Source organism: Hevea brasiliensis, chromosome 7, assembly GCF_030052815.1.
Source record: "Hevea brasiliensis isolate MT/VB/25A 57/8 chromosome 7, ASM3005281v1, whole genome shotgun sequence".
In the NCBI taxonomy this organism is placed as follows: Eukaryota; Viridiplantae; Streptophyta; class Magnoliopsida; order Malpighiales; family Euphorbiaceae; genus Hevea; species Hevea brasiliensis.
Window position 1 is genome coordinate 91069375 of NC_079499.1, and position 144179 is coordinate 91213553.

The 144179-nt window shown below is 35.0% G+C and overlaps 2 protein-coding genes, 2 non-coding genes and 4 pseudogenes across 4 annotated transcripts; all 8 read left to right on the forward strand.

Annotated features, from left to right (window-relative positions):
* The first annotated feature begins 20111 nt into the window (after window positions 1–20111).
* On the forward strand, window positions 20112–49965 carry LOC131181690 (methyl jasmonate esterase 1-like; annotated as a pseudogene).
* A 294-nt stretch (window positions 49966–50259) lies between these two features.
* LOC131181691 (methyl jasmonate esterase 1-like) lies at window positions 50260–66157 on the forward strand (annotated as a pseudogene).
* On the forward strand, window positions 63280–63386 carry LOC131181744 (small nucleolar RNA R71). The gene has a single exon (XR_009150223.1). It is a non-coding gene; the product is annotated as a small nucleolar RNA R71 (small nucleolar RNA).
* An 8564-nt stretch (window positions 66158–74721) lies between the features above and the next one.
* LOC110672235 (methyl jasmonate esterase 1) lies at window positions 74722–75923 on the forward strand. Its single transcript, XM_058150155.1, has 3 exons — window positions 74722–75163; window positions 75241–75372; window positions 75502–75923. Exons 1-3 carry the CDS (start codon window positions 74798–74800, stop codon window positions 75784–75786), a joined length of 783 nt encoding a protein of 260 aa, XP_058006138.1. The 5' UTR covers window positions 74722–74797; the 3' UTR covers window positions 75787–75923.
* A 12695-nt stretch (window positions 75924–88618) lies between these two features.
* Window positions 88619–88725, forward strand: LOC131181810 (small nucleolar RNA R71). The gene has a single exon (XR_009150287.1). It is a non-coding gene; the product is annotated as a small nucleolar RNA R71 (small nucleolar RNA).
* Window positions 88726–90633: 1908 nt separating this feature from the next.
* Window positions 90634–92485, forward strand: LOC110660404 (methyl jasmonate esterase 1-like; annotated as a pseudogene).
* Window positions 92486–106446: 13961 nt separating this feature from the next.
* Window positions 106447–107872, forward strand: LOC110660403 (methyl jasmonate esterase 1). The gene is made up of 3 exons (XM_021818719.2): window positions 106447–106998; window positions 107232–107363; window positions 107435–107872. Exons 1-3 carry the CDS (start codon window positions 106591–106593, stop codon window positions 107714–107716), a joined length of 822 nt encoding a protein of 273 aa, XP_021674411.2. The 5' UTR covers window positions 106447–106590; the 3' UTR covers window positions 107717–107872.
* Window positions 107873–117464: 9592 nt separating this feature from the next.
* Window positions 117465–118658, forward strand: LOC131181385 (methyl jasmonate esterase 1-like; annotated as a pseudogene).
* Window positions 118659–144179: the final 25521 nt, after the last annotated feature.

A 144179-nucleotide genomic window follows, 5' to 3' on the forward strand; every position in this document is an offset into this window, starting at 1 on the left:
TTTAGAATTTCACTTGCTTTACTCCTTTGAACTCCCACCATTTTGTTCGAGCTACACTATTTCTTCTGACCTTACTTTAATTGTTCCTAAACTTGACATCCAAGACCACTAACCGATGTTGACTTGTTAAAGCCTCTCCTGGAATGACCTTGCAATCCTTGTATAGAGCTCTATTTGTCTTCCTGGTTAAGAGGAAGTTGATTTGGCTTCTATGTTGCCCACTTTTGAAAGTCACTAAATGTGACACTCTTTTTATAAAATAGGTATTTGCTAGTATTAGGTCGTATGCCATAGCAAAATCTAGGATATTTTTTCCCTCCTCATTTTGACTGCCAAAACCAAAACTTCCATGAATATTCTCATAGTCTTGCCTATCACTTCCTACATGTCCATTCAAATCTCCACCAATGAAAATATTCTCTTCATTCGGTATGCTTTGCATTAAATCATCCATATCTTCTCAAAACTTTTGTTTACTCTCACTATCTAGTCCTATTTGTGGGGCATAAGCACTAACTACATTTATTATTTTTCCTTCTAGTACTAGCTTTACTAGTATAATTCTATCTCTTACTCTTTTCACAGCTATTACAACGTCTTTCAATGTCTTGTCTATGATATGCCCACTCCGTTCTTATTTCTCTCATTTCCTGTAAACCACAGTGATTAATTTCAATAAAATAGAGGGAAAATAAAAAAAAAATATATTTTTTTAAATACAGAGATCAATTAATTAATTTTGCAAAAATAGAATAGCTAAATAGTAGTTTGACAAGTATTAACTAGTAGAAAATTTGATAAAAGCACTAAATAGTTTAAAAGGAAGCAAAATACATGGACTAAAAACCGTTTTTCTAAAAATACATGGAGCAAATAATTTCTTTTATTAAATTTAGGGACTAAATAATAATTTTTCCTTAAATTTACCTCTTATAAATATTTCTATTATTTATCAATAAGAATTAAAATTTTAATATTCATTCATTATATTATATATTAATTATGTGTAATAGTTTAGTTTATAACTAACTAATGTTAGTAATGTAATACTTAATTATTATTTTCTTTTGATTGGCAGCAAAAATTTTTATTATTAAAAGGACTCCAGCCGAAAACATAGAAAAAGGTACAAACCTTAATACTTAATTATTATTTACTTATTATAATACATCCAATAAAATATCATTTGAGAATAAAAAAATATTTAATTACAGAGTTTAATTATAAAAGAAATTCATGATATTGGTTAAAAAAATGTAAAATAATTAATCCATATAAAAAAAAATGGCCTAATATTTAAAAAAAATTCAAAACTTCATGTGTTTTTATAATTATAGTCAAAACTTTTTTCCTTTTATAAATTTTGGCCTAATTTAAAAGTTTAGTATTTATTATGGTCCAGTTAAAATTGAGAATTTGGGGTCACTGACATGGCAAAAAATATTATTTTAATATATTATTGCTGATGTGGTAGAAATTTTTATGTTCTTATTGACGTGGAGGCTGATGTGGCAAATGTAACGCCCTCACGGCAGGTAGTCCGTACATTCTACTGTTTCAGCGACTAATGTTTATTTGGACAGTCAGAATGTTTGAAACTACACTTAAACTATAGTGAAGAGACCTAAATTAATGAAATAAATATAAAGAAAAATTTAATAAATATAGAAAATAATTTTGGGACCCAATTTTAAGGTTTATTTAGGTAAAAATGACATTAAAGATGTTAAAGAAAATTTAGAGAAAATAAAATAAAATTTAGAGAATTTATTAATTGATATAAAAATAATAAAAATAACCCAATATGCACCCCGAAGGGCATTTTGGTCATTTCACCCTCCAGGTGAATTTTGACTTAAATGTCAAATTAAAAATTGAGAGAATAAAATAATTAATATAAATTAAAAATTTATGAAATGAATTGGAAAATGAGAAAAGAAAAGAAAAGAAAAAAAGAAGGCTTATGAAATTAAAAAAAAAAAAAATTTAAGTACACATAAATGTATATATATAAATCCCCACAAGAGACAAAACCCCACCAACCATCTTCTTCTTCCTCTTCTCTCTCTCTCCTTGCCGTCTCCCTTGGTCTCTCCCTCCCCACCATTGTTATCAAGCTTAAAGCTTGATTTCCTCTTCATTTACCCATCAAAAGCCATAACTCTCTTCACAAATAATCCTCCCCACTCCATAAGGAAGCTTTAGATACCCATTTGAAGAAGAGAAATTGAAGTTTGCAAATTAGGTCACAAGGTAAGTGCAGAAATACCACTCCCTCTCTTCTTTAAATCTTGTAAGAATGATGAGATTAGTGAGTATTCTATGAAAATGAAAACAAATAAAATGGAATTGAAGAACCCTAATTTTCAGCAACCATGAATCTTGTGAGGTTTGATATTTTTAAATGATGAAAAATGGTTCCATAAGGATGTTTGAATAGTTGATATGATAAGAAGTGTAAAAGAGTTGAGTTTATGTAAATTGGGTGATTGGAATTAGAGTTTATGTATATGATGTGGAGACTTTATGTAAATGCTTGAAATTGACTTGGTTGAGTTGATATTGTTGCTCATAGAAGTGCTATACATGCCAATTGAAGTAAGGAAGATGGAGAAAATTGAAATTGGGAGTGCTTGTTTTCTGCAAGTTTTGGGACTCAATGAGTCCAGCATGAGTTTTGAACCATAACTGAAAATATGTGACTCCAATTGGTATGAGGCCAATTGGAGGTGAAACTAGACCCAAAATAGCCCATTTTCTATGAAGAAACCATACCCAAATTTTGTCCAAAACTTGACCTAAATACTGCCCGAATCCGGATTACGCTGCACCAAACCCAGAAAATGACCAAATGAAACAGTGCATGTTCATTTGGTCATAACTTCATCTACACTGGTCCAAATGACCTGAATTTGATACCATTGGAAAGCTTAGATATAGGGCTACAATTTTCATGAAGACCACTAAGCTCAGAAATGCCGAAAACCAAACCAAATTGCTAGCCTAAATTGGGTCATAAAACTGCACAGAATTAGGTTATCCAGAAACTGCTGGACCTAACCTTACTTGACTAGTTTTGGCAAAATGACCATAACTTGGTCTACAAGAACTCAAATGTAATGAAACTAGTGGCAAAATATCCACAGGACATAGACCTACAAAATTGGTGTTTTGACCAAAACCCAGAAAATAAGAGAACTAGGTCAAACAGTTAGAATAAGTCACTGCATCAAAACCTGCAATCTGACCAAACTTTACTTGACCCCAGAACAATCTTTTAGTCATAACTCCCACTAGAAAAATTCAATTGAGATGAGCCATACCTTTTTAGAAACCTGAGAAACAGGGATATAACTTTTTTTTAGGAATCTTCCTCAAATTATGAATTTAAGAATCTCAAAAAGTGACCTGCAATCACTATCCTGAGCTGAGCCCCTGTTGGCACAGGGTACATGAACCCAGGTCAGTTAATTGGCCATAAATAATTCCACAAAACTTGAAAAATTGTGATACAAATTTCTCAATGATCATAAGACATAGGGCAACAATTTTTATGAAGGTTACCATGCCTAAAAGTGACTGCAACCTGTTCCATTAATTAGGTAAATTTTAAGTCCAAAAGCTGCCTAGTTAAGGAACCAGAATATGGGAATGAGTTAGTTATGGTTATCTGACCATAACTTGAGTTCTAAAAATCAAATTGACATGATTCAAAAGGGAAAATAAGATAAGACATAGAAGAACAACTTCCATAAAGGAAGTGTGGCTAAACAGTGGCTACAAACTGATCATATGGATAGGTAAAAGTAAGACACAAAAACTTAAACCAAAGAAATGTCCATGAGATAAATTATCTTACTGTAGGAATTTAACCCTAACAAGCCATTAAACACTAAACCACATGAAAAGGTACGTGGGACCTATTTTCCCACTATAAAGTGATAAGTACAAATATTTCAAAGAAATAAGTAATAATGTGTAATTTCTCAATGTGATATGTAAAGTCAAAACAGTAAAACTGAACCTAAAGAAAGGTTTTTGAATTAAATTATTTTTAGTAAGGACTTATCTCTAATAAGTCACTACATGCTAAATTACATGAAATAGGTATGTGAGACCTACTTTCCCACTATAAGGTGACATGAAATTAGTTGATACATAAAATATAAATTTACCTAAATGGTTTGCTAAACACACAAGTCATAGGAAAAAACACTATGTTTCCATCATATATGAAATAACAATACTATAAATATGTATAGTGCATGACATAAAATAATGAGAGTGATAAATACATAAGTTATACGAATAAGTGCTTGGGACCTATGTTCCCATTATAATAACATGGAAATGGTATAAAAGCATAGGTAGTACATGAAGTGAAATAAAAATATGTTATGAACCCTTAATGGTATATAGCATGAAATAATAAAACTATAAGTACTTAATAGTACTAATTTGCCCAAAGTATGCCTAGGCTTATATGTATATAGTTAGATCGATTGGTATACCAATTAGGGACCACAGATAGCAGTACTGCTTATAGAGCAAATCATGAACTGACAATATATGTCTGATATGATTGTTCTATAGGCTATATGCCTACCCATTGGCCATTGTGCCTAATTTTATTTTTGACTTTACAAGCCTGACAGCAGGCCTCATGCCTGACAGATGTATACAGGGTAGACATATGGCTGTCTAACCTGTATACTCCCGTATATCCAGTATTATAGTTTGTTATAAGTTACTTGGGCACAAATATACAGATATGACATGAAATACACTGATATGACATAAAATACACTGATACAATTCAAAAGACTCTAATATGAGTTTAAAAAGCCAGAGAATGAAATTAATACCCAGAAAAGTTATAAATGACTTAGACTGTATAAGAAATGAACAGAAAAGATACTATTAAATTTAACTATTCCCAAAGTGTAGGAAATTTATAAATGTCTTAGAATTGATGACAAATTCACTGATATGAGTTTAAGGAGACTGAAAATGAAATATATGCATAAATAAGATCCTGATAAATATATTGATTCCAAAGTGTTATAAAATATGCCATTGACCTAGAATTATGGAATTACACATATTATCGTCATTTTAAATTATTTAGTTATTCTGCTTTAAGATTATGCACCACTAAGCAAATTGCTTAGCGCGTTGGATTTTTCATCGCGTAGGTACTGGAAATCAACAGCCGCCACAACAGCAGCTACCACAGTAGTGTTTTGACGGCAGTTGACTAGATCTGCATACAGTTCAGAGTCACTTCACCTGTCTTTTGTATTTTAGTCGGGCCCATGTATAGACTAGTATTTTGGTTCATTGTCTATAATCATGATGTAATTACTAGTTTGTGATGTAAATAAAAATTGTAATTACATATTTTGGATTGTAAATAAAGTTATGAATTTCTGCATATAAATTTCTAGATGAATGAATGAACTTGAAATTGTATGAGAAGAAATGACATGATATGACATGTAGAGATATGAAATTGTTGTTAACAAATAACTAGTGGAATCCGCTAGATGTCAATTAAACAGAGGAGACTCTGCCCGGGTATCCACAGAAATAAATTGTTATAAAAAAAATTTCACATATGAAATACCTATTTTTAAATGATACTAAAAATTTACAATGAACATGATAAGACAAGATATGGTGCTCCGGCACCGAATGTGGCACTCCTCGCTCGGCTGCACTGTAGACAGGTGAAGGGCATCACAGCAAAACTATTATTATTTTATATGTTATTGCTGATGTGATACATATTTAATAATAAAAAAAATTCAAAACTTTTTTACTTTTGTCAATTTTAGCCAATTCTATAAATTTATTTCATTTATAGCTAATTGACTAATTTTGATGTACTTGGTTAAAAATTAATTTTTTATCACCCAATAAAATCGTAAAAATGAATATTTATGTTAGTTAGTATAATAAAAAAATAAATTTCCCTCACTCCTCTTATATTTTTTATTTATTTAAAAATTAAAAATTCATCTAAAAAATATCAATAATAACAATGTTCATCATCTTAGCAAATAATAATAATAATAATAATAATAATAATAATAATAATAATGTGAGTGAATATCTATATATTATTGGATGAGAGAGAGAGAGAGAGAGAGAGAGAGAGAGAGAGAGAGAGAGAGAAAGAGAGAGAGAGAGAGAGAGAGAGAGAGAGCGATTATTTAGAGGGAGAAAGGTAGATGAAGGGTGTATATATATTTATTGTTGGATGATAATGGGTAGGAGGAGAGAGAAATACCTAAAGGGATATTTTTAATTTTAAATAAATAAAATTTTATTTATTTTTATAATTAAGTTCCATAAATACTGCAAAAAAAGGGAGAGAGATAGGGAAATATTATTTTTTTTTGTTATACTACATAATATAAATATTCATTTTTATAATTGTACTAAGTAATAAAATATTAATTTTGACCAAATAAGATAAATTTTAGTCAATTGGCAATAAATGAAATAAACTTATAAAATTGGTTATAATTGATAAAAGTCTAAAAGTTTTAGATTTTTTTAATGATTAAAGTTATGCCATGTTAGTAGCAATATATAAAATAATAATATTTTTACCACGTCAGTAAGAACATATTAAAAAATAATATTTTTTACCGGAGCTATAATAAATACTAAACTTTTGAATTAGGCCAAAATTGACAAAAAAAAATTTCTTTTGACTATAATTACAAAAGCGCGTAAAGTTTTAGATTTTTTTTTTTATAACATTTGGCCTATAAAAAATACATAACATTATTCTTATGGTAATAGGTTTATATGTATACTGTTTAAAATATTTTCATTACTAAGACGACAACAACAATAATAATACAATAAAAGTACAATTCAGTATAATATACTTTTGTGCCTTTTCAATTCAATGATTGAAAAAAGTTTCGTTGCAAATTAAGAATTATACTACTACGCCATTAACATTTTGGGGATTAAGTGACTAATGACGTTAATCGTGCTAATGTGGCATGCTAACATCATTGCCATGTCTGATGTGACATGTTAACATCAGCATGTCATGTAAGCAAATCCTTGAATTGCAAAAGGTTGAAAGTATAAGTTCCTAATTTGCAAATGAAACAAAATTTTAACCTTAAAGCATGAAAATTTCAAAAATATATGGAAAAAAAAAATTAGGAAAGAGAGGGAAAGGGACAGGGAAGAAATAAAAAAAGTTAGGAAACAAAGGGTGGCATGGGGGGAGGGGAGAGATGTATGTGGAGATCTCTCTCTCTCATGCCACCTTTTCTTTTCAATTTGTTTTTAAAATTTTTTCCCTTTCCCTTCTTCTCTATCTTTCCTAATTATTTTTCCAGATACTTTTAAAATTTTTACTCTTTTAACGTTCAGAGATAGAACTGTATTTTTTTTGCAAATTTATGTTTTTAATCTTTTGCAATTCAGGAATTTATTTATGTAGTACTGATGTGGTACTAACATTAGCATGCCACCTTATACGTGAATTTGATATTAGCATGCCACATCAGAGCAGCTAAAGGAGTTAACCACTTTTCCTTCGAGTTGCTAATTGCGCAGTAGTATAATTCTTGATTTACAAAACGTGACAGGACAAAGTACTAAATTATATTTTCCCTATAATAGCAACAATATTATAATAAAAGAATAATAATGCCAATCAAAATTTTAGAATTTTAAAGTAGTAATAATAAAAAAAAAATGTAGATCAACAATTTGTTATTATTGTACTTTCCTTTTATTGAGATGAAAGTCTAATGTTAGTTTATAAAGTAAAATTTATTTTATCATAAAATAAATTCATTTTAAATTGGTTTAATAAAGATAATAATAATTAAAATAAATTTATTAATTAAATAATTAAAATTAAAATGACAATAGTAAAAAAATAATTTGAATTCATATATGAACACTTAAGTGGTAAAATATTAAAATAATAAATAAAAATTTACAAATTAAATTAATAAAATAAAACACTTAAATAAAAATTTGTAAAGGATTCAAATGTTCTTCTAATTAAGAAGATTTATCTTATTCAAAAGAAAAAAAAATAGAGTATCATGTCAAAAGATTTCAAGGTATATAAAAATTAAAAAAAAAATCTTTACTTTCAAAAATAAAATAATAAAAATTTTAAAAAATTAAATACACTAAAAAAAAAAAAACTTTAACAAGGTAAAATGATCACAATACCATTAATTGTTAGAACAATTTGTAACACCCTCCCGATAACCACTCCGTACATCCTACTGTTCCGGTGACCGGTGTCTGCCCGGACAGCTAGAATGTCCGAAAAAATATTTAAACTAAAGTCAGGAACCATAATTAACTCAAATATTAATAAGAAAAATTTAGTAAAAATTTTAGGAATAAAATACAACCGAGTTAAACGAGCCGGTGCCCAAGCGATGGGTAACCAGAGGGAAGTTGCGGTTCTCGCAACGAGGAGCCATAGACCCGGGAGAAAAATTATAAAATAATTTTTGGGACTCCAGAGAAGGGTTATTGAGGTTCCCATGGCATTAGAATGCCAAGAAAATACCTAGAAAAATTTTTCAATCGGTACAGACAATTTTGACCCGTTAAGCCAAACGGAGGGCATTTTGGTCATTTCGCCTTCAGAGGTGATTTTTGGCCGACTTGTCCAGTTGATTAAATAATTAATATGACATAAAATATGAATAAACATTACTAGAAATTAAATTGAAATTGAGTAGTGGAGGAAAGAAAAGAAATTGAGGAAAAAGGGCTATTTATGACACATGGTGATGTCATTTATAATTACCAACCAATCACAATTAAGCCCTTATTTGACTAACTAATAAAGAGACAAATTGAAGACTAAATTCATCAAAGATCCAGCAGCCATCTCCTTCCCCAAAACCATCCAAAAACGTAGAGAGAGAAAAGAGAGGGTTTCCACCATAGTTCAAGCTTCCAAGCTTTGAAACCTTGCTTATCTTGCACCAAAAACCCTAGATCCCTTCAATAAAAATTACCCCCACACCTTGTTGGAGTGTTTGGAAGCCAAGAAAAGCCAAGAAAGTGAAGGAATTGCTTGGGAAAAATCTGCCCTAATCAAGGTTAGTGCATTAGATACTTAAAACTCCTTTTTTTCATGATTTGCAACTTGAATTGAGTAAGAATTGTAACTAAAATGAACAAGAATTTTGTGTACACATACTATGAATTTTTGGCAGCCCTTGTGAAGGAATTATTTTGATTGTTTTGATGTACTTAAAGTGGGCTATAGATCAAGTTTAAACCATGTGTGTATGTGATTATTGAAGGAGCTAATAATTAAGGTGTTGTGAAAACCTATAATGGAACTAGGGTTTTGAAGAGTGAAAAATTGGCTTGGCTTGGGAAATTGTTAGAGCACATTTTAATGGTCAATTAGTGACCATTTTAGGTAAGTTGACCATAATTAGAACTGAAAAATAGTATTGTAAAGTGAAGGTGAAATCTACCCTAGGACAGCAGCAATGGACTGAGATTTCAGTCCAATTACACAGCCATAACTTTGGCTGTGTTGGTCCAATTGGTGTTTGGCCAATTGGACATAAAACTAGGCTTATAATGGCACATTTTTGCTGAAGAAACCATGCCCAAAAGACCAAAGCAAGAGGACCAAAACTTGGCCCCAATCCGGACACCCTGCAACTGATTCTGCAGAATTGACCAAATGAACAGTAACTGTTCATTTGGCCATAACTCACTGTAGATATGGTCAATTGACCTGCAATTTTTACAGCAACAAGTTAAGACATAGACAAACAACTTTCATGAAGAAACCTACCCCAAATTATGGCCAGAACCTAACCCAAATGGCAGTGGCAGTCACTGTTCATGTTACTGTAGATATGGTAATTTCTGCAGATTGGCAATCCGGCCAGCTTGGGTTTTTGAGCCATATCTGGAGCTACAAAACTCCAAATGGAGTGATTCAAAAATGGAAATTCAACTAGACAAAATAAGGAACAACTTTCATGTTTTACATTTCTTCAAATTCCCATAGTAACAGTGTCCAATGGAACAGTGAAATTGACTCACCAAAACTGAAAATTCTGCTTGTATGGGTTTACACTTTGAAATGGTATTAACACTTAATGCCAACAAGTTTTAAACACCAAATGTGGTATGTTGGGAGTGCCAAAGTCAATGTACATATTTTCTATCCAAAACTCAACATTTTTGTTGACCAATGAGGTGAATAGTAACACCAAAACATGAAATTCACAAATTGAAGAATTTAAAAGTTTCAAATGCCCTACTATACCTAACAAGATTGGTTTGGATAGTTTGGCATGCCAATAGGGTTCAGTTAGCAGTACTGCATATGGCAATATGCCATTCCGTGATTTTATGGCTTTTAGCCATTCTGACTTTATATTGAGACTTGGCCTTGTGCCTGATATTATTCTGACATTGTTAGCTCGTTACACCGGGAGATGCATATGTGACCGATGGTGTGACGGCCGAGGTACTAGGTACCCAGTGCGGTTACCGTTATCGATCCAGTCATCTAGTGTATGATACTTGGGGCAACCAAATGAATAAAAGTGAACAACGTTAATGAAACAATGAATATATCTATACCAACAAAGAAAGCATACACATTCTATACACATTCATTTTCTTGCTATTTTCTTCTATTATATTATTGCACCACTAAGCATTATTGCTTAGCGCGTTGCTTTTGCCACGCATAGGTACTGGAGATCTCGATCGTGAGCCCAGTAGACCACATACTGGGTGAGTCCATCGCGATTCGCTCGGTGTCCGTGTCACCTCAACCTTCATTGTGCCTTGGTAGGACACTAGGTGTCATTTTGTCATTTTGTAACTTAATTTTGATTTTTCTTCATATGTAATTAAACTTGTGTAATGTATATTGATGTTTATGTAAATTATGAAAATTGTATTTGTTAATGGAAAAGTAAATGTTTACTTGTGATTTATATGTGATCATCACATGTGAATGATGAATGAGAGTTGAAATTGAAATGTTGAGATCTTGATATTGGAATTGAGAATGATTGAATTTGTTTATTGGAAGTGTTTTTAACAGGTTCCGAAGAACTGTTTTCTCCATTTTTAGCAGTACTCATGGATTTTCTTTAAAATTTTCTAACCTCAAATAAATTATAATTTCAATAAAGGAACTATATTTCACAAACTATATTCAAAACTTTGACAAAAATTAATTAAGGTAAAATAGAGTGTCTTGGACACCGTGTGGCATAGCTTGCTCGCCTACACTGTAGACGGGTAAGGGGTGTCACATTTAGTGGTATCAGAGCCAGGTTTAGGCGTTTCTGGTCCTAGATCGAGTCCATACCATGCATTGCATTTGTAAGAGTCGAGGTGACACTAATGCAAATCTGTTTGTTTTTCTTATTTTGAATAGGATATGGACCCTTCATCTCGGAGGCGGTTGAGGAGGAAGTGGAGAGTCATGCTCCACCGTGCGGTGAGGCGGGGGTAGGGAGAACCTACTCACTTGCTCGAGCAGAGCTCGGCCTCCACGTGCCATGTTCCAACAAATGGCCTACTTCTTGAACAAATGGTGGGGTAATGCAGTACCACCACCACCACCACACTCCACAGTAAATCACACTGGAAAGGCTAAGGAAGTTTGGAGTGTGGACTTCTATGGCAAGAGAGAAGATGACTCATTGCGGTAGAATTGGTTGAGCAGAGCAGCGAGTACTAAAACAACTCCACCGCACTCGAGCAAAACACCGAAGCTGCCATCTCTTTCTTTGCAAGATGATGCATATGAGTGGTGGGACAACGTGTCGATGAAGTGCAGCCGGAAGTCAGAACTTGGGACTTCTTTCTTTCGAATTTAAGAAGAAATATGTGGGTCTTGTATATCCGAAAGAGAGAAGAAGAGAGTTTATTAACTGAGGCGAGACAGTGTCGGTGGCGAATATGAGAAGGAGTTTGTTCGATTAAGCCGTTACGGAAGGAGATAGTCCCTAATGAAGCTGAAAGGTGCAAGAGATTTGAAGAGGGACTAAATGACAACATCAAGATCCAGCTCACTGCCTTGGGAATCACAAAATTTACCAAGTTAGTGGAAGCTGCAATAAAGGTGGAAAAAGTGAGAATCGGTGAGCGGACCGGAAGGATAGACGCAGAAGAGGGACCGGTCGATCTAGTTCAGCCCTGCATTTGGGAAGAAGTTCAAGGGTCCTCTGCACGCAGTTCAGCTCGACCACGAGTCGTGGTCGGTCTCGAGGCCCGAGCCACGATTCACCCCTAGGAGAGGTCAGTCCACACCATCAGTGGGCAGCTCTCCAGGGATGGAGTTCAGGGGACCAGCCCCAACATCTTCTGCATGTCCACACTGCCTTAAATGGCACAAGGGGGAGTGTTGGAGAAATCGGTGCCTGCTGAGATGTGGGTCGTGAGCATCGATTGAAGAAGCGTCACGCAGAACTACTACAGCTGCTCCAACACAAGCAGACAGACCTGCTCCTGCACCACTAAGGGGTAGAAGGTCTGATAAATCCGAAGCTGTGGGACCATCTCAGAGGCCCGCATCTGAGCCAGCAGAGAGGCCAGATAACAGACCACCTGCCAGAAATTATGCCTTGAGAGCTCAGGAGGAGCAAGATGCCCCGGACGTCATCGAGTGCGTTCTCCCTCTACAATACTCCTGTGCATGCATTGGTGGATCCAGGATCCACTCATTCCTACATTTGCATCAACCTACCCGTAGAAAGGGGGATACTAGTAGGGGAGAGTGACCAAGACATTCTGGTCACTAATCCATTGGGCCACAGTGTGGTAGTGAACAAAGTATACAAGGGTTGCCCGTTAAGGATTCAGGGGTATGAATTCTTGGCAGACCTAATTGAGTTGCCCTTCCATGAGTTTGACGTGATATTGGGAATGGACTGGTTGTCACGTCATCAGGCAATAGTTGATTGCAAATTGAAGAGAATTTCTCTAAAAATTTCAGAGGGTAATGAGATCACAGTTGTGGGGGAAAGGACAGATTTCTTGTCCAATGTCATCTCAGCCACAGTTGCAAGAAGAATGATGAGAAAAGGCTGTGAAGCCTACCTAGCACATGTGGTGGATACTAGGCAGGCTAAGCCAAACTTGAGTGACATACCCACAGTAAGAGACTTCCCAGAGGTATTTCCTGAAGAGTTGCCTGGTTTGCCACCAGAAAAGGAAGTTGAATTTGCTATTGAGACACTGCCGGGTACAGCACCCATTTCCATTGCTCCTTATAGGAGGCACCCACTTAATTGAGAGAGTTGAAAACTCAGTTGCAAGAGTTGTTAGATAAGGGGTTCATACGCCCCAGTGTGTCACCATGGGGAGCTCCAGTGCTGTTTGTGAAAAAGAAGGATGGGACTTTGAGGTTATGCATCGATTACCGGCAGTTGAATAAAGTGACTGTGAAGAATAAATATCCGTTGCCTAGAATTGATGATCTGTTTGATCAGTTGAAGGGAGCAGGAGTGTTTTCCAAGATTGATCTCGGTCGGGTATCATCGATTGAGGGTGAAGGATGTAGATGTGCCCAAGATCGCATTCAGACCGGTATGGGCATTATGAGTTCCTAGTGATGCCCTTTGGCCTAACAAATGCACCAGCGGCATTTATGGACCTTATGAACCGTATCTTCCATCCACACTTAGATCGGTTCGTAGTGGTCTTTATTGATGATATTTCGGTGTATTCCAAGACCAGTGAAGAACATGATGAGCATTTGAGGATTGTTCTGCAAACCCTGAGAGAAAAGAAGCTGTATGCTAAGTTGTCCAAGTGTGACTTTTGGCTGAATGAGATTGCATTCCTTGGACACATAGTGTCGGTGATGGGATTAGGTAGATCCCAAGAAGATAGAAGCGATGATGGAATGGAAGCCTCCGGAAACACAACCGAGGTCGAAGCTTCTTGGGGCTAGCTGGGTATTACTGAGAAGATTTGTGAAGGATTTTCCCTAATAGCCGCTCCAATGACCAAGTTGTTGCACAAGAATGTCGATTTGGTGGAATGACAAGTGTCGCACCAGTTTTGAGAAGTTGAAGGCTATGTTGACAGAGGCACCGGTGTTAACACAGCCGATGTCGAGAAAGGACTTTGTGGTCTCTGATGATGCCTCTCATAATGGGTTAGGGTGTGTATTGATGCAAGAGGGGAAAGTGATCGCCTATGCTTCCAGACAGCTAAGGCCACATGAACAGAACTACCCTACCCATGATCTAGAGCTTGCAGCAATTATCTTCGCACTGAAGATATGGAGGCATTACTTGTATGGTGAAAAGTGCTACATTTACACAGACCACAAGAGTCTAAAATATTTGCCAACTCAGAAGGAGCTCAACCTTAGACAGAGGCGATGGATTGAGTTCCTGAAGGATTATGATTGTGTAATTGACTACCACCCTGGGAAGGCAAATGTAGTTGCTGATGCCTTGAGCAGAAAATCCATGATAGCCTTGAGATCATTGAATGCCCGTCTATCTTTGATTCGAGATGGAGCTATTTTGGCTGAGTTGCAAGTGAGGCCAAACCTGCTACAGCAGATTTTAGATGGGCAAAAGGCAGATGAAAAGTTAATGGCCATTATGAGCAAAATCCCAGAAGGAAAAGCAACTGACTTTGAGGTGAAAGCAAATGGGTGTCTGTATTACAAAGGAAGACTGTGTGTACCAGATGATGGGGAATTAAAGGCTAGCATTCTAAAAGAGGCACACACCAGTGTATATGCTATGCACCCAGGAAGTACAAAGATGTATCATGATCCAAGCTTGATATTGGTGGCACAGTATGAAGAGGGACATAGTGACTATGTGACTAAATGCTTGACATGTCGGCAAGTCAAGCGAACATCAAGTTCCATCGGGTTTGCTCTGACCTATCGCATACCGAATGGAAATGGGATCGGGTCACCATGGATTTTGTAAGTGGCCTACCTCTCACCCGGAAGAAGCATGATGCAGCATGGGTGATAGTTGATAGATTGACAAAGTCAGCACACTTTCTGCCAGTTAGGACTGACTACTCACTAGAGAGGTTAGCAGAATTGTATATCAGTGAGATAGTTAGACTGCATGGAATTCCACTTTCCATCATATCTGATCGAGACCCAAGATTTACATCGAGATTTTGGAAGAAGTTGCATGAATCCTTGGGTACACAACTCCATTTCAGCACAGCTTTCCATCCTCAGACGGATGGGCAATCCGAAAGAGTAATCCAGGTAAACAATTGAAACCAATGAAATTGATACAAATATTGAATTGAAATGATAACAATAACGTGAAATACTTGTCAGGTCCTTGAGGATATGCTGAGGAGTTGTGTCATTGAGTTTGAGGGAAGTTGGGATAGATACCTCCCATCGCGAATTTGCATACAACAATAGCTACCAAGCTAGTATCCAAATGGCCCCGTATGAAGCGTATGGGAGAAAATGTAGAACTCCAGGTGTCTTTGGACTGAATTGGCGAAGACAAGCGGTAGGGCCGGACACTGTGAAACAGGTTGAGAAAAGGTGAAATCAATCAAAGCCAACTTAAAGGTTGCCTCGCATGCATGTAAATCTTATGCCGACTTGAAGAGAAAAGAAATGGAATATGTGGTTGGCGACAAAGTGTTCCTCAAGGTGTCACCATGGAGGAAAGTATTGAGGTTTGGAAGGAAAGGTAAGTTAAGCCCTAGGTTCATTGGCCCATATGAAGTCATTGAACGTGTGGGTCCAGTGGCCTATAGGCTAGCTTTACCACCAGAGCTGGACAAGATCCACAATGTGTTCCACGTGTCTATGCTCAGAAGATACCGCTCAGATCCTTCACATGTCATCTCCAGAGAAGAAATTGAAATACAACCGGATTTGACATACGAAGAAGAACCTCTACGGATCTTGGCTCGGGAAGTGAAAGAGTTGAGAAACAAGCAAATTCCATTGGTGAAAGTGCTATGGAGGTACCACGACACCGAGGAGGCAACTTGGGAAAGTGAAGAGACGATGAGGCAACAGTTCCCTCAACTGTTTGCATCAGGTAAATTTCGAGGACGAAATTTAAATTAAAGGGGAAGAGTTGTAACACCCTCCCGATAACCACTCCGTACATCCTACTATTCCGGTGACCGGTGTCGGCTCGGACAGCTAGAATATCCGGAAAAATATTTAAACTAAAGTCAGGAACCATAATTAACTCAAATATTAATAAGAAAAATTTAGTAAAAATTTTAGGAATAAAATACAACCGAGTTAAACGAGCCGGTGCCCAAGCGATGGGTAACCAGAGGGAAGTTGCGGTTCTCGCAACGAGGAGCCCTAGACCCGGGAGAAAAATTATAAAATAATTTTTGGGACTCCAGAGAAGGGTTATTGAGGTTCCCATGGCATTAGAATGCCAAGAAAATACCTAGAAAAAATTTTCAATCGGTACAGACAATTTTGACCTGTTAAGCCAAATGGAGGGCATTTTGGTCATTTCGCCTTCAGAGGTGATTTTTGGCCGACTTGTCCAGTTGAGTAAATAATTAATATGACATAAAATATGAATAAACATGACTAGAAATTAAATTGAAATTGAGTAGTGGAGGAAAGAAAAGAAATTGAGGAAAAAGGGCTATTTATGACATCATGGTGATGTCATTTATAATTACCAACCAATCACAATTAAGCCCTTTTTTGACTAACTAATAAAGAGACAAATTGAAGACTAAATTCATCAAAGATCCAGCAGCCATCTCCTTCCCCAAAACCAGCCAAAAACGTAGAGAGAGAAAAGAGAGGGTTTCCACCATAGTTCAAGCTTCCAAGCTTTGAAATCTTGCTTATCTTGCACCAAAAACCCTAGATCCCTTCAATAAAAATTACCCCCACACCTTGTTGGAGTGTTTGGCAGCCAAGAAAAGCCAAGAAAGTGAAGGAATTGCTTGGGAAAAATCTGCCCTAATCAAGGTTAGTGCATTAGATACTTAAAACTCCTTTTTTTCATGATTTGCAACTTGAATTGAGTAAGAATTGTAACTAAAATGAACAAGAATTTTGTGTACACATACTATGAATTTTTGGCAGCCCTTGTGAAGGAATTATTTTGATTGTTTTGATGTACTTAAAGTGGGCTATAGATCAAGTTTAAACCATGTGTGTATGTGATTATTGAAGGAGCTAATAATTAAGGTGTTGTGAAAACCTATAATGGAACTAGGGTTTTGAAGAGTGAAAAATTGGCTTGGCTTGGGAAATTGTTAGAGCACATTTTAATGGTCAATTAGTAACCATTTTAGGTAAGTTGACCATAATTAGAACTGAAAAATAGTATGGTAAAGTGAAGGTGAAATTTGCCCTAGGACAGCAGCAATGGACTGAGATTTCAGTCCAATTACACAGCCATAACTTTGGCTGTGTTGGTCCAATTGGTGTTTGGCCAATTGGACATGAAACTAGGCTTATAATGACACATTTTTGCTGAAGAAACCATGCCCAAAAGACCAAAGCAAGAGGACCAAAACTTGGCCCCAATCTGGACACCCTGCAACTGATTCTGCAGAATTGACCAAATGAACAGTAACTGTTCATTTGGCCATAACTCACTGTAGATATGGTCAATTGACCTGAAATTTTTACAGCAACAAGTTAAGACATAGACAAACAACTTTCATGAAGAAACCTACCCCAAATTATGGCCAGAATCTAACCCAAATGGCAGTGGAAGTCACTATTCATGTTACTGTAGATATGGTAATTTCTGCAGATTGGCAATCCGGCCAGCTTGGGTTTTTGAGCCATATCTGGAGCTACAAAACTCCAAATGGAGTGATTCAAAAAAGGAAATTCAACTAGACAAAATAAGGAACAACTTTCATGTTTTACATTTCTTCAAATTCCCACAGTAACAGTGTCCAATGGAACAGTGAATTTGACTCACCAAAACTGAAAATTCTGCTTGTGTGGGTTTACACTTTGAAATGGTATTAACACTTAATGCCAACAAGTTTTAAACACCAAATGTGGTATGTTGGGAGTGCCAAAGTCAATGTACATATTTTCTATCCAAAAGTTAACATTTTTATTGACCAATGAGATGAATAGTAACACCAAAACATGAAATTCACAAATTGAAGAATTTAAAAGTTTCAAATGCCCTAGTATACCTAACAAGATTGGTTTGGATAGTTTGGCATGCCAATAGGGTTCAGTTAGCGATCGCATATGGCAATATGCCATTCCGTGATTTCATGGCTTTTAGCCATTCGACTTTATATTGAGACTTGGCCTTGTGCTCGATATTATTCTGACATTGTTAGCCGCTCATTACCTGCCGGGAGATGCATATGTGACCGATGGTATGACGGCCCGAGGTACTAGGTACCCAGTGCCAGTTTACCCGTTATCCAGTCCAGTCATCTAGTGTAGGTTACTTGGGGCAACCAAATGAATAAAAGTGAACAACGTTAATGAAACAATGAATATATCTATACCAATAAAGAAAGCATACACATTCTATACACATTCATTTTCTTGCTATTTTCTTCTATTATATTATTGCACCACTAAGCATTATTGCTTAGCGCGTTGCTTTTGCCACGCGTAGGTACTGGAGATCCCGATCGTGAGCCCAAAGAGACCACGGTGGGTGAGTCCATCCGCGCTTCGCTCGAGGTCCGTGTCACCTCAACTTCTGCTGTGCCTTGGTAGGACACTAGGTGTCATTTTGACATTTTGTAACTTAATTTTGATTTTTCTTCATATGTAATTAAACTTGTGTAATGTATATTGATGTTTATGTAAATTATGAAAATTGTATTTGTTAATGGAAAAGTAAATGTTTACTTGTGATTTATATGTGATCGTGATTTATATGTGATCATCACATGTGAATGATGAATGAGAGTTGAAATTGAAATGTTGAGATCTTGATATTAGAATTGAGAATGATTGAATTTGTTTATTGGAAGTGTTTTTAACAGGTTCCGAAGAACTGTTTTCTTCATTTTTAGCCGGTACTCCGCCGGATTTTCTTTAAAATTTTCGGAACCTCAAATAAATTATAATTTCAATAAAGGAACTATATTTCACAAACTATATTCAAAACTTTGACAAAAATTAATTAAGGTAAGATAGAGTGTGCCGGTACACTGTGTGGCATAGCTTGCTCGCCTACACTGTAGACGGGTAAGGGGTGTCACACAATTAATTACATTTTATTACAAATAAAATTATTTTAAAATTATTTCAATAAAAATAATAATTAAATAGTTTTAAAAAAATGCAGTTTATCAATGGAATTTTCCATCAATAATCAGCAAAAAATCTGTAAGTAATCCGCAGCATCGACGGACTATCTAGGGCGTTTTAATACAATGATAATTTGCACGTCGGTAAATTTTATTGGCTACTTATTCGCTCCATAGGTACATTAGCAACGATAATGATAATGCAATGTAATGTTACCAAGTAAAATTTATTTTGTTATAAAATAAACTCATCTTGATATTAGTTTAATGAAGATAATAAGTGTTAATGCAGATTTTAATAATTAAATAGTTAAATTATTTAAAAACAATTAAAATAATAATAATAAATTAAAATAATAATAATAAGTAAAAATAAAAAAATAATTTAATTTTATGTATAAATACTTAAATAATTTAAGCGTTAAAGCAAATAAATAAATAAATCAAAATTTAAAAATTCAATAAATATAATAAAACTCCTAAATAAAAATTTTAATGTGACTGAAACATTCCTTCACATTCAAAAGATTTAACTAATGGAAAAGAGAGAATAGTCAATTACATTTTATTACAAATAAAATTATTTTAAAATTATTGTAATAAAAATAATAATAGAATAATTTAAAAATAATTATATATATAGTGCTTTTTTACAATAATAATAATAATAATAATAATAATAATAATAATAATAATAATAATAATAATAATAATAATAATAATTGGTAAAGGTGAATGTATAAGTTAAAAAAATTAAAAATCACATGATGTTCCCAAAGACCCACACACGTGAGACCAACCTGATTTTGGTTCCAAAAGATTCTTTTTGGAGGGTTCGGATGGTGAAGGTAGGAACAAAAAAGGTAGCCAATAATTTTTCAGCAATGGGGTGGGTATGAGATGGAGGAGAAGCAGAGGCACTTTGTGTTAGTCCATGGATCCTGCCATGGAGCATGGTGTTGGTATAAGGTGGTCACTCTTCTAAAATCAGCAGGTCACAAAGTTACAGACTGACCTTGCCGCTCGTGTTCATCCAAAGCAAGGTGCAGAACTCCAATCAATATCGACTACTTTGAGTCGTTGATGAAATTTATGATGTCTCTGCCAGTAAGAAAGAGTGATTCTAGTAGACCACGGTTTTGGTGGCCTCACAGATCTATTGCTATGGGAAGGTTCCCTGAAAAAATTTCTGCTGGAGTCTTTGTTGCTGCTATCATGCCAGGTCCTGATTTCACTTACACAACTGCAAGAGAAGAGGTTGTTAAGTTATTAAACGCAATGGAGTTTAAGACTGTTTCCGTGATGAATCAAGAGTTTATGAAACTTGATTGTTTTAAGGAACAAATTATGTTCACTAAGAAGGTGAAAGCAGATTCAAAAAAAGAAGATGAATTGCCATGCAGAGGTCATATTCTCAACAACTCATCAGATAGGCTATAAGATTTGTTTACCTCTGTCAAGTCTCCAAAGGAAATCTGAAATTCGTTACATTCGAATACAATAAAAACAAAAGGTATGGATAAATTTCTCATTATGAAATATTTTGAATTCTAAATACTTGATAATATGCCTGTCATGGATAAGTCCATGAGTTTCATATCTTTGTTTCAAAGTCTAAGGATTTGAAAGTGGTAGTTCGTAAATCACTACAATTAGGGTGAATAATAGCACATCATGTTTCTAGTTTGAATGATTATAGGAAGAAATTACTGTATGCCACATACGACTTTTCTCTTAAACAAATTCAGAAACACTTAACATTAAAAGTTTTTTTATGTGATAGTTTGTCTTTATGTTGATGACATGCTTATAATTAGAAGAAACATAAGGTTATATTATGATGCTAAAGCTCATGGTGAATGTGTTAAAGAAGATAATAAGATTTATGTGCATAAGTTGAAAAACACTTTTTATATGCATAAATCCTAATTCATATTGATTGTGTCTATCACTAACTAGGTGGGGACATTGTTAAAAATATTAGTGATAAGAAAATTTATCTCATTTTGAAAGAGTTATGTCTATTCATTAAAAGGAATCAAAATAAACTATTTATTATCGATAGTTATATATTTTCTAAGAGGTATAAGTGAACATATGTAATTGTTCTAATAGATACAAAGTGAACGGTTGTATCTGTTGTCGCAAGGTATTTTGCGGTCGCCCGGACGAAGCTCTTCACCGAAGTGGGAAAAGTGAGGAGTCGCCACTCTAATTTTGAGGGAAATTAAAGAAAACCATTTTGTGAAAATAAATCAAAAGGAAACCACTTCAAAAAAAAAAAAAAAAAAGAGATTCTAGGTTCGGAGTCCGTATACCGGCGGGGGAGGTGTTAGGCACCCCGCCTCGTCCCTCAACGAGGGTGAACAGATTTAATGTTATGCTCTTTATAAATTAAAAAGATAATTAGAGGGTTGGGATAGGGATGATGTTAATCCTTTATGCATAATAAAGGAGTGTTCGATATTTCACTTATTTTGGGTTGCCCAAGAACACGAGTTCGTGAGATGGCCCTTTAGTGAATAGGTGTCAAATAAAGTTATCTTGTATATTGAAGTTGTATTATTTTAATTTTGATTTTGTTAAGAGAGCTCGGATAAGAAGTTTCTACCGATCTCTAGATATGTTTTATTAAGAGTTTTAGGCTGGAAATTTTGGATAAGAACTCTCCTCCGATCTCCACATATTTTATTGAGGTTTTGGTTGAGAAACGGGTAAGAACTCTCCCCCGATCTCTTAGAGTGTTCGGTTTAAAAATTTAAATGAAGGATCTCGGATAAGAACTCTCCTCCGATCTTTGTTTTTTATTTAAATGAGAATCGGGTAAGAACTCTCCCCCGATCTCTTAGAGTGTTCGGTTCAAAATTTAAATGAAGGATCTCAGATAAGAACTCTCCTCCGATCTCCGCATTTTAATTAAACGAGAATCAGGTAAGAACTCTCCCCCGATCTCTTAGAGTATTCGATTCAAAATTTAAATGAAGGATCTCGGATAAGAACTCTCCTCCGATCTCCGTATTTTAATTAATTGAGAATCAGGTAAGAACTCTCCCCCGATCTCTTACAGTGTTCGGTTCAAAATTTAGATGAAAGATCTCAGATAAGAACTCTCCTTCGATCTCCGTATTTTAATTAAATGAGAATCAGATAAGAACTCTCCCCCGATCTCTTAGAGTGTTCGTGATATAAGATTGAACTTTTCACCGATTTCCTAGGTGATTACCTTGTCAGAACTCTTTGGCCAGCTATATCCGATCTCTTTCGCTTACTAATCTGGGATCCGATCTTATCTCGATTCTCGCTCTATTATGCTATCTCCTGGACTCGTTTAATAACCTGACCTCATAACTTTTTCTCTGAGCTACTATTCAACCTTTGGTTATTTTTATTTGTTCAAAAAAAAAACTTTCATGTTAAGATACTTCTACCAATATTTTATTAAGTTACCTACAAGTTGCCCACAACCAGAACACCTATTTTTGAAGGAAATGAAAGCTAAAGAGAAATAAATAAGGTTCATGGACGAATAGAAGAAGTAAACATCGGGAAATAACAATCGGCCTGAATAATCTACATTGGGATTTTAGTGCTATTGAACTTAATGGAAATTTGAAAAATAAAAACAGATAAACTGAAACACGAGCATCCAGCGAAACAATAGTCTAGACACTTACCTGTGGGAGGTTGAGACTCTTGAGCTAACTCTAGTGTCCACGAATCTTGTAGAGGTGGAAGCCGATGGCCAAAAGACTAAAACTTATTCAAAATAACAGGAACCAAGTCAGAATGCAGTTGAGCCGAAGTGACGATAACCGGGTCGGAATGAGATTAAGCTTGGAGAATAATATGCTGGTATTAGGGTGATGAAGACGAAACCGAACAAAAAATGGTATCGCAGAGTAATGAACAGACTAAAAATGAAGATTTTCAGGGTCCAAGACTCCTTCAATGGAGATACTTAAGAAAACTAGTTTCTAAAGTTTCCCGAAAGCTCAGAATGGCAAAGTAGCAAGACTGAATTAGATTTCAGAGCATATTCACTATAATCACCATCACCCTTTTTTGCCCGTCCCTTTTACTGTATTGCATGCAGGTATTTATAGGGAACGGGTGCTTCTAATGAAGGGTCAGGATCTCTCCTGTGGAGACGGAAGGTCTGGATTTCAAAGGACATGATCCGATGTCTGAGAATTAAAGAGAATCAAAATGGACGGCTGGGATCCTATCCAAAATATCCGTCCTTTCTCTTCCTAATCCAACGGCTCAGGATCTTGCCTTACAAGATGGATCCGAGGGCTAGGAATGAAAAGTGCTGAACCTGTCGTCTACTTTTGATCCAAGGGCTCCGGGTTTATCCTTACAAGTATGATCAACGGTGGAGATTGTGATGTACAGAACTGCCATAACTATTTTTGGCGTCTGTCAGCAATGTAGGCGATTCTGCAAATGAGGTGTGCGGTGAAGATTTGCTCATGCCTACAACGCTTTAACTACCTCGACTCTGATTATGTAGAGAGTTATTGGAAGTCATCTCATCCTCTCTGTGCTTTTTGATCTCTATTCCTTCCGATCTCTCTATTATGACCCTTTTCTTTTCTGATCTTTCTCATATCGGGTCCCTCATTGCTTCCCGATCTCTCTCATTCTAGAACTTTCCTCTTTATCTGATCTGCCTAAGTCCAAGCAATTAATTCTTCGATTACCGATGCATCCGCTTTGGTTCCTATATGCAATAAATGCTCAGGCCCTAGATATATGCACCAGCGAAAAAAACTCCTCCACACTTCACTTCTCCTCCTTCCATTTCTCCATTTCTCCTGTTCTAGCTTCTCCGGTGACAATTCCAATCATGGTGACTGCTTTTGATCTTTTTCTGATTGTTTTCTTTGCTCCTCGACTGAAAATTTACGATCCCGGTGATCGGAGAAACATGGGAACAATATCTGATGACAATGAAGGAACCGGACTAATTTACCGATCAGGATCGAAAACGACGATCGTGCCGATCTCGAATCGGTCCACCAGTATAATTGGTGGGCCGATCTGGGGCAAGAGTACTGCTAATTTTAATCTTAATGTCGGTGATCGCCTCTTGAAGTTCATTTGGCTCCTCACTGCATCGGGCGTCCCGACTACAGCTCGGTTTTGGTCGATGACATCGACGATGACTCCAGTCACCATCATGAGAGTCATAGTCTCCCCATCTGAGCTGCACATCTATTCGATGCCTATGGCTGGCTTTCTAATCAAACACATCTTTTGATTCAGCCACAAGACTAGGCTTTGACATAGGTCCTTACTAAGTAGGATGTAGTGCCGATCTTTAGAGATCGCCCAAATGATGTAATCTGACCTTTAAAGGTTCTCTTAATGATGTAATCCGATCTCTTGAGATCGCCTAAATGATGTAATCTGACCTTTTGGAAATGAAATGAAATTTTATTTGAAGGTTATTATTTAATTATTGCATTGGTTGTTTTTTCGATCTTTGATGTGCATATCCGATCTGATCTCTAACTAAATCATCATTAGCCGATCTGCGGCTTTGAAAATTCACACAATCCGATAACCCTAGCTAGCTGATCTCATTTTATTTGATTTTATTATTGTGTTTCTGGAACCTTCCCGCGATGTGTTAGGAAAGCAGGTCGATTTCGCTAACAGAAGTGCTGCTTGGGACTTCGTGAGCATTAAATGCTCAAACGGGTATAAATAGGGGGAGGGTCAATCAGTTGCTCCCTTATGTCACTTTCAGCACTTTGCTAGTAATTTCAACATTCTCTCGTTTTTTCAAGTATTTTCGGCACCAATCACATTCCGGTAAGGGTTTTGATCATTTTCTTAGTTAAACTTCTTTGGTTTCTTTCAGAATGAGCAGCATCGAGGCTCAGAGAGTTGCGAGCCCATCTTCTGTCCACATTTTGTGGACCTCAGAAGAGGGCGACGTAATTAGATCGGGTGGTCAAACTAGCACGGCCCTCGTTCCGGTAACTGGTCCGGCTGCCAGACCGAGGCGAAGGGCATCTTTGAGGAGAGACAACTTGCCAATTGATGAGTTGCCTTCAGTCTTGAGAGAAACCGATCTTCAATCTATAAGCCAGGAGTATAATCTGTGGATCGACTCCTTTGAACTGATCAAATGCCATGGCGATCATCGGGCCGACCACTTCTTTGATGAGGGCGATCTCATCATGGTGTATGAAGAGCAACTGAAGGTCGGGCTCCGTTTTCCCTTGGATGAATTTTATAAGGCCGTCCTAAAATTCCACCATGTCTCGGTAGCCCAAGTGTATCCGAACTCCTGGCAGACTCTAATAGCCTTCCGGGGCCTCTGCCGAGCTAAGGGACTGGAACCCACGGCCAAAGTCTTTGCCGAGATACATAGACTCGCCCGAAGGAAGGATGATGAGTTCTGGTTCTTCCAAGCTAAGCCCAATTGTTCTCTCTTTACCGATCTCCCTTCTTCATTGAAGAATTGGAAGAACCGGTTCATCATTTTGAGGAGCAAGATTCGGAACGGCTTTGAGGGCATCCCATGGAGTTGGCAACACCTGGTCGCTCCGATCCCAAAAAAGATCACCTTAAATAAGGACGAAGATGCCATAGTGAAAGAGTTAAAGTCTCAGGTGTCCACTCAGAAATTCTCTTGCTTAGACGCGGTGATGGCCGAACTGAAGTATTGGATGATGCGGCTGATCACTGATGAAGAATACGAGCTTCAGCTCTCTGACCTCGGCCTTCGTATTACCTATATCTCTGGTCTCTGAATCTTAGCGAACTCACTGACTTCTTCTTTGTGCAGGTATGGCGGGCGGCGATGCTTCCAAGGAGAGCCGCAAACAAAAGAGGGAGGTCTCCAGGAAAGTGAGGGCGATGAAGGGGGCCACCATTGCTGATGCTTAGACCCCTCGTCATGAATCAGTAGAGGTGCTGAGCTCTCCTCCCCGATCTCAGGAGCAACCGATCTCTGAGGTAGAGGTCATCGCCTCGGCACCTCAACAAATCGAGCATCCACCTCCCCCTCCTCCTCCGATCTCTTCCAATGTAGAAGGGGAGTCTTCGGTACTACGGTCAGGACACTTTCCTGAGGCGCTCAACTTTTGATCCAATCATTGGAAAGGAATCACTCTATAAGGAGGAATCCCAACCTGGCCAAAGTCATGGGAGCTTCTATCTGCTTCCAAAAAGATCAGAATCGGTTGGCAGAGGAGAGCATGGATGACATCTTCGCTCAGACAATGAGCTTGGGCTTAGAGGCCATTACTAATCAGCACGTACTCAGAGAGAAAGCCCATACCTTAAAGAAGGAGATCCTTAAGGCGGTCCAAGATGCCTCACCTGCACAAGCTCAGCTCTCCTCTACTAATAACTACATCGCCAGAATGGAAGAGCGGATGAGGCATTATGAAGAGAGGATAACGAAGGTGGAACGAGAACTTGAAGGCTCTCGAGCTGGTCGATCTGCCGATCTCACTCGTTATGCTGAAGACCTTTGGGCGAAGGAGGAAGAGCTCCGAGCCAAGGATGAGGAACTTTAAGCTAAGGAAGAGGAGAGCACTACAAAGGAGGCCGGGGCTTATGTGAACGCCCATAATGTGAACGCCCATAATGACCTTATGACTGAGTTGAAGAAGCGGTACCCTAAAGAGGACTTCTTCTGGATGAACAAGCTCGCCCCAGAGGCCAAAGATGAGAGCGATAAAGATCCAAAGAGAGAGAGAGAGAATGAGAGAAATGATGATGTACTTAGAGAACAGGCTGGGGGAGACCCTCTAGCCGAATGACTTGTAAATTTTTATTTTCAAATGAAGTAAAGTCCTCTATTTTGTTCAATTTCTTGATGAGATCGGAAAGCGCCCCAATTGTATGAGTACTTGATTTTTTGAACGTATTAGAACATTAAACTTAAAAGCAACTACTAATCTAAGTATAAGAGATCGGAAAAACATTGTAAGCGTGAGATTGGACTAAGCCATGACCAAACACCGGGTATAACTTTAGAACATTAGAATTGGAAAGACTTGACTCGAATTCTTAAGATCGGAATCATCATTAAATCGAACAGAAACCTTAACTTTTAAGAAATATCTGGGACATATGAGTGAGGAACCCGATTCTAGCATTAGCTAAACGACTTTCCACAATATTTATAAAAAGAGATCGGGAGGCAAGACTGGAGGGTATGGAGACCTGAAATTGGTTCGAACCCCTCTGATAAAAGATCAGAAAACAATTAACTATGTGTGGGATCGGTTTATTTCATGATTGAGCAATCAATGTGTTTGGAAAAGTCATTTGTGATCGAAGGACGTCGGCTGGGAGTCAATTTAAAGTCCCTTGACCTTAGTGATCGGCCAAAATATGGTGTCAACAGCTGCCCCTCTTTACATAATTTCTATTGAAGGGAATAAAATTTTCCCGTATAGGAATTATGTAAAGATTCAAACCCATATTTTGGGCAATTGGGGTATGAAAAATTAAAACACTGAGAATCAAAATTTGACTTGGAAGTTAAAGGCTGGAAGTTAAAGTCAACTTAGATCAAGGAACCAGAGGTTGATAACAAGAATTTAAATGCGAGGATTTAAAATCAACTTGGATCAAGGAACCAGAGGTTGATGACAGGAATTTAGAAGCAAGAATTTAAAATCAACTTGGATCAAGGAACCAGAGATTGATGACACGAATTTAGAAGCACGAATTTAAAATCAACTTGGATCAAGGAACCAGAGATTGATGACACGAATTTAGAATGCTGATTAAAATCAACTTGGAACAAGGAACCAGAGGTTGATAACAGGAATTTAAAATGCTAGAAATTAAAATCAACTTGGATCAAGGAACCAGAGGTTAATGATAGGAATTTAAAATGCTAGAAATTAAAATCAACTTGGATCAAGGAACCAGAGGTTGATGACAGAAATTTAAATGCGAGAAATTAAAATCAACTTGGATCAAGGAACCAGAGGTTGATGACAGGAATTTAAAATGCTAGAAATTAAAATCAACTTGGATCAAGGAACCAGAGGTTGATGACAGGAATTTAAAATGCTGAAAATTAAAATCAACTTGGATCAAAGAACCAGAGATTGATGACAGGAATTTAAAATGTAGAAATTAAAATCAACTTGGATCAAGGAACCAGAGGTTGATGACATAAAATTAAAAATGCGAGAAATTAAAATCAACTTGGATCAAAGAACTAGAGGTTGATGACAGGAATTTAAAATGCTGAAAATTAAAATCAACTTGGATCAAGGAACCAGAGGTTGATGACAAGAAATTAAAAATGCGAGAAATTAAAATAAACTTGGATCAAGGAACCAGAGGTTGATGACATGAAATTAAAAATGTGAGAAATTAAAATAAACTTGGATCAAGGAACCAAAGGTTGATGACAAGAATTTAAAATGCTAAAAATTAAAATCAACTTGGATCAAGGAACCAGAGGTTGATAACAAGAAATTTAAATTTTGAAAATTAAAAATGCTGACAAAGCAAGCCTAACCTGACACGAGAAGTTCTTCCGCGTCGAAGTGTACTTAACAGGATCCCGAAGATAAACGATTAATGGAGGACGAGTCTCAAGACTTAACCTACAACTTCCCATTTCTTACTCACTTCTCAGGATGCCCTTTCGGTTCTCGACTTTCTTCTTATTTCGTGAAAAGTGCCCTTGCGGGTTTTCACTTTCCCCTCTGCATATTTGACTAGAAGCGCTTTTCCGGGTTTTCAACCCTACTTTTTTTTTTTGGCTATCGATCATTTTCTGCAAATCTCATAGCAAATTACATGAGATTATCAATATCCAAATCCTAATCTTATGATAAAATTTTAACAGATTAATAGCGCATAAAATAAAGATGTAGAAGAGAGGTAACATTAAAGTGTGGATATACAAGAAAGATAAATCTGAGTGTAAGTATAAATTAGAGTGTAAGAAGATAAATTAAAGTGAAAGAATGATTTTATTATGGCTTGAGAGAAAAAGGTACAGTCTCAAAGAAAAAGGGTACAAGAATGGATCTCACAGGTTCCTTGTAGTTAACTTTGAAGTCCCTTAACTGCCATTATTTCAAGTATTCTGTTGACAAACATTCGTGCTGTGGTGGCTTATTTCCTTTCCTGGTCTCGTATTCCCTTCCTTATTTCTCCATTTTCTGATTTTAAGGGCGCCCGTTCGGGTTTTCACCCCTAGAATTTTTTTTTTTGCTTGCTTTTTTAGGGTGCCTTTTCGGGTTTTCACCCTTTACTCATTTTACAGAAAGCGCCCTTGTGGGTTTCGCCTTCTTTTGCACATTTTGCTAGGAGCGCCATTTTGGGTTTTCACCCCTACCTTTTTTTTTTTTAGGCATAATACCTTTTGACAGCATCTGCATTCACGGGTCTTGGGAATTCCTCGCCGTCCATGTGGATCAAGATCAGGGCACCACCAGAAAATGCCTTTTTAACTACATAGGGTCCCTCATAGGTTGGCGACCATTTGCCCCAGGCATCATTTTGATTTGGAAGAATCTTTTTCAGGACCAGATCCCCTGGTTGAAATTTGCGTGGGTGAACGCCTTTGTCAAATGCCCTAGCCATTCTTCTTTGGTATAATTGCCCATGACACGCTACTGCTAACCTTTTCTCGTCTAGCAAATTCAATTAGTCTAACCTTGATTGGATTCATTTTGACTCATCAATTCCTGATTCTTTCAAAATTCTCAGGGAAGGGATTTCTACTTCAATAAACAAAATAGCTTCCATTCCGTAAACCAATGAGTATGGAGTTGCCCTAGTTGATGTTCTTGCGGAGGTCTGGTATGCATGAAGAGCATAGGGAAGCATATCATGCCAATCTCCACAGGTGACGGTCATTTTTCGGATTATTCTTTTAAGATTTTTGTTAGCGATTTCTACCGCTCTATTCATCTGGGGACGATATGGTGAGGAATTGAGATGTCGGATCTTGTATTAGTCACATAAACTTTGGACCTTCGAACCATTCAAATTCTTGGCATTGTCAGTGACGATTTCGCTGGGGAGGCCATGTCGGCAAATGACATTATTTCAGAGGAATTTGATAAATGTGTTTTGCGTGATGTGGGCATATGACGTTGCTTTGACCCATTTAGAAAAGTAGTCAATAGCTACCAAGATGAACCTATGCCCATTGGATGCCTTGGGGTTAATGAGACCAATTACGTCGATTCCTCACATTGCGAAAGGCTAAGGTGAAATGAGATTGAACAATTGATGAGGCGGAACGTTTATCGGATCCGCATAGATTTGACATTTATGACATTTCCTAAGTACTGATGCGCTTTCTCCATAGTAGTCCGTATATCCTGCCTCATGATTTGCTTGGCCATCATATGTCCATTAGCATGGTTGCACAATTCCCCTCATGAGTCTCGAAAAGGATCCTCCTTGCTTCTTTTGCATCTAAGCATCTCAACAATTCGCCATTGAAGCTCCTTTTGTACAGAATTTCATCGCTGGGAAATTATCCCAAAGCTAATCTCATGATCATTCTCCTTTCATTTCTGCTTGCGCCCGGAGGGTATTCCTTGGTTTTGACGTAGACCTCGATATCATGGTACCAGGGCTTGCCATCGATTACTTCCTCGACCATGAAACAGTAAGCTGGCTCACCCCTTGCTTTGATCCGCAATACCTGAGTTGTCTGCCCCTCTTCCATTTGAGCCATGACAGCCAGAGTGGCTAAGGCATCCGCGAATTGATTCTTGTCCCGACTGAGGTGAGTGAAAGAAATTTCTTCAAATTTCTTGATCAGTTCCAATAGGTACTTTTGATATGGGATCAGCTTCGGGTCCTTGGTTTGCCATTCTCCCTTGACTTGATAAATGATCAAGGCCGAATCTCCATACACCTCTAACTTTCTGACTTTCATTTCGATGGTAACCTATAAACCCATCACACAGGCTTCGTATTCTACGATGTTGTTGGTGCAATCAAATATTAACTTGATAGCTATCGGGAAGTGTTTTCCGTCAGGGGATACCAACACAGCTCCGATCCCATTACCAGATAAGTTGACAGCTCCGTCAAAATATATTTTCCACATGTCAGCTGGTTCCTTTTCCTCACCGTCGACCTCATTAACATGGTCATCAGGGAATTCGAAATCCAGAGCTTCATAATCTTGGATAGGGTTTTCTACTAGGAGATTAGCGATTACGCTCCCTTTTACCGCCTTTCTGGTCATATAAACAATATCATATTGAGAGAGTATGACTTGCCATTTTGCTATCCTCCCTGGCACGAATGGGCTTTTAAATACATACTTGATGGGATCCATCCGGGAGATGAGCCATGTCTTATGATTCAACATGTAGTGTTTAAGCCGATTCGCCGTCCAAGCTAACGCGCAACAAGTTTTCTCTAGGAACGAGTACCTTGACTCGCAATCATTGAATTTCTTGCTCAGGTAATAAATGGCCCTCTCCTTTCGACCTGTGTCATCATGTTGCCCTAAAACACATCCCATTGAACTCTGTTGGACTGTCATGTATAGGATCAACGACTTTCCTGCCACTGGAGGGACCAATATCAACGGGTTTGACAAGTACTGTTTAATTTTCTCGAAAGCCTCTTGACAAACTGAATTCCATTGAGTGGTGTTATTCTTTATGAGTAGTCTAAAGATGGGTTCAGCTTTAGCAGTGAGGTTGGAAATGAATCTCAAGATGTAGTTTAGTTTTCCCAGGAAACTGCGCACCTCCCTTCTGTCTTTGGGGATGGCATTTCTTGAATGGCTCAAATTTTGTCTGGGTCTACTTCTATTCCCTTCTCACTTACTATGAACCCCAATAGCTTTCCAGATCTAGCCCCAAACACACACTTGGCTGGGTTCAATTTCAATTGATACTTCCTGAGTTTTTCGAATACTTTCCTTAGCACTTGCACATGACTTTCTCTCTCTCTGGATTTGATGATCATATCATCCACATACACCTCTATTTCTTTGTGCATCATGTCATGGAATAATGTGACCATAGCACGTTGGTAGGTAGCTCCAGCATTCTTTAACCCAAATGGCATGACCCGATAACAAAACACCCCCCACTGAGTGATAAAAGCAGTCTTATCCTTGTCTTCTTCATCCATAGGGATTTGGTTGTACCCTGGTGCCCCGTCAATGCACGAACATCTACCCAATCCTGCAGCATTATTGACCAGCACGTCTATATGTGGGAGAGGGAAATCATCCTTCAAGCTCACTTTATTAAGATCCCTGTAGTCAACACATACCCTGACTCTCTCGTCTTTCTTCATTACCGAGACAACATTAGCTATCCACTGAGGGTACTTGACCACTTCTAAAAATCCAGCATCGTATTACTTTTTGACTTCATCCCTAACTTTAAGCAGAGTATCGGGATTCATCCTTCTTAACTTCCATTTTACTGGAATTGTCCCGGGAATTAGGGGAATCTTGTATGTCACTATCTGATGGTCTAATCCGGTCATATCGTCGTAACTCCATGAAAATACATCCAAGAATTCCTTGAGCAATCTGACCATATCTTCTAATTCTCCACTTCCCATAATCTTAAGTTCCCTCTTTAATTCTTCAGTCCCTAGGTTTATGGTGTGAGTTTCGTCCCCATAAGGCACCAGGGAAGGTTCGTCTCTTTCACCCCATTCTTCTATAGGTTCTTCTTCAGAATCACTTGAAGTAATGGCAGTTATGGGAGTTTCAAAATTAACATGAGGAATTTCTGAGTCTATTGAATTATTGGGCATTAATTGATGAATGGTCCTGAAGAAACGAAAGTGGAGTATATTATAAGAATGGATTTTAAGAAAAAGAGAATTGGATGCAAAATGCACTATTAATTCATTAACACTTAAATTATAAGAAGAGGGTCCATTTACAACGTTACACTTGTCACCATGGACAGAATGATCAAGTGTAGATAACAAAAGTACTTTACTCAAGATTGAGCATAGGAAGATCTTCTTCTTCCCAATTATCTAGCTCTTGCCCCTCAGCAATTGGTGACATCAAGGCTTCATATAGGGAGTCCAGTTGTATGACATCAACATATGGTTCTTCGGGAAATTCTTCACCTTTCTCCCGATTCTCAATGGTTGATTTGGTGAAGACATCTGTGATTTTCGGGACAACTTTCGTTTTCCTGACTCTCTGGTCAAATCTCTGATTGCGAAGCATGTTCCTCCTCCAAAATCGCCCATCCATAAGAACATCTTCTTCATATCCCTGGCCGAAACAGCCGATCTTCTGAAGAGCTGGTATGGGTTTAACAATTCCTTGCAATGCGGCACCCAATCCCTTGCCTACCTCATATCCACTTTTAAGCATTACCTTTGCAACCATAGTTGAAGCCCCTTCATTCCTCAGGGTAGTTTCTTGCAATTCTAGAGCCTGGAAAGAACTTTCCAAGGACCTTTCAGTTGTTTCCACAAAAGGAAGCGATTGCGGCTTGGTGACCAGCATGGCTTCTTCCCCCCTTACAGTGATGATCCTGCCACCCATGATGTATTTAATTCTCTGGTGCAGGGTCGAAGGTACGGCATTTGCTGAATGGATCCAAGGTCTCCCTAACAGCATGGTGTATGCAGGTTCAATGTCCATTACTTGGAATGTCACGTCGAAAGTGCATGCCCCATTTTGGAGCCTCAAATCGATGTCTCCCAGTACCTCCCTTCTTGTGCCGTCAAAGGCTCTTACCACCATAGCACTTTGGCATATATTTGATCGGTCGATAGGTAGCCTTGCCAAGGTGGCATTGGGCAAGACGTTAAGGGCAGATCCGTTGTCGATCAAGACTTTGGCGACTATGCACCCTTTATATTTGGCTATCACATGTAAGGCTTTGGTGTGCTTCAAGCCAGCCGGGTCTATCTCCTCTTCCGAGAAAGTGATAAAACTGGATGCCTGTATTTGCCCAACTATTTTCTCGAATTGCCCTGGCGTGATATCGGGGTTTACAAAGGCCTGATCCAGGATCTTTTGTAGGGCTTGGCGATGCACTTCCGAGCTCAAAATCAGTGACAGCAACGAAATCCGGGCAGGCGTCTTCCTCAGTTGTTCGACAACATCATATTCACTCTGCTTCATTATTTGAAGCAATAGCTCCTCTTCTCCCCTTGGTTCAGTAGGTTCTCCTTTCTCGACTTTCTCAACCCCCTCTTCCATGTTCTCTTGTGGCTCTCCCATTTTTACTTTCCCCTTGTTCTTTTCCCTCTCATCATTCCCGTAACATCTCCTACTTCGGGTTATAAATTCTACCTCTCGCTCTGGAAGGGGAGCAGTTGCTGGTTGTGACAGGTTTTGGGTTTGATTAGGGAGTAGCATCGCCGGAGGGTCCGACGTAAGTCATTTTGAAGTGCTCGTGGGGAGAGAAGCACGGTTTAGGAGGGGTCATGGGTGGAGTATGTGTATAGGTAAGGTTAGGAGCTGAGGTGCTACTGGATGCCTCTTAAGTGAAGACTTGGAGATTGTAGTTCCAAGGCACTGCATGAGTGTTTGTGACAGGGAGTTGAGGCAGGGTTCGGATGACTGTTATTGGTGGTGGTGGTGTTGGTGAGTTGAGAGCAGAAAAGGTTAAATTAGGATTGGGGGTGGAGACATTCTGGCCAAATCTGGCCGTGTTCACTTCGCCCTTTACTTTTGACCTCTTTTGATATCTCAAAATTTTGAGGGACAGCATCCTCTGGGACCTCTTGCCGGAATCCCTCACAGTTGCATAGCTCATGATTAGCTGCTCCTCCATTGTAGGAGCATCCCGTATCACTTTCTGACCCTGATGCCTAAGGGAAAAGGTAGCCTTCCCTTACTGCTATTGCAAAAATTTCCTCGAAATGAGGAATCAATTGTTCTTCCTCTGCAGTTGACTTTTCATCTTCAGGTTCTACCGTGTTTACACCACTGCCCGTACCATGACTGGGCAGGGGGTTTGAAGTGACATTGGGGAGAGAACCGTTTCCTTCAATCTTTAACCACCCATTTCTGATCAGGGTTTGTACTCTTCTCCTAAGAGCTCCGCAATTATCAGTCGAGTGCCCGAGTGCCCCTCCATGATATTCACATCGAGCACTGGCATCATACCACCTGGGGTATGGTGGCTGAATTGGATCAAGGGGGATTGGCACTATCTGATTTATATCGAGGAGGTATCGGTATATTTCACTGAGTAGGAGGGAGAGGGGTGGATCAAGATTTCTCTGTGGTCTAGGATTATTTTTGGGAGGAGGTGTTCTTGATTGAACAGGTTGAGGAGGCAGTCTAGGTTGGTAAGCTGCTTGCGTTGGATACTGTGGGCGTGGGTGAGGATAATTTGGAAAAGGGGATGGAACATTTGCTATTATTGGGCCATGAGCAGGAGGATATGGTCGAAAAATATTCTGAGAGAGTGGAGGTTGGGCTTGTCGGGTGATGGAGTGCACACCACCTTCCTTCTTCTTACCAAAGCTGTCAGTCTTCTTTGCAGGATTCTCAGTCAACTCCTGCAATCGTCCTAACCTTAGGTTAGCTTCGATTCTTTCACCAGCTTGGATGATATCTGAGAAGCTGTTAGAGGTGTTTCCAATCATAGGAGCCTTTAACGTTTCAATGAATAAGGAGCAGAGTTCATTATTGGTAACCAGAGGATACACCTCCGCTGCTTTCTCTCTCCATCTCTGGGCATACTCCTTAAAACTTTCCCTTTCTCTCTGCACCAGATTTTGGAGGTCTCTCCTTGTGGGGGAGACATCATAGTTTGAATTTATACTATTTTAGGAAAGCGTCGGCCAGATCTTTCTAGGAGAGCAGTTTGCTCCTATCTAGTTGAATGCACCATCTCAGGGCTGCCCTAGAGAGACTCTCGTGGAAGAAGTGGACCAGGAGTCTATCATCTTCCATAAGGGCGGACATCTTGGTGATGTAAGTAGCTAGGTGAATGCGAGGGTCTGAATTCCTAGTGTATTTGTTGAAGTCCGGGACTTTGAATTTGGGTGGCACCACCACATCCGGCACCAATCTTAGTGATGAAACATCAACCGAACCATACATATTTAGGCCCTCTATTGCCCTTAATCTTTCTTTAAGAGCAGAAGCTCCTCATTCTCTCTTGTTCTGCTCTCTCCTGCTGCATGAGCTACTCCCCCTGTTGGGAGATAAGGGGCAGGGTGAACTGGAGGGATTGGGATAGAAGGGTGTAGCTCGGCATTAGAGACAGCCGGGTAGTAGGGTCGGTAAGTCATTATTTAGGAGGGTCGGATTGACAGTGATTGTCAGATTCGGAATAGGCAGCTGAAAAGTAAAAGAGTTTAAAGCTTGGTGAGAATCAACCGTTGTAGGAAGTGGGGGAGGTAACAGCAAATTTGGTTCTGAGGGAGGCTTGTTCTGGGATATCTCCTTCATTAATTTCATGAGCTCCGAGACTTGATCTCTCAATTCGAAAAGTTGTCCCTGTAGGTTTTGGACTTATTCCTGATCTTCCATTATCTTCTTCATTCGTGATCTTGTTAAGTACACTCGTCTCGGTCGAACTGCTTGTTTGGTCAGGCTTGCTTTGCTTGAAACAATGTTGATTTCCTATGGAAAAAAAATCATTAAATGAATTTCAAATTTTGTTAAAAATTAAAGGTCCTAATTTGGACAAAGGATACGGTGGCATCTGAAAGCCAGGAGTGGGATCTGTAGAAGGATAATTGCATCAATTTTATCATGGCATCACTCGATAGTCTAACGGTGAATGACTGGATCGAATGCGTGTCTATGATACTTGTCCATATGGCACATTTGTCTTTTCGCATAACCCTAGTGAGGATAGTTCCTACAGGAGTCATACTATTCATTCACAATTTTGCTAAACAATGGTCCAAAGTGATTTTATTAATCAAATAGTTCATAGATAGCATTTTACAATTGCCTAGGCTCAGGGAGACTTTTTAGAATGCAATGGCATCTTTTGAGATACTCGTAGAGCCTTTCCTCTTGTCGGGCGGGGTTGAATGTTTTCAAGGCATATTCGGATTCTGGCAAGAGCTCTTGTTTCCCTCGTGCTATCATTCTCTCCAGCTGGTTAACATTTTCTCTAAGCTCTTAATAGAGAGTAGCTTGTTTTTCTTTTTCCTTTCTTTCCTTAGTACACTCCTTCAAAATATCATTGATAAGCTGTGCTTGCTCTTTTAGTTTGAGCTTCTTCTTTTTGCCCTCTTGTTTATACTCTTCCATGAGTATCTCTTGGCATTTCATTTTCTCTTACAATTCGTCAGTCTGAACTCCTGCCTCTCTTACTGCGCCTTAGAGGGAGATCTTTTCCCTTTCCCACCGCATTTCTTGTTTCTCAAATTTCGCCTTTTCTGTCATTGCTTCTTCCCTGAGCCTTTTTACCTCTCTTTTGAGGATTTGCTGTTGGTCCTCCAACTGCCTTATCTGTTCTAGCAATTGCTGGTTCTCAGCACCAATCTTTGCAGAGAGCTGACCAACTGAGTATTAGCTTCTTTTGAAAGAACATTCTGCTGGGGGATGCTACTTTCAGGTTCTGTTGGCTCGGCAGTTGTGTATCCTTGATCCCTGTTGGCCCTCCATCTAAGGTAATCTTTCGTGGCACCCAGCCCTTTAGGCGATCTTTCCATCATAGTTATGCTCTCCCAGGATTTGCGGAATACTTTCAATTCTTCCTCGCTACCGAGTTCATGATAAAAATGACCTTGATGGTATTCTTCAACACTGAGTGCGGACTGGGTTGAACTGAACTGCCTCATTACCAATGCTGGGATGTAACTCGTGTATCCGATCACTCCGATCAAAGATACCGAATAATTACTCCCTGTGCTGAATAAAATAGGCTAACCCGACGTCCACAATTTCCTCCAGCAGTAGTTGTGACTGTTGAAGCTTAGAATCTGCTCTTGCCATCGCAGCTGCTCTTTGGGCCGACATTAATCTAGCCATTTTCTCAATAAGTGGCTGGTCAGGGTACCAAGTTAACCCCTTTGTCTCTAGAGGACACATGTGACTGAGAATCCAGAGGTGTAACAACTGAGAACAGCACTTAATAGATACCCTGCCTTGTTGTCGATAATAAGTAAGAGTCAATAGAGTCTCTGCAAGGATTGCCAGTATCAGGTTGACCTTCTGCTTTTCTACTGCCTAAAACATCTCCGCGACACTGCAGGTTATAATTCCCAAAGGCCCAGGAAATAAGATGAGGCTATAAATCCCCAAAGCTAGTGCTAATGAAGCCTGCTTCCATTGTCCATCCTGGATGTACAAGTCCAACCGCTTCTTGAGGTAGGTCCAATACCACCCATGTGTGTTCCCTTTGGTAATTTCTCTTGCCTTTGCTTCCTCCGGGGGAATCCCCAACATATGCGCAAACTGTTTCCAAGTCTGCCTATGCTCGAGTTGTAAGTAGATCTTATTCTGTGCCATATAAGGAATCTCTAGCAGCGCTTGATATTCTTTCATAATAGGGGTCGTATCGATGTCGTTGAAGGAGAACACCCCATACTTGGGATTCCAAATTGACAACATGGCCTTTAGCGCCGAAATTTGGACTTTGATCCGTATCAAGGTAGCAATCATCCCATATTTTTCCTCGAACTTCGCCTTGACATGATCTGGAAGCGATTTCCAACTATTGGATAGACCCTCGAGACCGGTCATTCTGACTTTGACCTCGCTTGGGTCTAATGGAGGTAACAGGCCAGTATCTGCCCCGGTGACATCACTTTGTGGGGATACTGAACTATGAGGCGATTTGGACCATGGTCTAGCATTCTGTTCTTGTCTAAGAACTTCTTCCGTCGACTGACTCGAGGATGCCATGTTAAAATTGACGTTTATTCTTTTACAGACCCTAATTCTGTGATGCCTGTGGGAGAAAACCCGTTAGCAGAACAAATTCAGGTAATCCTAAATTATACTATTGGTGGGGCGATACCTACACATCTATCAAAATAGGAAGATGTGTAGATCGTTTTAATAGTATAATTCAAAATTACCCTCAAAATTAATAAACACAAGAAAACACAAATAGAGTAGGGTGAGAGCAAGTATGTCCCTTTTATCCTAAAATAGGGAGAATCCTAGTACTGGGTAAGTGCTATCTAATTGAATAGTTCTATCTTATGAGGTAGTTTGCTACGGTTCCAGCTACTGTGATAGTTTAGCTCAAGGTCTAATTTTCTAAAAGCCACAGGTTCCTAAATTGCCCCTACTGCAAACAGTAGAGCCCCATTCCATCACCATGATACTAATGGGAGAATTCCACGGGTATCGCAATAGATGGAACGAGTTTCAATCTGAGCAGAAGCCTTCATAGATACTAACGGGGTAAAACCCACAGGTACCGCTACATAACTCCCTCCTACTTCCCTAAAGGGTAAGAAAGCCCGAGTATAGGGCTGAAGTGTGTGAGGATATTGTGTAAGTACTCAGTGTGTGAAGGGACACATTTACCTCTTCCCTTCGTGGGGATTTTATTTACATTTTTTTGACGAAAGTTGCTGTAGGAAATAAGACAAGCAAAAATGGTTAGAACAATCAATATATCAAGATTTTCAAATTTTGCAAATTAAACCCCCTCTTAATTACGAATTCAATTTATATGAGCATAAAACTAAATCTATTCTTGGACCTCTAAACCAGGGTAAAAAAAAATAAGTCCCCAGTGGAGTCGCCAAGCTGTCGCAAGGTATTTTGCGATCGCCCGAACGAAGCTCTTCACCGAAGTGGGAAAAGTGAGGAGTCACCACTCTAATTTTGAGGGAAATTAAAGAAAACCATTTTGTGAAAATAAATCAAAAGGAAACCACTTCAAAAAAAAAAAAAAAAAAAAGAGATTCTAGATTTGGGGTCCGTATACAGGCGGGGAAGGTGTTAGGCACCCCGCCTCGTCCCTCAACGAGGGTGAACAGATTTAATGTTATGCTCTTTATAAATTAAAAAGATAATTAGAGGGTTGGGATAAGGATGATGTTAATCCTTTGTGCATAATAAAGGAGTGTTCGATATTTCACTTATTTTGGGTTGCCCAAGAACACGAGTTCGTGAGATGGCCCTTTAGTGAATAGGTGTCAAATAAAGTTATCTTGTATATTGGAGTTGTATTATTTTAATTTTGATTTCGTTAAGAGAGCTCGGATAAGAAGTTTCTACCGATCTCTAGATATGTTTTATTAAGAGTTTTAGGCTAGAAATTTCGGATAAGAACTCTCCTTTGATCTCCACATATTTTATTGAGGTTTTGGTTGAGAAACGGGTAAGAACTCTCCCCCGATCTCTTAGAGTGTTAGGTTTAAAAATTTAAATGAAGGATCTCGGATAAGAACTCTCCTTCGATCTTCGTGTTTTATTTAAATGAGAATCGGATAAGAACTCTCCCCCGATCTCTTAGAGTGTTCGGTTCAAAATTTAAATGAAGGATCTCGGATAAGAACTCTCATCTGATCTCTGTATTTTAATTAAACGAGAATCAGGTAAGAACTCTCCCCCGATCTCTTAGAGTGTTCGGTTCAAAATTTAAATGAAGGATCTCGAATAAGAACTCTCCTCCGATCTCCGTATTTTAATTAAATGAGAATCAGGTAAGAACTCTCCCCCGATCTCTTAGAGTGTTCGGTTCAAAATTTAGATGAAGGATCTCGGATAAGAACTCTCCTTCGATCTCCGTATTTTAATTAAATGAGAATCAGGTAAGAACTCTCCCCCGATCTCTTAGAGTGTTCGTGATATAAGATCAAACTTTTCAACGATTTCCTAGGTGATTACCTTGTCAGAACTCTTTGGCCAGCTATATCCTATCTCTTTTGGTTACTAATCTGGGATCTGATCTTATCTCGATTCCCACTCTATTATGCTATCTCCTGGACTCGTTTAGTAACCTGACCTCATAACTTTTTCTCTGAGCTACTATTCAACCTTTGGTTATTTTTATTTGTTCGAAAAAAAAAACTTTCACGTTAAGATACTTCTACCAATATTTTATTAAGTTACCTACATGTTGCCCACAACCAGAACACCTATTTTCGAATGAAATGAAAGCTAAGGAGAAATAAATAAGGTTCACGGACGAATAGAAGAAGTAAACATCGGGAAATAACTATCAGCCTGAATAATCTACATTGGGATTTTAGTGCTACTGAACTTAATGGAAATTTGAAAAATAAAAACAGATAAACTGAAACACAAGCATCTAGCGAAACAATAGTCTAGACACTTACCTGTGGGAGGTTGAGACTCTTGAGCTAACTCTAGTGTCCATGAATCTTGTAGAGGTGGAAGCTGATGGCCAAAAGACTAAAACTTACTCGAAATAACAAGAACTAGGTCAGAATGCAGTTGAGCCGAAGTGATGGTAACTGGGTCGGAATGAGATTAAGCTTAGAGAATAATATGCTGGTATTAGGGTGATGAAGACGAAACCGAACAAAAAATGGTATCGCAGAGTAATGAACAGACTGAAAATGAAGATTTTCAGGGTCCAAGACTCCTTCAATGGAGATACTTAAAAAAACTAGTTTCTAAAGTTTCCCGAAAGCTCAGAATGGCAAAGTAGGAAGACTGAATTAGATTTCAGAGCCTTTTCACTATAATCACCACCACCCTTTTTTGCCCGTCCCTTCTACAGTATTGCATGTAGGTATTTATGGGGAACGGGTGCTTCTAATGAAGGGTCAGGATCTCTCCTGTGGAGACGGAAGGTCTGGATTTCAAAGGACATGATCCGATGTCTGAGAATTAGAGAGAATCAAAATGGACGGCTGGGATCCTATCCAGAATATCCGTCCTTTCTTTTCCTAATCCAACGGCTCAGGATCTTGCCTTACAAGATGGATCCGAGGGCTGGGAATGAAAAGCGTCAAACCTGTCGTCTGCTTTTGATCCAAGGGCTCCGAGTTCGTCCTTGCAAGTATGATCAACAGTGAAGATTGTGATGCATGCACTGCCATAATCGCTTTTGACGTCACAAGAATGTGGGTGATTCTACAAATAAGGCGTGCGGTGAAGATTTGCTCACACCTACAACGCTTTAACTACCTCGGCTCTGATTATGTAGAGAGTTATTGGAAGTCATCTCATCCTCTTCGTGCTTTCCGATCTCTATTCCTTCCAATCTTTCTATTATGACCCTCTTCTTTACCGATCTTTCTCATATCGGGTCCCTCATCGCTTCTCGATCTCTCTCATTCTAGAACTTTCCTCTTTATCCGATCTGCCTAAGTCAAAGCAATTAATTTTTTGATTACCGATGCATCCGCTTCGTTCCTCAGATGCAATAAATGCTCAGGTCCTATATATATGCACCAGCGAAAAAAACTCCTCCACACTTCACTTCTCCTCCTTCCATTTCTCCATTTCTCTTGTTCTAGCTTCTCCGGTGACAATTCCGATCATGGTGACTACTTTTGATCTTTTTCCGACTGTTTTCTTTGCTCCTCGACTGAAAATTTACGATCCTGGTGATCGGAGAAACATGGGAACAATATCTGATGACAGTGAAGGAACCGAACTAATTTATCGATCAGGATAAAAAATGACGATCGTGCCAATCTTGAATCGGTCCACCAGTATAATTGGTGGGCCGATCTCGGGCAAGAGTACTGCTAATTTCAATCTTAATATCAGTGACCACCTCTTGAAGTTCATTTAGCTCCTCACTACATCGGGCGTTCCGACTGCAGCTCGGTTCTAGTCGATGACATCGACGATGACTCCACTCACCATCATGAGAGTCATAGTCACCCATCTGAGCTGCACATCTATCCGATGCCTATGGCTGGCTTTCTGATCAAACACATCTTTTGATTCAGCCATAAGACTAGGCTTTGACATAGGTCCTTACTAGGTAGGATGTAGTGTCGATCTTTAGAGATCGCCCAAATGATGTAATCTAACCTTTAAAGGTTCTCTTAATGATGTAATCCGATCTCTTGAGATCGCCTAAATGATGTAATATGACTTTTTGGAAATGAAATGAAATTTTATTTGAAGGTTATTATTTTATTATTGCATTGGTTGTTTTTATGATCTCTGATGTCCATATCCGATCTGATCTCTAACTAAATCGTCATTAGCCGATCTGCGGCTTTGAAAATTTGCACAATCCAATAACCCTAGCTAGCCGATCTCATTTTATTCGATTTTATTATTGTGTTTCTGGAACCTTCCGTGACGTGTCAGGAAAGCGGGTCGATTCCGCTAACTGAAGCGCCGCTTGGGACTTCCTGAGCATTAAATGCTCAGACGGGTATAAATAGAGGGAGGGTCAATTAGTTGCTCCCTTATGTCACTTTCAACACTTTTCTAGCAATTTCAACATTCTCTCATTTCTTTAAGTATTTCCGGCACCGATCACATTCTGCTAAGGGTTTTGATCCTTTTCTTAATTAAACTTCTTTGGTTTCTTTAAGAATGAGTGGCGCCGAGGGTCAGAGAGCTGCGAGCCTGTCTTCTATCCATGTTTCGTGGACCTCGAAAGAGGGAGACATAATTAGATCGAGTGGTTAAACCAGCATGACCCTTGTTCCAGTAAATGGTCCGGCTGCCAGACCGAGGCGAGGGGCATCTTTGAGGAGAGACAACTTGCCAATTGATGAGTTGCCTTCAGTCTTGAGAGAAACTGATCTCCAATCTATAAGCTAGGAGTACAATCTGCTGATCGACTCTTTTGAACTGATCAAATGCCATGGCGATCATTGGGCCGACCACTTCTTTGATGAGGGCGATCTCATCATGGTGTATGAAGAGCAACTGAAGGCCGGGCTCCATTTTCCCTTGGATGAATTTTACAAGGCTGTCCTAAAATTCCACCATGTCTCGGTAGCCCAAGTGCATCCGAACTCCTGGCGGACTCTAATAGCCTTTCGGAGCCTCTACCAAGCTATGGGACTAGAACCCACAGCCAAAGTTTTTATCGAGCTACATAGGCTCGCCCGAAGGAAGGATGATGAGTTCTAGTTCTTCCAAGCTAAGCCCAATTGTTGTCTCTTTACCGATCTCCCTTCTTCATTGAAGAATTGGAAGAACCGGTTCTTTATTTTGAGGAGCAAGATTCGGAACGGCTTTGAGGGCATCCCACAGAGTTGGCAACACCTGGTCGCTCCGATCCCAAAAAAGATCACCTTGAATAAGGACAAAGACGCCATAGTGAAAGAGTTAAAGTCTCAGGCGTCAACTCAGAAATTCTCTTGCTTAGACGCGTTGATAGCCGAACTAAAGTATTGGATGATGCGGCTGATCACTGACGAAGAATACGAGCTTTAGCTCTCTGACCTTGGCCCTGGTACTACCCATATCTCTAGTCTCTGAATCTTAGTGAACTCACTCAGTTCTTTATACAGGTATGGCGGGCGGCGATGCTTCCAAGGAGAGCCGCAAATGAAAGAGGGAGGTCTCCAGGGAAGTGAGGGCAATGAAGGGGGTCACCATTGTTGATGCTCAGACCCCTCATCATGAATCAGTAGAGGTGCCGAGCTCTCCTCCACGATCTCAGGAGCAACCGATCTCTGAGGTAGAGGTCATCACCTCGGCTCCTCAACAAATCGAGCTTCCACCTCCTCCTCCTCCGATCTCTTCCAATGTAGAAGGAGTCTTCCACCCCATGGTCGAAGCTTTCCCTGGTGCTCAACTTCTGATCCTATCATTGGAAAGGAATCGCTCTATAAGGGGGAATCCCAACCTGGCCAAAGTCATGGGAGCTTCTATCTGCTTCCAAGAAAATCGAAACCGATTGGCAGAGGAGAGCATGGATGACATCTTAGCTTAGACAATGAGCTTGTGCTTAGAAGCCATTGCTAATCAGCACGTACTCAGAGAGAAAGCCCATGCCTTAAAGAAGGAGATCCTTAAGGCGGTCCAAGATGCCTCACCAAGACAAGCTCACTCTCCTCCTCCGCTAAAGACTACATCACCGTAATGGAAGAGCGAATGAGGCATTATGAAGAGAGGATAACGGAGGTGGAACGAGAACTTAAAGACTCCCAGCTGGTCGATCTGTCGATCTCGCTCATTATGCTGAAGACCTTCGAGCGAAGGAGGAAGAGCTCCGAGGATGAGGAACTTCAAGCTAAGGAAGAGGAGAGCACTACAAAGGAGGCCGGGGCTTATGTGAATGCCCATAATGACCTTATGGCTGAGCTGAAGAAGCGGTACTCTGAAGAGGACTTCTCCTGGATGAACGAGCTCGCCCCAGAGGACGAAGATGAGAGCGATGAAGATCCAGAGAGAGTGAGAGAGAATGAGAGAAATGATGATGTACTTAGAGAACAGGCTGGGGGAGACCCTCCAGCCGAATGACTTGTAAATTTTTATTTTGAAATGAAGTAAAGTCCTCTATTTTATTCAATTTCTTAATGAGATCGGAAAGTGCCCCAATTGTATGATTACTTAATTTTTTGAACGTATTAGAACATCAAACTTAAAAGCAACTATTAATCAAAGTATAAGAGATCAGAAAAACATTGTAAGCGTGAGATTAGACTAAGCCATGACCAAACACCGGGTATAACTTTAGAACATTAGAATTGGAAAGACTTGATTCGAATTCTTAAGATCAGAATCATCATTAAATCTGACAGAACCTTAACTTTATTTTAAGGAATATCCGATATACAAGTGAGGAACCCGATTCTAGCATTAGCTAAACAACTTTCCATAATATTTATAAAGAGAGATCGGGAGGCAAGACTGGAGGGTATGGAGACCTGAAATTTGTTCGAACCCCTCTGATAAGAGATCTGAAAACAATTAACTGTGGGATCGATTTATTTCATGATCGAGCAATCGATGTGTTTAGAAAAGTCATTTGTGATCGAAGGACGTCGGCTGGGAGTCAATTTAAAGTCCCTTGACCTCGGTGATCGGCCAAAATATAGTGTCGACATCTGTTGTAAAAGGTATAAGTGAACAAATATAATTGTTCTAAGAGATACAAAGTGAATGGTTATATCTATTCTAAGAGGTATAAGTGAATGGTTATATCTATTCCAAAGAGGCATAAGTAAATGGTTGTATATGTTCTGAGAGGCATAAGTGAACATATGTAATTGTTCTAAAAGATACAAAGTAAACGGTTGTATCTGTTGTAAAAGGTATAAGTGAACAAATATAATTGTTCTAAGAGATACAAAGTGAATGGTTGTATCTGTTCTAAGAGGTATAAATGAATGGTTGTATCTGTTCTAAGAGGCATAAGTGAACGGTTGTGTATGTTCTGAGAGGCATAAGTGAACAGATGTAATTGTTCTAAGAGATACAAAGTGAACGGTTGTATCTGTTGTAAAAGGTGTAAGTGAACAGATGTAATTGTTCTAAAAGATACAAAGCAAACGATTGTATTTATTCTAAAAGGTGTAAGTGAACAGATGTAATTATTCTAATAGATACAAAATGAACTATTGTATATGTTCGAAGAGATGCAAATACTTTATAAATAGCAGTTTGGAAACAAAATCTATTAACTTTTCTTTTTTGTCTCTTCTCTTTATTTTTACCTACAATCAACATTATTATTCTTTAATTTATTATTGGAAGAATTTTAAAATTATTGTCTAGATTTATATTTTGATTATTATCCTTGAGGGATCTGCCTAAAACTACCTATAACATAGTGGGGGTTTTACTCTTTGTCAATTTCATTATATTGAAGGAAGCAAATACTCCATATGATATTTATTGCAAATTGACTGAAAATTTTTGTAGAATAATTGCTCAAATTGAGTGTGCTAGTGCTATTGGTAGCTTAATGTATGTTATACATTGCACTACTCCTAATATTGCTTTTGCAATGTGTAAATTGTCAAGATATACTAATAATCCTAGTGTAGAATATTGAAAAGAAATTTGAAGGGTTTTTGGATATTTAAAAAAGGAATTATAAACTATAGATTATTCTGCGATAAATTTCCAATTGTGCTAAAACCATATAAAGAGTTGTATCCATGCAAAGAGTTGTGTCCCTTGGCTAAAAGATGTAACTAAATGAAAAGATGCAATTCTTCTAAATAGTTACATGCATGAAGAGATGAACTTATTGGCCAAAAGGTTGGTATATTCTAAGTAGTAAATATAAGAGCCTTACAAGTCATTTGTAAGAAGTGACAAAAAGACAAATGAGTATGCATTTGTGTGTGTGTGCAAGTTTAGCTTCATTCTTTATTGTTAGATACTCTCATTTTAAACAAGTTGTGAAGCAATTTATTTCTGCAAATAAGGTACATATTTAGACTTTGAATTATTTATGTAGTTCATGTTATAAACATGTGATTATATGATTGACTAGTGAAACAAATATGGTGGAGATCCTAGAGTTATACAAATGCCAATTGGATAAGTAGTACTAAGGATAATAAGTCAACCTTTGGTTGGGTGTCCACTTTAAGTGGAGGTTCTGTTTCTTAGGCATCAAAGAAACAAACTTGTATAACTCATTCTACGGTGAAATCTGAATTTATAACTTTGGCTAATGTTGGTAAAGAAGCAGAATGGCTGAGAAACTTGTTATCGGATATTAAGTTGTGGCCACAACCTGTGCCATCTATTTCTTTATATTGTGATAGTCAAATCATAATGGTTAAAGCTTATAGTAAAATATACAATTGAAAGTATATACATATAAGCTTAAGACATGAAAATGTAAGACAATTAGTCTCTAATGGTGTTATTACCATGTTTATATTAAATCCTATAATAATCTAGTAAATCCTTTGATAAAAGGGCTCTCGAGAGTTATGATCATAAGAACATTTGCTGATTAGGTTTTAGAATATTCCATTAAATTTACTAATGATAGGAACTCTACTTTATAGTATTATTACTAAATAAAATTTAAAGGGTAACAACAAGTCATTAGTAAATGTTGTAATTAAGTACTTAGTGTACTAAGTTAATGGAATGAGGATGTGTATTTATACTCTTAATGAAGTTTAATATTAATATAAAAGAAACTTCACCTATATAAACATAGGAAGTGGTGTCGCTTCAACAAAAGTGAGAATAACTTTTGTAAATATTCACGAAACAGAGGTAGCACAAGGCCATATTCGTGCTAAAATTTTGGTGAACTTTTAAGTCGAACTAAATGATTCGTGTGTGTTGTATTTAGGTTCTATTTAATAGGAATATAGGTTTAAGCTAAAGCCACCATGATTTCTTTAGAACTTTTAAATACTTACACTAAAGAAAGGTTTAAATCGAAAGATACTTTTCATTGCATGAAACAATGAGATCTAACAATATAAGCTAAGTGGGGGATTGTTATAAATAACTTGTATGTTAGATAGTATAGAACTAAATAATTTTTATATTGTTAAAATATAAGAAAGTGAAAAAATGGTAAAAGTGAAATGTGTATAGAATTATATATATATATATATATATATATATATATATAAATAAATATATATTATTCTATTATGGCACTTGACACGTATATGTGTGAAATAAAATAATTATCTTATTGTAATTTTTGTAAATAAATTACGAACAGATGTGTTTATTAACAAGTAGATATGTCTATTAATAAACAGACATGTCAATTCTATACAAACAGTCACAACTATTTGTATAAGTGTCTGTTAATAAATAGATATGCCTATTTTATACAAATAGTCACAACTATTTATATAGGTATCTGTTAATAAACAGATATGTTTTTTACACAAACAGTTATATCTATTGGAGATAGATAGATGTGTCAATCTAGAAAAGGTGTCATAACTTCTCATTCTTTAAATATGGATGAGTTTTTCAATCCAGATATATACTACTTCTACTTCTTCTTCTTTTCTTCTACTCTCTCTAAATTCGGTTCGTATAAAGAGTTCTTAAGTAAAATGTTTAGGAGTTGCTGTCTGCAGATTTCAGGCTTTGTTGTATCATGGAGGTATATTGTCATAACTCAATGAATCTAGTGTGGGCAATTAATACCTTAAAGATAGTGATTCATCACACCTAAAAGCCTATTCTACACCCACTACCTCAACAGAGGTCAGTTCAATCTATCTATATCCAGGTCCTCTTTTATATAATTTATTAGTTATCTGTATTGGAAATATATGCCGTATGCTAGAAGGATTGATACCTATATGGACACTCAATATACATATGATGATGGCCCCAACAATCCTCCAACTTCATTACCGTTTGGACCCAACTGTATGTCAGCCAAGCTGTACCAACTCTCACCACCTGAAGTAACAATATTCCCTTTGTCCATTTTCTCATCATCATACTTTAGAATGAAAAAACTCTCAAAATTTAATTTTTTTTTAATATTATAATTATAAGATAAACACTTGTTTTATTTTTCATGTCTTATCCCAGGATTTAATACTTGGAATGATGTTAATAAGACCTAATCGTCTCTATAGCAATGCTGCAATACAAATTGAAGCAGAGCTTACCAAGGAAAGGCATGGATCAGTTCCAAGAATTTACGTAGTGTGTGGCCAAGATAACATTGTAAAGGAAGATCTGCAGAGGTGGATGATCCAAGAAAATCCACCTGATGAAGTAAAGCTTATCTCTGATTCTGATCACATGGTCATGTTTTCAAAACCACAAGAACTCTGTTCTTACCTCAAGGAGATTGCCAACAAATATTTTTGAATATATTCCCTGAATCTGTGGTAGAATAAATTTATGTGTTTGCTGAATCTTTTTAGGTTTGAGAAGAACCATACTTCTATTGTTTCAGTGAATTGCTTTCAAATGCGAGTCACAATATAAGAAATGTTCCATAGAAATAGAGTGCTTATAGAAGTTTTTAAACAAAAACTATAAATAAAAATTACTAGGGCATTTTAATGGCCACATAAAATTCTATTTACACTTTAATTATCCAATAATAAACATAATTATTATATTTTGATATTTATTAAAGCAATAAAATTATTATTATTTTTTAAAAAGCACGTATTGTTATTATTATTATTATTTAATTATTATTAAATTTTAATAAAAAATTATTTTATAAATAAAAATACACTTCAAAATTAAGTTATTTCTCATAAAAAATCTCATTATAATATACTAAATTTTTTAAAAAGAAATATGCTGATGCCCAAGTCTGGTTCGACACAAGAAACAGTGTTTGACTCGGGTAGTAGTTTAATTGGTTTGCAGTTTGCACATCTGTCATCATTTACCTTTGAAGCTTCCCATGCGTGGAAAAGAGGATAAGGATACCATCTGTGGTCCAAATCACATTCTATCATCAAATATTTGTTCAGTACTGAACACAAAAGGAAGGAAGGATGCCATAAAAATTCTCTTTTAGAAATGGAAATGCTTTTCAATTCTCTATTTTTCTCTCTGAAATCCATCGCTTTTTCCCTGAAAACAAATAGCCACAGCCAAGAGAAAGTTGCCTTTTTCAACAAGCCTGATGCATCCCAAAGATATTTTATCTTCCACAAAACAATTGCAGAATGATGCAGGACACAGGCATTTTGTGTTAGTCCATGGAGCCTGGTGCTGGTACAAAGTTTCCGCTCTGGTTATAGTGTTACTGCTCTGGATCATGGCTGCTTCTGGGGTGCACTCAAAGCAGGTTCATGAGCTCCGCTCGTTCTTAGACTACTTTGAGCACTTGATGGAATTCATGGCGTCCCTACCACCAGAAGAGGGGGTGGTACTAGTTGGCCACAGCATGGGTGGCATTGGCATATCTGTCGCCACGGAAAAGTTCCCTGAGATAATTTCTGCTGGAGTCTTGCTACCGCAACTATGCCTGGTCCTGATTTTGATTACAAAACTATATCACGAAAGGTACTATTCGCATCTCCATGTCGTGATAATACATCATCAATACGTGTGCTACTCAAAATTAGGAAATAATCCTTGATTGGTTCTTGGGAATTTTGAGTGATTAAGCTATATACGTTTGGTTAAAATGAAATTCAACAAAATTATGTGGAATTCAATTCAATTCATATCATATTTTATATGTTTAATTTCTTTGATTCGAAAACATTTAGATTTTAATTATATGAAATTGGTATTACTAAATTTTCCTTTTATTTGTGAAAAAGTAGTGATATTATTATCTACTTCTGAAAAATTTACAGTTTGCTAGACAACTCGGTTCATTCATGGACACAAAATATATTTTTGCTGATGGACCAAACAGCCCTCCAACCTCCATGTTGTATGGACCAGACATCTTGTCAAACAACTTCTACCAGCTCTCCCCATCTGAGGTAATAATGTGGCTCAACCGCAAGTCTGCGGTCGTTCAAGTAATATAGAAAAGATATCGTTCCCACAAGAAGTTGTGTTTATGATTGAATTTTTGATATAAAAAGTTGACTAAATTAAACTAATTTTGAAATTAAAGCAATAAATTGATGGATATTGAAGTATGAATTCTATATGTGTAAAATTAATGATTTATTCAACAATGTAATGATTTAACTAAATTTGCATCAAATTAAAATAAGCAAATTGAAATATGGCAAGATTTAAAATGGCAAATAATTAAATTCAATTAGAAATTAACAATGATAAAAGGGATGATTCCGGAGTTTGAGAGTTCATATTCAAGCTATTTTGAGATTTTTAAATTGGTTATCCAATCTTGTGGAATTTATGGGTTTTAAGGAGATTAATTCTTAAATCCTTTGAATACCCTTTCGAGTGAGACAAAGAGTGCATTAATCAATCTAATCCTACTTTCGTGGAGTTAAAGTTAATCAAGACCCATTAAGTTCCTTAATTAATCGGTAAATCCTCTTAATCCTTAGTCTATTTCTAGATCTAAGTTAATTAAGTCCAATTTCTTGATTATCTATCATAAGGTTTTCTCCTTTCGGTGCCTCAACCATGGATTAAGAACAACACTTAATGGGATCCTACATTAAGCATGTCATTGAGCACACAAGAAATGAATAAAACTCATTAAGACCATAAAATATGAATTACCCAATCAAAATCCACAAAATATCTCAAATATTACATCCCTTACTCCAGAATCAAATGAAACTACTCACTATCCATAATATTTACAAGATGTTCTGATTTAATATGGAAATAAAGCTTTAATCTAAGATAAGAAACAAGAAACCCAACACTAGAAAGGTAGGAAATATGCAAGAAGAGAAAGAAATCTCCAAATCTGGTTGGAAATGGTGTGGGAGATGATTTTGACTCTTCAGCTGCTGCCCTCTCCTTTTTCTTTTTCTTCCTCTCTTTTTTTTTTTTTTTTTTCTAAAATGGGATAAGGGTCTATTTATAACTTTTTTTTCTAATAAGGAGCCCTAAAATGGTGTGCTTGAGGTGTGATTTTCTGAGGGAATCTTCTGCCAACTCATTATGAAGTCTTTATGGGACTGCATAAGTGGACTGCATAAATTATGCAGTCCTTTATGCAGTTTTCGGCTCGTTTCTGGCTCTCTTATGCGAAACTGCATGAGCAAGGTGCAAGACTGCATAAGTTATGCACAATTCTGTGAGGTTGCATAAGGGAGGCACGAATCTGCATAAGTTATGCGGCAACTTATGCAAGGTCCGGCGAGGAAGTGGGGCGATTTCTTCTCCTTATGCGAGCGCATAACTTATGCGGCAAGTTATGCACAATTTGGCCAATGCATACTTCAACTTTGAAACTTGTTTTTGACATCTTTGGCTGCAGAAATCATTCCTCAAAAGTAAAATTTCTTTTTAGTCCTTCAAAAACACCATTTTTCCTACAAAACAAAGTAAAAATTACAAATTAATCCAAAATTGGCAATTATGAAAAACTAACTAAATAACTAATGAAATTAGCTTAAAGTGACTAATAATCAAGTAAAATGGCTATGAAATTAAACCTGAATGACTATGCAAAATGTATGCATCAAATACCCCCAAACTCAAGCTTTTGCTTGTCCTCAAGCAAACTTTAAAATATAATGCAATTTTTAGGGTGCCTTATCCAAAGAGCTATGAAAATCACCTATTAAAGTAACTTAACACACCTTTAGCCATACCAACAATCCATATACCCATCCTTCAAAATGCAAAGAATTTAATGATTATCCAAGCTTTCACCGCTTAGCCATCAAGTCAATTATCATTCAAAATTCCCAAACCAACCAATCAAAAGAGAGTCATGCTCAAAAGGAATTCTAGGACAATTAATAGTCAAAGTGCCTCTTATATAAAATGATGGAATTAAATGAATGAATGGATAATTTTCCAATCCCATAGGCAAATTTCCTACTCCTATCTCCACTAATGTAGCAAGTACTATCAAGAGATCAAAGGTCTTTTTAGGGATGTAATGGGGCCATGGGGTTCAAAATGAGGCTAAGAAGAAAAAGGGACAAAAAGGATTCAAAGCATGAGAATATTTTCAATCTTGAAAACATAAGGTACACTTCTTATTTTATTATTTTTTTCTCTCTTTTTTTTATATATATATATGGATGAGAGAAATACACAATGAGAATTGTCAAGTGCTAGCATATTTTATAAAACACATAAAAATGGAGGGACACTTTGATACTTTAAACTTGTATCTTGCATTTTCTTTTAATGATTGTCCCTAAAAATGCCACCCCCAAACTCATTTCTTTTAATTACTTTGGGTGGATTTCTTTTAATATGAATGACAATAATGAAAAGCACATATACTAGCACTTTTACAAGATGACAAGCATTTCTTCTCCCTTTTATTGTATTTTTTTCTTCTCTTTTTTTTTTTTAATATCAAAGTATAAAGTGTACCTAATATTCAATTATCCTCATGAAAAGGGTTGGAGTGTTTGGTTCATTGGCTAGGTAGCAATAAGGGATTTAAGAAAAATTAGGAATAAAAAGGTTCAAAGGGGTTTGCAAGGGTCAATTTTAATTAGGAAAAGGGCCAAAGGTTTAAAATGAGAAGGTTTAAATCAAAGAATGCCTAATCATCTCTCTTTTCAAGTACAAGCTGGTATTTCACCTTGAAAGGTTTAGAAAATTTGTTATAGGATTGGTGAGACATCATTTGACTACCTTATATCCAATAACTCCCTCTAAACACTCCAATCTCTAAAGGACTAGTTGGGTGGCTTTTTGGCTAAGAAGATATAGGCAAGGGATAGACACTTCAAAACTTTGCACCTCTTAGGAAACTTTCAATCCACAAACCCAACTAAAGGTAAGTCAAATCACTCTCATAGGCAAATTTTCAATACTCAAGGGATTTGGCAAAAGATTTTAATGCATGATGCATGATTCCTAAAAATGAGCAATGAATTAACTAAATGGAGGAAATCTATTTGTGTGCAATGTGTACAATTTCTAAGTGATGTATAATGTGTGTGTAAATGTGTTATGTATATGTATGTATGGATGTATATGTAAAATATTTACAATATATGTAAATGGAATGGGATGAGATGTTCCTATACTCAATATGTGCAAAATGTAGCAAAAATCAAAATGCACACCCCCAAACTCAAAATTGGACATTGTCCTCAATGTCTCAAGCAGTGCAGCATTAAAACTTAAAGTAAAGAAGAATAACCAGGAATTGTTAAATTTAAGAGCAAAAAGAAAGAGTTACCTGGTATAGAGCATATGAGAATTCAAGAGATCAAGGTGATGCATAAGAAGCTGCACAGGTTATGCAGAATAAAATCTTTGTCTGAAGCAGTGCATAAGGGTGCATAAGGTTGCAGTGCATGAGTTGCATAAAAGGCATGAGCTATGCAGAGCATTTGCATAAGGGGTTTCACAGCCTGTGCAGTATATTCAAAAGCTGCTGCATGATGATATAGCAAGGAAAAATGAGCAAACACTAGTAGAAGCATGCAAATATGTACAGTGTATGGACAAGTATGCACAAAAGGGCAGTAAAGGCAATGAAAGTCAATGAAAAACTAATGGAATAGCCATTCAATAGAACTTCAAGAAAAATAGACTTCAAAGCAAACTAAAATTGTTTTAACATATCCACAAAGAAAAACTCCTAGAAGTTTGAACAAAAGCAAAATAAAAACTAATCTAATTCTATTGTCTTGCCCTTGTCCAAAGATGCTGCTAAAGGATTTGGATGGAGTAGGCTGATCGAAGGGGTGGTTCTGGAGGAGGTGATGGAGGTGGAGGTGGCATTCCCAGAAAAGCCATGAGCTGCTTCATCATCTCTTTTAATTCTTTCTGCTTATCTCTGGTTTCCATGACAAAATCAAAGAGTTGATCATAACGATCCTTGAGGGTGTCAAGACTAGATTCAAGCTTTCTATCCACAAAATATATATCATCACTAAGCCTTTCAAGATAGGTGAATAAGGCTTTAGTGTTGAAGGGAGGAGGTGCTGTGGATGAAGAGGGTCCAGCTGCAGAAGGTGTAAGGTCATGCAGAATCTGTGGGATGTCTGTGCGGTGAGTGGGTGGTGTAGGTTCGTAGAATGTTGTTGGGTGGTGGGGCCATTGTGCCTCTGGTTGTGCAGTGGGTCCTGTGTCTTCTGCTGGTTGTGCAGTGTCAGAAGGTGGCAAACTGAATCCAGTTTTGGATAGGTGTGTAGCATCAAAATATAGAGTGTCTAAAAGTGCTGGTAGAGGATGCTCTTCTGGATTAAAACCAAAATCCTTGGCTATAACAGTTATGAGCCCACCCATGACCATGTCACCTATGGATTTGGTGGCAATATGTAACACATGCTCACACATGCTCACCAGAACTAGTCCCTCTACCCAAGATAGTGCTAGCAATAAGCCTATGGATAAATCTAAGTGCAGGGTCTAGTATTTGAGAGGTCTTGGATCTGCCAGCAGAAAAACTCTGAGGTTGGTTTGTGATAATCCTCCAAAACTGAGCAGTATTCCAAACACCTTTGTTTGCTACCTCTACCCCTATATATGGTACCCTAAATAGTCCATCAATTGCAAACCCAAAAATGCTATGAAATTGGTCTAATGATAGCTCTCTATTTTGCCCCAAACACCTAAACTTCATAGTTGGTTTGTAATCTATCTCATGCAATTTCAGAGTAGCAGAAAATGAGGAAATAAATTCCAAAACTAGAGCTGGATAAACTAGTTCTTGCTTATGCACAAATTCCATCCAACCCAAACCATCAAGGTAGGCAACAACATTATCAAATAAACCAACTAATTGGAGGGCCTCTGCAGAAATGTACCTTGTGGGTTGCACCTTCTTGTCCTTAAGTCTCTTAAAGGTTGCCTTGTGAGCTGCATCAGGAAGGGGCCAAGGTAGTTTTGATACCTGTGTTGCTACTGAAGTTTGCTTTTTGCTAGAAGAGGGTGATTTGGCTTGTGGGGTAGAGGTAGAAACGCCAACCCCCTGTCGTGTGGAGGCTGAAGTTTTGGGGTTTTTGGGTGGAGGCTCTGAAAGTGGAGTGGTAGGTGGGTCTTTGCGTTTTGTGAGAGGTGGTGCAGAAGCCATGGGTCGGGTGGATTTCGACTGGATTTTCCTCTTATAGGTGGCTGTGGGAGGTGTGGAGGGGTTTGTTATGGAGGAGAATCGGGGTTGGGGGGCCGCATTACCAAGGGCGAGACTTGGAGAGGGGAGGTTTAAGGGGAATGAGGAGGCGATTCCATGGTGTTGTCGATGGTGAGAATGGAGAAGGAAAGAAGAAAGTAAAAGAGGCAGGGGGAAGTTAGGGCAAAGGGCGGTGAAAAGAGGAGTGGGGAGGAAGGATGATGCCGAGAAAAATGGACGTGGGGGAAGTGAACAGGAACGACGGGAAGAGGGAAAGTGGGTGCCGAAAGGTTTTTTATTTGCACAGGACTTGTGTAAAACTGCACAAGGGGAGAATGGGTGTGCATAAGTTATGCACCCTCTTATGCAGGTTTCGGATGAAGAAAAAAAGAGTGTGAGAAATTGGTTATACAAAATTGCATAACTTATGCACTGACTTATGCAGGATTCGGCTGATAATGGAAGTGTGAAAAGTCAGTTATGTAAAAGTATATAACTTATGCACTCCCTTATGCAGTTTTCGGCAGAAAGAGAAGTGCAGTGAATGTGGTCATGCAAATGTCTGTGCACTCCCTTATGCAAGTCTCAGCAAATTTTGGAATTTCAGAAGATGTGGTTATGCGGAAGTGTATAACTTATGCACTCCCTTATGCAAGTCTCGGCAAATTTTGGAATTCCAGAAAAGTTGGTCATGCAGAAGTGCATAACTTATGCGCTCCCTTATGCAAGTTTCTGCAGATTTTTGATTTCCAGAATTTGTGGTTATGCGGAAGTGCATAACTTATGCACTCCCTTATGCAGATTTCGGCAGAAAGTGGAAAGCAGAAAAGTTGGTCATGCGGAAGTGCATAACTTATGCACTCCCTTATGCAAGTTTCGGCAGATTTTGGAAATACAGAATTTGAAGTCATGCAAGAGTGCATAAGTTATGCACACACTTATGTAGATTGCAGCAGAGATGAAAGATGGCAAAAATTGTGGTTATGCAGGATTGCATTAGTTATGCAGTTACTTATGCACAATTCAACAAGATTGAGATTACAATTGAAAATGATTTGCAAGTGTGAAAAATACCCTAGAATGAAGAAATATAATTCTATGAAGCACAAATCATGAGAAATTATCACCAAAAACACATCAATGTATACAAAATCTATCGAAATTGCATCATACAAGCTTGTAGAAGTGAGTTCTGCATAAGAGGCATTTGTGAATTATGCCATTTCAACTCAAATTCTGCAAATCAACATTTAGCATATTAAAACTCAATAAAATCTGCATAAAGTTGCATTTATCCACAAATGAGAATGGACTCTCCAAGTTATGCCAAGAAAATGCAGTATGTCCACCTCGAATCTCATAACCCAAATAAGCTCAAAACTACAAAAATGACCCACTTACCATCATATTAACATGATAAGCACAAATACTTAAAAGTTACACACCCAACCTCACAAAGAAACATAAGCCATGTGTTGTAGACCCTTCCTTGCTGAAAATTGCATTTCTCTGCATAGACCAAGAAGCAAATCTGCACAGGTTATGCAATAAGAATAAATCAATCTTGAGAGAGTTGAAGGACAAAATATCAGATTAAGAGTCACTCCCCAACAGTTCACCAACCTTCCTTTATTGAAATATATCTACAAGGGACAAGATTTAACAATGTCAAAAGTTGAATTTGGGGAGATTTAGGATGAAAACAAAAGCAATGTAAATAAAAGTAAATCAACAAAAGGAAAATAAAAGAACTTGGGATGCCTCCCAAGAGGGCTAATTTATAGTCCTTAGCTGGACTCTTCATGCATTTCACTAAAAAGAGGTGAGGGATTGGAGAGCTTGTAATAGCTTGCTCCCTTTATTGGGTCTCTAGTTATGTAATGTTTCAATCTATGCCCATTGACCTTAAAATTCCCAGATTTTTCACTCTAAATTTCAATTGCTCCATAAGGGAAAACCTTAGAAACTCTATATGGACCAGTCCACCTTGATTTAAGTTTTCCAGGGAACAATTTCAATTTTGAGTTGAACAACAAAACTGAATCACCTTCTTTAAATTCCTTTTTCCTAAGATGCTTATCATGCCAAACTTTAGTTCTTTCTTTATAAATACGGGCACTTTCATAGGCATCCATCCTCAATTCTTCAAGCTCATTAAGTTGCAATAGCCTTTTCTCACCAGCTTGCTTAAGATCAAAATTCAAGGTTTGAATGGCCCAATATGCTCTATGTTCTAGCTCCACAGGTAAATGACAAGACTTACCATACACCAACCTAAAGGGAGTAGTTCCTATAGGGGTTTTGTAAGCAGTCCTATATGCCCATAAAGCATCATCTAGTTTGACAGACAAATCTTTCCGAGAATTACTCACTGTTTTCTCCAAGATATGGGTGAGTTCTCTGTTAGAAATTTCAACTTGTCCTGAAGTTTGAGGGTGGTATGGGGTAGCTATCTTGTGCATTACATCATACTTCCTCATTAAGCTCTCAAATTGCTTATTACAAAAATCTGAACCCCCATCACTAATTACAGCCCTTGGAGCTCCAAATCTACTCAAAACAAATTTCTTCAAGAATTTCACTACCACTTTAGCATCATTAGTTGGAGTTGCAATAGCTTCCACCCACTTTGACACATAGTCAACTCCAACTAGAATGTATTTATTACCATATGAAGGAGGGAATGGGCCCATAAAATCTATTCCCCAGACATCAAATAATTCTACTTCAATAATATCATTTAGGGGCATTTGATCTCTTTTTGACAAATTTCCACTCCTTTGACATTTACCACATTCTAACACAAATTTCCTCACATCCTTAAAAAGATTTGGACAAAAGAAACCAGCTTGCAAAATTTTACTAGCTGTTTTAGAGGTTCCAAAATGTCCTCCATAATCAGAAGCATGGCAATGATGCATAACACTCTGTGTCTCCTCATCAGGAATACATCTTCTTATTAAACCATCACAACATCTCCTAAAGAGTAAAGGATCATCCCATCTATAAATTTTGCCTCATGCAAAAACTTTTTTCTTTTGTTGCCATGTCATTCCTAGAGGTAAAACTCCACAAGATAGATAATTCACCAAGTCTGCATACCAAGGTAGTTTAGCAACAAGAGAGAAAAGTTGTTCATCCAAGAAAAACTCATCAATAGGGACTCCATCCATTTCTTCATCATCCAATTTCAACCTACTAAGATTATCCGCAACTACATTTTCAGCTCCCTTCTTGTCTCTAATCTCCAAATCAAACTCTTGTAGCATCAGAATCCACCTAATGAGCCTAGGTTTAGCCACCTTTTTACGGAGTAAATACCTGATGGCTGCATGATCTGAAAATATAACCACCTTTGAGTTAATAATGTAAGGTCTGAACTTTTCCAATGCAATGACAATTGCTAAGAATTCCTTTTCAGTTGTTGCATAATTTGTTTGAGCCTCATCCAATGTTCTACTAGCATAATAAATAGCATAAGCCTTTTTGTCCTTTCTTTGACCAAGAATAGCTCCAATTGCATAGTTGCTAGCATCACACATAATTTCAAAAGGTAGGCTCCAATCGGGCGGTTGCATGATTGGTGCAGTGATAAGAGCTTGCTTCAACCTGCAAAAGGCATCCAAACACTCTTGGTCAAATACAAATGGTATGTCATGACTTAACAAATTAGACAAAGGTTTGGCTATTTTAGAAAAATCCTTGATAAAGCGTCTGTAGAACCCGGCATGTCCTAGAAAACTTCGAATTCCTTTGACATTGGTAGGAGGAGCCATCTTCTCTATCACTTCAACCTTGGCTTTATCAACCTCTATTCCTCTGTTAGACACCAAATGTCCAAGCACTATCCCTTCCTGAACCATGAAATGACACTTTTCCCAGTTTAACACAAGATCAGTATCTGCACATCGCTGCAAAACTTTAGAAAGGTTAGCCAAGCATATGTCAAATGAAGATCCATAAACAGAAAAGTCATCCATAAAAACCTCCATTATATCTTCAATGAAATCTGAGAAGATTGCCATCATGCACCTTTGAAAAGTGGCTGGTGCATTACACAACCCAAATGGCATCCTCCTATAAGCAAAGGTTCCATATGGACAAGTAAAAGTGGTTTTCTCTTGATCATTTGGATGGATAGGGATTTGAAAAAATCCTGAATACCCATCTAAATAGCAAAATAAGAATGCCTAGCTAATCTTTCTAACATTTGATCAATGAAGGGAAGTGGAAAATGATCTTTTCTAGTGGCAATATTTAATTTTCTGTAATCTATGCACATTCGTCAACTAGTCACTGTTCTGGTGGGAATTAATTCATTATTTTCATTTTTTACCATTGTGATTCCACTCTTTTTTGGGACAACATGTACTGGACTCACCCAAATCTTTATGCGAGATAGGATATATGATCCCTGCATCAAGCAACTTCAAAATTTCTTTTTTAACAACTTCTTTCATATTTGGGTTCAACCTCCTCTGATGTTCAATAGATGGCTTACAATTTTCTTCCAAAATAATTCTGTGCATGCAAAAGTGTGGGCTTATTCCCTTAATGTCATCTATGGTATATCCTAAAACTTTCCTAAATTGCCTCAACACTTTTAACAACTTATCAGCCTCTAAGGTACTCAAGTTTGCATTTACAATTACTGGATAAGTGTTATTAGTGCCAAGAAATTCATACCTGAGCTGGGAAGGAAGTTGCTTAAGTTCTACCTTTGGTGCATCTTCTTCCTTGAATGATGGTTGCTTAGATTCGACTATTTCCTTTTGTGTGAGTTGAAAAACTGGAGCAGAAATGAATGGTGGACTTCCCTCTAAATGTTAAGCATATGTAGCCACATGAGGGTTGTCATAGTCTATGCCTCCTCCATGAACCAAGCAATTTTCAAGTGGATCTTCCGGATATCTCTTTCTGAAGTGTTCTTCAACCAACTCATCAATGATATCAATTCTCAAACAAGTATCAGCTTCAGAATGATGCTTCTTCATAGTGTTATTAATATTGAAAACCAATTGATCTTCACCAACTCTAAGAGTCAATTTTTCTCCCTTAACATCAATCAATGCTCCTGCTGTAGCTAGAAAGGGTCTTTCCAAGGTAATTGGGATATTAGAATCCTCTTCCATGTCCAAGATGACAAAGTCAACAGGTATATAGGACTTCCCAACCTTCAGAGGCATATTCTCCAAAATCCCTTCAGGATACTTAATTGATCTGTCATTCAAGAGAAATGTAGGTTGGCTTAAGATCTCCCATATTGAGCTTCTCATAAATGGAGAGGGGCATGAGGCTAACACTAGCCCCTAAATCACATAAAGCTTTTGTAGAACACGATTCCCCAATGTGGCATGGAATTGAAAAACTCCCTGGATCCTTGAGCTTTGGAGGAAGTTTCCTTTGGAGGATAGCACTGCATTCTTCTGTCAAAGCTACGGTTTCATGGTCTTCAAGTTTCCTCTTGTTTGAGAGAATTTCTTTTAAGAATTTTGCAAAAGAGGGCATTTGTGAAAGAGCATCAATAAAAGGCACATTTATGTATAGCTTCTTCAAAACCTCTAAGAACTTTCCAAATTGCTCATCAAGCTTGGCTTTTTGAAATCTTTGTGGAAAGGGAGGTTGTGATTTGTAAGGCTCTGGAGGTATATACTTCTCTTCCTTCTCTTCAATTTTCTCTTTACATTTTTCTGCACTTTCTTTCTCACTTTCTTGTTTTTCACTCTCATCAATTTCTTTCTCATTTTCTCTCTTCTCATTATTTTCACTTTTCTTATTTTTTTCACTCTTCTCATTATTTACAACTTTCCCACTTCTTAAAGTAATAGCTTGACACTGCTCTCTTGGGTTTTCTGGTTGACTTGGAAGTTTTCCAAAAGACTTGGTACCTGAGGAAGATGCTTGTTGTGCAATCTGATTTTCCAACATTCTGTTATGTGTTTGCATCTGTTCTAGCCTTGCTTTCATCTCTCTCATCTCCTCATCATGCTTAGTTTGGTTAGCAAGAATCTGTTGTAATAAAGCTTCTATGGTGGAACTTTGTTCTTGCTGTTTTGGTGGAGGATTCATATTTCTCTGTTGAAAATTAGGCAATGGTTGCCTATTTTGCTGATATGGAATTCCTTGTTGCTTTTGTGGTTGAAAATTCTGATTTGGAACTTGACTTTACTAATTTCCCCATGAAAAGTTGGGATGATTCCTCCAAGTTGGATTATAAGTTTGAGAGTAAGGATTCCCCATTTGTTTGTTTCCATAATTACCAACATATGCAGCTTGCTCTCCATAGTCTACTCCATAGCTGGTAGTTCCCTCTGCATAAGCAACTTGTTGTGAACTTCCAGATGATGATGATGAACTAACCAACATACTTAAATCTTCCATCTTTTTAGCCAAAACATTTATAAGTGCATCAAACTTTGCATTAATCATGTTGAATGGATCAAGGTCATACATTCCAACAGCTTGCCTTTTTTGAGTTGGAGCTGGTCCTCTTGGACTACTCCAAAGATGAGTATTCTTTGCAATTTTCTCCAATAACTCATAAGCTTCATCTTCATGCTTCATAATAAATTCTCCTCCTGTTTGAGCATCAATAATCCCTCTAATTGCAGGAGTAACATTGGTATAAAAATTCTGGTTTATCATCCATTTTGGAATGGCATGATGTGGGCATTGTCTCTCTAATTCCTTCCATCTCATCCATGACTCATAGAGAGTTTCATCTCCTCTTGGTCTAAAAGCTGTCATTTGATTCCTCAATTCTTGAGTTTTTCCAGGTGGAAAATATTGTGCAAGAAATGCATCAGTGAGTTGCTCCCAATTTGTAATGGAGTTGTGAGGTAAAGAATCAAGCCAATCCAATGCTCTATCTTTCAAAGAGAATGGGAATAGCTTCAATCTTGCTGCATCATCAGATACTCCAGGTTGTTTTTGCATATCACAAATCATAGCAAACTTCTTTAGATGTGTGTGTGGATTTTCAGAAGGATGTCCCCCAAATTGGGAATTTTGAATCATTTGAAGAACTCCAAAATCCATCTTGTAACTATTTGCATCAATTCTTGGTCTTGCTATGCTTTCTCTCAAGTCATCAAAATGAGGAAAAGCATGATCCATCATACTTCCCCTAGGCACATTAGCATTTACAACTTCTTCACCTTGGGCTACATTTTCATTGTTTGACCATTTCGGCATTAGCCACCAATTCTAATTCTTTCATCGACCATATGCCTTCAATTTCAGTTTCTCTCAAGGCTTCTTTTCTTTTTCTAGTTTCTTTCTTGTTGGCTTTACAAAATTTCTCAATTTCAGGATTAAACAATAAGGATGTGTCACTTGTGCTTCTAGCTCTTCTCATAAAAGATTAAAAGTACCTGAAAAGGAACAAACAAACACAAAATAAAAAGATAACAAAGATAAAACTATAAACAACTAAAATAATCAAGAATTCAATCTTAAACAAACAACTCCCCGGTAACGGCGCCAAAAACTTGATGTGGCCCAACCGCAAGTGCACGGGTCGTTCAAGTAATATAGAAAGATATCGTTCCCACGAGTTGTGTTATGATTGAATTTTTATATAAAAAGTTGACTAAATTAAACTATTTTTGAAATTAAAGCAATAAATTGATGGATATTGAAGTATGAATTCTATATGTGTAAAATTAATGATTTATTCAACAATGTAATGATTTAACTAAATTTGCATCAAATTAAAATAAGCAAATTGAAATATGGCAAGATTTAAAATGGCAAGTAATTAAATTCAATTAGAAATTAACAATGATAAAAAAGGCGATTAGGAGTTAGAAATTCATATTCAAGCTATTTTGAGATTTTTAAATTGGTTATCCAATCTTGTGGAATTTATGGGTTTTAAGGAGATTAATTCTTAAATCCTTTGAATACCCTTTCGAGTGGGACAAAGAGTGCCTTAATCAATCTAATCCTACTTTCGTGGAGTTAAAGTTAATCAAGACCCATTAAGTTCTTTAATTAATCTGTAAATCCTCTTAATCCTTAGTCTATTTCTAGATCTAAGTTAATTAAGTCTAATTTCTTGATTATCTATCACAAGGTTTTCTCCTTTCGATGCCTCAACCATGGATTAAGAACAACACTTAATGGGATCCTACATTAAGCATGTCATTGAGCACACAAGAAATGAATAAAACTCATTAAGACCACAAAATATGGATTACCCAATCAAAATCCACAAAATATCTCAAATATTACATCCCTTACTCCAGAATCAAATGAAACTACTCACTATCCATAATATTTACAAGATATTCTGAGTTAATATGGAAATAAAGCTTTAATCTAAGATAAGAAATAAGAAACCCAACACTAGAAAGGTAGCAAATATGCAAGAAGAGAAAGAAATCTCCAAATCTGGTTGGAAATGGTGTAGGAGATGATTTTGACTCTTCAGCTGCTGCCCTCTCCTTTTTCTTTTTCTTCCTCTTTTTTTTTTTTCTAAAATGGGATAAGGGTCTATTTATAACTTTTTTTCTGACAAGGAGCCCTAAAATGGTGTGTTTGAGGTGTGATTTTCTGAGGGAATCTTCTGCCAGCTCATTATAAAGTCTTTGTGGGACTGCATAAGTGGACTGCATAAGTTATGCAGTCCCTTATGCAGTTTTCGGCTGCTTTTTGGCTCTCTTATGCAAAACTGCATGAGCAAGGTGCAAGACTGCATAAGTTATGCACAATTCTGTGAGGTTGCATAAGGGAGGCACGAATCTGCATAAGTTATACGGCAACTTATGCAGATTTCGGTAGGAAGTGGGGACAGTTTCTTCTCCTTATGCAGAACTGCATAACTTATGCGGCAAGTTATGCACAATTTGGCCAATGCATACTTCAACTTTGAAACTTGTTTTTGACATCTTTGGCTGCAGAAATCATTCCTCAAAAGTAAAATTTCTTTTTAGTCCTTCAAAAACACCATTTTTCCTACAAAACAAAGTAAAAATTACAAATTAATCCAAAATTGACAATTATGAAAAACTAACTAACTAATGAAATTAGCTTAAAGTGACTAATAATCAAGTAAAATGGTTATGAAATTAAACCTAAATGACTATGCAAAATGTATGCATCAGGTAATAGCATTCATAACTTATTTTTCTGCTGCAATTGGATAGCTTATCTGTTTTCTTGAATCAAGCAAGATCTAATTCCAGCTACACTGGCAAGGAGACCTTTCCCTCTCCGGATCCTTGATGATGGAGGTACACAAAATGTAGTGGTCACCAAAGAGAAATATGGATCTGTTCCTCGAATTTACATTGTGTGTGGCTAAGATAAGATGGTAAAGGAAGATCTTCAGAGGTGGATGATCGAAAACAATCCACCTGATGAAGTAAAGTTTATCTCTGATTCTGATCACATGGTCATGTTTTCAAAACCATAGGAACTCTCTTCTTGCCTCAAGGAGATTGCCAACAAATACTTTTGAATATATTCCATGCATTTATGGGAGACTTAATTGATTCCTTCTTTGCAATTGACAGGGGAATTTTATAGGTGCGGCCATGTTAGAATAAATTACGCAGTTGTTAATTTTTTTTTTCTCCCTTTAAAATAAATTATTTATAAAAAAAAATAATTAAATTTTTATATAATCATAATGATTTTTTTTAAATTAACAAAATTAAATTATTTTATTTCATAATTCACTAAAAAGAAATAAATTATGATTTTTTGTAAAATTCTAATTTCTAAATAGGGTTTATTATTTCTGTGGCTTTCTTTTAAATGCAATTCACAATGTAAAAATTATTTAGCGTAGTTTAATTTGTCCAAAGACTTTAATCTTTAATCTTATATAATCTTCCATAGAAATAGAGTGATTATACTTTTTTTTTATGAAAATTTAAATTTTATTAATAACCATGAAAAATTTAACAAAGAAAGTTTAAACTATATGCATACTAATAGGTCTCTCAAATATACTCAACTTAAAATTCAAAATATTAAGTGAAAGAACCTAGTGCAACATCAAAAACAAGAATATTACATAACAAAGAAGGTCCAAACTAAACTCATGTTAACAGGCCTCCTAAATACACTCAACTTAGAATCTAAAATGTTAAGTGGAAAAAGCAAGAATATTACATAAAGAGTTTGCAGACTAAGTGAGCTTGTCTCTGAATCAAGTTAAAGTTCAATTAGATTCTTGTAAGAGAAAGTTTGTGAACAATCCGCCCAAATTTCATATAAATCTTCTTCAGATTAATGAAGCACACTAATTCAAATAAATAGAGTGATTATATTTTTATTTCATATCTTTCAATCCAATAATATTTGAATATATTCTCTTAAACATAAGAATCCATATCATGAGGTGTGGCAAAATTTTTACGCTAGTTGTCACCTACCGTAACCCTCCTCCTTTATCAGGCCTTGAGACCGGCTAAACACAAACCACTTAGGCGGATGGTTGAAGTGGAGACATTCTATGGAAGTTTTATGTGATTGCAAGATTCCCAATAAGTTGAAAGGAAAATTTTACCATACAGCCATACGACCTGACATGTTATACGATAGTGAGTGCTGGGTAATGAAGAAGTCGTATGTGTTTAAGATAAGAGTTGCGAAAATGAGAATATTAAGGTAGATGAGTGGTCATACTAGACTAGATAAAATCCGTAATAAGAGTATTAGAGAAAATATAGGAGTGATGGCAATTGATGATAAGTTGAGAGAAGAGAGATTGAGGTAGTTTGGTTATGTAAAGCATAGACATACGGAGGCTCCAGTTAGACAAGTAGAGTATATTAGGTTAGAGAATAAAAAGAAAAGAAGGGGTAGACCTAAACTGACTTGGAGGAGAATAGTACAACATGACCTATAAGCATTACACATTTTCGAGAATTTAACCCAAAATCGTTTAGAGTGGAGAAAGAGAATCCATATAACCGACCCCAATAAATTTTTGAGATAAAGGCTTAGTTGAGTTTCGTTTATATTCTCTTAAACATAAAATATAAATAAAAATTATAGTAGCATTTCAATGACCACATAAAATTCTGTTGCCTTATGTCTCAAATGCAAAAAGAATCTAAATTTGGTCCAATCATGGTCATATTACCCACTTCTAAGTTGAGGTTACATAATAGTAAAGCACAAAAATAAGATAAATAATATAATATATGTCAAATGATGTACCAATTAACACACTTAAATTTTTAATGTATTTTATTTTTATTTTAAATTATATTGTTAACAATGATAATAATACTAGCTAATAGGTAAATGAAATTTATTATTTAAATTATTGACTTTTTAGTTAACCACTGCTTAACATAACATATTAACAATGGTAACATAAAAAATTCTAATGCATTTTATTTCTACTTTTAAATATAATATGTTAATAATAATGAAAAAAAAATCTCAGTGTTTTTATGTGCATAGCTATTTATTTTCTTTATGCATCTTTCAGACAATAAAAAAAATTTCAAAATATATATATTAATTTTAGAAATACTTGCAACACACGTCTATCAAAAATTTTATAATGCATTTTATTATATATTTATTATTACTAGTTTTTTAAGTGAGTGTTACATGTTGCTCTACTTGTAATTTGTAATATGTGCCTGTGACTTATTTTTTTATATGTAATTTTCTATTAATTTTGGCCTATAATATAATATTATCATAATATATCGATTTTTAACAATCGATTAAATTTAAGTTATTTCTATTATATTAAATTACTATGACACTAAATTAAAATTGATTTATATTTTTTTAATTTTATATGTTTAATTTATTAGTCCTTAATAAATAATTAAATTACTTTTAAAATGACATATAACAATAATGATTTTCTCACTATTAACAATAATATTGGTGTTTTTATATTAATAATAACTTTAATATAGTCATTCATCATAAAAAGATCAATAAAATAAAACAAATAAATAAATGATTTTATTCGAGAATTAATTATATAAAAAGAAATAGATTTATAATGCAAGCATCACTTAAATCTCTGGGAGTTCAATCATTATCCTTTCAAGGGTAACATGGAAATAGAAATGTTTGTCGCTTTACAAATTCTGTTGTACAAGATACTCTATCTGTCATTTTTGCATTGGGCTCATCTTATGATATATTATGAATCATGGTAGTGCGCTATCACTGGAAATGGAATCAATATAAGAACTCACCAACCTCAGATGTATGCAAATAATTTTGCTGCTCAAGGCACTACTCCAAGAAGGCTTCATTTGTATATGGAATTTTCTGCTATTTCTCCTGGAAATAGAGTGGAAAGGGCTATAAATCACAAAGAAGATGAAGATGAAGTGCAATAAGCTATAATAGAGATAAGTGTTGTAAAGTGATGGCATGTCAAAAGTCATTTGAGATGCACACATATTGGTCTAATCTAATCATTGGCATTTAGCTTTATAAAGGTGATCAAAATGAACCTAATAATATCTATAACAACTTTTAGAGGACCTTAACAGGGAACAAGATAGAGAACAAAAGAAGTTATTCAATGGTGTCAATTAACACACAAACACATAGCTAACAATAGCATAAACATGCAACAAGCATTCATTTGTGTGTGAGTTATGTGCAAGGAATTTATTATTTATAAAGTAGGAGCTCACGAAAAAAAAAACCAAAATTAAAGGTTTGCATATATAATACCTCATCCCATATTTTGCAACCTTATAAGAAAATGTCACTATTTATGTGTATCAAGATAAACTATGTTTTGGCAATTGGCAAGCATGCCATCATGTGGCTGCAAATTCTAATGGTGAAATTGATCTAGTTTCCTTCAAAAAAAAAAACCATCACACCTCAATTTAGTTGGTGTATTAACACATACTGATTTACTTCATAATCAATAAAATATAAATAAAATTAAACAAGAATTTGCAATATATAGCATATCTCTTACCTCTTAATTCACCCCGGGATTTTCATGTAACACTTATTGTCTCCTCCTCTAGTAGCTGAACATATAGATTTTAAGCTATTTAGGTATATCACAGATATCAGATTTCAATTTAAAATTGTTTCAAAGTCTATAAATCCTTGCTTGAAAATTTGCACACCAAGCCATTGCTATAGTGTGCTCCCCTGCAAATTATACACTATGCAAATATCTGTTGTAATTATTCGATGATTCATTTAATTTATGAATAAAGAAACTATATAATGATCTTCAATTTTAGAATAGGAGGGATCATTATCCCAATAAGAGATTATTACATTGCAGACAATTCACAAAGTTCCCAAATTAATGGTATGCCAACCATGGAATTATCTTTTGTTTATACATAGAAGAAACCCAAAAAATAATCACCTCAATTTCAATATACATTACTAATAGCTCCAAAATGAGCTTGTAACACTCTTTTACTTCGTTCTATTAAAATATCTCAAAACAAAATTTAACATATAGGCTATAAATTCATATAAAGGAGACCTAAGATCGAATTGAAACAAATGAAGTCAGTTAATAAGATAGAAACCTCACTTATTTTGATCTCAAATATAAGGTGATGCTGGTGTTCTACTTGATTACACAACTTAACCTCCTTAATAATATGACACATGCTATAGTAGCTAATGTAAAAGGAAGATAATTCACGAACCTCGAATCTAAAATCATTAATATATAATATTAAATTCTAAACTTTTAAAAATTTAGAATTATAATTATGGAATTACACTAAATATATTGATTAATTTATTTTTTATTAGTCAATTAAAATAAAATAAAATTATTTTTTTTTATTGTTGATTGGTATGTTTGACTATGCCATTATTTCTCAATAAAAAAAGAATTTTTTCTCTACTCTCTCCTCTTTTAGTTTTTCTCCACCCACAATTTCTCTGTTTCTTCCTTACTCTATTCTCCTTCAAATTCATATGTTTATCTCAAATACCCATTTCCGCTCCTCACAAATCCATTAGTTTTCCATCACTTTCCTAACAAAATATATTAAAAAAAAAACGAACAAAATAAAAAAAATGTTGCACAATGGCACAATTCCTCTCCACACATCCTTCCTTCACTGCCACAATGGATTGTAAACCAAAAACCCATTTATTCTTGTCTCTTCCTCTCCATTATTTCAATCGAATCTCTCTCTATTGCCACTGACTAAACTAAAATCGATGTTTTCCCTTCTGTCTCTATGACTCTGCCCTCATCGTGGATCAGTATCAATGCACCTGGATTTGGGTCACTTGATCCGAATATGTTGATGGCCCTTGTTTGGGATAGGATGAAGAGAGATCTGCCCATGGATTAATCTTTCACCTAGAAATGGCATGTGAGTTTCCATTAGCAATGTGAAATGACACGGATGTTGAGAATGGGTGCCCCATGCAACCATGGGCAGAACTAGAAACCCGTTCTTGGGAGGGCCAAAAATAAATATTAAAGCAAAGTTAAATGAAACATTGATAAAACTATAGAGACTAAAATAAAAAAAATAAAATATTAAGAGATCAAATTTAAATAATATCAAAAATATAAATGAAATTTATATATGCAAAGGTTAAAACAAAAATAAAAATATTGGAGGGATAAATAATAATTAAAAAAAAAAACAAAATTTATAGGTGAAAATTTAATTTTAAAAATTTTAGGAGGATAAACAATAATTTTTCTAAAAAATATATTATAAATTATGGGTAATATTTTAATTTTTTTTTTTTTGGTGCATTCCAAGGAGGTATCCCAGGCCTTTGCACATTTTGTTCAGCCTAGACTAATCCCCCTGCGCCAGCTTGTGGGTGCCTCGAAGGGCAGGATAAACCTCAAAGACAATGTAGTTCCTCCCTTAAATGCAATGACCCATTTGAATGTACAATGACTTCTCAAATGACCCACCACCATTCATGGAGAATCAGTCCGTTTTAGGCTTAGAGAGGTAAAGGTGTTGAGATGAATTTGCTTATAACCCATTAATTCAAGGCAAATTGGGAGCTGGGTTTGCTACCAGAAAGAGTTTGTGTAGCTTGTAATGCTGCTGTGCTAGGTTTTGCAACAGGCAGATCAGGATACCCATGGGACTGAGTTGCTGTATTGCAATCGATTAAGCCAAGTCCATCAGTGGAGAATCGGTGCTCGAATTTTATTTGTACTTGAATTTGGTTGTGAATTCTAAGATTATGTAAATTGATGCAATTCTTTTTATTTACTTTAGTTTGTACTTGAATTTGATTGTGGAATGGAATTATGTGAATTTTATTTTCATAGATTGTTTGTTGTTTGTTAATTGATTTGGATTTCCTCTTTGATATTTTCTTGTCAATCTTGTTGGTTAACTAGAGTGAGAAACAAGAGGGAAGAGTAGAAATTTTAAGAGGTAGAGAGAGTGATTAAGAAAGAGATCAAGAGAGACAGAGTAACAATTTTAGGGAGAGAGATAGAGATTGAGAATATATGAGTGTTAGGGTCTGTTTGGATGGGGTGAGGGAATGATAATTAATGGGAGGGTAAAAGAGAATAAGGAGGGGGGAGGGTAAGGAGGGTTACAATAAAAAAAATCTTATGTTTGGAAAGGAGTGAATTAATGGAAAAGTAAGAAGATGTAATGTATATTTTTTATGTTTAGAAAGAGGTGAAAGAAGGGTAAATAATTATTAGAATTATAAAAATACCCTTTCCTATTAGATATATTTTATTTTTTATTTTTTTTAATATGCAAATTAAAACCTTTTAGCTTGGGGACTAATAATTTGCATTTTCGATTGTCTCTTTATGTTAAAGCCTTTTGTTTGTATTGGCAAATTAGGTTTATTTTTAATGGATATAATTGGATTTTTAATAAAAAAATTAATGATACAATAGAAAAATCAAAAATAAAGTAATTTTCAATTCTCACCTCCTCCTACTTACACTCCAATTTGAGATGTAAGAAAAATTGAGATTTGAGGGGTAAGAAAAATTGAGATTTGAGAGGTAAGAGAGGGTAAAGCGTAACCTTACTTACCCTTACCTTTCATTAACTCACATCTTCCCAAACAAGGGTAAAATAATTACTTACTATTCTTTATCTTTATTTATCCCTCATTCACCTTTATTCACCCTCATCCAAACAGACCCGGGGAGAGAGGGAGGGAGGGGAGGATATAGAGAGAGACTAGAGGAAAGAGTGTGTAGAAAGAGAAACACAGATGCACTGAGAAAAAATAAATTTTTTGAAGGATATTTAAGTTATTTTATAATATTATAATATGAAAACTGTTTATAAAAAGTTAAAAGATGCTTTACGTAATTTACAAAATTCGAGGAGTTTTATATTATAAATTAAAGTTTAGGTATAACACTGATGTAATTAAGGGCAATTTTACGTTGGGAACAATGTGGGGCACTTGCCCCCACTACCATTTAATATTGTTTCACTAAATTTAACAATTTTGTCCCCATAAAATTTATTGATTTTGTCTCATTTAATTTTGTCCCCACTAAATTTATTAATTTTGATATATTTAATTTTATCCGACTAAATTTATCAATTTTGCCCCTATAATTCACTTAATTTTTTAAGTTTTTATTTATTTATTTAATTGTACTTATACTAAATGCAAACCATTTTTTTAATTTTAATAAGAATGTTGCTAAAAACTAAAAAAAATAAATAAAATTACCACTAAATTAGATTAATTTATTCATTGTAACATATATTTTTGCTAAGTTCAATCTCCATCCTTAAACTAAAAAAAAAACACATTTTTTTTATGTATATTATATAATATTAGTTTTTCCTCAACTACCTTTCTAATGAAAATACTTCCTCTAAAGATAATTGTATTATAGTTAAATTTATCACTCTTACGTGAAAATTCAAATAGTTAATTATAAAATTAATGAATTGACTTATTAAGTAACATATATACGCATTATGGAATCAAAAATCAAAACGAAAAATTCATAAAATACATAAAAAATTCTAATAAGCTTTATTACTTTCATTCTTAATATTTTTCATGCTAAATTTTATTTGAATGCATGTGTATAGTGTCTCTATGCTTATGTATACTTAACGTATATTGCCCCATTGACTAAATTTTTTAGATCGTCCCTGATTATAACACCTTATGTTAAGGACAATGAGTAAAATTTATCCTGCCAAATTACTTATATCATTTTCTGTATTTCATATATTTTGCGCCTCATTAAGTTTCTATCATATTTTTAATTATTAGATTTTATAATAAGTGATAAATAAATAAAAAATATTTAAAATTTAATATAAATATAGCGTGTGAGAAATAAATTAAATAAAAAATATATAAAAATATATTATAAATTAATTTATTATTATGAAATTATTTGTCTTAATAAATTTAATTTATCCGTTAAATTTATCAAGCATGTTTATATATATATATATATATATATATATATATATATATGTCTTGACAAAATTTTTATATTTATGTTTTATGTAATTTTAGTGTGTGTGGAATATAAACTTAGTATGTTTTGATAAAATTATTATAGTTTTATTAATGTGTACGTTTCTTGTCTCGTGGGTGCATGTCTTTTTAATCAATTAAAAAAAAGGAATTTGATTTTGTTCGATGGGAGTCTATCAACCTTTGGGTGGCTAGGCTAATCTTTTGTGATTCCATATTAATTATAGACAGCGTATGCCTAAAAGATAAATCTACATATTTTACTGAAATTGTCATAAAATGCGTGTACCTTCCTATTTGTGCGTGCGCGTGTTACAATGGAAATTTCTTACCTTACTCTTGTTACAATATTTAATTTACTTTAGCCTCAAATTTTAGAAGAAATCATTTGTGGCAAAATAATGTGACCAAATTTTTTACCATTATATGTTACATTCATATGTGTTATATGTTTATTTTGTAAGAATATATAGTGACAAAATGACACCTCATCTATAATAAATTTGTTGTCGTGATTCGGCCAATGTTCCTACTTGTCTTATTAAAGATAACTCGAAAAAATGCCGTGTGGATGGAAATTATCGATTGTAGGTCCAGTACAGGGGGGCCCTTGAATTGTGTAATGTGACAGTTTTTTGGACATTTATTAGTAAAATCATCTCACAACAAGTGGATGTAGCCGAAATCGAGTGGGTTAAAGGATTTCATTCAGAGTAGGACTCAATCAAACATAAGAGAAAGCAAAGGTGAGGTGATAGAACATGGAGGAGAGGCAGAGGCATTTTGTGTTAGTCCATGGAGCCTGCCATGGAGCATGGTGTTGGTATAAGGTGGTCACTCTTCTAAAATCAGCAGGTCACAAAGTTACAGCTCTGGACCTTGCTGCTTCTGGTGTTCATCCAAAGCAGGTGCAGGAACTCCGATCAATATCGGACTACTTTGAGCCGTTGATGAAATTTATGATGTCTCTGCCAGCAGAAGAAAGAGTGATTCTAGTGGGCCACAGTTTTGGTGGCCTCACCGTATCTATTGCTATGGAAAGGTTCCCTGAAAAAATTTATGCTGGAGTCTTTACTGCTGCTATCATGCCAGGTCCTGATTTCACTTACACAACTGCAAGAGAAGAGGTCAGTTCAATCTATCTATATCCAGGGTCCTCTTTTATATAATTTATTGGTGATATCTGTATTGGAAAAATATGCAGTATGCTAGAAGGATTGATACCTACATGGACACACAATATACATATGATGATGGCCCCAACAATCCTCCAGCTTCATTACTGTATGGACCCAATTTTATGTCAGCCAAGTTGTACCAACTCTCACCACCTGAGGTAACATTATTCCCTTTGTCCATTTTCTCATCATCATACTTTAGAATGAAAAAACTCTCAAATTTTAATTTTTTTTAATATTATAATTATAAGATAAACACTTGTTTTATTTTTCATGCCTTATCCCAGGATTTAATACTTGGAATGATGTTAATAAGACCTAATCGTCTCTATAGCAATGCTGCAATACAAATTGAAGCAGAGCTTACCAAGGAAAGGCATGGATCAGTTCCAAGAATTTACGTAGTGTGTGGCCAAGATAACATTGTGAAGGAAGATCTGCAGAGGTGGATGATCCAAGAAAATCCACCTGATGAAGTAAAGCTTATCTCTGATTCTGATCACATGGTCATGTTTTCAAAACCACAAGAACTCTGTTCTTACCTCAAGGAGATTGCCAACAAATATTTTTGAATATATTCCCTGAATCTGTGGTAGAATAAATTTATGTGTTTGCTGAATCTTTTTAGGTTTGAGAAGAACCATACTTCTATTGTTTCAGTGAATTGCTTTCAAATGCGAGTCACAATATAAGAAATGTTCCATAGAAATAGAGTGCTTATAGAAGTTTTTAAACAAAAACTATAAATAAAAATTACTAGGGCATTTTAATGGCCACATAAAATTCTATTTATACTTTAATTATCCAATAATAAACGTAATTATTATATTTTGATATTTATTAAAGCAATAAAATTATTATTATTTTTTAAAAAGCACGTATTGTTATTATTATTATTTAATTATTATTAAATTTTAATAAAAAATTATTTTATAAATAAAAATACACTTAAAAATTAAGTTATTTCTCATAAAAAATCTCATTATAATATACTAAATTTTTTAAAAAGAAATATGCTGATGCCCAAGTCTTTTTCGACACAAGAAACAGTGTTTCACTCGGGTAGTAGTTTAATTGGTTTGCAGTTTGCACATCTGTCATCATTTACCTTTGAAGTTTCCCATGCGTGGAAAAGAGGATAAGGATACCATCTGTGGTCCAAATTGATGTGGCCCAACCGCAAGTGCATGGGTCGTACAAGTAATATAGAAAAGTTATCGTTCCCACGAGTAGTTGTGTTAATGATTGAATTTTTGATATAAAAAGTTGACTAAATTGAACTAATTTTGAAATTAAAATAATAGATTGAATGGGTATTGGAGTGTGAAATTTACATGTGCAAAATTAATAGTCTATTCAACTATGTAATGATTTAACTAAAATTGCATCAAATTGAAATAAGCAAGTTCAAATATGGCAATATTCAAAATGGCAAGCAATTAATTGAAAATTAATCAAAGATAAAAAGGCGATTCCGGAGTTCGGGATTTCATATTCGAGTTATTTTGGGATTTTAAATTGGTTATCCAATCTTGTGAAACTTATGGGTTTTAAGGAGATTAATTCTTAAATCCTTTGAATTCCCTTTCGAGTGAGACAAAGAGTGCCTTAATCAATCTAATCCTACTTTCGTGGAGTTAGAGTTAATTAAGACCCATTAAGTTCTTTAATTAATTTGTGAATCCTCTTAATCCTTAGTCTATTTCTATATCTAAGTTAATTAAGTCCAATTCCTTGATTATCTATCACAAGGCCTTCTCCTTTCGGTGCCTCAACCATGGATTAAGAACATTACTTAATGGGATCCTACACTAAGCATGTCATTAAGCACACAAGAAATGAATAAAACTCATTAAGACCACAAAATATGGATTACCCAATCAAAATCCATAAAATATCTCAAATATTACAACCCTTACTCCAGAATCAAATTAAACTACTCACTATCCATAATGCTTACAAGATATATTGAGTTTAAATGGAAATAAAGCTTTAATCTAAGCTAAGGAACAAGAAACTAAACACTAGAAATGTAGGAAAAATGTAAGAAAAGAAAGAAATCTGCAATCTTGGTTGAAAATGGTGTGGAAGGTGAAAGTGACTCTTCAGCTGTTGCCTCTCCTCTTTCTTTCCTTTTCTGCTCCTTTTCTTTCCCTTCTCCCCCTTCTAAAATGGGAAATGGGACTATTTATAGCATTTTCTGACATGGATCCCTAAAATGGTGTGTTTGAGGAGGGATTTTCTGAGGGAATCTTCTGCCAGCTCATTAATGAACTCTTTATGGGACTGCATAAGTGGACTGCATAAGTCATGCAGTCCCTTATGCAGTTTTTGGCTGGTTTTTGGTTCACTTATGCAAAACTGCATGACTTAGTGCATAGGTTATGCACAATTCCGTGAAAGTGCATAAGAGAGGCGTGAATGTGCATAAGCTATGCAGTCTCCTTATGCACATTTCGGCAGGTATTGGAACAGTGATTTTTCTCCTTATGCAGATCCGCATAACTTATGCGGCAAGTTATGCACAATTTGGTCAATGCATATTTCAGCTTGAAAACTTGTTTTTGACATCTTTGGCTGTAGAAGTCACTCCTCAATGGCAAAATTTCTTTTCAGTCCTTCACAAACACCATTTTTCCTACAAAACAAAGTAAAAGTTACAAATTAATCCAAAATTGACAATTATAAAAAACTAACTAAATAACTAATGAAATTAGCTAAAAATAACTAATAATAAAATAAAATGGCTATGAAATTAGACCTAAATGGCTATGCAAAATTTCTACATCAAATACCCCCAAACTCAAGCTTTTGCTTGTCCTCAAGCAAACTTTAAAATGTGATGCAAAGTTTTTAGGGGTGCCTTATCCAAAGAGCTATGAAAATCACCCATTAAAGTAACTTAACACCCCTTTAGCCATACCAGCAATCCATATACCCATCCTTCAAAATGCAAGGAATTTAATGCTTATCCAAACTTCACCGCTTAGCCATCAAGTCAATTATCATTTAAAATCCCCAAACCAACCAATCAAAAGAGAGAGTCATGCTCAAAAGGAATTCTAGGACAATCAATAGGCAAAGTGTCTCTATATAGAATGATGGAATTAATGAATGAATAGGTAATTTTTCCAATCCCATAGACAAATCCCCTACTCCTATCTCCACTAATGTAGCAAGTACTATCAAGAGATCAAAGGTCTTTTTAGGGATGTAATGGGGCCATGGGGTTCAAAATGAGGCTAAGAAGAAAGATGGGTAAAAAGGATTCAAAGCATGAGAATATTTTCAATTTTTGAAACATAAGGTACACTTCTTATTTTATTATATATATGGGGGAGAGAAATTCAAAATGAGGATTGTCAAGTGCTAGCATAGTTTATAAAACACATAAAAATGGAGGGACATTTTGATACTTTAACTTGTATCTTGCATTTTCTTTTTGATGATTGTCCCTAAAATTGCCACTCCCAAACTCATTTCTTTTAATACTTTGGGTGGATTTCTTTTATTTTGAATGACATTAGTGAAAAGCACATATACTAGCACTTTTACAAGATGACAAGCACTTCTTCTCCCTTTTATTGTAATTTTTTTTTTATTTTTTATTTTTTTATTTTTTTATTTTTTATAAAGTGTTCCTAATATTCAATTATCCTCATGAAAAGGGTTGGAGTGTTTGGTTCATTGGCTAGGTAGCAATAAGGGATTCAAGAAAAATTAGGGATAAAAAGGCTCAAAGGGGTTTGCAAGGGTAAATTTTAATTAGGAAAAGGGCCAAAAGTTTAAAATGAGAAGGTTTAAATCAAAGAATGCCTAATCATCTCTCTCATCAAGTACAAGCTGGTATTTCGCCTTGAAAGGTTTAGAAAATTTGTTCTAGGATTGGTGAGACATCATTTGACTAACTTATATCCAATAACTCCCTCTAAACATTCCAATCTCAAAAGGACTAGTTGGGTGGCTTTTTGGCTAAGAAGATATAGGCAAGGGATAGACACTTTAAAACCTTGCACCTCTTAGGAAACTTTCAATCCACAAACCCAACTAAAGGGTGAGTCAAATCACTCTCATAGGCAACTTTTCAATACTCAAGGGATTTGGCAAAAGATTTTAATGCATGATGCATGATTCCTAAAAATGAGTAATGCATTAACTAAATGGAGGAAATCTATTTATCTATTTGTGTGCAATGTGTACAATTTCTAAGTGATGTATAATGTGTGTGTAAATGTGTTATGTATATGTATGTGTGGATGTATATGTAAAATATTTACAATATATGTAAATGAAATGGAATGAGAAGCTCTTATACTCAAAATGTGAAAAATGAAACAAAAATCAAAATGTGCACCCCCAAACTCAAAATTGGACATTGTCCTCAATGTCTCAAGCAATGCATTATCAAAACTCAAAGTAAATAGTAATTACCAGGAATTGTGAAATGTTAAGAGCAAAAAGAAAAGGTTATCTGGTATAGAGCAGATGAGAAGTCAAGAGATAATGGGAATGCATAAGAGGCTGTACAGGTTATGCAGAGTAAAGTGCTATCCAGATCAAGTGCATAAGTAGGGTGCATAAGCCGTGCGGTTCTGCATGAGTGGCAATAAGGGCTGTACAGGCTATGCAGGACAAATGCATAAAGGAATTACAGCCTGTGCAGTTCTGCATGAGTGACAATAAGGGTTGTACAGGCTATGCAGGACAAATAAAGGGCTACACAGGCTATGCAAAATATTTGCATAAGGGAATTCACAGCCTGTGCAGTATATTCAAAGGCTGCTGCATGATGAGTAGCAAGGAAAAAATGTGCAACCACCAGTAGATGCATGCAAAAATATACAATGTATGGACAATTATGCACAAAAGGGCAATAAATGCAATGAAAATGAAAGAAAACTAATGTAATAGCTATCCAATAAAACTTCAAGAAAAAAAGAATTTAAAACAAACTAATTCAAAACAAATAAACATAATTCAAAACAAACTATAATTGTTTGAACATATTTACAAAGAAAAAAAAGTCCTACAAGTTTGAACAAAAGTAAAACAAAAACTAATCTAGTTCTATTGTTTTGCCCTTGTCCTTTGATGTTGCTAAGGGGCTGGTTGCATCTGGCTGCTGTCGAAATGATGGTGCTGGAGGAGGTGATGGAGGTGGAGGTGGCATTCCCAGAAAAATCATGAGTTGCTTCACCATCTCCTTCAATTATTTCTGCTTGTCCCTAGTTTCCATGACAAGGTCAAATAGTTGATCATGACGATCCTTGAGGGTATCAAGACCAGTGTCAAGCTTCCTATCCACAAAGTATATATCATCACTAAGCCTTTCAAGATAGGTGAATAAGGCTTTAGTGTTGAATGCAGGAGGGGCTGTGGATGAGGAAGGTTCAATTTGTAGGAGGTGTGGGCGAGCTGTCTGGGTCTCTGTGCGATTGAGGGGTGGGGTAGGTTCGTGAGAGGTCTTTGTGGGACCGATTGGACAAAGTTGGGCTTACGGTTGTGCGGTGGGTCTGGCCTGCTGGTTGTGCAATGTCAGAATGTGGCAAACTGAACCCTATTTTGGATAGGTGTGCAGCATCAAAATATAAGGTGTCCACAAGTGCTGGGATTGGGTGCTCTTCAAGATTAAAACCAAAATGCTTGGCTATAACTGTTATGAGCCCACCCAAGACAATGTCACCTATGGATTTAGTGGCAATATGCAACACATGCTCACAAAAGAAATAACCAGGAGAAACCTTGACCTTGTGAAAAGCACACCATAATATGAATAATTCAGATTTCCCCACAGCACCAGAACTAGTACCTCTACCCAAAATAGTGCTAGCAATGAGTCTATGAATAAACCTAAGTGCAGGGTCAAGTATTTGAGAGGTTTTTGATCTGCCAGCAGAAAAAGTCTGAGGTTGTATAATTCTCCAAAATTGAGCAGCATTCCAAATACCCTTGTTTGCTACCTCTACCCCTGTATATGGCACTCTAAATAGCCCATCAATTGCAAAACCAAGAATGCTATGAAATTGATCCAATTATAGCTCTCTATTTTGCCCCAAACATCTAAATTTCATAGTTGGCTTAAAATCTACATCATGCAATTTCAGGGTGGCAGAGAATGAGGAAATAAATTCCAAAACTAAAGCTAGGTAAACAATTTCTTGCTTGTGCACAAATTCCATCCAACCCATACCATCAAGATAGGCAACCACATTATCAAATAAACCAAGTGACTGGAGAGAGTCCACAGAAATATACCTAGTGGGTTGCACCTTCCTTTCCTTAAGTCGTTTAAATGTTGCTTTGTGAGTTGCATCAGGAAGGGACCAAGGTAGTTTTGAGACCTGTGAGGTTGCTGACATTTGCTTTTTGCTGGAAGAGGGTGTGGAGGCTGAAGTTTTTGGCTTTTTGGGTAGAGGCTCTGACCTTGGGGTGGTGGGGGGTTCTTTGCGTTTTGAAAGAGGAGGTGCAGAGGCCATGGGTCGGGTGGATTATGACCTGATTTTTCATTTATACGTAGCTATGGAGGGTGGTGGGGGTGTCGCTTGTGGAGGGGAATCGAGGTTGGGAGGTCGCATTGACAATGGAGAAACCTGGAGAGGAGAAGTTTGAGGGGAGTGGGGAGGCGACTCCATGGTTCCCGATGGTGAGGATGGAGGAGGTGAGGGCGAAAATAAAAAAAATGTAGGGAGAAATTAGGGTTTATGCGGTGGAAATGTGAGTGGAGAAGAATAAGAGGGAAAATGTCGGGAGAAATGGAGATGGAAGGATGGTCGTGAATAGAAGAGTCGGGAAGTGGAGGTGGGAAAATTGGTTGCCGAAAAGAAATTTGATTTGAATAGGGTTTGTGTAAAAACTGCATAAGTGAAAAGTGAGTTGTGCATAACTTATGCACTCTCTTATGCATGTTTAGGTGAGTGATAAAAAGGTGTGAAAAACTGATTATGCAGGAGTGCATAGCTTATGCACTAACTTATGCAAGTTTCGGCTTATTTTAGACTTCAGAGAAATAGATCATGCAAAAGTGCATAAGTCATGCACTGTCCTTATGCACTGTTCGGCAAGTTTTGACTTTCAGGGAGAGTGGTCATGCGGAAGTGCATAAGCTATGCACTCTGCTTATGCACTTTTCGGTGGGTTTTGATTTTCAGGGTTTGTGGTTATGCAGAAGTGCATAAGCCATGCACCCTCCTTATGCAGGTCTCGGCAGATTTTGGTGTTTGGAAAATGTGGTCATGCAGTTGTGCATAAGCTATGCACTCTGCTTATGCACTTCTCGGTGGGTTTTGGGTTTCAGAGTTTGTGGTTATGCAGGAGTGCATAAGTCATGCACCCTGCTTATGCACCTCTCGGCAGATTTTGAAATTTTGGGTTGGTGGTCATGCAGAGGTGCATAAGTCATGCACCCTCCTTATGCAGGTCTCGGCAGGTTTTGAGTTTCAGAGTTTGTGGTTATGCAGGAGTGCATAAGTCATGCACCCTGCTTATACACCTCTCGGAAGATTTTGGAATTCAGGGTTTTTTGGTCATGCGGAAGTGCATAAGCTATGCGCTCTCCTTATGCAGATTTCGGCAGAGAGAGAAAATGTAGGATTTGAAGTCATGCAAATGTGCATAAGTTATGCACAAACTTATGCAAGTCTCGGTAGGTATGAAATTTAACAAAAATGTGGCTATGCAGAGTTGCATAAGCTATGCACTACCTTATGCAGTTTGCAACAGAGGTGAAAATGGCAAGAATTGTGGTTATGTAGGATTGCATAAGCTATGCAATTGCTTATGCACAATTCAACAAGATTGAGATTGCAATGGAAAATGATTTGCAAGTGTGAAAAATACCCTAGAATGAAGAAATATAATTCTATTAAGCATAAATCATGAGAAATTATCACAAAAAACACATCAATATATACAAAATCTATCAAAATTACATCACACATGCTTGTAAAAGTGAATCCTGCATAAAAGGCATTTGTGACCCATGCCATTTTGACTCAAATTCTGCAAATCAACATTTAGCACATTAAAACTCAATAAAATCTGCATAAAGTTGCATCTATTCACAAATGATGAACTCCCCAAGTCATGCCAAGAAAAATGCAGCATTTCCACCTTAAATCCCACAACCCAAATAAGCTCATAACTGCAAAAATGACTCATTCACCACCATATTAACATTAAAAGCACATATACTTAAAAGTTACACACCCAACCTCACCAAGAACTTCACCAAGAACATAAGCCATTTGCTGCAGACACCCTCTTTGCTGCAGAATTTCTTTTTCCTCTCTGCATAAACTAGGTAGCACACCTTGCACAGGTTATGCAGCAAAAATCAATCAATTTGTAGGAGATTTAAAGAACATAATTTCAGGTTAAGGGTCACTCCCCAGCAGTTCACCAACCTTCCTCCATTGAAATACATCTACTAGAGACAAGATTCAACAATGTCAAAAATTGAATTTGGGGAGATTTAAGATAAAAACAAAAGCAATGAAAGTAAAAGTAAATCAGCAAAAGCAAAATAAAAGGACTTGGGATGCCTCCCAAGAGGGCTAATTTATAGTCCTTAGCTGGACTTTTCATGAATTTCACTGAAAAGAGGTGAGGGATTGGAGAGCTTGTAATAGCTTGCTCCCTTTATCGGGTCTCCAGTTATGTAATGTTTCAATCTATGCCCATTGACCTTAAAATTCCCAGATTTTTCACTCTAAATTTCAATTGCTCCATAAGGGAAAACCTTAGAAACTCTATATGGACCAGTCCACCTTGATTTAAGTTTTCCAGGGAACAATTTCAATCTTGAGTTGAACAATAAAACTGAATCACCCTCTTTAAATTCCTTTTTCCTAAGATGCTTATCATGCCAAACTTTAGTTCTTTCTTTGTAAATACGGGCACTTTCATAAGCATCCATCCTCAATTCTTCAAGCTCATTAAGTTGTATCAACCTTTTCTCACCAGCTTGCTTAAGATCAAAATTCAAGGTCTGAATGGCCCAATATGCTCTATGTTCTAGCTCCACAGGTAAATGACAAGACTTACCATACACCAACCTAAAGGGAGTAGTTCCTATAGGGGTTTTGTAAGCAGTCTTATATGCCCATAAAGCATCATCTAGTTTGATAGACCAATCTTTTCGAGAATTGTTCCCTGTTTTCTCCAAGATATGTTTGAGCTCTCTGTTAGAAATTTCAACTTGTCCTGAAGTTTGAGGGTGGTATGAGGTAGCTATCTTGTGCACTACACCATACTTCCTCATTAAGCTCTCAAATTGCCTATTGCAAAAATGTGAACCACCATCACTTATTACAACCCTAGGAGCCCCAAATCTACTCAAGACAAATTTCTTCAAGAATTTCACTACCACTCTGGCATCATTAGTTGGAGTTGCAATAGCTTCCACCCACTTTGACACATAGTCAACCCCAACTAAGATGTATCTATTACCATATGAAGGAGGGAATGGCCCCATAAAATCTATTCCCCAGACATCAAATAATTCCACTTCAAGAATATCATTTAGGGGCAATTGATCTCTTTTTGACAAATTTCCACTCCTTTGACATTTATCACATTCCAACACAAATTTCCTCACATCCTTAAAAAGATTTGGCCAAAAGAAACCAGCTTGCAAAATTTTACTAGCTGTTTTAGAGATTCCAAAATGTCCTCCATAATCAGAAGCATGGCAATGATGCATAATACTCTGTGTCTCATCATCAGGAATACATCTCCTTATTAAACCATCACAGCATCTCCTAAAGAGTAAAGGATCATCCCATCTATAAAACTTCACCTCATGCAAAAACTTTTTCTTTTGTTGCCATGTCATACCTAGAGGTAAAACTCCACAAGATAGATAATTCACAAAGTCTGCATACCAAGGTAGTTTAGCAACAAGAGAGAAAAGTTGTTCATCCAAGAAAAACTCATCAATAGGGATTTCATCCAATTCTTCATCATCCAATTTCAACCTACTAAGATTATCAGCAACTACATTTTGGCTCCTTCTTATCTCTAATCTCCAAGTCAAACTCTTGTAGCATCAGAATCCACCTAATGAGCCTAGGTTTAGCCTCCTTTTTACGGAGCAAATACCTGATGGCTGCATGATCTGAAAATATAACCACCTTTGAGTCAATAATGTAAGGTCTGAACTTTTCCAATGCAAAGACAATTGCTAAAAATTCCTTTTCAGTTGTTGCATAATTTTTTTGAGCCTCATCCAGTGTTCTACTGGCATAATAAATAGCATAAGCCTTTTTGTCCTTTCTTTGACCAAGAACAGCTCCAATTGCATAGTTGCTAGCATCACACATAATTTCAAAAGGTAGGCTCCAATCAGGTGGTTGCATGATTGGTGCGATGATAAAGCTTGCTTCAACTGCAAAAGGCATCCAAACACTCTTGGTCAAATACAAATGGTATGTCATGACTTAACAAATTAGACAAAGGTTTAGCTATTTTAGAAAAATCCTTGATAAAGCGTCAGTAGAACCCAAAGATGTCCTAGAAAACTTCGAATTCCTTTGACATTGGTAGGAGGAGCCATCTTCTCTATCACTTCAACCTTGGCTTTATCAACCTCTATTCCTCTGTTAGATACCAAATGTCCAAGCACTATCCCTTCCTGAACCATGAAATGACACTTTTCCCAGTTTAACACAAGGTCGATGATTCGCACATCACGCAAAACTTTAGAAAGGTTAGCCAAGCATATGTCAAATGAAGATCCATAAGCAGAAAAATCGTCCATAAAAACCTCCATTATGTCTTCAATGAAATCGAGAAGATTGCCATCATGCACCTTTGAAAAGTGGTGGTGCATTACACAACCCAAATGGCATCCTCCTATAAGCAAAGGTTCCATATGGACAAGTAAAAGTGGTTTTCTCTTGATCATTTGGATGGATAGGGATTTGAAAAAAACCTGAATATCCATCTAAATAGCAAAAATAAGAATGCCTAGCCAGTCTTTCTAACATCTGATCAATGAAGGGAAGTGGAAAATGATCTTTTCTAGTGGCTATATTTAATTTTCTGTAATCTATGCACATTCGCCAACTAGTCACTGTTCTGGTGGGAATTAATTCATTATTTTCATTTTTTACCACTGTCATTCCACCCTTTTTTGGGACAACATGTACTGGGCTCACCCAAATCTTATGCGAGATAGGATATATGATCCCTGCATCAAGCAACTTCAAAATTTCCTTTTTAACAACTTCTTTCATATTTGGGTTCAACCTCCTCTGATGTTCAATAGATGGCTTACAATTTTCTTCCAAACTGATTCTATGCATGCAAAAGTGTGGGCTTATTCCCTTAATGTCATCTATGGTATATCCTAAGACTTTCCTAAATTGTCTCAACACTCTTAACAACTTATCAGCCTCTAAGGTACTCAAGTTTGCATTTACAATTACTGGATAAGTGTTATTGGTACCAAGAAATTCATACCTGAGCTGAGAAGGAAGTTGCTTAAGTTCTACCTTAGGTGCATCTTCTTCCTTGAATGATGGTTGCTTTGATTCTGCTTTTTCCTTTTGTGTGAGTTGAAAAACTGGAGCAAAAATGAATGGTGGACTTCCCTCTAAATGTTGAGCATATGCAACTACATGAGGGTTGTCATAGTCTATACCTCCTCCATGAACCAAACAATTTTCAAGTGGATCTTCTGGGTATTTCTTTCTGAAGTGTTCTTCAACCAGCTCATCGATAATATCAACTCTCAAGCAAGTATCAGCTTCAGAATGATGCTTCTTCATAGTGTTATTAATATTGAAAACCAATTGCTCTTCACCAACTCTAAGAGTCAATTTTTCTCCTTTAACATCAATCAATGCTCCTGCTGTAGCTAGAAAGGGTCTTCCCAAGATAATTGGAATATTAGAATCCTCTTCCATGTCCAAAATGACAAAGTCAACAGGTATATAGAACTTCCCAACCTTCAGAGGCACATTCTCCAAAATCCCTTCAGGATACTTAATTGATCTGTCAGCTAACTGAAGAGAAATGTGGGTTGGCTTAAGATCTCCCATATTGAGCTTCTCATAAATGGAGAGGGGCATAAGGCTAACACTAGCCCCTAAATCACATAAAGCTTTTACAGAACATGATTCCCCAATGTGGCATGGAATTGAAAAACTCCCTGGATCCTTGAGCTTTGGAGGAAGTTTCCTTTGAAGGATAGCACTACATTCTTCTGTCAAAGCTACAGTTTCATGGTCTTCAAGTTTCCTCTTGTTTGAGAGAATTTCTTTCAAGAATTTTGCATAAGAGGGCATTTGTGAGAGAGCATCAACAAACGGCACATTTATATAAAGCTTCTTCAAAACCTCTAAGAACTTTCCAAATTGCTTATCAAGCTTGGCTTTTTGAAATCTTTGTGGGAAGGGAAGTTGTGGCTTGTAGGGCTCTGGAGGTATATACTCCTCTTCCTTCTCTTCAATTTCCTCTTTACATTTTTCTGCACTCTCTTGTTTTTCACTCTCATCAGTTTCTTTCTCATTTTCTCTCTTCTCATTATTTTCACTCTTCTCATTATTTACAACTTTCCCACTTCTTAAAGTAATAGCTTGACACTGCTCTCTTGGGTTTTCCGGTTGACTTGGAAGTTTTCCAAAAGACTTGGTACCTGAGGAAGATGCTTGTTGTGCAATCTGATTTTCCAGCATCCTGTTATGTGTTTGCACCTGTTCTAGCCTTGCTTTCATCTCTCTCATCTCCTCATCATGCTTAGTTTGGTTAGCAAGAATCTGTTGCAATAAAGCTTCAGTGGTGGAACTTTGTTCTTGCTGTTTTGGTGGAGGATTCATATTTTTCTGCTGAAAATTAGGCAATGGTTGCCTATTTTGCTGATATGGAATTCCTTGTTGCTGTTGTGGTTGAAAATTCTGATTTTGGACTTGATTTTGTTGATTTCCCCATGAAAAGTTGGGATGATTCCTCCAAGTTGGATTATAAGTTTGAGAGTAAGGATTCCCCATTTGTTTGTTTCCATAATTACCAACATATGCTGCCTGCTCTCCATATTCTACTCCACAGCTGGTAGTTCCTTCTGCATAAGCCACTTGTTGTGAACTTCCAGATGATGATGATGAACTAACCAACATATTCAAATCTTCCATCTTCTTAGCCAAAACATTTGTAAGTGCATCAAACTTTGCATTAATCATGTTGAATGGATCAAGATCATACATTCCAGCAGCTTGCCTCCTTTGAGTTGGAGCTGGTCCTCTTGGACTACTCCAAAGATGAGTATTCTTTGCAATTTTCTCCAATAGCTCATAAGCTTCATCTTCATGCTTCATAATAAATTCTCCTCCTGTTTGAGCATCAATAATTCCTCTAATTGCAGGAGTGACATTGGTGTAAAAATTCTGGTTTATCATCCATTTTGGAATGGCATGATGTGGGCATTGTCTCTCTAATTCCTTCCATCTCATCCATGACTCATATAGAGTTTCATCTTCTCTTGGTCTGAAAGCTGTCATTTGATTCCTCAGTTCTTGAGTTTTTCCAGGTGGAAAATATTGTGCAAGAAATGCATCAGTGAGCTGCTCCCAATTTGTGATGGAGTTGTGAGGTAAAGAATCAAGCCAATCCAATGCTCTATCTTTCAAAGAGAATGGGAATAGCTTCAATCTTGCTGCATCATCAGATACTCCAGGTTGTTTTTTCATATCACAAATCATTGCAAACTTCTTCAGATGTGTGTGTGGATTTTCAAAAGGATGTCCCCCAAATTGAGAATTTTGAATCATTTGAAGAACTCCAAAATCCATCTTGTAACTATTTGCATCAATTCTTGGTCTTGCTATGCTCTCTCTCAAGTCATCAAAACGAGGAAAAGCATGATCCATCATACTTCCCCTAGGCAGATTAGCATTAACAACTTCTTCACCTTGGGCTACATTTTCATTATTTAGACCATTTCCAGCATTACCACCAATTCTAATTCTTTCATCAGCCATGTCTGCTTCTAATTCAGTTTCTCTGAAAGCTTCTTTTCTTCTTCTGGTTTCTTTCTTGTTAGCTTTACAAAATTTCTCAATTTCAGGATTGAACAATAAGGATGTGTCACTTGTGCTTCTAGCTCTTCTCATAAAAGATTAAAAATACCTGAAAAAGAACAAACAAATACAAAATGAAAAGATAACAAATATAAAACTAAAAACAACTAAAATAATCAAGAATTCAATCTTAAACAAACAACTCCCCGGCAACGGCGCCAAAAACTTGATGTGGCCCAACCGCAAGTGCACGGGTCATACAAGTAATATAGAAAAGTTATCATTCCCACGAGGAGTTGTGTTAATGATTGAATTTTTGATATAAAAAGTTGACTAAATTGAACTAATTTTGAAATTAAAATAATAGATTGAATGGGTATTGGAGTGTGAAATTTATATGTGCAAAATTAATAGTCTATTCAACTATGTAATGATTTAACTAAAATTGCATCAAATTGAAATAAGCAAGTTCAAATATGGCAATATTCAAAATGGCAAGCAATTAATTGAAAATTAATCAAAGATAAAAAGGCGATTCCGGAGTTCGCGATTTCATATTCGAGCTATTTTGGGATTTTAAATTGGTTATCCAATCTTGTGAAACTTATGGGTTTTAAGGAGATTAATTCTTAAATCCTTTGAATTCCCTTTCGAGTGAGACAAAGAGTGCCTTAATCAATCTAATCCTACTTTCGTGGAGTTAGAGTTAATTAAGACCCATTAAGTTCTTTAATTAATCTGTGAATCCTTTTAATCTTTAGTCTATTTCTAGATCTAAGTTAATTAAGTCCAATTCCTTAATTATCTATCACAAGGCCTTCTCCTTTCGGTGCCTCAACCATGGATTAAGAACATTACTTAATGGGATCCTACACTAAGCATGTCATTAAGCACACAAGAAATGAATAAAACTCATTAAGACCACAAAATATGGATTACCCAATCAAAATCCACAAAATATCTCAAATATTACAACCCTTACTCCAGAATCAAATTAAACTACTCACTATCCATAATGCTTACAAGATATATTGAGTTTAAATGGAAATAAAGCTTTAATCTAAGCTAAGAAACAAGAAACTAAACACTAGAAATGTAGGAAAAATGTAAGGAAAGAAAGAAATCTGCAAATCTTGATTGAAAATGGTGTGGAAGGTGAAAGTGACTCTTCAGCTGCTGCCTCTCATCTTTCTTTCCTTATCTGCTCCTTTTCTTCCCCTTCTCCCCCTTCTAAAATGGGAAATGGGACTATTTATAGCATTTTCTAACATGGAGCCCTAAAATGGTGTGTTTGAGGAGGGATTTTCTAAGGGAATCTTCTGCCAGCTCATTAATGAACTCTTTATGGGACTGCATAAGTGGACTGCATAAGTCATGCAGTCCCTTATGCGATTTTGATTTCTGGTTCACTTATGCAAAACTGCATGACTTGGTGCATAGGTTATGCACAATTCCGTGAAAGTGCATAAGGGAGGCGTGAATGTGCATAAGCTATGCAGTCTCCTTATGCACATTTCGGCAGGTATTGGAACAGTGATTTTTCTCCTTATGCAGATCCGCATAGCTTATGCGGCAAGTTATGCACAATTTGGTCAATGCATATTTCAGCTTGAAAACTTATTTTTGACATCTTTGGCTGTAGAAGTCACTCCTCAATGGCAAAATTTCTTTTCAGTCCTTCATAGACACCATTTTTCCTACAAAACAAAGTAAAAGTTACAAATTAATCCAAAATTGACAATTATGAAAAACTAACTAAATAACTAATGAAATTAGCTAAAAATAACTAATAATAAAATAAAATGGCTATGAAATTAGACCTAAATGACTATACAAAATGTATGCATCACAAATCACATTCTATCATCAAATATTTGTTCAGTACTGAACACAAAAGGAAGGAAGGATGCCATAAAAATTCTCTTTTAGAAATGGAAATGCTTTTCAATTCTCTATTTTTCTCTCTGAAATCCATCGCTTTTTCCCTGAAAACAAATAGCCACAGCCAAGAGAAAGTTGCCTTTTTCAACAAGCCTGATGCATCCCAAAGATATTTTATCTTCCACAAAACAATTGCAGAATGATGCAGGACACAGGCATTTTGTGTTAGTCCATGGAGCCTGTCATGGAGCCTGGTGCTGGTACAAAGTTTCCGCTCTGGTCATAGTGTTGATACTCTGGATCATGGCTGCTTCTGGGGTGCACTCAAAGCAGGTTCATGAGCTCCGCTCGTTCTTAGACTACTTTGAGCCCTTGATGGAATTCATGGCGTCCCTGCCACCAGAAGAGAGGGTGGTACTAGTTGGCCACAGCATGGGTGGCATTGGCGTATCTGTCGCCATGGAAAAGTTCCCTTAGATAATTTCTGCTGGAGTCTTTGCTACCGCAACTATGCGTGGTCCTGATTTTGATTACAAAACTATATCACGAAAGGTACTATTCGCATCTCCATGTCATGATAATACATCATCAATACGTGTGCTACTCAAAATTAGGAAATAATCCTTGATTGGTTCTTGGGAATTTTGAGTGATTAAGCTACATATGTTTGGTTAAAATGAAATTCAACAAAATTATGTGGAATTCAATTCAATTCATATCATATTTTTTATGATAATTTCTTTGATTCGAAAACATTTAGATTTTAATTATATGAAATTGGTATTACTAAATTTTCCTTTTATTTGTGAAAAAGTAGTGATATTATTATCTACTTCTGAAAAATTTACAGTTTGCTAGACAACTCGGTTCATTCATGGACACAAAGTATATTTTTGCTGATAGACCAAACAGCCCTCCAACCTCCATGTTGTATGGACCAGACATCTTGTCAACCAACTTGTACCAGCTCTCCCCATCTGAGGTAATAGCATTCAGAACTTTTTTTTCTGCTGCAATTGGATAGCTTATCTGTTTTCTTGAATCAAGCAGGATCTAATTCCAGCTACACTGGCAAGGAGACCTTTCCCTCTCCGGATCCGTGATGATGGAGGTACACAAAATGTAGTGGTCACCAAAGAGAAATATGGATCTGTTCCTCGAATTTACATTGTGTGTGGCTAAGATAAGATGGTAAAGGAAGATCTTCAGAGGTGGATGATCGAAAACAATCCACCTGATGAAGTAAAGTTTATCTCTGATTCTGATCACATGGTCATGTTTTCAAAAGCACAGGAACTCTCTTCTTACCTCAAGGAGATTGCCAACAAATACTTTTGAATATATTCCATGCATTTATGGGAGACTTAATTGATTCCTTCTTTGCAATTGACAGGGGAATTTTATAGGTGCGGCCATGTTAGAATAAATTACGCAGTTGTTAATTTTTTTTTCTCCCTTTAAAATAAATTATTTATAAAAAAAATAATTAAATTTTTATATAATCATAATGATTTTTTTAAATTAAAAAAAATTAAATTATTTTATTTCATAATTCACTAAAAAGAAATAAATTATGAATTTTTGTAAAATTCTAATTTCTAAATAGGGTTTATTATTTCTGTGGCTTTCTTTCAAATGCAATTCACAATGTAAAAATTATTTAGCGTAGTTTAATTTGTCCAAAGACTTTAATCTTTAATCTTATATAATCTTCCATAGAAATAGAGTGATTATACTTTTTTTTTTATGAAAATTTAAATTTTATTAATAATCATGAAAAATTTAACAAAGAAAGTTTAAACTATATCCATACTAACAGGTCTCTCAAATATACTCAACTTAAAATTTAAAATATTAAGTGAAAGAACCTAGTGCAACATCAAAAACAAGAATATTACATAACAAAGAAGTTCCAAACTAAACTCATGTTAACAGGCCTCCTAAATACACTCAACTTAGAATCTAAAATATTAAGTGAAAAAAGCAAGAATATTACATAAAGAGTTTGGAGACTCGGTTAGCTTGTCTCTGAATCAAGTTAAAGTTTAATTAGATTCTTGTAAGAGAAAGTTTGGGAATAATCAGCCCAAATTTCATATAAATCTACTTCAGATTAATGAAGCACACTAATTCAAATAAATAGAGAGATTATATTTTTATTTCATATCTTTCAATCCAATAATATTTGAATATATTCTCTTAAACATAAGAATCCATATCATGAGGTGTGGCAAAATTTTTACGCTGGTTGTCACCTACTGCAGCCCTCCTCCTTTATCTGGGCTTGGGACCGGTTAAACACAAACCACTTAGGCGGATGGTTGAAGAGGAGACGTGCTACGAGAGTTTTATGTGATCGCAAAATTTCCAATAAGTTAAAAGGAAAATTTTACCATACAGCCATACGATCTGACATGTTATATGATAGTGAGTATTGAGTAATAAAGGAGTCGTATGTGTCTAAGATAAGAGTTGCAAAGACGAGAATGTTAAGGTAGATAAGTGACCATACTTGTAACATCCTCATTTTAGCTAGTCCGTACAGTCTACTGTTCCGGTAACCAATGTCGGTCCGGGTAGCTAGAATATTTGAAATTTTAAATAGACTAGAGTGAGGAGTTATAAAGAAACTAAATACTGCTCATAAAAATTAAGGAAAATTTTTAGAAACGAAATACACTAAAGTTAAACGAGCCGAAACACCAGAGATGAGTAACCCGAAGGGGAAGTGACGGTGAAGGCCGTTAACAACCCTAGACCAGGGGGGAAAATTATAGAATAATTTTTGGGACTCCAGAGAAGGGTCATTGAGGTTCTTATGGCATTAGAATGCCAAGAAAATGCTTAGCAAAATTTTTCTATCGGTACACATAATTTTGGCTCATTAAGCCAAACGGAGGGCATTTTGGTCATTTCGTCTTCAGAGATGATTTTTGGCCAACTTGTCCAGTTAAATAAATAATTTATATAACATAAAATATGAATAAATGTTGTTAAAAATTTAATTGAAATTAAATTGACAAGAAAAGAAAGGAAATGAAAGAAAATGAAATTATGACATCATAATGATGTCATTAAAATTCTCCCAACCAATCCAATGTTGACACATGGCATAAGTTTACTTAAAAGAGACTAAATGGGCAGAAAATGAAGAAAAAAAAATCAGAACTCTCTCTACCTTCTTCCTTGTCGTGACCCCTCCCTCCATAGCCAACCATGAACAAGCTTTTTAAAGCTTGATTTCCCTAACTTTTACCCAACTAAACCCTATATTCCCAACACAAAAAAGTGTTCTTACATCTTGGCAAGTCTTTTGGGAGCAAAAAGAAAAGAAAAACAAGAACCCTAGCAAGTGGGAAATCTCACTCCATTAGAGGTTTGTGACCTAACCTTGGTTTTCACTTTAAATTCATGTTTAAGGACTATGAATGAGTGCAAATGACAAAGAAATTGATGAAATACCATTTGTATGCCATCCCTTGATTTCGGCAGCCTTGGTTAGGGTATGATTGTGATAAGTTTTATGGAGTTAAAATGGTAGTATGGCTGCCCTCCATATGCATCTCTTGAGTGAAGTGATGAAATGCAAATGATAATGCATGGTTGATGATGTTTGAGTTAGGGTTTGGGATGAAAATGAGACTTTGATCATGTGATGATGAAAGTAGGTTTTAATGGTCAATTAGTGACCATTTGGTTTTGTTTGAATAAAAAATGAAGTGAATTGTGTAGTGGGATTTGAGTTTGGTGTGGCTGCCCTTGGTGACCTGCAGGACTGGGCATGAGTCCAGCAAGTTTGGGCAGCAATAACTGGAATTGTAGAGGTTCAATTGGTGCAAGGCCAATTGGAATGAAACTAGACACATAATGGCACAACTTTGGTGAAGAAACCATGCCCATAAAACCAAACCAAGTTGACCAAAAGATTGCCCTAATCTGGGTGACCTACATTCTGCCTGGGCAAAATGACCAAATGAATAGTGTTTAGTCATTTGGACATAACTCAGTGTAAAAAGATCCAATTGACCTGAAATTTTACCAGCAACAAGCTGAGATATATACCAACAACTTTCATGAAGAAATCTAACCCAAATTATGACTATAACATATTCAAAAAGTGACCTGAATTCACTGCTCTTAATATTGTAGATTTGGTTAGTCCAGAAATTGTGAAAAAATTATAATCCGTCCAGTTGTGGTCTTTGGGCCATAACTTAAGCTACAAAACTCCAAATGGAGTGATTCAAAAAAGGAAATGTAACTAGACAAAATAAGGAACAACTTTCATGTTGATCATTTTGCCAAATTCCCACTGTAAAAATGACTAATGAAATAGTAAACACAAAGCTTGAAAACTGAAAATTCTATCCAATTAACATTAAGCTTAGAAATGGTATTGGCAACCAATACCAACAATTTTAGAATGCAAAATGTGGTATGTTGGGAGTATTAGAACTAATGTACCTATTGTCTATGCAAAAGTCAACATTTTAGTTGACTAATGAAATGAATAATAACACATAAATTTAAATTTCAAGAATTATGAAACTTAAAAGTGTAACATGCCCTAGTACACCTAGCAAGATTGGTTTGGATAGGTTGGCATGCCAATAGGGTTCTGTTAGCAGTACTGCATATGGCTTCATGCCATTCTGTGTTTCATGGCTTCCCATGCCATTCTATGACATAATAGCCTTTGGCTATGTTATTTGAGTTGTTACACTCGAGTTTTATCCCTGATAATTATTACAGCTTATTAGCTATTCTGTTGCACACCGGGAGACACAATGTGACCGATGGTGTGATGGTCTGAGGTACTTAGTACCCAGTGCCAGTTTACCCGTTTATCCAGTCCAGTCAACTAGTATGGGTTACTCGAGCAATGATAATAAACCTTACCAAATTTTAATCGAATAATACTGTAATAAATATCAGAAATTAAGTCTACCCAAAAATGTAATCATACATTCTGCATACTTATTTTATTTTATTTTATATTGTCACCACTAAGCTGAATTGCTTAGCGCGTCGCTTTTGCCACGCACAAGTACTGGAGACCTAGCTGGGGAGCCCAGCAGACATCAGACCGGGTAAACTTTCAGACCTGCATCCGGAGTCCAGAGTCACCTCACATCTGCAGTGCACTTGGTAGGACATTAGGATTTTGGGTGGTATTTTGTATTTTGCATTTAGTATTAGTCTTGGATTGTAACTATAAACTCTTGAAATTATTTGATAATGTAAATATGTGAAATTTCATGTTATTGAATTTTCTGTATATTCTGTTGAAAAAAATGAAATGTTGAGAAATATTTATGAATGTGCTTCCAGTGATGATGTGAACAGAAAAGAAAAATTTCTAATAATAGTATTGAGATTTTGAGATTGAGTTGAGGTATGCGTGTATAATGGAGTCTGGATTTGGAAATTATATTGGAAGTGTTTTTAACAGATTCAGAAGAACTGTTTTTCCAATTTATAGCCGGCACTTTGCTGGATTTTCTATAAAATTTGCGAAAAAATTCAGATATATCAAAAATTATAAATAAATGAATTAAAAGGGATAAATTGTAATGGAAATATGAATTGGTGCTCCAGCACACTTAGTGGCATATCTTGCTTGGCTACACTGTAGACGAGTAAGGGGTGTCATAATACTAGACTAGATAAAGTCCGTAATAAGAGTATTAGAGAAAATGTAGGAGTGATGCCAATTGAGGATAAGTTGAGAGAAAAGAGATTGAGGTAGTTTGGTTATGTAAAGCATAGACATATAGAGACTCCAGTTAGACAAGTAGGGTATATTGGATTAGAGAATAAAAAGAAAAGAAAGGATAGACCTAAACTGACTTGAAGGAGAGTAGTACAACATAACCTATAAGCATTACACATTTCTGAGGATTTAACCCAAAATCGTTTAGAGTGGAAAAAGAGAATCCAGATAGCCGACCCCAATAAATTTTTGAGATAAAAGCTTAGTTGAGTTGAGTTTATATTCTCTTAAACATAAAATATAAATAAAAATTATAGTAGCATTTCAATGACCACATAAAACTCTGCTGCCTTATGTCTCAAATGCAAAAAGAATCTAAATTTGGTCCAATCATGGTCATATTACCCACTTCTAAGTTGAGGTTACATAATAGTAAAGCACAAAAATAAGATAAATAATATAATATATGTCAAATGATGTACCAATTAACACACTTAAATTTTTAATGTATTTTATTTTTATTTTAAATTATATTGTTAACAATGATAATAATACTAGCTAATAGGTAAATGAAATTTATTATTTAAATTATTGACTTTTTAGTTAACCACTGCTTAACATAACATATTAACAATGGTAAGATAAAAAATTCTAATGCATTTTATTTCTACTTTTAAATATAATATGTTAATAATAATGAAAAAAAATCTCAGTGTTTTTATGTGCATAGCTATTTATTTTCTTTATGCATCTTTCAGACAATAAAAAAATTCCAAAATATATATATTAATTTTAGAAATACTTGCAACACACGTCTATCAAAAAATTTATAATGCATTTTATTATATATTTATTATTACTAGTTTTTTAAGTGAGTGTTGCATGTTGCTCTACTTGTAATTTGTATTATGTGCCTGTGACTTATTTTTTTATATGTAATTTTCTATTAATTTTGGCCTATAATATAATATTATCATAATATATCGATTTTTAACAATCGATTAAATTTAAGTTATTTCCATAATATTAAATTACTATGACACTAAATTAAAATTGATTTATATTTTTTCAATTTTATATGTTTAATTTATTAGTCCTTAATAAACAATTAAATTACTTTTAAAATGACATATAACAATAATGATTTTCTCACTATTAACAATAATATTGGTGTTTTTATATTAATAATAACTTTAATATAGTCATTCATTATAAAAAAATCAATAAAATAAAACAAATAAATAAATGATTTTATTCGAGAATTAATTATATAAAAAGAAATAGATTAATAATTCAAGAAACACTTAAATCTCTGGGAGTTCAATCATCATCCTTTCATGGATAACATGAAAATAGAAATGTTTGTCGTTTTACAAATTCTGTTGTACAAGATACTCTATCTGTCATTTTTGCATTGGGCTCATCTTATGATATATTATAAATCATGGTAGTGCGCTATCACTGGAAATGGAATCAATATAAGAACTCACCAACCTCAAATGTATGCAAATAATTTTGCTGCTCAAGGCACTACTCCAAGAAGGCTTCATTTGTATATGGAATTTTCTGCTATTTCTCCTGGAAATAGAGTGGAAAGGGCTATAAATCACAAAGAAGATGAAGATGAAGTGCAATAAGCTATAATAGAGATAAGTTTTGTAAAGCGGTGGCATATCAAAAGTCATTTGAGATGCACACATATTAGTCTAATCCAATCATTGGCATTTAGCTTTAAAAAGGTGATCAAAATGAACCTAATAATATCTATAACAACTTTTAGAGGACCTTAACAGGGAACAAGATAGAGAACAAAAGAAGTTATTCAATGGTGTCAATAAACACACAAACACATAGCTAAAAATAGTATAAACATGCAACAAGCATTCATTTGTGTGTGAGGTATGTGTAAGGAATTTATTATTTATAAAGTAGGAGCTCAAAACAAAAAAAACCAAAATTAAAGCTTTGCATATATAATACCTCATCCCATATTTTGCAACCTTATAAGAAAATGTCACTATTTATGTGTATCAAGATAACTATGTTTTGGCAATTGGCAAGCATGCCATCATGTGGCTACATATTCTAATGGTGAAATTGATCTAGTTTCCTTCACAAAAAAAAACCATCACACCTCAATTTAGTTGGCGTATTAACACATATTGATTTACTTCATAATCAATAAAGTATAAATAAAATTAAACAAGAATTTGCAATATATAGCATATCTCTTACCTCTTAATTCACCCCGGAATTTTCATGTAACACTTATTGTCTCCTCCTCTAGTAGCTGAACATATAGATTTTAAGCTAATTAGGTATATCACAGATATCAGATTTCAATTTGAAATTGTTTCAAAGTCTATAAATCCTCGCTTGAAAATTTGCACACCAAGCCATAGCTATAGTGTGTTCCCCTGCAAATTATACATTATGCAAATATCTATTGTAATTATTCGATGATTCATTTAATTTATGGATAAAGAAACTATATAATGATCTTCAATTTTAGAATAGGAGGAGTCATTATCCCAATAAGAGATTATTACATTGCAGACCATTCACAAAGTTCCCAAATTAATGGTATGCCAACGATGGAATTATCTTTTGTTTATACATAGAAGAAACCCAAAAAATAATCACCTCAATTTCAATATACATTACTAATAGCTCCAAAATGAGCTTGTAACACTCTTTCACTTCGTTCTATTAAAATATCTCAAAACAAAATTTAACATATAGGCTATAAATTCATATAAAGGAGATCTAAGATCGAATTAAAACAAATGAAGTAAGTTAATAAGATAGAAACCTCACTTATTTTGATCTCAAATATAAGGTGATGCTGGTGTTCTACTTGATTACACGACTTAACCTCCTTAATAATACGACGCATGCTATAGTAGCTAATGTAAAAGGAAGATAATTCACGAACCTCGAATCTAAAATCATTAATACATAATATTAAATTCTGAACTTTTAAAAATTTAGAATTATAATTATGGAATTACATTAAATATATTGATTAATTTATTTTTTATTAGTCAATTAAAATAAAATAAAAATTAGTTTTTTTTTTTTATTGTTGATTGGTATGTTTGACTATGCCATTATTTCTCATTTCCCCCTTTTATCTATATTATTTATATTTATAGAATTATAGATATAGAGATAGATAAATATTACACTAAAGTATAGCTATGTGAATAGCAATTCTTCACCAAGTAGAGTATTATCCTCGTGCAATTGCATAATTTATTTGATATTTTTAATATATTAAAATAATTAATTCTTATTGATTATATGGCTTGTATTAATTGCAATTATTTTTTGTAATATAATATATAATAATTGTCTTTTTTTTTTCTATTGATTTTATGGCTTATATTAAATAGAATTTTTTACGAATTAATATATAAAAAGGATTATAGTTTGTTAGATTTCTAACAAATGTCGATAATAATGAGTTGCAGAAAAACATTTATCGATTTATGTTACCTTTAATTCAATAATTGATATTAATATCTTAATTTATTAATGTTATTTTTGTTATTTAATAGACTTTATTTAATTTTTTATATATAAATAAGATTTTTTATATTAAATTATTAATTAATTATATATTTAACATGAAAATATATATTGGAAATTTACTATATAAAATCATGAAGATTGAGTTAGTATTTTTTATTTAACTTAGAATTCATTACAAGAGTTTTATTTCTATTAGAGTCTTATTTGTAATAATAAAATTATTGAAATTTAAAAGTTTTTTTTCTCTTTATGTTTTTTTTTTTATAAAATATTACTTTTGATATTTATTTGTAATAACAGAATTATTAAAAAATAATTTTTTTCTCCTTTACTTTATTTTTCTTATAAAATATTGATTTTGATATTTTAAAATTTTAATATTGATTTTGAGTTATAATTGAATTAGAATTGAAATTTTTAACTCTTTTTTTAAGTATATTGATTTATAATAGCTAACTAAATTTAGTTTTTTATTAATTTAAATAATAAGAACATATAATTATAAATAGCATAAATCATGATGGTATTTCTCCTTTACATTATTTTTTTTATAAAATATTGATTTTGATATTTAAAATTTTAATATTTCTTTTGAGTTATAATTGAATTAGAATTGAAATTTTAACTCTTTTCTTAAATATATTGATTTTTAATAGCTAATTAAATTTAATTTTTTATTAATTTAAATAATAAGAAAATATAATTGTAAATAACATAAATCATGAAGGGTATTTTTGGTAATATTAATATTCCCTCCCTCATATTTATATATTATATATATTATAATAAAAAATTATGGATAGATTAATAATATTTTTTTTACTTATTAATTTCTTATTTTAATTAATTACTTCTTATAAAATTTTATATTTAATTGAAATTAAGTATAAGTAGGATTAAGAATTTTAAACTTATATAAACTCTAAAATTAATTTAAATAATAAAATATTATTGTAATTAATTTTAAGAATGAAGGGCAATTTGGGTAAAGCTTATGTTCCTCCCCCTTCATAAATTTATATATAACATAGATTTAAATTAAAATATTACTTTAAATTTTAATTTCAATAATATTATAAATAAAAAATATTATTAATTTAAAAGTTATTACAATAAAATAATAATGTAATATATTAATAAATATGAATGATCAAAGTTTTAATTTAGTGATACCATAGCTATTTTAAAAATTATGAGGTTTTAAGTTTGAATGTAATAAGAGCTTAATGAGACCAAAAAAAGTATTTTATTTATATTTAAAAGTAAAAATGATAAGCTTATTTTGCATGAAAGTTGGATATAATATTATGTTAGTACATATTTTTTAATTATAAAGAAAATAAATTTATATTATTTATATTTTAACTTTTTTAGAATACATTTAATATGAGAGTTACAAAGCGAAGCGAAAAGTTACAATAATAATATTCAAAAATTGAACAAACAATTAAAATTTAAGAGATAATACTTAAATATATTTAATATGAAATTGTGGGAATGTATTTTAAATTAAACAAAATAATAAAAATAAATACTTAATAATAATATGAGAATAAATTTGTAATTATAAAAAAAATTATGTAATTACATTTTAATGGGTAACTGTTATTCTCTTTATTTTTCTCCTTATATTTGCTAAATAAAATTAAAAAAAGAGCTTAAAATTAGGGAGCTGAAGAGTGTTAAAGAATATAATAAAAAATAAATTTTAAATTTTATTATTTTAACTTTTATTAATGTATTTTCTTCAATTTTTTTAAATATTTAACTTAATTAATTTTTATAGCAATAATATTTTTAATATTTTAAATTTTAATATGAAAATTTTTAATTAATGCAAAGGCATTTAGTCTCTTGAATAATATATTTTGTCATATTTATAAGGTTTATATAGATTAAATAAAAATATCAAAAAAAAAAATAGTGTAAACACAATAAATCAAAATTCAAATTTTACTCTCATGGCTTTGGCCTTTTTAGTTTAATGTCATTCTCTTTGGTCTTTGCTAAAAAAAATTAGTTAAAGTTGCGCATAAATTAAAAATTTTTCTTTATTAATATTTTTAAATATATTCTACATTTCATATATTAATATTAGATTGAGATTTTTTTTTAAATAATTATCATTCATTAAGTTTAAATTTATGTTATTATATTTAATTATAATTATTATTTAAATATTTTTAAATATTAAAACAAATTTTATATTTTTATTAGTTTTCACAAATCAATTATTTATTTATATTTTATATAAATTATAGACATAAAGGTTATTTTATACATATTGCATTTTATATATTATAAATAGTAACAATTCCTTCTAAAGTATTAAAAAAAATAAATGATAGATTATAAAAAAATATATAATTTATCATATTTTACACACATTAAATAAAAAAGCTTTTTTTTTTTAATATTATCAATTTTATTATCGTCTCTTACATATTTTTATTTTATATGTAATGATTAAAATTATATCACTGAAAACTCTATTGAGTAATTAAAATTTAAAATACCAATATATAATTAAAAGTATATTATCATAAGGTGAACCATAAAAGCTGTTGAATTAATTCGTGTGATGGTTTTGTATTTATCACGTTCACCTTATAAAAATTTAAATAAAATTCGGTTCCTTAATCTTGATATAATTTTAATAATGTATATGATGTGATATAGTGTTATGAAGTGTTAGAATTAGGTTAGGCGGAACCATGGCTATTGTATAGTTTTAGCTCATCAAAAATTCATATTAAAAGTGATTAAATTTTTAATTAAAATTTTTATTTTATTTTAAAAAATAAATTGATAAGTAACTCTAAGGTAAGTACCACAAAGGGTAATAATTGCATAGAGTTTAGTAGAGCTTATCAAGAGTAAGATAGGGATTAACTTGTCATACTAGAAGAGAATATATTTTTTTTTTAATGGTAGCTTGCCTTAATGGTAACTGCAATAATTAAAATGTAAGTTCCCCTTAAACTTTCTTGAGATAATAATTTTGTATGCAATATGTAGTAATAATAATAATTAGTTCAGTAAATAATAAAATCAAATTTTTATTTGTGTTTTAACCCATGTTTGGTACATAAATTAAATTTAATTAAATACTTAGTAAATTGTAAAATAAATTAGTATATTAGAAATAATTTTTTTAAGGATGTAATTACTTGAATCTTTATGTGTTTATTAGAATAAATAACACATGTACATATTTTATTTAGTTTAATTATTTTTAAGATAACTTGGTAAATAAATAAAATAGATTAATTAGAAACTTAAGATTGTTTGTAAATTGAATTTGTTTATAAATTAAATTGTCAATAATAAATTAATTTTAGTCATTTGGTAAATTTTATTTAATTTAATTTAGCAACCCCATAGATGGAGAGTACTTATGCATGGAAATTATTTGTAAACAATAACCCCTATTTGAATTACTTGCGAGTGTAGGCTTAAAAAATGCATTTTTATTTTTAAGTAATAAGTTTGATAACGAAATAATAAATAAAACTTTTAGAAACATTAGTATAAGACTGATACTCGAATTAATAAGGTTAGACCAAGCATAAGGGGTGCCTAACACATTTCTTTTACATACTCACTATCCTAAATCTAAACATTAGGCTATGATGATGATGGTTGTGAAACATTTACAAGAAGTATGTTGCCATCCACAACCCTATCGACAAATTGAGTGCATCAATCAAATCCCTTCGGTTGTCCCTTCGAAAATTGATACCTCAATCAGATGTTCCTCGAAAGAAATAATGAATATGTCTCGACTGTTAACTGGGTGGTGACTTCTATCTATCTTTGTCTTTATGGCAAAAATTCTTAGTACCGTAGTAGTATTATGATAAGATGATACCTATTAGTGGACTCAATTCTATCAAGATTGTATAAATTGCATATCTAGGAAATGTTGTCCAATGAAGCGATATTTAAGTGAGATTGATGTGACTCTACCATATTTTTTTAGCTATCCTAGTAGGCTCAATATCTCTAATTTGTATGTACATTCAATTTTTTCTTTTGTACGTCTTTTGAGTAATAACTCGGGCGATAATTAAAAATTGTGAGAAAAAAATTTAATATCCGACTAAAGTATTATTCATTGTTTACATAATTTTCTCAAATCATAATAATACTATCCAATTAATAAAATGTAAAATGCTAAATATAAATAATTAAAATATAATAAAAATAAAGTAGTACTCTATAATTTTATAAAATAATAAATTAAAAATTTTCAACAACTCTCATAACATACGAGTAAATGATTATTTATAGAGAAAATTATTATTTAGTCTCTCTCTTTTTAATAAAACTAACTACTTATTTTATTTATTTTTTAGTTTTTCCAATCATGAAAAAGGTGGTTTGAATTTCATTCAGTCTCTCTAATTTAAAAAATACAATTATATATATAGTTATTCTATTTTTTAAGCCTTAAATTACTTAGTCCCCGTAATGATAATTTCTCTCTTCACTGAATATATGAACTAATAGAAAATATGATTTAAACTAAATGGAGGGACTAAGAAGTAATTAGCTTACAAAATAGGATGACTAGGTAATTGGCTTCATTAAAATAAAAATAAATAAATAGTAATTTTTTCATATATATATATATATATATATATATATATATATGTATATTAGAAATAGTAAAATAATTGAAATTCTATTTATACAGTAATTATCCAACTAGATTCTTTTAAAGTGTGTTGTTTAAATACTTCTAACTTATTTTTTTATATATATTAAATGTATAAAAATAGAAATTTGGTAAATACTTATAAATTATGCGTAACATAAGATATTAATTTATTTATATTTAAATTCAATTTTTAGATGTATTTAAAAATGTTAGGAATAGTTTTGGGTCTATAATAATAAATTAATTGAAATAAAAATAATGTTACAATTTACATTAATTAAAGAAATTAATTATATTTTTAATTTATTTATAAATTTATCTCGATTAAGAATATTAACTTAACTAAAAGTTTTGTGACATTGAAACTTCTAAAACACAACATAGGACATTAACTTAATTTATATTTAAATTCAAGTTTTAGATGTGCAAGAAATTATTTTGACTCTTTGGTAAAAAATAATTGCAAATGAAAATAATACTATAATTTATCATAATTAATTACAATAATTGTATTTATTTAAGTCGCTTAAAAATTTATCTCGACTAAGAATATATACTTAATTAGAAGTTTTATGATAATGAAATTTCAAACACTTTAGAATTTGAATTGTATAATATTTATTTATTTATTTATTTAAGAAGTTAATTTTTATAAATAGTCATTTGTAATTATATGAAGAATATTTTTGTCCATTTTATTATTAGATAATTTTTAAAAATTATTTAATTGTTTTAAATTTTTATAATTAAAATTAAATTAATTCTAAACTAATTTTAATATTATTTAATTAGTATATTTAAATAATTGTTTTCTTAATTTATTTATACGCTTATCTCGATTAACAATATTAACTTAATTTCTAGATGTGACCTTCAAAACTTATAACAATCAACATAAGACATTATTGAATTTTTAAATGTGTAAGAAATAATTCCAACTCTATAGTAAAAAATTAATTGAAAATAAAAATAATATTATAATTTATTTTAATTAAATAAAATATATCAGTTATTTTTAGTTAGAACTTAAAATTAATTAAATTTCTTTTTATAAAATTTTATGTTGAATTGCAATAGAAAAAAAATTAATTAAATGGAACTCAAATACTACTAGAACTAAAAATTCTAAAACTACATAAACTCTAAATTAGTTAAATATAAAAAATAATTAAATTGTAAATAAAATAAAAAATTAAGAATACTTTTTATTGTCTCATTATTCACTTATATTTATTAATAAATAAAATAATTATTATTATTTTGAAAGAGATTATTATTATTATTATTATTATTATTATTATTATTATTATTATTATTATTATTTTAAAAAATATGGTGGTCTTGTCGGAGTGAAGAAAGTGACTAACTTGTGCAGTAGCTTAATTGGTTTGCACATGCTGAGATGTCATCACTTTACGCGGTCCAAATTTAACTCTATCGATGGCTTAGAAATTATCTTTTAGAACAGGAAATGCTCTCCAATTCTCTATTTTTCTCTATGAAATCCATCCCTTTTCCTGGAAAATAACCAGCCATAGCCTTGTCGGAGTTGCCATTTTCAACAGGCCTGATGCCTCTCAAAGATAATTTATCCTGCACAAAACAATTGCAGAGTGATGCAGGACAGAGGCATTTCGTGTTAGTCCATGGAGCCTGTCATGGAGCATGGTGCTGGTACAAAGTTTCCGCTCTCTTGAAATCAGCAGGTTATAGTGTTACCGCTCTGGACATGGCTGCTTCTGGGGTGCACCCAAAGCAAGTTCATGAGCTCCACTCGTTCTTGGACTACTTTGAGCCCTTGATGGAATTCATGGAGTCTCTGCCACCAGAAGAGAGGGTGGTACTAGTTGGCCACAGCATGGGAGGCATTGGCGTATCTGTCGCCATCGAAAAGTTCCCTGAGAAAATTTCTGCTGGAGTCTTTGTTGCCGCAGCTATGCCTGGTCCTGATTTTGATTACAAAACTATAGCACAAAAGGTACTATTCGCGTCTCCATGTCTTGATAATACATCATCAAATACGTGTTAGGAAGAATTGTGGGTATAATCCTGGATTCTTGGGAATTTTGATTTTATGTGATTAATTGATGAGACTTGAGAGCGACCTTTTTAATTTGCCATTTGAGCAAGTGTTAATTAATTATTTATCCATGATGAAATATTGTTTACCCTTAAGAACCAGCACTCTGATCTACTTTGCGAAAATAACAGTATCCCAAAGAATCATTTTCGCCCATGGACTCAAAATATATCTATGACAATGGACCCAACAACCCTCCAACTGCCACAGTCATTGGTCCCAACTTCATGGCTTCCAAGTTCTATCACTTTTCTTCCCCTGAGGTAACAACTTCCTCTTCTTCCAAATCACGTCTGCATATTCCTTTTTTAATGATGATTTTGAACTGGTTCAGAATTTGGTACTGGCAACACTTTTGGTGCGACCTTATCCTCTTTTCAGTGATCTAGCAATTCATAATGAAATACTGCCTACTAAAGAGAGATATGGATCTGTTCATCGAGTTTATATAGTTTGTGATCAAGAAAATGATGTTTTCCAGAGATTGATGATTGAAAATAATCCTCCTGACGAGGTAAAGGTAATCCCCGACTCTGATCACATGGTCATGTTTTCTAAACCTCATGATCTGTGTTCTTCCCTCATGGAGATTGGAGATAAATACCATTCAACTTAACTACCACTTGCTCATATGACTAGCGAATATGTTAGTAAGATTAAATAAATTAGGTGAACTACATAAATTTTGTTTTGTATTTTGTTTAGTTCTTTCTGTATCATTTATGCAGATTAAATAATTTTGATAAATAAGACATTAGATATATTCTAAGAATTGTTAAATAGTATTATTCATTTGCTATTTTATGCTGATGATGAAGCCCGAAAATCCACAAAACGCTAATAAATTTAACTTCACAAAAGAAGAAATTATTCAATTCAATTCAATGATCAATGATTCTAACTATTGATTATGATAAGACTCATCATAATCAATATACTAAGCTAGTTTACCACCGGCCATTATTTTCAAAATATTTGGTAAAATTTCATTTTCAGTGATCCATCTTTATGACGAAGATGATGGGACTTATTATATATATATATAATTTGAATTTTATATACTACAACAACAAAGCCTTGAAACTTATTTATCGAGGTTGACTATATCTATAAATCTTTTTTTCCTATTCAGTTTCATTAGTTTCAAATCAATATTCAAAACTTATAAATCATTTGATGCTTTTTTCCTCCACTCATTTTAGGTCTCCTTATTTTTTTTTTACTAACCTATTACACTTGGGTATTAGGGCATTTGATTCTCTACTCTGAATGTGACCAAATCATATTAAACAATTTTCTCTCATTTTATTTCCCATATATACTACTTGCATTTTTTTTGCATATGTGGTCATTTCTAATTCTATCCTTTATCATATTACTTGACATAAATCTTAACCGCACTTACTTATCTTGTAGTATGTTATGTTATAGATACCTAACATTCACTATTATACAAAATAACTGGTTCGACTAGTATATCGAACTCAGGGAAATTCTTTTCTGCATCTCGTGATAGTTGTTGTTAGAACTAGACCAATCTAGTAAATCCCAAAGGTTTAATCAGAGTAATTGGTGTAGTTCATCTTGAGAGCCCTCTTATTTGAAGAACTGGAATTGACCCGCATTGAGCCCAGCTGAAATTAATTGTTGCTGAAGGGAAAGCATCTTGTACCATTTGAATTATATAAACTCTTTATTTTGGATAGTGTAAATTGGTTATCGATATTTTTTAATATTTAATTTTGAAAAATAATTATTCACTAAAAATTAAAAAATATTAATTAAAGCTAAATTGTAAATTAAATCAGTCGATTCAATATGTTGAAGAGCATATTTTTAATATATAAGTTAATATATTAATGTTAATATTAATTTAATATACTAAGATTAATGTATAAAACATTATTAATTTTATAATTTTCATATCATAAGAAATATGAAAACGTTTCTCATGATTTCACACTTTCATGCAAACTCTGGTTGAAACTTGAAGTTAGGTATTCACATTTTAATTTAAAGACAAGTGCAATTCTTAATTTATTGATTCATTAAATAAGGGCCAGAATAGAAAAATGCAGAAGCCCAGGTCTAGACCTTGATACAAAGAAGGTCCGCAATTAGACAACAGATGCACAGCCCAAAAGACTCAGGCCTAGAGCCTCAAGCAATTAAAACCCCAGAAGTTAGGAGGACCCGACCCAAATAGCAAGACCCGAAAGCCAATATCACCCAAACGAGCTGAAGAAAGCTTAGGACCTGTTTGATATTATCGTTGAAGTTGCTATTGAGAAAATTACTTTTTTTAAATATACTAATTAGAGAGTGTTAAAAAATAATTAAAAATTAAATTTAATCAGTTTTAGTCATAAAAACACTAAAATAACAAAATAACTTTTTCGAAACTGCTTTTCTCAACAGCATTGAAAATGGTATTTTTATTCAGAAAAACAGTTTCAGACTTTAAAACTCAATGTCAAATAGGCTTGCCGCTGCCTGTGGCTGCATGTTGGACTATTCTTCAACTGACGCCAACATCTACAGAATTGAAGCCATGTTGGGGAAGGCCTCATGCCAATTGATATCTAGCCGACAGAAGCCCCAATGAGGCCAACAGAAAACCCCAGCCAGTGTTGGTGTCTCAAAGTTCTGGCAGCTGAACAAAGGACCTAACTCAATAACATTAAGTGGTGATACGGTAGAGCCATTTGGCTTTTTAGTCTCCTATAAGGAACCAAAGGCCTAATTTAGTGCTGGAAAAGTCCCTAGAGGTGCCACACCAACAAAACCGAAACCCTAGAGAGGAGCCACAACAAGCACAACACATAAAACGTCACAGTTTGCTCAAAATCCCTCGTCATGAACCACCCTAGATGTATTCGGAAACACCACAAGAATGATTTTCAATCGAGCTCCCTCTTTGAGAAAACCTCTAGCTAGCAACCCAAATAAAAACAAAATTACTATTTACATTCCTACTGGCGATGGGGGTGGAAACCCACCTCCAGGCAAGGAAGAATGCCATCCCTGTTCGGATGGGGCAGGGAATAGCCACAAGTTGGCCAAGAAAGGAGGTGGTCTCCTAAAGGAAAAGAAAGAAAAAAACAGAGAACTTTCTCTCTATAGAACTAAAGAGAGAGAAACAATCTCCCTTATGGTGGTCAATGACCATGCTCTGAATTTCCTGTATTACCACCTTGTCATCATTGCACAGGATTTAATCTGTGTTCGTTGATCCATATTTTTCATTAGACAAAGTTTTGACCTTTGATAAATCTACTAGGAAAAATGATTATGATCCACATAAAACTAGTGAAATCCCTGCGCTACGCACATATAATTATAGAATTATATTGACTAATTATTAATAAATGTTTTAATGAGAAAGCAATTTTATTTTATACTTACTATTAAAATATAGACATTGAACGTAAATTGAAATTAGACATAAAAGAAATAAACACTTTAATTAAATATTTTATTTTAAGTTCAATGCCAAAAGAAAATAACTTCAGTTTATATGTTAATATATATATATATATATATATATATATATATATATATATATATATATATATATATATATATATATATACTAGGAAAAATGATTATGGTCTACATAAAACTAGTGAAATCCCTGCGCTACGCACATATAATTATAGAATTATATTGACTGGTTATTAATTAATGTTTTAATGAGAAAGCAATTTTATTTTATACTTACTATTAAAATATAGACATTGAACGTAAATTGGAATTAGACATAAAAGAAATAAATACTTTAATTAAATATTTTATTTTAAGTTCAATGCCAAAAGAAAATAACTTCAGTTTATATGTTAATATATATATATATATATATATATATATATATATATATATACTAGGAAAAATGATTATGGTCTACATAAAACTAGTGAAATCCCTGCGCTATGCACATATAATTATACAATTATATTGACTGGTTATTAATAAATGTTTTAATGAGAAAGCAATTTTATTTTATACTTCCTATTAAAATATAGACATTGAACGTAAATTGGAATTAGACATAAAAGAAATAAACATTTTAATTAAATATTTTATTTTAAGTTCAATGCCAAAAGAAAATAACGTCAGTTTATATGTTTATATATATATATATAGAGAGAGAGCTATTAATAATTTTAATTTATATATATATATATATATATATATATATATATATATATATATATATATATATATATATATATATATATATTTTAAATTTTGATATATAAAAATAATATAATATCTTAAAATTTTATTAATTATTATATATTATATTTTTATTATTTTTATCTCTCAAACTTTTTAATAAAAATTTCATAATAAAAATAAATAAAATCTTTATATATATATATATATATATATATATAAATACATATAATTAATATATGTTAATATGTTTTAATTTATCTTACAATAATGACTACTTATTATAATTTTAAGATGGTAACTATTAAATAATTTATAAGTTATATATGTAATTGGAGAATTAATAACTTAATTATAATTTAAAGTAACTAAATAAATAATTAATTAAAAATTAAAAAAAGCCACATAACAATACTATAAAAATAGAATGTTATGTGACAGTACAATGAAAATATCTCTTACTTTATATATATATATATAGATATAGGCTTAGAAAAAGATAAAAAAATGTTTAAAATTATAATATAAAATAAATTTTATCTATAATATATATATAAAAAATACGAATGATAAGCACACTTGTGAATTAGCAAAAATATTCTTATAAATATTAATTAATATCAGTAATAAATTCTACTCTAAAAATAATTTCACTTCTATTATAATCCTATTATGATTCCCCCGCGCCAATATTTATGATTAGGTATATCGGCTTTGGCCCCATTATTGTAAAAAATAGGTATTGAATCTAGAATAATAATATTAATAATAAAAAAAATATAAATATAAATATAAAAACAAAGTAATGATAATGATGATAAGTTATGAAGTTGAGATATTAAAAAATATTGTTGAAGTGAAAATAATAATAATAATAATAATAATAATAATAATAATAATAATAATAAAGAACGAATATCTATTTAATATATTCTAAAAATAAAAATTATTAAAAATAAAAATATAAAAAGAAAAGGAAAAAGACAGTGAAAATGAACAGGAAAAAAAACATACATGCATTAAAATTTGTGTAGATTTTTGTGCCTATTTATTCTTACCCTTGATTTTGGCATAGCTAAAGAATCAAATCACTTGCTGGTTAAAGTATATGCTCTTTGATATCTCGTTATTTGATGCATAGAATTGTTTAGAATTTTTTGTGCTGTAAATCTCTTTTATCTTAGAGTTCTAATGTGTCCCTGCTCATACCTTAACAAGGATAACTTTGTTACATTATTAAAAAAAAAAAAAATTAGACTAGTAACGATTCGTAATCCATTAAAATCGATTACTAATCGATTTAGCAACCGATTCAATCGATTACAATGAACCTGATTTTAAATAGTAACCGATAATAAAATCAATTATAAATAGTAACTAATAATAAAATCAATTGCAAATAGCAACTAACAACCAAATCGATTGCTAAATTAATTAAATTTAAAACAATGAAACTTTTGATAAAAAATTATCGATTGTTAATAGCAACTAAAACAAAATCAGTTTCAAAAAATTTGGTGTCTTTAATTTTATAATTTTGTAACCATCTTATAAATCGATTGCTATTTGCAACTAATTTAGTAACTGAAAAGTCGGTTGCTAATTAAAAAAAAATATAAAAAAATTATATTTCTAAATAATAAATAAATAAATTCAAATAAATAAATTTTTCAAAAAATTACTCAACTCAACTCAACTAAGTCTTTATCCCAAGCCCGAGTAAAGGAGGAGGGTTGCAGTAGGTGACAACCAGCGTAAAAATTTCGTCACACCTTATGATATGGATTTAAATGATATAAAAAATTACTAAAATAATAAATATTAATGAAAATTAAAAAGATGTGAAAGAAAAAGATGATAAAAAGAAAAAAAGATGAGAAAGAAAATGATGATAAAGAAAATAGATGAAAAAGGAAAAAATTATGAAGAAGAAAATATATGAAAAAGAAAAAGATGAAAAAGAAAATAGATGAGAAAAAAATGATGAAGAAAATAAATGAGAAAGAAAAAAATGATGAAAAAAATATGTTAGAAATAAAAATAAGATTAATAATATATATGAGAATGAAAAAGATGAAGAAAATAAGAGAAAAGAGAAGAAAGTAAAAAAAAGTGTAGTGATAAAATAAAATGAGTAGTGATTTATATAAGCAAATTAGAAATTAATTTTAACAATCAATTGTCAGTTGTTAATTTTTTTTTTTAAATTGGGTGAAAAGTTTTTAGGAAAAAAGTTTACAATCAATCACAATCGATTGCAAAAATTGGTTGCTATTAGTAATTGATTCGTAAATTGGTTGCAAATCAAAATAAAAAAAAGGGGCGAAATTTTTTGAGGAGAAAAATCAGTTGTGAAAATTGGTTGCTAACAGTAATTGATTTATAAATCGAATGCAAATCAAAATAAAAAACAAAAATATTGGCGGAAATTTTTTTTTGGGAAAAAAATTGGTTGTAATAGCAATAGATTTTAATCGATTTCAAAGATAGGTTGCTAACAATAACCGATTCACTAATCAGTTGCAAATCAAAGTTAAAAATAAAACAAAACAAAAAGATGGATGAGAATCTTTAGGGGAAAAAACTGTTGCTATTAGCAATTGATTTTAATCAGTTATTATTAGCAACTAATTTGCAAATAAGTTGTAAATAAAAAAAAAAAGAAAACACAAAATTGAGCAAAAATTTTTTAGGGGAAAAATTTAGCATTCGATTTGCAATTGATTGCAAAAATAATCAAAAAGGAATTGGTTGTAAATAACAACTGATTTTTGTAACTGATTGTAAATCAGTTGCTAATTTTGGAGTCAATTAAAATAATTTTTAAATTTAACAACCGATTTCTTAAATCGATTGTTAACAACAATTAATTTTAAAATTAGATGCTATTAGCAATAGATTTTAGTAACCGATTTCTAAAATTGGTTGTTAATAGCAACCAATTTTAAAATTGATTGCTAATAATTTATTTAAGATTTTTCTTATATCGATTAGCAATTGATTTAGCAATCAATTTTAAATCTGTAACACCCAAAAAATTTTAAATTTTATTATTTTATGAGTAATATTGATATTTTAATTTTATTTAAATTTTAAGAAATTATTTGAGATTTTTCGAATTTTAAAAATCGGGTTCGATTTTCCAAAAATATAAACTTTGATGATTTTTAAAAATTAATTTAAAGACCACATGGCAAAACTAAAAATATATTTGGAGTCTACAAATTTTTCTGAGTTTTCTGAAATTTTTTCGAAATTTTTGGACCTCGTTTTCGGTTCCGAGGCAGAGTAAAAATTCAAAAATTTTGTATTCCGAATCGAACTGGCCGAATCGAACCGGACCGGATCGGACCGGTCGAATCGGACCGGCTTCTTCTTTTTTCTTCTTCCTCCCCGCGCGCGTCCCGACCCCTCTCTCCTTCTCTCCCTTTTTCTCTCTCCTCCCTCCTCCCTTTGCCGCGCCGCCGCCTCCCGTGCCACCCCAGCTCGCCGCCGCCCATCCCCAACAGTCTCAGCCCACCGGCTGGAACGCCGGAAAACGGCGCCCGAAGCGACGCAACGCCCAAGCGCCGCTTCGTCTTCCCGGCCGAAATCCGGCCAATCCGGCCACCAATCGAACCGGGTATTGTGTCTAAATTCATCTACTCGTCGAGAGCTTTCCAAGACAGGAAGAACACCGAAATCCATCGAGCGGTTTGTCCAATTTTTGCCCGAGAAGTTTTAGCCCATTTTGATTTTTTGGCTAGATTTCTCGTAAACCGTGAACTCCACGAGAAAACCGAGAGTAACAGAGCGCTCCACTCGTCGAGAGCTTCGCGGTGATATAAATTTTGAATTTTTCCGACACTATTTTTTGGTAGGTCCCACGGAACTTCGCAGTATTTTTCTGAGCATTTAATGAGCTTAGAAAATTTCGTAAAATTTATGTACTAACCCTCGTGTTGTGGGCTTCGTGTAGGTATCTTCAATTCGCAGAAATTCGACAGTTGTCCGGGTCTGTGAATTTCCGGCCAGACAAATCGGCTACCGGAAAAAGTCTCCGAATTGAATCGAGGTTTTGGCTACCCCACCATTGTCAGATGTCCCGAGCTCGTCCCCGGAGTCAGAATCCGCAAAGGTAAACCCGAACCTTGCTTTTTCGTAATTTTCTAGTGCTTAAATAGGATTAAAAATCCATAAAATATTCGTGGTAGCTTAGAAAATTATGATTCTTTTTGCAATAGCCTAGTAATATTGCTAAGGACAGCGGGGTAAAGTTTTAGAATTTTTAGAGCTTGTTTAGGCAGTTTTTGCAAAAATGATCAATTATAAGGACTAAATTGAAATTTTACATATTGTGATGAATGACTGTTTGGATGGGCCCAGGAGGGGCTGTGTGATGTGATTGAATTGTGGATATATGAGTTGCGAATATAGAAGTGTGTTTTGAGCCCTTTTGCAGGTTGGGTAGGTCCTAGGTAGAGGGGAGACTCTGCCGGATTTTCGGCACAACTTAGGACGTATTTGGTCTTTTCTTGATTTGTATTGAGTCATTTGTATTAAATAATTGTAATGTAATTATCAGGTGAGCCGGGACAGCCTTCTTCCTCCGCCCAGCCACCACAGTGACCGTTGTCAAGTCTGTGAGTAAAATATTAATTTTAATTGTAATTTCGATATTATTATATGTGCAGGCATGCCCATGCATCACCTATATGTATGTATCTATGTAGTTAAACTCTAGGCACGTTTTATGTTGCATTTATAACTGTGAAAGTGCCATGTATGTTGTTGTGGTAATTTGGAGCAGTATGCGTGCGTTGGCGTGTGTGTGATGTGGTGTGGACTATGGATAGGACGGGTAGACACGGCTTGAGATCTTCGCTGGGACCCGGTCCTTCGGGGTAGACATGGCTTGAGTTCTTCGCTGGGACCCCGATTTGGTTATTAAGTGGAAGTCCGAGCTGAGTTCTTCGCTGGCATATGTTGGATTTAAGAGAGCTGTATAGGGGATCAGCTCCCATATATTATGATTGATATTACTGGGTGTGTGAGTGCTCCAAATTACCTTTTTGCTGTTATGATGTGAATTTATTGCTGATGTTGTATTTCACTTTATAGGATGCATTAGCTTTAGATAGTTATAGAGATTATGGTTAAAATTGATATTTTACTCTCTGAGTCGAACGCTCACTCCTGTTCAATATTTTTTCAGGCTACAGGAGGATTTTATTGTGGTTAACCTGCTTTTCTCCTTCGCAGGTTGTTTATCAATATTTGTATAATTTTATTTACTCCTAGAAATTCCGCATGTGTTAGAAGTATTTATTTGATTTTGGTTTGTAATATTATTATCATATTGGACCTGTAAACGCATAATGATATGCATGTTTGATGGACTGGATGAGGGAGCTGAGCTCCCATATATTTTTATGATGATATGAGTATGTGGAGGGTGAGCTGAGCTCCCCAATTGAGTATTTACTGTGTTTACAGGTCGGGTGAGTCAAAAACTTCCCATTGGAAGGTTCATTTTATGGGCGGACTCTGTCCGGTTGATTTCTTGAAATTGGGCCCAAATGGGCCTTAGAGTTGGGTTAATGAATAGTTAGGCTTACTACGGGCCTCGGGGGTTTTAGGCTGGCCCATGTCCTAGTGCCGGTCCGGCCCATAGGTTGGGTCGTGACAAAATCGATTGCTAATAGCAACCAGTTTTAGTAATTAATTTTAAATCGATTGTTAGTACCAATTGATTTAGCAATCAATTTTTGGATCGGCTGCTAAATTTTTAAAAGTTAACTATTTTACTAAAAAAAAAAAATAAATCATAAATCGATTGTAAAATTAATTGCTAATAACAATCGATTTCAGTCATTTACAATAATCAGGTGTAAAATTAATTGTTTTTTGTAGTGCATATTAGTCCCACAATTTGGAGGAGTCTCCAAATTTTTTATGTCTTGTTTTCTATTTCGTTGTCTTTGTATTATATTTTTTTAATTTAACATTTTAAATCCTAGAAGTGTATATAGATGATTTGTTGATTTGAGTGTAGTTTCTTGATTATTTAAAATTAATAAAATCCATGATTTATAAAAAAAATAATGTTGATTATTGTTTAATAAAAGTGTAATTTATAAATTTTTATTAATTGTAATAATAATTATTATTATATAACTATTAAAATTTGGACCCCTCAATACTTAATTCTATATCCGTCCTGTATAAAACAATTGCAGAGTGATGCAGGACACAGGTATTTTGTGTTATTCCATGGAGCCTGGTGCTGGTACGAAGTTTCCGCTCTCTTGAAATCATCTGGTCATAGTGTTACCGTTCTGGACATGGCTGCTTCTGGGATGCACAAAAAGCAAGTTCATGAGCTCCGCTCGTTCTTGGACTACTTTGAGCCCTTGATGGAATTCATGGGGTCTCTGCCACCAGAAGGGAGGGTGGTACTAGTTGGCCAGAGCATGGGTGGCATTGGCATATCTGTCGCCATGGAAAAGTTCCCTGAGAAAGTTTCTGCCGGAGTCTTTGCTGCCGCAGCTATGCCTGGTCCTGATTTGATTTCAAAACTATAGAACAAAAGTTACTATTCTCATCTCCATGTCTTGATAATACATAATCAATATGTAGGGTGCTCAAAATTAGGACGAATTTTGGGCAAAATCCTTGATTGGTTCTTGGGAATTTTGATTTGATGTGATTAATTGATGAGACTTTGGAGGCGACCTTTTCAATTTGCCATTTGAGCAAGTGTTAATTAATTATTTATCCATGATGAAATATTGTTTATCCTTAAGAACCTGCACTCTGATCTTCCTTGCAAAAATGTACAGCATCTTATAGAATCAATCTCCCTCATGGACTCAAAAAATATATCCATGGCAATGGACCCAACAACCCTCCAACTGCCACAGTCCATGGACCCAACAACCCTCCAACTGCCATAGTCCATGGTCCCAACTTCTTGGCTTCCAAGTGCTACCGCTTTTCTCCTCCTGAGGTAACAACTTCCTCTTCTTCCAAACTACATCTGCATATTCCTTTTTAATGATTATTTTGAAATGGTTCAGAATTTGGTACTGGCAACAATGTTGGTGCGACCTTCGCCTCTTTTCTTTGATCCAGCAGCAGCTCATTATGAAATAATATTTACTAAAGAGAGGTATGGATCTGTTCATCGAGTTTACATAGTTTGTGATCAAGAAAATGATGTTGTGCAGAGATTGATGATTGAAAATAATCCTCATGATGAAAATAATCCTCCTGATGAAGTAAAGGTAATCCCTGGCTCTGATCATATGGTCAAGTTTTATAAGCCTCATGCCATTCAACCTAATTAACACTTGCTCATATGATAGCAAATATGTTAATTTGTATTGTATTTTGTTTAGTTCTTTCATTATCATTTATGCAGATAAAATAATTTTGATAAACAAGATATTAGATTATTCTAAGAATTGCTCAATAGTCTTGATTCATTTGATATTTTATGCTGATGATGAAGCCTGAAAATCCACAGACACTGTATTAAATCTGACTCTGTAAAAGAGCTTTTTTGTAGGATGGTAAGCCAGTTTCCAGCAGGCCATTATTTTCAAAATATTCGGTCCATGATGAAGATGATGGGACTGTGTAAATTTAGTCTATAATTCAGGAGCTATATACATTGTGACAGGCATGATAATATGCATCAGACATAATGAAATTTAACTTGAATTGCATATGTAGATCAACGTTCTGAATTTCTATCATATAAAATCCAAATGATCTCATAAAAAAAAATGACATTTTTTTAAATAATTAAACTATGAATTAAGGAAATTCTTTTCTGCATCACTTGATCATTGTTGTTAGAATTAGACCAATCCAGCCGATGCCAAATGTTTAATTAGAATCAAGCTAGTAATCACTATAGTTCATCTTAAAATTTCTCTTATTTCCAAAATTAGAATTGACCCTTATTGAGCCAGCTTGAATTAAATCTACGTTTGATATAACATAATATAATAATAAAATGTAATCAATCATATAATAAAATATTATTTTAATATATAATGTTAAATATTATTTTAATTTGTTAATATTTTCACTATTAACGTCACCACCACCATCACTAAGTAGTGGTAGTGGTAATTAAGTGATGGTGGCGGTTATGGTGGTAATGATAATTAAATGGTGATGATGATGGTGATAGCAGTGACTGAGTGATAATAATAGTGTTGATAATAAATAAAAAATCAAAATAATAATTATGATCAAATTCATTTATATATATAATAATCATTATGTTACTTAAAATATAATTGATTATACTAAATAATTTTCGTTTTATTATATCAAAAATTTTATATTACTAAATAAATAATTAACTATGCAATTTAATTACGTATACTAAAGATGCCCTAATTAGTTTCCATCTAAGATGTTACATTTTGGAATATATAAACTCTTTATTTTGGATAATGTAAATTGATCTTAGATATTTTTTAATATTTAATTTTCAAAAATAATTATTCACTAAAATCATAAAAAAATATTAATCAAGTCCAAATGCAAATTAAATAAGTTGATTAAATATTTGAAGATCATGTTTTTTTTTTAATATATAAGTTAATATATTAATTTTAATATATCTACTAAAAAATACTGATATTAACGTATAAATATTATTAATTATATAATTCCCTGGTCAGCTCAGGCGGAATTTCAACCTTGCTCATGATTTCATACTATCAAACTGGTTGAACTTGAGGTTAAGTATTCACATTTGAATTTAAAGACAAGTTCAATTCTTAATTTAATGACAATGGAATTCCAATGTTAACACTTTGTCATCATTGCACAGGATTTAAACTTTCTTCGTTTATCCGTATTTTTCACAACTCTAGACAACGTTTCCGCCTCTGATATATCTGCTAGGAAAAATTATCCTGGTCTATATAAAATACCTGCGTGCATATAATTATAGAATTATATTCATAAAACTAAGAACAGTTCTCTCTCTAAGTTTAGAGAGAGAACTCTCAATTTTTAGCTCCCTCAATTTCCTCTTGGGTCCACCGAGCTTTCGCTTATATATTATAGGCTTCCACCGCCCTTCCGAGCAGGAAAAGAAGATAATTTTCTAATAACCTAGTTGAGGATTGGGAGTAAACAGGTGTTAGGTTGCTTGTTTCTAAAGATATGGAGGAAATCGAGAGAGCACCTGCGAGGATTTGTGTTGTGGCTCAGTTCTTGTTGTTCTTGCGTTGAGCTTATCATTGATATGGTGGCCGCTATTAGTTGCATGTGTGATAGTAGATATCTTTTGTGTCCTTAGATCAACCTCGTCTAGAGGGTGCAAACCGTCTCTAAGAAATGCACTAGCCAACCACCAAATTAAAACAGAACTATTATTTACGCCATTACTCAGAGGTGAGAAGGGAAATCTTATTATTAGCTAAGGAATAAATAGTTTATATGTTTGATTAATTTAATATTATTTAGTAATTTTAATATATTTTATAAGATTATTTTGAAGTCTTGGATTTAATCTTTTGGAGTATTGAATTATAATCTTATGTTTTAACCTTTTAAAATTTAAAATAATTACTATTATTGTTATTAATAATATTATTATGTTTAATTAATTTATTAAGTGAGAGTTTATTATGAATTACTAATAATATTTTAATACTTTTTATTAGGGATTTGATAAAGATATTTTAATAAAATAATATGCGTTTATATATATATATATATATATGGGGAGAGAGAGAGTTGAAAAGACCTTGAGGCATGCAGCAGCAGATTTGACCAATTAAAAAAAAAATAAAAATTTGAAAATGACAAACAGTTTTCTCTTCCTTCGCCCCCCCCCCCCCCACCCTCCTCAATCACTCACCGCCACCCTCACTCTCCCTCTCCTTTTCTTTCCTTCTTTCTCTCCAGCAAAGCACCACTCACCACCGGTGACACCACCAACGACTAGGCAAGACTCTGGTGACATCCAAGAACCCAAAATGGTGGCATATGGAACCCAAAATGGTGGCATATGGTGGTTTCCAATGACACAAAGAGAGGAGAGGGAGAATTGGGTCTGAAACTTTGAATTCTCATAGCCGGCGATCTCAACATCCGATTGGAGTGATTTCAGTTGCTATGAACTCATGGTGAAGAATACTTTCAAATGGGACCAACCATGCCGGATTTGGTGGCCATTTTCAACGCTGGCAAAGAGAGAGAAAAATGGATTTTTATCACTTTCCAACGAGATTCCGGCCAATTCGACCGTTATATCTGAAATCCAAGAGCACCGTTGAGTTTAGCATGTCGAAACCTTTGAGATAGGACCAATCTCACTTCGATCGGACATCGTTTGAAAAAGGCGATCATCGAACGATCTAGATCTCTTGGTGAGATTTTTAACCTTTTTTGATGCTTGTAAATTAAATATAATTATATGATAATTATTAACAATTTATGAGCTTTGTATAGGTGCGAGTGGATTAGTAATAGCTCACCGGCACTTGGAATTGAGTTTTCAGCTCGATCTGGGCACTCAGCGGGCTGACTCAGAAAGTGATCATGTTTATAGTTGTTACCAACATTTTCAAACGTTTCAGACACATTTTAGATAGCAGAATTTGCAAAGGTAGTCCCGAACTCAAGTTGTGTAGTTTTTACCTTGTCTAAACTAGCTAATTGATCTGCAAAATATTTCTAACTTAGAAAAATTAAGTAAAATAAATTTCATTAATACAAGGACGGTGTAAAGAACCTCCAAGAATATTTTCATAATTTTTAAAGAACTGAAAATAATTATTTGGACTGTAGAGAAGTTAGGGACCCAAGCTGGAGTTTGAAAGATTGAACCTAGATTAGGTTTCTTGTAGGCCCCAGACGGGCATTATAATTGTTGTTGTAGGCTTGAGGCCCTATATTGTTATTTTTGGTTGAGTTTTCTTACAGGGGGTTAGGTCCAGTTATAGTTTGAATTAATTAGTTAATTTTGTTAGTCTTTTGATAAAGGTTAGTGTGTATGTTTAGATGATTCATGCTGGTCGTCTTCTCCTTCTAACTGGACTAGTTGCAGTCAAGTCGACTAGTCTATAAGTTAGATATTGATTATTTTTATAATTTTAATATTATTTATATTGTTGGTATGCTCATGCATGTTATAAATATATTTACATTGTTAAATAAATTAGGAGCATTCTTATTGTTGCATATTTATTTATTGATAATTATTTGTGTTTGCCACCCTGAGAATAATTTGTAGCTTTCTGTGTGTTATATATGGCATATGATGGTTATGAGTTGGACGGGTAGTCACGACTTCAGCTAGTCTCGCTGGATGCCGATCCTTATGGATATGAAAAGTCGAGGTGAGGCACAACTTTGAGTTGATCTCGCTGGCTCCTGCATTTGGAATTAAGCGAAAGTCTGGCTTGAGTTGAGCTCACTGGCGAGATTTAGATTAAGAGAGCTATATAGAGGATCAACTCCCATATTATGCATTAATGTGATACACTAGGTGTGTGAGTAGCTCCAAACTATCTTCTTGTGCGAATATTAGGTGCATTGTCTATTATTTGTGATGGATATGCATTTCATAAGAGGATTATATCAATTTTAGGTAGTTATCGAAATTACATCTATAATCAATATCTACATTCTCTGAGTCGAATACTTATTCCTGTTTAAATATTTTTCCCAGGTTACAGGAGGAGTGAGTTTATTCTTTGAGTCTAACTTGCATTTTCCTCCGCAGGTTATGGTGCTTCTTAATTTAATAGTTTTTATTGTGTCTATTTATTTGTTTATTTATTTATCTATTTGTTTGATTACTAGAACTCTGCTGTGACATTAGTTTGTGAATATATTGTATTAATTAATGAAGAGTTTATGGTATTAAATGGTTTGTACATTCTGTGTATTAGGGTTGAGCCAGACTCCCCTAGTAGTGGATTTTTTATAGCTATCGGGTTGAGTTAGCCCCAAATAAATAATTTATTTTATCTATTTTTAGACATTGGGCCTTGAATTTTTGGGTTTGATTATGGATTTAGGAGCAATAAGGCTTACTACGAGCTTCGGAGGCTTTATGTTGGCCTAAGTCCTAGTGCCGATCTAGCCCATGTAATTGGGTCTTGGCAAAGTTGATATCAGAGCTTGGTTTTAGATTTATGGGAAAGTGTGCACCTAGAGTTGTCACAAGCAGAGTATAGGATCTTGTTTCATCTTCTTCTATAATTCTTTATTTCTAAATTCTACTTTATTCCTTAGGTAGTATAAGAGTGCTTCAATTTAGTGTCTCAGATGTCATAGAGTATATGGTGATATGAGTTTGGCCAAGCAGATGTGTTGAGTTCTACCATAGGGATACGTACTCTAAGAAATGTTGTTTTTCTATCAGAATAGGGCTAATTGGCATTCCTATTTAGTGCAAGGCATGAGTACATAAAGGTGATTTATGGCAATATAACTGCCCTAGATAGGGGCAAAGGTACCACTATTGTTAGTTGTTAGTGGACAACCCAATCAGAGCAAGTTTATGGTATTAGTGGGTTAACGAGAGAAAAGATGTTAAGAAACCTGGTCTGTTGGGATGTACCGTAGTGGCCTATGCAATGTTCTCAATGTCTATTCTGTAAGCTGCATATTATAATACTGGCATGGAATTATTGTGTAGAGCTGCATGCATTCATGTGATGTTCTATGATAAGGGTGTTTGCAAACAAGCTCTATTTTGGTATAGTTATGCTAGGACAGAGTTCTACTTCTATAGAGGAGTTTAGAACTCCTAGTTAGGGGTTTAAATCCTTGAGCCAGAGTATCAAATATCAAAATTGGGTGGTAACCACCCTACATGGGCTAGAGTTATATCATGAGTTATCATGGGATTAGAGGTTTAGTATGGTTATAGTGTAAGAATGGCCCTTACTAATGAGATCAATTGGTCTTCGGTATGGGATCTTGGATAGTTTTAGCATTATGATAGACTTTTCGCTTAAATTTTAGTAAGAATATATATCTTTATGTGGTAGCGAGGTGAAAAGTACAACCTTACTCCCTAAAGGGGATTAGAGGCTAAGACTAATGTTCATAGCCTATGAAATTACATTTTAAGGAGTTTACAGTATGATAAGAGAGTAGATAACTTGACATGGTTATGTAATGTGGTAGATGTAGTACCTCTTTTACAGTCAGTTGTGCTGCAGGGTATAGCCTTGTCTTTTTAAGAGAGACAAAAGGTTACTAATAGTATTGGTAACTTATGGAATGACATCTTGGATAGGACTATAAGGTGTGATAGAGAGTTGTTGGTTTAGGTACCCTAAAGGAGGGCACAAGTCCCACTATGGGAATCATAAGTTATCAGATCATGATGGATGTCAAGCCCTTGAATTTAATGAGGGGTTTGGTACCCAGTATCTTAAGGTAATAGAGAGCAGTCTATAGTCTATTAGACAGGAATAGAGATCGCATAGTGAATGCATGGCTGCTATTCCCTAAGTTCCTTCTCAGCTTTTTATTGCTCTAGACAAGAGTATACTCTAAATAGAATAATGTTAAGGGCAGTAAGTCAGTAGAGACAAAACACAGAGTACCAGTAGTTAGAGTATGTGCAAAAATGAGAATTAGGATATTTGGATGCAGCATAACCCCTAATACTAGTGGAACTACTAGCCAAAGTGGTCAGAAGATAACGTTCGAGTAGCACAAATAAAATTCGAGTAACACAAAAGTGTGATGACCTAGTAAAGACACTAAAAGATACAGTTATCTAGTTAGTTGTCCTATTATAAGGAAGAATGGAGCTAGGAATAGAGTAGTCAGAGTTCTATTTTGGGTAAGATATAATAAATAGATTAAAGGACAACCTAAAAAGGGTCAAAATAGGAAGAACGGAGTTAAGAAATAAAGTAGGCTAGGTGTTGTTCTAGGCAAGGTAAATGATAAGGATTTAGAACTAGAATGGGACCATATTAGTGAGAACATTCGTCAAGTACAGAACCCAGAAGTGCATAATTCAGAGTGGGTAGGTCATAGTTATTGCAGTATTAGGAGCCAGAATATAGAGCTCAGAGTTGCAGGATTTGGATTAGGCTTTGTTGGTTTTCTGTCCCCAAGGTGGAATAAGGGGCAATGGGACAAGATCCCTTTTAGACTGTTGATAGTATAAGAAAAGTTAGGTGAGGTATGCTATTTTCTGGTTTACAACCCCGTAAGTGCATGAATCACTAACAAGTAATAAAGTGATGAGTAGAGTATCATTCCCATGAGGAATTTGTAACTACTAAACTAGACAATAATTTTGACTGTTTAAACTACCGAAAGTTATAAGGGAATGGAATTTAAACTAGTGCTGAATAACTACTAGAAACAAAGGAAAATAAATCCGAAAACTTAAAAAGAATTCTTTTTGGATAGACAATTCCAGAATTAAGATTTCACACCTTAACCCTGTTGTGGTTTTAACCTTGTTTTATCAATGGAATGAGTGCTGTTACTTTGACGGAAATTAATCTTAAAGTATCTTAGATCCCCTCTCAAGGTATCTAAGGAGTATTTTAATTAATATGAACCCTACTTTTGTGGCGATCAGTCCTAATTAAAATCCCTTAAGGTTTGTGATTAATTATGGTGTTCCACAAAGGTCGTTAGCCTATCTCTAGATCAGATTTTGTAGATTCAAAATCTTGATTTTTTAATATTAATCTTCTCCTTTCAATTCTTCAATTAATATTGTGGATCATAGCTAAGTGGGTACCAACACATAGCATGCATTAAGGATACAAAAAATTGAATCAAAGCTCAGAACTCAATTCCATTAAATAAAACTCAATATATATCCATAACAGAAATTAAGAATACTACTCTTCTAATTCCAGAATTAAAGGAACTACTCACTCATGGTAAATTTAATAAACATAATGTAATGAAAAAAAGAGAACACAAAACCAATATGAAGAATTAGAACAAAAGAACCGAGAGATAGATTCTGCAGCTTTAAACTTGTGGAACTTTGGCTAAGAGATCTCTTCCTTGGTGCTAATGTAATCCTTCTTCAAGACGAATTGGGAACTAGGGTTTTCTAAAAGTCTTCTCTTGAAGGTCTTCCTTTTCTCTTTTTTTATCTCTCTTCCCTTTCAAAAGAAAAATCCCCCCTTCATGCTCTGTACTTGCTCTTATTTATATTGGGTGTCCTAGAGTTAAGTTTTAGAGTCCTAAGGGCAGTAGAAGTCTGAGTGGCAAGCTAAAATAGAAGCTAGAGTTGAATTAGGAAGCTGGCTATTACATAGTACACAGCCCGTGTGTCACTACATGGCCTTGGGCGTGTAAGTTTCTAGAGTGACTTTGGCTTGTTTTCAGATGGAGGTTACATGGGGTATGTGACTTTACATGGGTTAAAGAACACGGTCCATGTACTATCTCCTTCCCTTTAGTTTTTCAAGCTTCATTAACCAGAAGGTTGCACGGGTTCTTGGATGGTACACGGGGGTGATTTGCATGACCCATGTACTGAGGCTTTCTTATGATTTCTTTCAATTCTCCTAGGGCAGAAGGTTACACGGGGTTATGGCTGTGTATACACGACTCGTGTAAAGTGTATCAGCAACTTGCCTTGCTGTTAAGTCCTTCCAAGCTTTTCTTCTTCACTCCTATGCCTTGGATTTCTTTTAGAACACCTGAAAATGTGTAGAAAATATGAAATTTAGTGAAGATTAGCTAAATTATCAAAAACTAATGAAACTAACAAATATGTATGCAATTATCTACCTAAAAGCCATGCAATATAGTACAATTGTGCCTAAAAATATCTATATAATACAAGTATATCAAATACCCCCAAACTCAAACTTTTACTTGTCTTCAAGGAAAATAAAACTTTTTTGAAAACTTTAACCGAAGATTCAATTTGCACGCAATTGGACTCCCTTCAACCTTCATACCAATTTCCCACTTTCAAGGCATAGAGACATTAACAGTTGCTTGCTACAACCTCATCTCTTTTATGTAGCTTCAACTAATTATTCCTCTATGCAAGGCTATTAATAAGTCACAAATAACCTGTATTATCGAGATGGATTTGAGAAACACTTACTCCCCTTTATTTGCCTCTACTAGTGATAGTTATGATGAAGTGTTTTATTTCTAACCCCATAGACATGTCTCAATTTTTTTTATCTCCACTAATATAGCATACACTCTTCAAAAGATCAAAAGATCTTTAAAAGGATTGTAATGGGGCTAAAGGGATAGTAACTTGGTTACCAAAGGAAGGGTTTTAGGGAATGCAAATATGAAAATAGCATTTATGCATAAAATAACAAGTACTCTAAGTTTATTGTACTGATTTGTATGGAGAGGAGTGGCTTTTGATTTTTAGTGCCAAGCATGCTTCCATGATACTTATTTTGGGGCTTACCCCCCTTTTCTTTTATGTTCCTTTTTGTCCTCCCCCCTAAACTTATTGCTTTTGCTGTGTTGGAGAGGAAATCTTTTTCAATGATTTTAATCACATACTTGCACTTTTTTCTAAGCTTTGCACTTTTTCTCCATATTTTCTCTAGCACTTAGTTTACTTTTTACTTATGCACTTAGCTTCCTCGAAAGGTAGGATAGGTGTTTATGCTAAAAGCTAGGTGAATAATGTCGGTAAACAAGAAAAATTATATAGGTAAAAATACATGCTCAAATTGGCTACTAGGGATATTTATATTAATTAAGGGTGGCTAGGGCTTAATTAGGTTATATCAAAGAATGCCTTAATCATCTCTTCATCAAGCATATGCTAGGATTTCGCCTCAATAGGTCCAAGTGGCATGTTTTAGGGCTAGTGAGGCATTTTTAGGTTTGCTTGTATTTTAAAAATGTTCTCTCAATTATGCAAGTTCAATGTAATAGATTAATGACTATGAAGAAATTTAACTAATGTAACTCCACTTAAGTGATTAAGTTTTTCACAAACAACATATTAAAGCCTTTTTTCCTATCCAGTTACATTCATTCCTCTTTCTTAGAGAGTCAAATTTTTAGCTCTTCAGGTATTTGCTAAAAAGCCTTTTAAAAGAATTCAAAATTTTCAAATAAATTTTCTGGATTTTTGATACGCAAGTATAATACGGATGTAATTAGACAATGTAATGAAATGTAATGTATGAATGTAATACATAAATGCACCCCCAAACTTGAATTTAAAATTGTCCTTAATGGCAAACACAATATGCAAAAGTAAGAAAAGATAAGTCAATAGGTATGTAGAGCAGAATGTGAACAATATGGACCTATATAGCTATATAGGGACTAGGACTAAGGCCTATACCTTTGCAGTAATTAAAAAGGCATCCTAATCTATGGTTCTATATCTAAAAGGTCTTAAAAAGTAAGGAAGGTGCATCTGCATCATGTCGCTCTAGGATCATATCCAGCTTGTTATGGGCCTCTTAGAGACTGTCTTCCACTGTATGAAGCCTATCTTCAATAGTAGTCTCTAAGGCCCTCATATGAGCATCAAATGTGGCCTCCATCATCTGCAGGTAGGCAATTACGGGGTCTGCAAGAGGTGGAATGTAGGGAGGGACTCTGGCTGGTGATCCCTCAAGAATGGGGTATGGCTCCTCTTGCTGCTACCATGCTCTAAAGGATTCTCCCTACTCTCTTCCTTCTAGTATTGCTCTAGGGATGACATTCCCTTTTGCATCAACGAGGAGGCACTAATCTCTAACTTTTCAGCATATCCCCATAGATATGTAGATTGACTGGTCAATTTAGGAGGCACCAGTGATTAGATGTAGTCGAACATGCATAGGCATGAACCCAAAGTGGGCAGCAATAGTAGTGATGAGTCTACCCAACACAATGCTTCCGATGGCTTGGTGAGGCATCCTCTTCAAGTGGTTGCAGAGGAATAGCCAGTGCTGCAGTGCTGTCTAGTCACTATACACTATAAGAAAAATAGTTCATTGGCGTTTATAACGCCTAGGCTATCACCTCAACCCGTGATGGTGTGGGCAGCGAACCTATGCATGTATCGTAGGGCAGGGCTTGTCAAACCAGTGGATTTGGATTTACTGGAATTGTAGACTTCGGTATTTGGCACAATGGATTGCCAAAACTCCACACTATTGTACACCAGCCTGTTCTGTGGGATCTCCTGGTGTCCTGTGCTATCAAAACCAAAATAGAGTTAAATTTGTCCATGTTTTGGTCACGATCGATGCCTAAGAGGTGGAACTCTATCCTCCCTCTGTCAGCCCTATTAATGACCCAAAGGTTGGCCTTAAGGCTATCTAGAAACTCCAGAGTGGTGTCTCGGTAGGTAGGGTTTCACAATTAGGCGAATCTGGCGCACCCAATGTTGTCTAAGAGAATATCCACCTCTAACTTCAACACAAATTGCTCCAACAATGCAGTGTCCATGTATTTTATGGAGGAGATTTTTCTTTTGTTGAGCCTACCAAAAATATCTCTATGTTCTGTGTTCTTAAATGGCTAGGCGATGGAGAATTCGGGTTGTGGTGGTTGTGGAGGCTAGGGTTGTAGTTCTGGTTATGGTTCTTATTGTGTGGCTCGACGGATTTTTGATCACTAGGATAGAGATTGAAAGGGTGGGGAGGGTGAGTCTCGTCCTCCTTTAGAGGAAGAGCTAACTCTACCGGCTGTTCCTTTTGTGGGTGCCATGGAAGAAGAAAATAAAAAACTTTTGGGTTTTTAAGGGAGAAATCAAGATTGGAAGGAAACTTGTGAGAAACTCTTGGAAAGGAAGGAAATTTATAGGATTTGAATGGGCGTGTAACAGTTGGGAGAGCATTTAAAGGGCTAAAGTGGCACTTGGAATCTTTTTTCTGCCTCTTCGGTGAGCTATCTGTGAAGAATTATACGGGTCTGTGTATCACTACATGGCCATACCCATGTAACTTTCTATTTATTTATTTTTTTTCGATTCTTAGCCAATTACAAGGGTCATGTATCACTACACAGGTCTAACTCGTGCAACTACTGCTTTTTCTCCTTTGTTGTGCATCTTGTTTAACTTACACGGGGACATGTAATGGAGTAAAGGAGGCCCGTGTAAGTTTCTGCCTATATTAATCCATTCATTCTTTCATCTTTTCTGGTTACATGGGTCATGTGTCTTCACATGGGTAACTCTATGTAACCTTCTAGAGTGCCTATGTGCAAGAGCTTTTGGGTTTAGTATGTTACACGAGCCATGTAACACAACACGGGTTGACCTGTGTAATTTTTTGGACTAAAATTTTTTTTTAAAGAGTTTCGTCTCTTCCTAACCTTCCAAGAGTCAATGCTAACATGTTTCTATGTAAAATAAATGAAATGCTCATGGGAGTTAGCAATTAAAATACTTCCCTAGTTTTGCGATTTCCTTTCTTACATGGTTTTGACTTGGTGATTCTCTTTCTTCCTGCTTCTTGCTTTCCTCAATTTATGCTCAATTTGAAGAGTGTGGGTGATTATAAAACTAGAAATAATGATAAGATGAGAAAAAAAAGAAAATTGACTATAAAGAAAATTAAAAGTCTTAGGTTGCCTCCCAAGGAGTGCTTATTTATAGTCTTTAGCTTGACTTTTCTTGGTTCATGGCTGTGCTAGAGGGTTGCTATAGGATTGTGTGAATCCTTTCTTGATTGGATCCCTTGATAAGTATAGCTTTAGTCTCTGCCTATTAACCTTGAAGGTGCTGGAGGTCTCACTCCATACTTCTACTGCTCCATGTGGGAAGACTTATGTAACCTTGAAGTGTCTAGACCATCTAGACCTCAGCTTTCTAAGGAATAGCTTCAGTCTTGAGTTAAATAGTAAGACAAGATCTCCTTCTTTGACTTCTCTTTTGGTTATGTGCTTGTCATGCCAGCTTTTGGTCCTGTCCTTGAAGATTTTGGCATTCTCATAGGCATCTTGTTTGATTTCCTCCAATTCATTGAGTTGTATAAGCCGCTTTTCTCCAGCAACTTTCAAATCAAAATTCAAGGTTTGAATTGTCCAATAAGTTTTGTGTTTAAGTTCAACAGGGATGTAAACCAAGAAAAAAGGGGTTGTTCCAATGCGAGTTTTGAATGTAGTACGGTAGGCTCATAATGCATCATCTAATTTTAAGGACCAATCCTTCCTTGAGTGATTTACTATTTTCTCAAGGATTCTCTTCAGTTTCCTATTTGAAACTTCCACCTAACCATTTATTTGAGGGTGGTAAGGTGTTGCCACTTTGTGTCTCACTCCGTATTTCTTTAGTAATGTTTCAAACTGCTGATTACAGAAGTGACTTCCCCCATTACTAATAATTGCTCGTGGTGTGCCACACCTTTGTAAAGGTGTACTTCTTGAGGAACTTGACCACTATTTTGGCATTATTTGTTGGTGTGGCTATTGGTTCTACCCATTTTGATACGTACTCTACACTAACTAGAAAGTACTTATTGCCAAACAAAGATGGGAATAGACCCATATAGTCTATTCCCCACACATCAAACAGCTCGACTTCAAGTATACCCTGCAGTGGCATCTTGTTCCTTCTTGAAATATTTCCTATTCTTTGGCACTGATTGCATGTTAGTACAAAGTTTCTTACATCTTTAAACAAGTTAGGCCAGTAGAACCCCTACTTGTAGGATCTTTACTACTGTCCTTGTTGTGCTAAATTGTCCTCCATAAGGTGATGAATGACAGTGTTGTAGTATACTCTCTATTTCTTTCTTGGGTATACATATTCTTATTAGCCCATTATAACATCTCTTGAATAACAGAGGCTCTTCCCAGGTATAGTCCCTTACATCATTCAAAAAAATTTTTCTTTGTTGGTAGGACATGTTAGGTGGTAAAACCCTGCACACAAGATAGTTAACAATGTCAACATACTATGAAGTTCGAGAAATTGTAAATAGTTACTCATCTAGAAAGGAATTATCAATTGACAAATTTTCAAAGTTATCCACTGATTCTTCCTGCTTGAGCCTAGATAGGTGGTCAGCTATAATATTTTCGGTTCCCTTTTTGTCTTTGATTTCAAGGTTAAATTCTTACAGAAGTAGAATCCATAGATCAACCTTGGTTTTGCTTCTTTCTTATTTAGGAGGTGCTGAATTGCGGTATGGTTTGAGTAAATAATGACTTTGGAGCTAACAAAGTAAGACCTGAATTTGTTAATTGCAAACACAATTGCTAAAAATTCTTTTTCTATGGTTGTATAGTTGACTCATGCATTATCAAGTGTTTTACTGGCATAGTAGATAGCATGAACTTTCTTGTCCTTTCTTTGTCCAAGCACTGCCCCTATTGCATAATCACTTGCATTACACATTACTTCAAATGGCAGCTCCCAATTTGGTGGTTGCATAATTAGTACTGAAATTAACACTTCTTTTATCCTGTGAAATGCAACAAGGCAATTTTCATCAAAGTTAAAAGAAACTTCTTGATTTAGCAAATTAGTTAAAAGCTTAGCTATTTGGGAGAAATCCTTAATGAATCTTCTGTAGAAGCCTACATGTCCCAAAAAGCTTCGCACTCCTTTGACTGATGAAGGTAGTGGCATTTTTTCAATGATTTCAATCTTTGCCTTGTCTACCTCTATTCCTCTTTCTGAAACTAGATGACCAAGGACTATGCCTCTCTTACTATGAAGTGGCATTTTTCCCAATTCTGAACCAGGTTTGATTCCTCACATCTTTGTAGCACTTTAGATAAGTTAGCTAAACATTCATCAAAATTGATTCCATAAATAGAAAAATCATCCATAAAAATTTCCATTATATTTTTAATATAATCAGAAAAAAATAGCCATCATGCATCATTGAAAGGTTGTAAGGGCATTACAAAGACCAAAGGGCATTCTCCTATATGCAAAAGTACCATAAGGATAAGTGAATGTGGTCTTTTCTTGGTCCTCAGGATGAATAGGGATTTGAAAAAATTTGGAATGCCCATCTAGATAACAGAAATAAAAATGTTTGGCTAGTCTTTTCAATATTGGATCTTGAATGGAAGAGGAAAATGGTCTTTTCTAGTGGCACTATTTAATTTTCTATAGTCAATGCACATTAGCTAACTAGTAACTACCCTAATAGGGATCAACTCATTGTTCTCATTTTTTACTATAGTTGTCTCACACTTTTTAGGCACTATATGCATTGGACTGACCCATTTGCTATCAGATATTGGGTATATAATACCTCTATCTAATAGTTTCAAAATTTCCTTTTTTACTACTTCTCTCATGTTAAGGTTCAGTCTCATTTGATGTTCAATGGTAGGTCTACTGTTTTCTTTCATAAGTATTCTGTGCATACAAATGAAATGGCTAATTCTCTTGAGGTCTTCTATAGTGTACCATATAGTTTTGCTATGGGTCCTAAGTTTCCTTAACAGTTTTTCCTCTTCTACCTTATTCAAGCTAGCATTTAAAATAACAGGATATTTAGAGTTAGAGTCTAAGAATGCATACCTTATTGTGGAGGGAAGAGGTTTCAATTCTACCTATTTTGTCTCTTCTCGTGACTTGTTTTTGGGTTGCTCTTCCTATAGTTTTTCCACTAGTAGTGCTTGAGCCAGAGGTAGAGGTGGGTTAACTTCTAAAGATTTTGAATAGTCTGCAATTTTTTTATTTTCATCCTCCACTGTGTGGCTATGCACTATACAAGATTCAAGAGTGTCTTTGGGATATCTCTATTAAAACTCCTCCTCTACCAGCTTGTCTATGATGTCAACCCTTAAACATTCATCAGATTCAGATTTATACTTCATTGTTTTGAACAGGTTGAATTCCAGTTCTTCATCTCCCACTTTGAGAGTTATCTTTATCTCCCACTTTGAGAGTTAACAGCCCATTTTTGACATCTATAATAGCTCCGATGGTTGCCAAGAAAGGCTTTCCCAATATTATGAGAATCTGAACATCTTCTTTTATCTCCAGGATAATAAAATCTATAGGAATGAAAAATTTTCCTACTTTGATGGGGATATTCTATAAGATGCCAACTGGATACTTGACATACCTATTTGTTAATTGTAATGAGATAGTAGTTAGTCTCAATTCGCTAACATTCAACTTTTGGCATATAGATAGGGGCATTAGGCTCACGCTAACTCTCATATCATAAAGGGCTTTATCAATGTTCATATTAACAATGAGGCATGGTATGGAGAAGCTTCTAAGATCTTTCAACTTTGGAGGCAGCTTGTTTTAAAAGATGGCGTTGCATTTCTCTATTAAAGCCACTGTCCTATAGTCTTCCAACCTTCTTTTCTTGGAAAGAATTTCCTTTAAAAATTTTGCATAAGATGGCATTTGAGATAGTACTTTGGTAAAAGGAATGTTGCTATAAAATTTTTGCAAAACTTCAAAAAATTTTCCAAACTGCTTGTCTAATTTATATTTCTAGAACCTTTGAGGAAAAGGTAGAGGGGGTTGGTAAGGTTCTGGTACTTTCTTTTTCTTTCCTTCCTCCTCTTCCTTGTTTTCTTCAACTTGCTTCTCTTCCTCTTCTAATTGGCTATCAGAATTTCTAGGAGTTTCTTCTTTCTACTTTTATTTTTCTTTTGATTTTTGTTCCTTTAGTATCCTCCTACTCCTCAATGTAACTGCCTTACAATGTTCTTTGGGATTCATCTATGTCACACCTTACCCCTCTGTAAGGCATAACATGATCCCGTAGAATACTTAATGAACTACCGAACTTCACCTACCGATAACTCATTAAGTACCCTACAAGGGATTTTAAAACAATTTTCTTACATTTTGGAAGTGATGAGCATTTTAGTGAGAATTAAAAATCATTTATTCAAAGCTTAAATACTAGTAAAAATTTTTGTCCATTTAAATTTTGCCGCAATTTTTATAAAAATTTTAACAGAGTTCCGTTTGTATTTGGAGAAAACCGTTCTTCAAATACCTAAAAAAAACACTTTCAAAAATTTTCCAAACCTCCCAACCTCCAATAAACCTCAAATCAACTCAATTCAATTCACTTCAAAATAATTCCACAATACAAATCAAAATTCATCATCTCAAAATATTTAATACTTCATTCACAAGGCATAAAACATGAAATTCACATGTACAAATATTAAATTTACAGAAGGAAATCCAAAATAATATTATTACAATTTATTTACAACTACTCAACTTACACTGATACATACAACATTTCTATATTTACATCAAAATTATCTACAAAGGTATAAAATAATACCCGTACAAAATGATCGATGCGGTCCACAATTCGATAGTAGCTCACTCTGCTGCTTTCTCCTTGCTCTTATCTGCGACAGCAAAATAAGCTATCGCTGAGTATAAAAATACTCAGTGGTGCACAATAAAAATTTAAAATACAATAAATAAATCATTCATTAATGAAACACCATTTAAATAATTCTCAATCATATTTCACAAATATCAAAGCTCATAACAACTCCATTTAGTCAAATAATTCATTAAACACAGTGTTGCCAAAATCATACACATAACTTAAGCCATGACACAAAATTTCCGATCAATGCCGTGTTGTACACCACGACAAAGCAATCTCAACCCCATTAATAAAAAATCAATGAGGGAGGTGGCTAGCTAGCTAATGAGTACTCATCCGATCTCAACCTCAACTGGCAAGCCAGAGAGGGAGGAAAATAAATGATCTCAACCCCATAAATGGAGGAGGAATAGTGTGATACTGTCATGCTAAGTGTGAATATAAAATCAATTCAAAACAATTGATTCAAATAATTTATTGGAAATCTGGTAAATTTTCAAAGTCACATTCACAATCATAAGTGGCAACACAATTCGTAATAACTCAAGAAAAATCAAATTTTCAAGAATCATATATTTAAATAAAAATTACTGTGCACAGACTTGACGTGAGTCGCCTTTAGGCCTTGACTCAGTCTTTTCGAGTTTCCAAGTCTTTTCAGCTGAAACACACAATTTCACAGTGTTTCAGTACCATAACTTAGCATAAATCCAAAAATAAATTTCACTTCACTTTTAACTAGCTTTATTTCGCTAAATTCAACGTTCTCGAAGTTTTTGTATTTCGGATTACTATTCACTACACTATTAAAGTCAAATTGTTGACTTTTTAAGGCTTAATAGGTATGAAAACTCCAACTTCACCCACATACCACATTTTGGTCATTAAATTTGTTGGTTTTGGTCATTTTCTCAAAGCTTAAGTCCTTTTGGTCAAATTGTCAAATTTTCAGTTTTGGTGCTCCAAGTTGCACTGTTCCATTGGTCAATCTACTCTTGGAATTTGACAAACCTTTCTTCATAGAAAATGTTCCTTATTGTCTTAATTTTATTTTCATTTTTGGATCACCCCAATTGGAGTTTTGTAGCTCAAGTTATGGCCATTTGAATTAGGGCTGCCGGATTGAAAACAACCCAGATTTTCTGGGCAAATTTTGGTGCTGGCATATTTGAGTCACCAACTTGGGGTGGCCAAATGGCTTGGTTGCTGGCAGAATTTGGACTTGTGTTCTTCATGAAAGTTTTAGGTCTATATCTCATCTAACCTCTGGTAAAATTTCAGGTTATTTTGACCTGTCTAACTCGAGTTATGACCAAATGAATAAATACTGTTCATTTGGTCAGTTTGTACAGTGACAGACTGCTCTTATCCAACTTTGGTCAATTGGTTCACTAAGTTTTGGTCACTTTTTGGGCATGGTTCCTAAATGAAAATTATGTCATTTTATGTCTATTTTCATCCCCAATTGGTACCATATCAATTGGACTTGTAAAATTTCAGTTTTAGTCCTTCAAAGTTGACTTGGTCATACTGCCAGTAGCATGACCATACAACCTCCGAATTTAGCTTCCATTCCAACAATTCAAACACAACTCATTTGGTCACAATTGACCATTTTCCACCTCACAATAGATCAAATACACCATTTACTCATTTCTCCAAATTTTGCCTCAAAACCCTAGGCCTCCAAACCCTAATCACATTAAATTATTGCATTCAATCACATTTAAGAATTTCAACCTTAACCATTCAACTAAATAAGGTTTTTAAACTCATTTAAATGCATCAAATCATACAAATTATGTCCCTTCTTCAAGCTGGCCGAAATTTCAATTTGGTCCTCCCCACCAATTTTTTTAATTTTAAGTTTATTTACAAGCTCTAGATGCCATACATACACTAATTAAACTAAAATTTTGAAGTTTGCAATACTAACCTTGCTTGGAGGATTTTTAGGCTTCCCTTTCTTCAAGTCTTTCTTCTTCTTTTTACTCTCTAATACTTTCTCAACATGTAAGGAGAAATTTTTGTGTTGAGACTTTGTGAATTTATGGGTTAGGGTAGGGAAATTCAAGCTTTTATTCCCTTAACAATGGTGGAATATGGTGAAGGAGTGGGGAGAGAGGAATGGGATGGCAAAGGGAAAAAAGAAGACTCTAGATTTGTTTTTTTTTCTTTTCTTTTCTTTATTTATTTTGTCATATGGAAGACCAAAAATCCCATTTAATTATTTTATTAATTATACCTTTTATGGCATCATGCATGATGTCATGCATGATGTCATCACCTTTTTACTTTTTTCATTTTCCTCCTTTTTTTTTCTATTAGTTCTTTAATTGAATTATCGATTCCGATATTTTCTTTTCTCCGATTTTATTTGACAGTTAGGTCAAGAGTCAGCTCTCGGGGTCAATTGACCAAATTGCCCCTCGCCGGTTCATCCCGGTTTGCAAATAATTCCATATTTCTTCCGGCTCCCTGACCTAATTATTTGACTGGCTTAATAGTTCTTTTTCGTGATTTTCTCTTTTCCATTGTGTTCATAAAGGTCCTAAGGACCGCAGCGTCACATTTTACGATTCGAAATTTGAGTTTAAAACGACTTCGCAGTCGTTCCCGAGGAGGTCACCCATTGCTGTGACTCTCGGCTCGTTTAACTTCTTATGTTCTGTTTTTCTTATTTATACTTAACTAATTGAACATTACTAATTATTTGTGTTTATGGTTTCTCTAGTTGTCTTAAGTATGGTTCTAATCCCCTTAATTGTCCGGACCGACACTGGTCACTAGAACAGTGAAATATACCAGGCTACACAAATATGGGTGTTACAATTCTCCCCCTCTTAAATAAATTTCGCCTCGAAATTTTACCTGGTATCAATCTCTGAACAGCTGTGGGTGTTATCTCCTCATGTCCTCCTCTCGTTCCCAAGTAGCCTCCTGGCCTGAATGATGGTTCCACAGCACTTTTACCAACGGTATCTGCTTGTTTCGTAGCTGCTTCACCTCATAAGTCAGAATCTTTATGGGTTCTTCCTCATATGTGAGGTCTGGATTTACTTCAATTTCTTCTACTGGTAGTACATGAGATGGGTCTGATTGATACCTCCTCAACATAGACACATGGAAGACGTTATGTATCTTCTCCAACTCTGGAGGTAGTGCCAAACGATAAGCCAAAGGACCCACTCTTTCCAATACCTCATATGGCCCGATAAAACGAGGACTTAGTTTCCCCTTCCTGCCGAATCTCATAATCCTCTTCCAAGGAGAAACCTTGAGGAAAACTTTCTCACCCACTGCATACTCAATATCCCTTCTTTTCAAATCAATATAGGACTTCTGACGGTCTGATGCAGCTTTAAGTCGATCTCTGATCACCCTGATTTTCTCTTCAGTCTGTTGAACAATTTTGGGTCCAATCATTTTTCTTTCACCCACGTCATTCCAACACAACGGGGTTCTACATTTCCTGCCATACAAAGCTTCATATGGAGGCATCCCAATGCTTGATTGGTAGCTGCTGTTGTAAGCAAACTCAATCAAAGGCAAGTGTGTATCCCAACTACCCTCAAACTCAATCACACAAGCCCGTAGCATGTCCTCCAAGATCTAAATTACTCTCTCAGACTGGCCATCTGTCTGTGGGTGGAATGCAGTACTGAAGTTCAATCTAGTTCCTAGGGCTCTCTGAAGACTACCCCAGAATCTAGAAGTGAACCTAGGATCTCTGTCTGATACAATGGATACTGGCACTCCATGAAGCCTCACAATCTCATCGATGTACAACCTGGCCAATTTGTCTAAACTGTAGTCCATTCGGACTAGCAGAAAATGAGCAGACTTAGTCAGTCTGTCGACAATGACCCATACTGCATCATGACTCTTCCGTGTCTTTGGAACTTCCATCACAAAATTCATTGTTATTCTCTCCCATTTCCATTCTGGCACTGACAGTGGATGTAACAACCCAGTTGGTACTTGATGCTCTGCCTTTACTTGCTGACAAGTCAGGCATTTAGATACAAACTCTGCCACATCTCTTTTCATACCCATCCACCAGTAATGCTCTTTTAGCCCTCTATGCATTTTTGTACCACCAGGGTGCATGGTAAAAGGAGACTCATGTGCTTCCTTCAAAATAATCTGCCTCAAATCAACATCATTAGGAACACACATTCTGCCCTGGTGTAGCAGTAAACCATCATCTCTGATTGAGAATTCTGGTTTCTTGCCCTGCCGGACTTCTTCCAACAGCTTCTGATACCTTTCATCATTCTGAGCAGCCATTATGATCTGATCAATCAACACTGGCTGTACATGCCATGCAACTGCTGTCTGCCCCTCATCATTAATCTCTAAACTGGCATGTAATGATCTCAACTCATGTACCAAAGACAAGGGAGTAACTTGTAGACTTACCATAGTCTTGCGACTTAGGGCATCAGCCACAACATTAGCTTTCCCTGGCTGATAGTCTATCAGACAATCATAGTCTTTTATCAACTCTAACCATCTCCTCTGTCTCAAATTAAGCTCTTTCTGGGTGCGCAAATACTTCAAACTCTTATGATCTGTATAAATGTAACACTTCTCCCTATAAAAATAATGTCTCCAGATCTTAAGATCAAACACGATAGCTGCAAGCTCCAAATCATGTGTCGGATAATTCCTCTCATGCGGTTTAGCTAGCGTGATGCATAGGCAATGGCATTTCGATCTTGCATCAACACACAACCTAACCCATTGTGAGAAGCATCGCTGTAAACTGTATATTCTTTACCCGGTATAGGTAAAGTCAAGACTGGAGCCTCTGTCAAACATCTCTTCAATTCATCAAAACTTTGCTGGCATTGGTCCGTCCACTGAAATTTCACATCCTTTCTAAGTAGCTTGGTCAATAAAGATGCCAACATGGAGAATTCCTTCACAAATCGACGGTAGTATCCATTAACTTGAACTGCGAATCTCGTGACATTTCGGGTGGCTTTCCAGTGGGACGACTTCAATCTTGCTAGGATCTACCTTAATACCCTCTGCTGATACTATGTGCCCCAAGGATATCTCCTTTAGCCAAAATTCACATTTCGACAATTTGGCATATAGCTGTTTCTCCCTCAAAGTCTGCAGTACAATCCGCAGATGTCTATCATGCTCTTCTGCATTCCTCGTATAGACTAATATATCATCACTAAATACCACAACAAACTGGTCGAGGTATGGTCTGAAGATAGTGTTCATCAGATCCATAAAAGCAGCCGGAGCATTAGTTAACCCAAATGGCATGACCAAGAACTCATAATGGCCATAGCGGGTTCTGAAGGCAGTTTTAGGTATACTCTGCTCTTGTACTTTCAGCTGATAATAACCTGATCTCAGGTCAATTTTGGAGAATACAGCTGCACCCCTCAACTGATCAAACAAGTCATCAATACGGGGTAATGGATATCTATTCTTTATCGTCACCTTATTCAACTGCTGATAGTCAATGCATAACCGGAGAGTGCCATCCTTCTTCTTTACAAATAACACCAGCGCTCCCCAAGGTGACACACTAGGGCGAATGAAGCCCTTATCAAGCAGTTCTTGCAACTGCACTTTCAATTCTTTTAGTTTTGCTGGTGCCATTCTGTATGGTGTTATGGAGATTGGGTCCACACCAGGCATAACATCAATTTCAAACTGCACTTCTCTTTCTGGAGGTAATCCTGGCAATTCTTCAGGAAATACATCCGGAAAGTCACATACAGTAGGAATGTCCTCGGTCTTTGGACTCCCCACTTGGGTGTCTATCACATGTGCCAAGTACGCCTCACACCCTTTTCTAATCATTTTTCTGGCCAGTGCAGCTGAAATGATGTTTGAAGGCAATAACTGCCTCTCCCCATGTATTACTACATCACCATACTGAGGAAGACCAAAAGTGATTATCTTCAGTCTACAGTCAATCATCGCATGATGCCTGGCTAACCAATCCATGCCCAAGATAATGTCATAATCTCTGAAGGGCATTTCAATTAAATCAGATAGAAAAGTGTGTCCTTGGATCACCAAAGGACAGTCCCTATATAGCCTATTTACCCTGACTTCCTGGCCTAATGGACTAGTTACTAGCACATCATAGTCCATTGGTACACACTGAATAGCAGTAGAACACATCACACTAGCACTAACATACGAATGTGTGCAGCCAGGATCAAATAACACATGTACATCTTGGTCAAGGATAGAAAAATTACCAGCTACAACATCTGATGTTTCAGCCTCCTCCCTCTGACGCATGGTATACACTCGACCGTGCACCACTGGTACCGGGCTGGTTAACAGTGCTTTGACTTCCAGGAGTGTTATCAGGACCCCTACCTCTGCCTCTACCTCTAGCAGCTGACTGTGACCCTCTAGGTGCAGAGACTTGGGCTGATCCTTTAGATGTAGCAAACGATCCAGACCGGCGCGGACTAGTGCAATCCTTAACAAAATGTCCGCTCCCTCCATAGTTAAAACATGTACCGGTGGCCTTGAAACAAACCCCACCATGAGTTCTCCCACAAGTTTCACACTGTCGTACTGATAGAGATCCTCGAGAAGCTTGTTGGCCTACCGACTGACCGGGGTGGTCTTTGGCCAGAAAATCTGCCTCTGCCAAATCTACGGGAGCTGGATCCCCCAAACTGTTTCCTCTTGCCAGAACCACTTTCAGATGCTTGTCCAGTAGTCTTTTCAGTCTTATCTTTTTCTTGTGTACCTTTCTTCACTGCCCCTTCTGATTTTATCCTTTCCAGTTCCAGGGCCTGTGAGATCAATTCAGCAAAATTCTGATGTCGAAAACCCACGACTTGCATTCTCAAATTCGGCCTTAATCCGGACTCAAACCTTTAGCATCTATCTCTGGGGGTGGAGACTAAGCTTCCAGCATAGTGGCTTAGCCTTGAAAAGTCTCTCTCATATTCTGCTATGGTTCGGTCCCCTTGTTTCAAACTCAAGAATTCTTGTAATTTCTTATCTACATATGCATCAGGAACCCATTTCTGTCGAAACTCCCTCGAAAAGTCTGACCAAGTAAGGACTGGAGGTTTTACTAGGCTGCGGGGGATGGTCTTCCACCATTCATACGCATCCCCTTGCAACAAGGAAACAGAATACTCAAACTTCATCTCTTCCGTACACTGCAGTTTTCTGAAAACTCGTTCCATTCTTTCCAACCACTGTTCTGCCTCCAGTGGATCCACCATACCTTTAAACTCGGTGGCCCCAAATTTCATCAGTTTTTCATATTGCCGAGCTGAGGGCTGTGGTTGTGCTACAGGTACTGGCATCTGAGCTTGGGGTGGCACATTACCCGCTATTTGCTGGAAGAACGCAGCCATCTGCTGTACAAATTGAGCAGGGAACTGCAGTGCTGGAGCAGGAGCTGGAGTGGCTGACCCACTCATGTTCTGGAGTGCTGGGGCTTCCTCTTGAACCTCAGCCTCAACAGATTGTTCTTCGGAATGATTTCCTCCTTCCATTCCGTTTTCTCAAATTTTCTACTTCCTGAGATCAAACACAAGGAGGTTGACCTCCGTTAATGCATATTCATGATGTAAATATGTCATATATATCAATTTAAAGACACTTGAGCAGTTGTACTTATCAAAGAAATATTCATACACATAGTCAAAATTTATTGAAAAACCATGCTCTGATACCACTAAAACATGTCACACCTTACCCCTCTGTAAGGCATAACATGATCCCGTAGAATACTTAATGAACTACTGAACTTCACCTACCGATAACTCATTAAGTACCCTACAAGGGATTTTAAAACAATTTGCTTACATTTTGGAAGTGGTGAGCATTTTAGTGAGAATTAAAAACCATTTATTCAAAGCTTAAATACTAGTAAAAATTTTTGTCCATTTAAATTTTGCCGCAATTTTTATAAAAATTTTGACAGAGTTCCGTTTGTATTTGAAGAAAACCGTTCTTCAAATATCTAAAAAAAACACTTCCAAAAATTTTCCACAACTCCCAACCTCCAATAAACCTCAAATCAACTCAATTCAATTCACTTCAAAATAATTCCACAATACAAATCAAAATTCATCATCTCAAAATATTTAATACTTCATTCACAAGGCATAAAACATGAAATTCACATGTACAAATATGAAATTTACAGAAGGAAATCCAAACTAATATTATTACAATTTATTTACAACTGCTCAACTTACATTGATACATACAACATTTCTATATTTACATCAAAATTATCTACAAGGGTATAAAATAATACCCGTACAAAATGATCGATGTGGTCCACAATTCGATAGCAGCTCACTCTGCTGCTTTCTCCTTGCTCTTATCTGCGACAGCAAAATAAGCTATCGCTGAGTATAAAAATACTCAGTGGTGCACAATAAAAATTTAAAATACAATAAATAAATCATTCATTAATGAAACACCATTTAAATAATTCTCAATCATATTTCACAAATATCAAAGCTCATAACAACTCCATTTAGTCAAATAATTCATTAAACACAGTGTTGCCAAAATCATACACACAACTTAAGCCATGACACAAAATTTCCGATCAATGCCGTGTTGTACACCACGACAAAGCAATCTCAACCCCATTAATCGAAAATCAATGAGGGAGGTGGCTAGCTAGCTAATGAG

Coding starts and splice junctions, on each gene's coding strand:
- LOC110672235 (XM_058150155.1), top strand. CDS start 74,798: ATGGAGGAGAGGCAGAGGCATTTTGTGTTAGTCCATGGAGCCTGCCAT. Junction 75,164..75,240: donor ACACAACTGCAAGAGAAGAG/GTCAGTTCAATC, acceptor AAAAATATGCAG/TATGCTAGAAGGATTGATAC. Junction 75,373..75,501: donor ACCAACTCTCACCACCTGAG/GTAACATTATTC, acceptor GCCTTATCCCAG/GATTTAATACTTGGAATGAT.
- LOC110660403 (XM_021818719.2), top strand. CDS start 106,591: ATGCCTCTCAAAGATAATTTATCCTGCACAAAACAATTGCAGAGTGAT. Junction 106,999..107,231: donor ACAAAACTATAGCACAAAAG/GTACTATTCGCG, acceptor CGAAAATAACAG/TATCCCAAAGAATCATTTTC. Junction 107,364..107,434: donor ATCACTTTTCTTCCCCTGAG/GTAACAACTTCC, acceptor GAACTGGTTCAG/AATTTGGTACTGGCAACACT.